At 35.0% G+C, this 144,179-nt stretch overlaps 2 protein-coding genes across 7 annotated transcripts; one reads left to right on the forward strand and one right to left on the reverse strand.

Annotated features, from left to right (window-relative positions):
- Positions 1-635: 635 nt before the first annotated feature.
- On the reverse strand, positions 636-77,169 carry PLGRKT (plasminogen receptor with a C-terminal lysine). The gene is made up of 5 exons (XM_074282853.1): positions 77,012-77,169; positions 73,156-73,242; positions 5,765-5,895; positions 3,120-3,229; positions 636-903 (listed from the first exon to the last, which is right to left on the reverse strand). The coding sequence occupies exons 2-5, from the start codon at positions 73,234-73,236 to the stop codon at positions 782-784; spliced, it is 444 nt and encodes a 147-aa protein (XP_074138954.1). The 5' UTR covers positions 73,237-73,242; positions 77,012-77,169; the 3' UTR covers positions 636-781.
- Positions 77,170-114,672: 37,503 nt separating this feature from the next.
- CD274 (CD274 molecule) lies at positions 114,673-139,826 on the forward strand. Of its 6 annotated transcripts, none has more exons than XM_074282854.1 (8): positions 114,673-115,040; positions 117,465-117,609; positions 120,426-120,609; positions 122,345-122,680; positions 131,907-132,188; positions 134,065-134,172; positions 136,227-136,299; positions 137,738-139,826. In XM_074282854.1, exons 3-7 carry the CDS (start codon positions 120,555-120,557, stop codon positions 136,265-136,267), a joined length of 822 nt encoding a protein of 273 aa, XP_074138955.1. In that variant the 5' UTR covers positions 114,673-115,040; positions 117,465-117,609; positions 120,426-120,554; the 3' UTR covers positions 136,268-136,299; positions 137,738-139,826. The 6 variants fall into 6 exon arrangements, with proteins under 6 accessions (XP_074138955.1, XP_074138957.1, XP_074138960.1 ...); XM_074282856.1 differs by having other exon boundaries at positions 120,430-120,609; XM_074282859.1 differs by lacking the exon at positions 134,065-134,172.
- The last annotated feature ends 4,353 nt before the right edge of the window (positions 139,827-144,179 follow it).

Genomic DNA, 144,179 nt, shown 5'->3' on the forward strand with positions numbered 1-144,179 from the left:
GAAACTTGTTTCCTAACAAAATGAGCAATATTATTTAATAAGTGTGACTTCTGATATACTTCCTCCATTTGGATCTATGTATCATTACGAACTATTTTTTTCAGCTATGGCAGCCATTTTTCAGAACCAACTGTCAAAAGAGCTAAAAACCAGGCTGCAATGTGACTACATCAAAAATGTTCAATTATAATTTTAAAAAATAAGAAATCATATTTAATCATATAGCTATCACTAAAATATTATTAATGATAATTCCCCTGGATAATTTTTTGTTGGAATCAAAAATTTTTTGTCAAGGTTAGTAAATAAAATAAGTATTATTTTTAAAATACTTATTTCATCTTTTTTTAGATTTCTATTACATTGGTATAAGAATATATGTATAAACTTTATAAATATATTAAGTATGTATAAATAAACATACACATATATGTATATGTATGTGTGTGAGTACATGTTCAAATTTTTTTTAATGACAAGTGTACAAAACAGTTTTGGAGCTATTAATTTATTAAGCCCCAGCTGGCAGCTAGGAAAGTTGTAAAGCACATTAAGTATTATCATAGGTTTCAGCACATGTACCTGGAAAATGTGAAAAAGTAGATATTATCTTTGAAAAGAAAAAAAATTCAGGGTATATTTTAGACATGATAAGTTTTATTTATTTTTTTATAAACCACATTATATCCAAAAAAATTGATACCATTTAAAAAATTAAATAGAAAACATATAATTCAACCAAATTATTTTGTGCTTTGAGTAGAGTCTAGTGAAGCCATCTTCATTTTTCTATGAAGAATTTGCTCTGAGCTTTTCTGGCCTTTTCAATGGTTTCAAAAGTGATCATCCCTTTTGGCAGCTGCAGCTTGCTATTTTCTATATCCAGTATATGTTCTGCTTCACCTTAAATAAAGAATGGAAAAGATCTCAATGACATTCTGGGAGAAGAAATTGATGGAAGGGGTTCTGATTCTCAGTTACAGAATCAAAGTATCATTTCAACTCTTTATGCCTCAATTTCCCTTGCCTATAAAGAAAGGACTAGATAATCTCAAAGTTCAAACCATCTCTAAAATCATATTGGGGATAGCCCTCTACAAGCTTCAGGAAGTGGTCCTCGGAAACAATTCTGAAGTATAACTCCAAAAGCTAATCCAGTTTAGCAGGATTCAGCCATAATCCAGAAGAAGTAGTCCTGGTACAGATATGTGGCATATTAAAGAACCTCAAAACAAAATTAATTGCTCTATAATATATACTATCCAAAAAAAAAAAAGAAAAAAGAAAAAAAGGAAATAAATGTTTAAAAACTGCCTTTTTGGTCTCTTCAGTTTTACATTAAAGGTCCAAACTAATTAGCTACAATGAAATGAAATGATATCATAGTCAGAAATTCCATATTTTCATCCTTTCTCTCCTAAAATCACTTTGAGGATAAGGGAAGTATGATCAAATAGAAAGACCATTGGACAAGGAGTAAAGTTAACAGGTTTTTCACCTGAATTTTTGTCTCATTAATTTGATCTTGAGTCACTTAGTCTAATTAAGAGTTTTGAACTAGAAAGGTACTTAAAAGTCATTTAGTCAATACTTCATGTTTTGTTGTTGTTGTTTAGTTGTTTCAATTGTGTCTGACTCTTTGTGCCATCCCCCCCCTGCCCGGCCCCAAATAATTGGTTTTGTTTTCTTATTTCAAATAATTGGTTGGTTTTCTTGGCAAAGACACTAAAGATTTGAACTCATATCTTCTTGACTTCAAGCCTTGTATCCACTGGCACTTAGCTGCCCAATCCTTCATTTTATAGAGGGATAAACAGAAGCCTGGGAGAATGGTGATATACAATAACAGAGCTAATAACTGGCAGTGTTGGGATTTGAGTCCAGATTTTCCAACTAATGGCTTACTGCTTGGTTCTTTATTTTATTCATTCTCTTTGGCTTCCAGTTTCTTATTGGTAGAATGAAAGGACTATATTAGAATGATTTCTAAGGTTCCTTGCAGCTCTAGGATTTTACATTGTTTTTCAAGATAACAGTTTGTTATCTTCCATATATATCATAATGCTACAGTTTGCAAATATCAAGACAGGCATTAGAGCACTTCAAAAATGTTCCATACAAAAAATGGTTTTTAAAAATTAATTTCAGCTCAATTATTAAATTTAAAAGTATAGTTTTTTTTTAAATTATACACAGGCCATTATTAAATATAACTTTTTACTCATGTACATATGTACCCACACAAATATACAATCATGTATATACATGCCCACATGTACACATATACATGTGTACCGACATACACATTTTAACATGTCTTAATTTCACAGAAAACAATTTTTTCTGATAGACACTAATTTGGTGAATGCCAAATTGTATTTAACTTACTGTGAATTTCTAGTACTTTATTTTTTCAAGGTTAAAATCTTTTATTCTTTAAAATATATTATTATAATAAATTACTATTAAAATATCCACATTCAGCTTGTTCTTAGAAAATCAACTCCACCTTCAATCAATGTGATAAAATTAATGTGACTTTTTTTAGATAATGTATCATTTTTATGAGACAGTTTAATCTTGGACTCATGAGATCTTAAGGATATGAACAACATGAGGCTGGATAGGTAATAGAAATGGGGCTTAACATGAGTACAGTAATTTTAAAATCAACAATCCATCATTCATACAGGTAGTGCCCAAATTATGAACAGGCTGTGTTTTAAAAGTCTGAAAATCCTTTGTCTGGAACTTGAACATTTTTCTAAAGACTTAGTGTCATAAAGCTTGCCAGACAGGTGCATCAAAGGCTATTTAATGAATTACCTCTATCCTCTAAGTATCTCTAGTTAAGGGAATAGGTGAGGAGTTCAGAATGAGGTAGCAGCCTTTGCCAAGGTTCAGTCAAGGTCATCATCACTTTGGGATGCTCCAGCTCCTGAAGTGGAGGCAGCAATGGGACTTCCTTAAGAGAAGAGTACCAGCACTCTAAAGGGGAGGGCACTTTGATCTTATTTCAAACAGTTTGTTCCTAAGTCATGAGTTCTTAAGTAGAGGTCTGCCTGAACTAAAAAGTAAATTAAGCTACATAAAGATTCATTTGTCAGGTACATACATACCTTTCATCCTCTGCAGAAGGGTTCCATAGCCCATATCATACTGATAAGCAAATACAAAACTTAATGGAACAACAGGGAAGAAGAAGACTGGTTGCTTTTTTTTAATTGCTCTGTTCAAAGAAAAAAACAAATATTAAAAGAATTCTATTATGAGGAACAGTTATTTCTAGCCTGTTATGGGCCAGAACTCTGAACTTGAAACAAAGCATTCTCACAAGGTGCTAAGTCAGTGGGATTGATAGAGACAATGGTTATCTAGTTTAGCATGGTTCAATTTGATTGATTTAATCTTACAACAAATAATGGTTTCCTAGTGATATAATGACTGGTTTATACTCAGTGTGGAGCATATACGCAGGGACTGAGAGCCACAGAGGAGAAGCTTTCAGAGGGCAGAGAAGACAGGCAGGAGCTCAAGCTCTCAGAACCAAGGACAGACTGAAAGGCTCTCCAGAAAGCTGCCCAGTCCCAGGAAGGAGATAATAAAAAATCTGGACTGTAAGAAAGCTAATCGGGCTCCAGGTAAGGAGACAATAAAGGAATTGGACTTTAGCACCTGGCTGTTCTTGTGGTGATTACTAAACTGAAACAAAGGCTGCCTCCAGAGACCCCCAGAAAATGGAATCGAGAACATTCCATTTTGGCACCTGAATGTGGGACCAAGAACCTACATCTGTGAAATTAGGATAAGTACAATAAGGAAACTTTGTAAAGAGCTTAAAGTAATATTCCAGTTAAAAAGGGACAAATGTTTAGAAAGGAGATTGCTCCACTGCAAGAAAATTTGTCGAAAGCTTGGTTAAACTTACAAAAAAACAAGGTTTGATTGTAACTTGGGAGAAGATCATTAAACTTTTAGAAACAGTACAGTACACATCTCCTTGGTTCTCAAAGGAAAAAGGAAAGCTTTCTTATAGTCCAGATTCTTTATTATCTCCTTCCTGGGGCTGGGCAGCTTTCTGGAGAGCCTTTCAGTCTGGCCTTGGTCTTAGTTCGGGGAGTGCAGGAATCTCAGAGCCTGCCACCAGTGGCCTGACTGAAGATCGAATGAATGTCCATCCTTGGTTCCAAGAGCTTGAGCTCCCACCTGTCCACTCTGCCCTCTGAAAGCTTCTCTTCTGGGGCTCTCAGTCCCTGCTTATATGCTCCACACTGAGTATAAACCAATCATATCACTAGGAAACCATTATTTGTTGTAAGAGTAAATCAATCATACTGAACCATGCTAAACTAGATAAACATTATCTCTATCAATCCCAGTGACTTAGCACCTTGTGAGAATCCTTTGTTTCAAATTCAGAGTTCTGGCCCATAAGACTCGCCTCTCCCAAAAGATTCATCTGTTTGTTAAGAAGAAAGCTATTTCAAATTAGACCATGAATCTTTTGAAGTATGAGTAATTATTGTAATAATTACAAAGATTTAAAACTTTTAACTTTTAACTTAACTTTTAACTAAATAGTTCCTTTTATCTCTGACATCACCATATTTGAGAAAACTTACACAATAAATATATTAGCAATGAGTCTGATCTCTTACATTCATTGCCTTTGTGATAAATTTATGTGTATCTTCCATTACTCTTCCCAGAGTCTCTCCTAAGGAAAAAGGCCTATCTCTACAATGAAAATCAACATTTTTGCCTTGTTTTTTTTCTGTTTCTAAGAGCTATACAAAAAAATAATGCAGCGAATTCTGGGATAATCCAATTTTTTATGGCTCTAGACTGTACAACTTGTGATAATAAGGACTCTTCTATTTCTGGATTGAAATAAAAGGTACTGTTCCCCATTCCCATTATGTCTTCAGAGATCTTTTCTTCTTGTTTTAAGACAGTACCACCTCTAATTTATGATTTGGAGAATAACACAAGATAACCCTAATGATATGACTACCTGGTTCTATAGTGTTGTTAGTAACATAACATTAATAGCAGAAAGGAAACGGACAGGCAGAATCATCGATTTAGAGCTGGAAACATTCTAAGGGCCCTTCCAGTTCAATCTTCATATTTTTCAGATGAGGAAACTGAGGCCCAGGGAGATTAAGTGACTGATCAGGGCTACACAGGTATTAAGTCTCACAAGCATGATTTATAATAAGGTTTGCTGACTTAACAACGTTTTTTGCACCTGACTACATTGCCCTTCATGTAAATCACATACTTTGTCTTATGAGGGGCTACTTTGATTCCATATTAACTCTTGCGATTAAATTACACTTTAACCCATTTTATGACAATGCGACATTGAGGCCCCATATTTTTTAAAATCAATAACTCATCCCACTGTGTAGAGGTGATCTTGAGATCTTGAAAGGAAGTCCTATAAAGCTGAAAATGCTCCTAATGTTGGCCTTATAATAGACATTGTTTCTATCATTCAGAACCAGCCCAGTTGAAATGAATATCATTCAAATGTTGGCCATCAAATGATTACTTTTTTGGCCATAAACACTCATGAAACTATATACTAAATCATGAAGGGGTTACAATATGCATTGGTGAAGGATTATCTACTACGTTAAAATTCTGAATATTTGAAACATGATAATTACAAAGGGGGAGAGAGAAGAAAATATTGGATATTAGTTGACTTTTTCTGACCATAAAATGGACATTTCTACGTAAAGAGCAAACAACATACCCAACTGTGAGACCAAACACAGCCAAGCCAAAAAATGTTCCAAAATATTTGAGGAATTCTCTTGTCCAAGCAATCTGCATGGCCATCTGCCTTTCTCTCATTTCATTTTGTATTGTTAGTTGCCTTTCCATCTGGGGAGAGAAGAAATGATAATGCTGCTATTTAGATTTTGAATTAATGCTATTAATTTGGAAAAGATATTTTGGTCTCAACTCCCTTTTTACTCTTTTATTTCAGCATACTTCACTGCAAACTTCCTTAAGTAATCCCACATTGAAATGCCTTAAATCTAATCTTAGTTAACTGCATGATGCCTTAAGTTAGTAGATGGAGTACCTAAAAACACCTACCTCACAAGGTCATTGATAATATTTGTAATGTGCTTACTTACTACATGGAAGGTACAATATAAATAATTATTCCCTTCCCTTTCGCTCAAGATCCTGGATGTGCTATCTGCCTTGATCATGAAGACAACAGAATGTAGAGATTTTGCTTTCATGTCCTTAGGTTACAGCTATAGAGTACAGGATTCCAAGTAGAGTCCAAAACCAAATAAACTAAACTAACAAAAAAACAAACTGTATAAAACCTGGTGTGCATGGAGAGTTTAATAGTTATAGTCATATAATCTATTGCTAGCTGTTATATTTCATCTTGAACCCCTCTAGCTTTCAGATACACCCAGAATTTTAAATAATTTTTTCAGTCTATACCATATCTTTAAAATCAAGAAACATCATTGTTTACAGTAGAAACTTTTCAGATGGTCCATCATATTAAAATTATGCATATACAATATCTTAAGAGTTTTTGTTATAAAAAGTGAGCATGACAGAGTTAGTGTATTCAATCCTTGTTAAGAATCTGAGATTCAAAACTTTAGATTTTAACTCAGCTATTGATCCAACATGTGCCTTTGGTAAATGACAAAACCTTTCTGTGTATTAATTTAATAATATGGGAAAAAAAGAGATAATAATGCCAAAGTGAGGAATAATGAAATTGGGTATGTAATCATAGTTATAAACTTAGATCCAACAATGACTCTCTGTAGAACTTTACACAAATCATTTTTTTATTTTTGCCAATTCCCTATTGATAAAAGAGAGATCATTAAGCCTGCTTCCTAACTTCCATAAAAAGTTTGACATTTAATAAGTGTATGATGATCATTGAAAGCCTACATTAAAAAATCTAAAATGCAAATGCAGAGCTTTCCATAAATAATGAACTTTAAGGAAACTTTTCTTAAAGGTATAAAGTAAATTTAGTCAATATAAAATTTTGTTAGCTTTCTCATCCCTTGATAAATTTTATTTAATTATGGAATAAAACAGTCATCTATTATTATCAAAGAAAACTGATTCACAAACTCTATGATAACACAATTTTGTAATAATTAAATCCAACAGAAAAATATGCTGATCAAATGACTCGTCCACCGATTTTAATCCTGTATGTCAGTAGAACCTAAATTTTCATCTCCTTTTCTTGAAACATTGTCAGTAATAACAAAAAAGATTAAGAGAATATCAACCATAAATCCTCTTAAGAACATTTAACCCAAATAATGAAGTACCTAACTCTTTTATCCTGTTATGACCTTATTTTAAGTAAACATAATGAATGTTTTATACAATAATAATTTTCCCACTTCCAATGCCCCAAGCATTAGTGTTGATTTAGCCTGAGAACAATGTGAAATTAAATTGTTTCTTATTGTCTTTAAACTATGATGTTGTCTTATTTGAAGCTAGATAATAAAAATAATTGTAGTGATGTGATAGTTGAGAACAAAATAGGAGGGACAGATTTCATTAAAGATAATTGCACACAGTAGGAGAAACTATATTCTCTCCACCTTCACAAAGCTATTATGTAGGATTCTCTTTGCATTGAACTTTTACTCCTTAATTGGCCCAATTGAATTTATTATGGACAGCTACTACTACTTGACTGCCATCAGTAATTGGTTACTCTCTTGAGCTTCCAAAGTGGCAATTCAAAAGCCCACAGACCACTTATTATAGAATTCAATTAATGAGATTTCATTTTGGTATCTATACCACAAGTGTGACATTACATACAAATCCTCATTGCAATTTTTTAACTAGATCCTATGTAATTATTGAGTACAATGATGAATCAATTCATCTCAATGTTTTTATCCCACAAATCTTATTTAAGCCAAATACATTTGGATGCATCAATAGAATTATCCCTCTATTCAATTGGTTGAAAAAAACAAACAAACCCCCCCCAAAAAAACATGATTTATACCTTTAGCCATAAATACATTTGAATTTTTTTGTTTTAGAAAAATGAATAGGTCACATTAACCTTTATTATCCCTTTCTTAAAGTACATAAAAGGTAGTGGGAAAATAGGCAAAACCTAAACAGAAAGCAAAATTCAACTTTTGGGTAAAAAAAAAAAAAAAAACCAACTATAAAGGTGAGAAGTAAAAAGAGCACTTGGAAAGTGACATTTTCAGTTGTACTTCATACTTTCACATTATTTTTTAAAAGCTTAAGTAGCTTTGGAAGAATCTGGGGGAAAAAACAAATAGCAAATTAGTTTTAAAAAGGAATTTAGAACATTTCAACATTGTACTACAAAATGATTACAAACAAGCAGGCTTGAAAAGTCAGAAGACTACATCTCCCTATATGTTGGGCATTTCAAATTATATCATCAAATTTAATGGTATTTTCATAATTCAACAAATGATTTTATAATAAAAGGTTTTTCATAAAAGCTATGATTTTACTAGTATACAATATTCTCTCCATCAGTAGAGATTCAACTCATCTGTACCTTAATGTGATCCACAAACAAAAATGTCACCATCAGGTGACCAAAAGTGCCATCATACTTTTCCAGCTTGGTCAGATCTGACAAAGCTTAGAGAGTTCACTGGTTTAACCTTCTAGGTCATCTCTAGCCCTGGATCACAGTCCCAGGAAAAAAAAGAAGAGCACTAGCACATCAGAGCTTGGGAACTGGGAATCCCTGTCACACTACTGGGGCAGAAAAGGGTGACTGTGGTCACTCATAGACTTGAACACAGACCAGAAGAATAGTAAACACAGTTCTCCTTAGATCATACTATCTTGGAAGAACTGAAAACCTTAGCAGACCCCTCAAAACTAGCACTTAAAATAGTTGAACAAAATATCTGAAGTTTGGGATAATGTCCTCTTTACCCCAGGAACAAATTACAAGTCAAGAAGAGGCTGGGAAAATGAGCAAATAACAACAAGAACGTGACCACAAAACATTACTATGGTGACAGGAAAATCAAAGCATAAACTCAGAAGACAACAAAGTCAAAACTGCTATATCCAAAGTCTCAAAGAAAACTATGAATTGGTTTCAGGTTTCCCCCCAAAAAATGGTTCCTAGAGGATCTCAAAAAGCATTTTAAAAATCAAATAAGAGAGGCAGAGAAAAAAAAATGGGAAAAGAAATAATAATAATGCAAGAAAATAATGAAAAAAAGAGTCAATAGCTTGATACACACACACACACACATACACACACACACACACACACACACACACACACACACACACACACACACACACACAAGAAAATTACACCTTGAAAAACAGGCTAAATGGTAAAGAAAGCACAAAAATCCTAAAGAGAAGTACTCTTTAAAAAGCAGAATTGGCCAAATGAAAAAAGATATCAAAAAATTTACCAAAAAAAAAGAACTCAAAAAGTAAAATTGATGAAAGGAAAAAATAATTCCTTAAAAATTAAAATTGGATAAGTGGAAGGTAATGATTCCTTGAGACATCAATAAATTATAAAACAAAATTAAAAGAATGAAAAAAAAAGAAGAAGAAAATGTGAAATACCTCATTTGAAAAGCAATTGACCTAGGAAATAGTGTGAGAAAAGAACTTGAAAGCCATTAACAAAAAATGAACCTCAATATCATGTTTCATGAAATGATCAAAGAAGAATGCCTTAGTATTCTAGAACCAAAAGGTAAAATAGAAATGGAAAGAATCCACCAATAACTCCCTAAAAGAGATCTCAAAATGAAAACTCCCAGAAATACTATAGCCAAATTCCAGAGTTCCCAAGTCAAAGAGAAAATACTGCAAGCATTCAGAAATGAAAAATTCATATATTATAGGGTCATAGAATAACACAAGTTATAGTAGCTTCTATATTAAAGGATCAGAGAGCTCAGAATATGATATTCTGAAAGGCAAAGGAGTTAAGATTACAACCAAGAATCACCTATCAAGCAAAACTGAGTTTATTCTATCAGAAGAAAAAAAAAATGGATATTCAATGAAATAGAGGACTTTCAAACATTCCTGATGAAAAGATTAGAGCTGAATAGAAAATCTGATTTTCAAACAAAAGACTCAAAAAAAAGCAAAAAAAAAAAAAAAAAAAAAAAAAAAAAAAAAAAAAAAAAGAATAGAAAAGAGAAATCATAAAGGATTCAATAAGATTAAATTATTTGCATTCCTACTTGGGAAAATAATAGTTGTAACTCCTAAGAATAAAGTTAAATTATTTACATTCATGGTTGGAAAGATGATATTTGTAACTCCTAAGAACATTATAATCGTTGGGATAACTTTGAAGGAACACTCTGTGTGTGTGTGTGTGTGTGTGTGTGTGTGTGTGTGTGTGTGTGCACGCGTGCATATGTGTGTATGGTGTAAGCTGAATAAGATGGGATGATATCTTTAAAAAATAAAAGTAAGGGGTGAGAAAGAGGAATAAACTAATAGAAGGGGAAAGGGAGAACTAGAATGGAACAAGTTATCTCACACAAAAGTTTTGGAGGAGAAAATGGGAAAGGTGGAAGAAGGGGGTGGAGTTGAGAAACGCTTAAACCTTACTTTCATTGGATTGATTAAAAAAGGGAATAATATACACACTTAAGTTAGGTATAGAAATCTAGAGTAGGAGGGGGATGGGAGAAGGGGTAGGGAATGGATTAGTGAAAGCAGTAGTCAGAAGCAAGAAAGAGTCATAAGGCAACAAACTCTATACTGTAGTTTGTATGCTGGAAAAATTTCCTAAAAAGTCCTAACCTTTTTTCTGTGAATTTAAAACCTCTGGCCAAAGGTTGAAAAAATGCATAGAAAAAAAGGATTAGAAAATAAAATTAACATAGCATCTTATAGATTTTCAAAAGTTTTGTGAGCAAAACACCTTATCAAAGTCTCAAAAAATTTGAGAAAATCTATTATGGAATTTGGAAATAAGTCAAAAACAACAATTAGGAAAATAGCCATTTTTACTAAACTTTCTTTGAATTCTATCTTGTCTGGAGTAATTCTTCAAAGCACTCCAGTTGAGAGTCAGAATGAATTTTTGCAGGATTGCTAATGAGATTATCATCACTGGAATCACAACTGCTAAACTATTGTTAAGAAATGCTTCAATAACAATAGACTCAAAGCCTTCGATGAAATTCCTGCCCAACCCAGCTTGGAGGAGTGCAATGAGTTGGGGTCAAAGCTCCGAAACCTGTGTCCAGCCATACTAGGTTTCATCAGGTTCTGTCCAGCAACTGCTTGAGAAGAATCTGAGTGCCCTTAGCAGCATCCAGCATGGCAGCCACTCAACCTCTGTTTTTTGGTAAACTCGCCATTCTTTATTTCAATTACAGAAATGTATTAGCTATGAAATTTATGGCAAATTAATTTATACCAGCCCAGTTTTCTGATTTGTAAAGATAACTAATATTGATTGTTCCTTAACAAAAACCAAATGCTATATGACTGTTAACTGCTTTATTGAATAAAAATTGCTTCATATTTGGATAACTCTATGGATTTTTAGATGTAACTGATGAGGGAAAGGAAAGGGGGAACCCCATTTGCCGGTGCAAAGATAGTAAGATAATCCCATGAGGCACAGTGTCCCCTGTAAATGAATTTACAGGCCCAAAAACCTAGATTGATAAATAAAAGGTTTATTGTAGGAATTTGGAAGTAAAGTTCAGTTAGAAAGATGCCAGGGCCAGGGCCAGAGGTGGCCTCTGGGCGGGCAGGGACCCTTACATGGCTGGAAGGATACCATGTGTTGGGGGGAAGGGCTCCTGCAAAGAGAGAACTCCAGCTTACCTCTTTTATACCTAAAAGGGGCTTTGTGGGCAGTACCCCAAATTCTTGGCGGGCTTTTCAGTTAGTTCAGATCCAGGGGTGGGGGAAGCTGAGCTGATAGTGGGGGCTGGGCCCAGATATTCAAAAGGGTGCCTTTGACCATGTCAATTAGAAAGGAATCTTAAAGGGACCTCAACCCCTATCATAACCAATATACAAGGCTAATGTTGAGGTAAAAAATGTTTTAGATGTGTGTAAATTATACTAAACAAATTCAACTATATACATTGTCTTCTCTTCTCTCTAAATAAAAAAGTAAAATTATTTAAGGCAATAAAAATCATCCCTGAGAACTTCTCACCTCAGCAGTTTGGAGACAAAATATATTTGTCAACTATTAAGAAGGTGAAAAGTTCATTTAGCCTTGCTTATCCTGTTTCATATTATTTTGTAAATGTAAATTAAGGAATTAGTTATGTTTTATTGCTGCTAGAAAATTAATAGAAAAATTATTACAAAAACTATTTGGCTATTCTCAGGAAAAAAATTAAAATTGCTAAGTTATTTGAAGTTATTGTCATCAAGTTAAACCTAAATCTGATAATTATAGCCCATCAAAATACTATGAATCGGGGCAACTAGGTGGTATAGTAGATAGAGTACCAGCCCTGAAGTCAGGAGGATCTAAGTTCAAATGTGGTCTCAGAACACTTCCTAGTTATGTGACCATGGGCAAGAAACTTAACCCCAATTGCCTCAGGCAAAAACCAACCAACCCCCTTCCCCCCCAGAAAAGGTGAGGGTTGGACAACAAATAGCTCAATTCCTTCCCTGGGACCACTGCCCAAACTTTTAATTTTAAGCTTGTCAGTTTTCTTAAACTTTCAGTACAGCTAAGGATATCTGCCCTGAGAATATAGAGAGCCTGTTTAAGAGATTTGGGAACATATATAACAAGGAAAGTATATATAAAAATTCTATAAGTTTAATGATCAATTTTTTGCACCAGAATGAATTTTAACATACAAAACAAGTTACACAATCTTTTATGTGTCTAAGTTTTAAAAGAGATAATTTAGCTAGCTTTAACTTGCAGTTAGTGGAATTTGATATTGGAGATGAAAGCTCTTGGGACTGCAACTGATATTATTTTTGAGTTTTGAATTTGATTGCCTAACCATTAAGTCAGTAACCCGCCACTTGAGAGAATTTTCCGAAGCTACTCAGAGAAATGTGACTCTGAACAGATAAGGGTCTGTATTAATATAAGAGTTGAGAGCTTTTGCTCAGTGAGATTCTTCAAACTCTGTTTCCCAGTTCTGCTTCTTTGTTCCCTACTTGATAATTCCTGAGTCTGATAAAGTAAAAGTATTATAATTGGATATCAGTCTAAACTAAGGAAGCTTTATTTTGTCAGGTACCTGTTCCCAGGCTGAGGCCTGAAGAATCAGTTCTGATGGTATTGTTAAACCCCCGTATTTTCCTTTTATGACAAATTCTTATAAGAGCAAATGGTCAACACAAATTCAAGTATATCTTGCTGTTTTTAATCTGAAAATATATAGTCATTATATCCTAAATAGTTTGGAAAATGAGTATTTGGCTAATCATCTAGTTGTTATATATAGAGAGATAAATATAGATATATCTATATAGATAGATAGATAGATAGATGTGTGTGTGTGTGTATATATATATATATATATATATATATATATATATATATATATATATATATATATATATATATACATATATATATATATATAAATGTTTGGTGAAATAAATTCTTTATAGGTTTCCAAAATAATGTAAGAACAATTAACATAACTGTCCATAAGAACGAACTGTTATTTTATTGTTCATTTGAAACTAAAACTGAAAATCTTTAAAATTGATATATACTATATGTCCTGTGATACAAATATATTTCATACCTGAAAATTGCTGCTCAATCTCTTGTTACACTTATAAAGTCCTTGTGGACTTGTCTTTTTATCTCAATCCTCCTAACCTCTATTTGTTAGAATTGTTTTGTATTCTAGATTTTGGTCAGTTACAGCTGCATTACCCAGCTTCAAGGAACTCAATCAACCACTGGACACTTCAATCAGCTCTAGCTCGTCACTCCCTCCATAAAAAGATGGGACCTTGCAAATGACTCAAATCTATGTACATTCTCAGCAGGAAGCAGTTTCAGAAGATGAGATCACCCCCCCTGCTCCCAGAGGACTTTGAGTCCCATGTGTTTAAAAGGGGGGAACTGGAACTGATTGGTGAATGAACCCCCAAATTAGCAGGATGGGACTCCTGTTAAAATGTATTTGGGACTTAGAATGGCATAAATTTTCACATCTCAGATATGGAATTCCATGATGTTTTCAAGACCTTCAGAGATATACTGTATAGCATATTTTAAAATAGTAGATATTTCTAACTAAAGATATGTTTTAAGGAATGGCACTAGAATCCAAATCATGAATGTGTTAGAAGGATATATTGTAAAATGTTACAATTGTGTTTTATTCCAATGTCTTACTTCTACTGAAATGTTTTTCAAATTCGATACTTATGGTTGTTATTATGGAACATCCATACTATGTGATGTCTAATAAGATCAGTCATAATTGGTACAGGTAAGCAGGTGAACAGGTTTGAGATAACATCCAGGAAAATTAGAAAATAGTAGTAGTAAAAGAGATTTGTAGGATTATTCACTGTTGGAATTCCAGCAGATATATCAATTGTTACAACATTTGCTGTTTCAGCTACAGCTCTTACAAAATCTGTTCAGACTGCTCAATTCGGAAAAGCTTTTTAGAACAAATTAATATAGATTATAAGATAAAACAAGAATTAAACTTAGTGAAACAATCATTAACATGGTTAGGGAATCATGTAAACAATTTGAAATCTCAATTTCAGCTAACTTTTTAGCAGAAAACATGGAAAAGAGTAGTATCCATGAAACTAACCAGATATTCAACTGGTTAAAAAAGATAAATCCTGTAAATAATCTGACCTCTATTCTTTTGCATTTTGTTCCTCTCAAATGTTTTATTTTACTACTGATTGACTTAGCTCCTTGTGCTTTTAAGTATGTTCTGCAATCATTCTCAACTATGAGAATGTTCATAGACTTCATATTTAAAGTAAGAACCAGGAATTATAGAGAGCCAGGAGGTAAGAATCCATTCCAGGAAATCTTAGAGTAACTTGGCTCACCAACCTCCCTTTTCTTACTGAATATCAGAGAAATACTTGTTAATATAATAAAAAACCTGGTGACTGAAGCAAAATGCAAACTCTACTATGTACTACATCAAAGTTAGGATAGGAAAAACATCCCACAATGGAGACTAAAGACATTTGGGGAAAAGATACTTGAGGATATTGGTATGATAATTTTACTCTGATATGTATCTCAATTATTTACATCTCTGTCTAAATCATTTACATCTCAATAGACTGTGCTTGTTAGAAAAAGCTATAGGAACATCAAAGAGTATATTTTATATCAAGTCTATAAGCACTGAAAGTATATATGTTTGTCTCTCTGATCAATAAAACTTGAAGAGTTCATATCGAACTTCTCTTTACCTGGCCCCTGGATAACACACCCTTATTTCACTATTGGAGTTGGACATGATAGAAAAGAAAATGACAAATGCTGAAGGGGATAATAGGAACACTAATGCATTTTTGACAGAGTTGTGTCTAATTAAACCATACTGGAGACAATTTAGAACTATGCCCAAAGAGCTATAAACCATGCATATGTTTTTACCCAAAAATATCACTAGTAGATCTATATCCCAAAGAGATTTTTTTTAAAGGAAAAGGGCCTATATAAACAAAAAGAGAACCCCCTTTCCTTATGGCAAAGAATTAGAAATTGAGGGGATGACCATCAACTGGGCAATGGCTGAAGTGGTGGTTTATGACTGTGATGGAATACCATTATATTAGAAATGAACAGGATGCTCTCAGAAAAATGAGAAGACAGAGATGAACATTGTACGTAGTAATAGCAATATTGTATAATGATGAACAGAATGATTTTGCTATTTTCAACAATACAATAATCCAAGAGAATGCTAAAAAACTTAAGTTGAAAGATGTTATCTTCAAAGACATAACTGATGAAAACAGATCAAGGTATACTTTTTAAAACTTTATTTTTCCTGAGTTTTCTTTTTTGTTTTGTTTGCATTTTTTTCACAGCATGACAAATATGGAAATATGTCTTGAATGACTGCAACCTATATCAAATTGTTTGCCTTTTTAATTGTAATTGGAAACAAATAAAATATTAAATAAATTATTAAAAATTAAACAATATTGTGAAAGTATAGCACCCTGAGATTAAAAGATGAAAGGACAACCAAAGAAAGACATATTTCTTCAATCTTTGTCTCAGTCTGTCAATAAGCATTTATTAAGATCCCTTCCTATATGCCAATCATTGTGTTAAACAGTCTGGAAATACAAACAGAAGCAAAAAGATAGTTCCTGCCCTTAAGGAGCTTACATTCTAATAGGAAATAGGGAATATATAAAAGAAAGCTGAAAAGCCTGGGGATCTCTTTGCCCTGGGTCTCCTCCTTCAGCTGAAGGTTCTGGGAGGAACCAGCCAGTAAGAAAATGAGACCACAAGGATGGAGAGTATTTCTAATGTAAGAAGTGTTGTTCATTCTTCTTTCAAAGACCAAGGACATCATGAATGAATGATGTCTTGACTTGCCCCTGAATTGGATTTAAGTGAAGCAGAATTGCAAAACTATCAGTTTCATTCCCTCTTCTAGAGGTCAGGATACTAAGTTCAGTGGCAAGACAAAAATCAGGATACCTGCTCACAGACCAAGATGCAATGGATGATTTTGGCATTTTCCAGGTCTGATCATACTTAAACAGTAGAGTTTTTAATAGCTTTCCACCAGGCTTGTTTTAGCCTTCTTGGTCATTGGAACAAACTGCTGTCATGTACCTGTCTTCACATATTCGGGGTAAACATCTCCAGAAATCACCATCATATTTAAAGTCTGTAGGCTTCTCCCAGTCTAATTTAGCCTATCTGCTGAGATAGTTTTCCACTATTTATCATAGTCTTGTTTCAAGAATTGGTCTGTTAATCCCTTTAGGCCAAGGGATTCATCCTATATTTCTATTGCTGTCCCAGTACCTAATTTAATATGAATATTATTTTTGTTATTGACTCAAAAACTACTTATTGGTTAATGGTCAATATTGCTATTTAAAATGCAAATCCCATATAGAAGTTAAGCAAAGGAAAAGGTGAATGGGAACCACTACCTAAGACCTAAGAGTATAGGATTAGAGCTATGCTAGGATTTAGAGAATAAGGAATATTGGAATTTAAACCTAGGTCTTTTGACTCAACTTGCAAGATCTTAACTAGTTTTGCTTCTTTTAGATACTTATTAATAGCAACAATAACATTTACATAGTGCCCTACAAATTTAACCCATGCATGGTACAGCTTCTTGAAGCCAAAGTAAGAGGTAGGTGAGCAGACTTGGAGTACTCAGCAAACCCTCTCACCAGAGGTCCTATTCTTCCCTGAAAACCCCATACACCTGAATGTGAGAAATAGTCCTGAGATGGAATAAACCTCCAAGGCAAAGAGCTTTCCATGGTATGGTACAGAAAGTTCTGTAATGTTGCCTGAAGAGGGATGAAGATGACTACAAATTATTTGCCTAATAATCTCTTAAAAATAAAACAATCAAAACCATCCGCCTTTCAAATACAAATTTTCCTATGCTCAAGGTTTCAGTAAACAAAAGAACAAAAGATTACTTAGAACCCAAGTTCCTTTGTTTTCTAGGAAATTTTATGTGTTTCTCTTCATTGCCAAAGTCCTGGAATCACATGGATCCAACCTTCTCATGGGGTCAAACTTGTAGTAGAAAGAACATTAGAGAGAAATAGGTTTGAAATGATTGTACATATGTAACCTATATCAGATTGCTTGCCGTTTAGGAGAGGGAGAGAGAAGAAGGGAAGAGATAAAAAAAAATTTTAGAATTCAAAATCTTACAAAAACTATCTTTACATTTTATTGGAGGGAAATAATATTAAGTGGAGGGGGAAAAGAAAAAAGAAAAGAAATGGGGAATAGCTGAACAAATTATGGTATGTGATTATGACAGAATACTATTGTGCTATATCAGCTGTGAATGACTTGGCTATTCTCAGCAGTGCAATGATCCAAGACAATTTTGAAAAACTTATGATGAAAAATGCTATTCATCCTCAAAGAAGGAACTGATTGTTTCTGAATACAGACTAAGGCATACTTCTTTTTTTTAAACTTTATTTTTCTTGAAGTTGGTTTTTTTTGTTTGTTTGTTTGTTGTTTTTTGTTTTTTTGCATGTGGATAGGAGTTATCTATGTTTTCTCTCACAGAATAATTTTTATGGAAATGTTTTGTATGACTTCACACCTGCTTTCTAAATAAAGGGGAAGGGAAGGGAAGAAGGAAAAGAATTTGGAACTCAAAGTTTTAAAAATAATTGTTAAAAATTATATTACATGTAATTGGAGAAAAATAAAATAATGATTAAAAAAAGAAAAGAAAGAACATTGGACTAAGAATCAAAAAGTTGAGATTCTAGTCCCCAGTGTCTATTGACTAGCTGTGACCCAGGTTCTAAATCTCAGGTATTCTCATCTGTAAATTGAGAGGTTTTTATAACTATCAGTCTGCAAATCCTCCCTCCACTAAACTTTTACGATCAAAAGTTTTACTTTTTAAAACTTATAAACTTAATGGAATGGTCCCTCTTCCCTGCTCCTTCTACCTTTAGATTCTTTCTTTTCCACAGCATGCAGTCCCTGCCTCCTGAGTTCCAGAGGGTAAAGACTTGGCCTCTGGAAGAATTCAAGATAATGAAATTTAAATATTTTATCTGTCTGCAGTATAGTTTCAGATAGGCTAGTTAGACTAAATAAATGATCTGTAAGCACCTTTCTGGCTCAAAAATTCACCAATTTATTGTTCATACAATTGAGATGTTTCTCAATTTAACCAAATACTATCTACCCTTCAAGTTTCATCACAAGATCTTACTTCTTTCATAAAGCATTCCCTTGTTAGTACAGTTCTTAATATCTCCCCTTCCTCTAGACTTCTTATAATCTGCATCACATTACTGGCACATATCCAATATCTACCACTATTTATCATAATATTATTTCAAGAATTGGTTTGTAAATTCCTTTAGGCCAAGGGATTCATCCTGTATTTCTATTGCTATCCCAGTATCTAACATAGTATGAATTATGTTATTGATTCAAAAATGACTTCTTAGTTAATTAATGGCCAGTATGGCTATTCAAAATGCACATCCCATATAGAAGTTAAATAAAGGAAAAGGTGAATGGGAACCACTACCTGAGACCTAAGCCAATAGGATTTAGAGCTATGCTAGGATTTAGAGAATAAGGAACAGTATTGGAATGTAAGCCTAGGTCTTTTGACTCAACTTGTAAAATTTTACTAGTTTTGCTTCTTTTAGATACTTATTAATAATAACAATAACATTTACATAGTGCCCTACAAATTTAACCCAAGTAGCCACTGCTTTATAGCTACTATTTCATTTGATCCTCAAAAACTTGAGAAGTATTACCCCCATTTCACAGATGAGAAGACTTCGACAGAGAGGTTTAGTGATTTGTCGAGTGTCACCCAATTAGTGAGTACATATGGCTGGATTTGAACTCATGCCTTTGTGATTCTAAGTCTAACACTCCATCCACTGTGCCACCTAGCTATTTTTCTTAAAGATGCGGAATCTATCACCATAACAGTTTTCTAGTTATTCTAATTTTCTTGGCAAAGTCTTAATTTGGATGGCCATATTTTGAAACATACCTTTCACAGATGCAAATGTATTTTGAAAATAATTCGCAAAATTGTTAGGTCCCTTTGGATCAGAAGAACCCCTACAGTCATTACTATTATATATAGAGATGGTTTTTAATCAGAATTTAAATCAAGTTAATTCAAGCCTTTAAATCAAGGATTTCTCATCTAAACCTATTTCCATTTAAAAAAAAAAAAAAAAACAAAAAAAAAAAACAAAAAAAACCTCTATCTTGGAAAAAGCTTATTACATTGAAGAATTAATCACTAAGTCATTTCTGAGAAAGCAAGCTTTTCCAATTTCATGCTACCAAGCAGGTGTCCATGGTGAAATATTACCTCACTATTATTAAAAAGGCAACAAACTCAATTTCTTGAAATCAAAACACAATAATTTTCACATGTTGCTGTGCTTTCCACTTTTAGAAATCCAATGTTTCTACAGAAAGGTGAATCTAACCTAGGGATAGACAACATACTTTCCTTTTTTTATTGTTTAATCTTTGTAAGAGAATACAAATCTTAGATGGTCAATTAAAAACAAGCCTGAATAGCCATTGAGGAGGGAGATATGGCCATAAGACATATTAAAACTTAAATTATGATAGCTTTACCCAAGAAATATTTTTGTTCTAAACTTCTTTGAATACTGTTCTTACAATAGTTGCAATTATATTTATACTATGGGTTATGTATACACACTGAATTCTTCTTACTAAAATTTAAATCCTAAAGTTAGAATGAGAATCTTTAATTATTAAAAAAAAAATAATAATGCCTATGCTCACTATCACATTACAGATTACAAGATATAGGGGGGGGAAAGGAAGGAAGAAAAGAAGGATGGAGGGAGGGAGGGAAAGGAAGAAGCTTCCATTTACTGCATGCTGTAAGCACTTATTATATTCCAGATGCTGTGCTAAGTGCCTTTACAAATATTTATCTCATAACAACCATAAGAGGTATACGTTATTATTATTGCAATTTTATAATTGAGAAAACAACCACAAAATAGAACATTTTAATTATATTAGGTTAAAAAGCTTTTATAGAAATAAAACTAATGCGGACAGGATTAGAAGGGAAGCAATAAACTGGAAAAACATTTTTACAGCTAAATATTAAGGCCTCATCTCCAAAATATATAGAGAATTGTTTCTAATTTATAAGAAATCAAGCCATTCTCCAATTGATAAATGGTCAGAGGATATAAACAGGTAATTTTCAGATGAAGAAATTGAAACAACTTCTAGTCATATGAAAAGGTGTTCCAAATCATTGTTGATCAGAGAAATGCAAATTAAGACAACTTTGAGATACCACTATACACCTGTCATATTGGCTAAGATGACAGGAAAAGATAATGAAGAATGTTGGAGGGCATGTGGGAAAACTGGGACACAGATACATTGTTAGTGGAGTTGTGAATATATCCAGCCATTCTGGAGAGCAATTTGGAACTATGCCCAAAAAGTTATCAAACTGTGCATAGCCTTTGATCCAGCAGTGCTACTACTGGGCTTATATCCCAAAGAGATCTTAAAAAAGGGAAAGGGACCTGTATGTGCCAAAATGTTTGTGGCAGCCCTTTTTGTAGTGACTAGAAACTGGAAATTGAAGGGATGCCCATCAATTGGAGAATGGCTGAATAAATTGTGATATATGAATATTATTGGACCATTATTGTTCTATAAGAAATGATCAGCAGGATGAATACAGAGAGGCTTGGAGAGATATACATGAACTGATGCTGAGTGAAATGAGCAGAACCAGGAGATCATTACGCATTTCAATAACAAGACTACATGATGATCAATTCTGATGGATGTGGCTATCTTCAACAATGTGAGGATCCAAATCAATTCCAATTGATCTATAATGAATGGAACCAACTACATCCAGAGAAAGAACACTGGGAAATGAGTGTGGACCATAACATAACATTTCCACTCTTTCTGTTACTGTTTGCTTGCATTTTTGTTTTTTTGTTTTTCCTTTATTTTTACCTTTTTTTCTAAATCCAATCTTTCCTATACAACAAGATAACTGTATAACTATGTATACATATATTGTATTTAACATATACTTTAACTTAGTTAACATGTATAGGAATACCTGCTGTCTAGGGAAGGGGATGGGGGGAAGGAGGGGAAAAGTTGGAACAGAAGTTTTTGCAAGAGTCAATGTTGAAAAATTAACTATGCATGTGTTTTGTATATAAAAAGCTATAATAAAAAATAAAATTTTAAAAAAGTAATTGAGAAAACAGAGGCAGACAGACATTAAGTATTTGTCCAGGGTCATACAACTTGTAAATGTCTAAGGCTGTATTTGAACTCTTCCTTATTCCAGGTCTGGCATTCTTTCTACTATGTCATCATCTAGATTACAAAGGTTATTATCCTACTGTATCCCATTCTTTCTAAGGAGTCCTTCACCATTGATTTTAAAACTACTTGACTGACAGAAACCAAACTAACTTGCTGTTCATGAGGATACTAAGGAGCAGGTGTACCAATTATGTCAATTATTGATGCAAGAATTAAAAATATATTTTATTATAATTTACTATAATTTCTCCTATCTTTGAAAATGAATTTTAAATACAAATGATTACAAGCAAAGATCATAATTTTACTTTGAAATAAAAATCTTACTAGTATGTGTAAATGTAGAGAAGGGGCAGCTAGATGGCACAGTGGATAGAGTGCCAGGCCTGGAATTAGGAAAACACATCTTTCCTGAGTTCAAATCTGGCCTCAGAGACTTAGCCTCTGGATTGGGAAAGTCACTTAATCCTATTTATCTCAGTTTCCTCATTGGTAAAATGAACTGGAAAAGGAAATGGCAAACCACCTTGTATCTTTGCCAAGAAAATCCCAGAGGGGGTCATGAATTGTTGGACATAACTGAAAACAACTGAACAAGAGGAATGACATGTATAAATGTACTCCATCAAAATGATGCATTGAGCCTTATAGATGTTTTTAAATTTCAATCCTTAAGTTAACAATAACAAGATATTTCCTATGTCTGTTTTTATCCAATGACTCAAAACCTATCAACTTGATTAAGGACTTATTCACACTTGTTTATTTTTGGTTGATTAATTCAATTTAGATGTTCTGATCATCTGGGGTAGAAATGGTGTCCTTTAAAAGAGAAAGCCACCAGGTTTCCTACTGGATATGAGATATTAGATACAAAGGAGGATAGTTTTTCTTATCTGGAAGCTTTTCCTTACATCAGAACTAAATGTCTCTTTATAGCTTCTCCCCATTGTTTCTGGTTCTGCTTTTTAGGTCCCCAAAGAACAATTTTAATAGCACTTTCTACTGACAGTCCTTTAAATCCTTGAGTACAGCTATGACATGTCCCCTCAAGTATTCTCTTATCCAAGTTAAATAATCCTAGTCTCTTTCATTGTATCCTCTATGGCATGAATTTGAGAACTGTCATTTTTCTGGTCTGCTTTTTCCTGTTTATATCATTCTAAAAATGTAGTGTCTTGAACTAAACATAAAATAGTTTTCATTTAAAATAAGTAGCGCATTCCACAGACTTCCCCTGTACTCTAAATATCGAGTACAGCACTTATTTCTGAATCCTATACTGTAAAGGGCTAGAACTGAGCAATGCACTTGGATGATGAAGCACGTGAGACTAATTGCCAATTGGACGGTTCCCTATTAACTTGTTTAAGGTTGACCCTCCCCAGCTGTTCTGTGCTGACTTGATTGGTGAAACAAAGAGAGGGAAGTGACTTGTGTGGGAGGAGTAAGAGAAACTTGGGTGGTGGAACTCACGCTCACTAGCACTCGTGACCTGGCGTTGGAGGTGACAGTAAAGATCTGGAATAAAGACATTTAGTGATCCTGACTCCTGTTGATTTCTGGAAAGATAGAGTTCAGAGTTCCAGCATTTGGCGTCCAACGTGTGGCTGGCACCCTACTTCCACCGAAGTCCTCCTGTGACCAGGAGATTAGGTGAGTATTCTAATAGAAATAAGGAATTTACCTTGTTAAGGACTAAATCAGCAATCTCTAGTAACTGAGATGGGGCAGATATTAGGTAAATCCTGGGCCTCAGCTGACCCTGCTCCAACCCCAGCCCCTGCCTCATCTAGCAATGCTATAGAGGATATAATTAAGATAATTGATGAGAAAAGTTTACTTGTTCCCATCCCACAAATGAATAATCTCTTACACTCATTGATTCGCACGTCCCCTTGGTTCTTAAATGAAGAAAAACTACGTATAGATAAATGGAAGCTAGTGGGACTTGAAATGAAAGAATTTTACTCAAAAAATGGGAATTGTCAAATTTTCCCAGAGGTATTTTACCTATACAACTTGATTCTATTAGACTTAAGCTATCGAGAAGAGTTTAGAAGAAGGAAGAGTTCTAAAAAGGCACCGAGAAGGAACAAAAGATAGAAGATAGGCAAACTCAGGACATTGCCAGAGGGCAAGGGGATTTGAATGAGGAATCTGAGTGTGTAGACTCTGATTGTCCGGAAGAAATTTCAACCCCACCTAGAGAGCAGATTATTGATCAGCCCACATCCACTCTATCTTCAGGGACGGAGGGAGGAGGAGTAGTGGGAGGGGCGGTGACATCATCAGCGCCCCCCCCCTCCTCCCACACAGAGCCCCCCCTCCCAACAACTGCCCACTCCTGTAACTAGATTAGAAAGAGGGCTTATTGAAGCAATTGAAAATGGAAAAGAAGTAGATAATGATTTCAAACTTCAAATTTTTCCCGTGATTCAACAGCATAATTCTGCAGGTCAAGAGAGTAGAAGATATGCTCCTTTTAATATATGGATGTCCTTAAAAACCTGAAAAAATCTTGCACTGTCTTTGGGGCTACATCAGATTATGTTAAGATGTTAATACACAATTTGGCTTATGAAACCTTAACCCCTAGTGACTGGAAAGTCATTGCAAAAGTGTGCTTAGAACCTGGACAAAATTTGTTGTGGTTTTCTGAATTTAGTGAGCTCTGTAGGATTCAAGCCCAACAAAATAGTCAAAGTGCAGCTAATACTTCCATCACCTATGACCTACTAACAGGTGTAGGTTCTTATGCAGATGCTGCAGTACAGATTAATTACTCCATAACAGCATTTGAGCAAATTTCTGCTGCTGCTATCAAAGCATGGGCTTCTCTCCCCAGTAAAAACTACAAGGGTGAGACCTACACAAAAATTGTACAGGGACCAAATGAACCCTTTGCTGATTTTGTGGCATGTTTGCAGACAGCTGTCATACAGACTAATGGTGAAAATGAAGTAACAGACACTTTGGTGAGGCAACTTGCTAGAGACAATGCCAATGAGGTTTGTAGAAGGATTATACTAGGACTACGTAAGGATGCTCCTTTAGAGGAGATCATAAGACGCTGTGCCACAATGGGCACAAATACCTTGTATAGCCAGGCTATGGTGCAGACTTCCCAAGATCCCAACATGGGGAGACAGGATCCCTTTTGGCAAGGGGTTTCCAGAGAGACTCGTCAATGCTTTCAATGCGGTAAAGTAGGCCATTTGAAAGCTCAATGTTGGCATAGAGACAGAGTGAGAAGACAGGCTGGGAGAACAAGGCCCAAAACCCCATGTCCAAAATGCAACAGAGGACTCCATTGGGCCTCAGAGTGTAGACTGATTCAGGGAAACGGGATGAGGGGCCCAGCTCCAGGGCCCCAAGCAAAAAACACTTGGGGCATGATGGCAGCCTATGCCACACCCAGAGAGTGCCTCCAAGTCCAATACCCAGACATGACCAATCAGCCAGGAAGCCATCTGAGGGGAGAAAGGGATTACACAATCAGTCAGCCAGGAAGCAACATGATGGGAGAAAGGGACTACAATTAGGGAGGATAGAGTTGTATGCAGCTGGGACAATTGAGATACCCCCTGGAGAGGTGAAATCTGTTCCTCTCCAACCTATGGATCCCTTGCCTCCAGGCACAGCAGGCTTGACCATTTCACCTCCTGAGAGTACTTACAAGACAGTGTTCATTCATACACTGATGTGGGAAACTGGGGAATGTGTAGATAATATCCCAGTCACTAACACAGGGAGACAATGTGTGACTTATCAACCAGGGGAAGTAGTAGCATCAGGTTTATTAATACAGACTCCTAATAAGCAACCTGGTGACAGTCACCCATGTTCGGACTCCAAGCAGAAAAACCCAGGAATATACTGGACAGCAGCTGTGACAGCTGACCGACCTATGCTCACCATCTATATAAATGGCATGCCATTAGAAGGACAGGTGGACACAGGTGCAGATCGCACAGTCATTAGAGGTGCCAACTGGCCCAGTCACTGGCCAAAGACTAAGGCAGACATCTACATGTCTGGGGTAGGAGGATCAATAGCAGCTGAAGTTAGTGCTACCCCTTTAAGATGGGTATTTGAAGGTGAAACAGGAGTTTTTACTCCTTTTATAGTTGAAAAAATCCCCATCAATCTGTGGGGAAGAGACATTTTACAACAATTAGGGTTAAAAATGAGTACTTCGGTTTTTTAGGCAGGGCTGCTGTTGAAGGCCTGCCAACACTTTCACCTGTTCCTATCCAGTGGAAAACTGATACACCAGTGTGGATAGAACAGTGGCCCTTAGATAACAATAAAATTCAGGCCTTACTAGACATAGTACAGAAACAACTTGATCAAGGACACTTACAACCTTCTCTAAGTCCTTGGAATTCCCCAGTATTTGTTGTAAAAAAGAAATCTGGAAAATGGAGAATGTTGACTGATTTAAGAAAGGTAAATGAACAGATGGAAACTATGGGAACTCTTCAACCTGGACTTCCATCTCTTACTCAATTGCCTAGAGAATGGCCTCTGTGAGTTATAAACATTAAGGATTGTTTCTATTCTATCCTTCTAGATAAGGAGGATATGAAAAGATTTGCCTTTTCAGTGCCCAGCGTTAACTTAGCTGAGCCTTATAAAAGATATGAATGGACAGTTTTGCCACAGGGAATGAAAAACAGCCCTACTATGTGTCAAATGTATGTTGCTGCTGCTCTTAGTCCAGTAAGAAAAGCATTTCCAAAAGTAATGTTATTACATTACATGGATGATATATTGGGATGTGCACCTGAGGAACAAATGTTAGAAGCATGTCTACAAAAAACCATAGAAACACTAAGGAATTATAAATTGCACATAGCTTCAGAAAAGATTCAAAGACATGCTCCTTTTCAATATTTAGGATATGAAGTATATCCTAAGGTGCTTACAGTACAAAAACTCTCCTTAAGAACAGAGAAGCTAAACACCTTAAATGACTTTCAGAAATTGATAGGAGATATCCAATGGATGCGTCCCGTGCTAGGCTTGACTACCTGTCAATTGCAACCATTATATGACATTTTAAGGGGAGACAGTGCTTTAAATTCACCACGCCAGCTTACAAAAGAAGCTCAAGAGGCTTTGAGACAAGTTGAACTGGCTTTATCCAATGTGGTTGAAAGAGTCACTCAAAAACCCTTGGAAATATCAGTTTTTGCTACACAAGAGGCCCCCACAGCAGTCCTTCATCAAGGAGACAGTGTGATAGAGTGGGTGAACCTCCCAGCACAACCAGAACAAAGCCTTATTCCTTACCCAGTGCTTGTGGCTAGAATTTTATTAAAGGCCATTAAACGAGCAGTACAATTATCTGGGACAAGACCTGACAAGATATACACCTTTTATACTAATGCACAAGTTAATGTGTGCTGCGAAACCATCCCAGAGTGGCAAATTTTATTAACCATGGCTCCAAATTTTGCACATGGGTCTCCATTAAAGATAACCAGAGTGCTACATAATTGGCAATGGATTCTTGAAGAAAAGGTTTCTAAAGTTCCTCTTAAAGGACCAACTATCTTTACAGATGCATCCAAACATAATATTTGCTCTGTGTATTCTCGTGACTTAACTATAAAGAAAGTAATCAGAACTCCTTTTCAGTCCACTCAGCAGAATGAATTGTATGCAATCATTCTAGCTCTTGCTTATTATCTGGGAGACATAAATATAATATCTGATTCAGCCTATTCAGTAGGTGTGGTACAAAGAATTGCCACAGCCCAAATAAAATTTGTAGCCTCCAATATATATCAGCTCTTTAAAGAGCTTCAAGAGCAAGTGAGAAAGCATCCAGGTAAGATTTATATTTTGCATGTCCATTCCCATAGTGGACTTCCAGGTCCTATTTTTGATGGTAATTCAAAGGCAGATAGCCTTCTAACCATGCTGGCCAGTACTCCTTTATTTCAAGAAGCACAAGAGTCTCATTCTAAATATCATCAGGCTGCCCGAGCTTTACGTTTGCAGTTTGGAATAACAAGAGAAGAAGCTAGGAGCATAGTAAAAGCCTGTACAGCTTGCCTTCCTTTCCATGCTCCTACACTCCCTCCGGGGAAGAACCCTCGTGGTTTGAGACCTAATGAAATTTGGCAAATGGATGTGACCCATTATAAATCTTTTGGTCGTCTATCTTTTATCCATGTCGTGGTAGACACCTTTTCTGGATTCACATTTGCAATGCCAGCAGCAAAAGAGACAGCCCGAGTGGTAACTGAATTCCTTATACAAGCATTTGCAATTATGGGTGTACCACAAGCAATAAAAACAGACAATGGACCTGCATATACGTCCAAACATTTTACACACTTTTATGCACAGTATAAGATTTTACACACTTTTGTGCACAGTATAAGATTTTACACACCACGGGCATACCCTTTAATCCTCAAGGGCAGGCAATAGTAGAGAGAAGAAACAGAGATATTAAGACACTCCTCCAAAAACAAAAGAAAGGGGGAGCCACGGGTAACCCAAGAGAACTTCCAAATTTAGTTCTCTATACCATTAATTTTTTAATTTTTGACAAAGATGCACTGGCTCCAGCAGACAGGTTTTATAACTCACCGGAAGGGCAGTGTCCAGTGCGAGCAGCTCCACTGTCTTTAGATAATCGCCAAGTGATGTGGAGAGACCCAGAAAGTGGTGAATGGAAGGGACCAGCTAGGTTAACTGCTTGGGGGAGAGGGTTTGCTTGTACCTCTACAGATGGAGAAGGAATCAGATGGGTGCCAACGAGCCGTATTCGCCTTGTCCATCGGAGAGAGACAGAGCAGACCCTTGAAATGAAGGAGAAGGCCCAAGAAACATCGGGTGGTTCCGTTGCTGACTGTGCCCACCACTGAAAGAACCTGGCAGTTATGGCGTTTGACCCATGGACATCAAAAACTGTTGGACCTGAAAGTCTCAGGAATCATTGGATTCTCTGAGACATCATAAGACTATTGTAGGTCTTGAAAGTCTCAGGAATCATTGGATTCTCTGAGACATCATAAGACTATTGTAGGACTGAAATCCTCAGGAATCATTGGATTCTCTGAGGCATCATAAGACTATTGTAGGACTGAAAGTCCTCAGGAATCATTGGATTCTCTGAGGCATCATAAGACTATTGTAGGACTGAAAGTCCTCAGGAATCATTGGATTCTCTGAGACATCATAAGACTGTTGCTGGACTTCAAAACCTTGTGGGGATCGTTGGATTCCTTAACATATAAAAAGACTGATGTGGGATTTCAAAAACTTGTGGGGATCATTGGATTCCCTAACATATAAAAAGACTGATGTGGGATTTCAAAAACTTGTGGGGATCATTGGATTCCCTAACAGTGAAGCAATGGACAATAGATTGGATTTGGACTATCTCTTGGTTGCTGAAGAAGGGGTATGTGTGTCTGGTGTTTACATACCCTCCTTCTGGGACTTCTGGAAATCTCTTACAATACCATGTTGATTTATATTGTTTGTTATATCACTACTTGCATGTACAATTCCTGTTTGTTACACCACATCGAGTCTGCACTGACTGTGGGGAGAGTCACCACTAATAGCCTCTGCGTTATTGCTATGTGCTTGTGTAATAACTCCCATGCTGATGGGTTTGTGCATACTTGTCTCTAATAAGGCCCTTCAATCCAGAAACCCGCTAGCAAATCCCCACTTCTCTTTGGTGCTTCTCATCTCCCTTCCTGAGATGTCAGGGAGGGCGTGATTATCTCCTTTTTAGTGCTTTCATCTCCCCTCCTGAGAAGTCAGGGGGGGCGTGATCACCTCCTTTTTGGGGTTCTCATCTCCCTGAAAAGTCAGGGATGGCACGACCTCCTGTGGTCTAAAACAAAAGAAAGCGGGAGATGTAAAGGGCTAGAACTGAGCAATGCACTTGGATGATGAAGCACGTGAGACTAATTGCCAATTGGACGGTTCCCTATTAACTTGTTTAAGGTTGACCCTCCCCAGCTGTTCTGTGCTGACTTGATTGGTGGGACAAAGAGAGGGAAGTGACTTGTGTGGGAGGAGTAAGAGAAACTTGGGTGGTGGAACTCATGCTCACTTGCACTCGTGACCTGGAGCTGGAGGTGACGGTAAAGATCTGGAATAAAGACATTTAGTGATCCTGACTCCTGTTGATTTCTGGAAAGATAGAGTTCAGAGTTCCAGCACTATACCTCTCTCCTTACAGCCTAAAATCATCTCATCTTACTTGGGTGCCATTTTACACTGGTGATTAGGTCAATGAAAAGCCCCTAATATCTTTCTTTGCTGTCTAGCCATACAACCTCCATCTTTCACTTTTGAAATTGTGCTCTTAATTTTAAGCATAAGACTTTACATTGATCTGTATGACTTTACATTGATCTGTATGATGTTCTATCTTATTAGATTTGGTCCAATGTTCCACTAATCAACATCTTTTTTGAATCTTAACTACTAAGTGGTTTCCCCTAATTTTTGTCAGGTGCACATCTGATAAGCCTGCTAGGTGTGCCCTAATTCATTTCACTGATAAAATGTTAAACAGGAAAAGGTCAATTACAAAAACCTGGGGATATTCCAATAAAGAACTGCTTTAAAGTTTTATCAAACCACTATTCTTTTGGTCAAGCCATTCCAGGAGTTCCAAATACACAATTGTATGATAACCTAGCCAATATCTCATCATCTTTTCTATGAGAAATGAGAAGACTTTATCAAAATGAGAAACTTTATAAAATACTTTGTTAAAATTATCTGAAAATCAAAGGAAATGGTTTTGATTGCATTCCATAATCTACCAGATTAATAACCCTACCAAGAAAGGAAATAAGGTGAATTTGGCATTAATTTGGTATTAATCTATGTTGCTGAAGTCACACTCTTTTTTTGTACCACTATTTCCTTTTTTATCTGTTCACAAACCAGTCCTTTTAAAATACTAAAAGTGCAAAAAATTTCCCAGAAATCAACATCAAATTCTTAGGCTTAGAGTTTACAAGATTGAAAAAAAGTTTTAATTTCTCCTTTTCTTCCTTTAACAAGTCCTCCCAAGTCTGAGAGCTAAAAGCAAAAAGAAACTCAAAGTGTTTTAGTATATTTTCCCGATAGAATAATTCAAAAATCAAGGTTAAGGTCATAATCACCTTCTGATGCCAGTAAGAAAGTCCTTAACCAGTCCTTACAAAAATATTCAGGATCAAAGTAACATAGATGGTACAGTACAGTATAAGTACATAAAGTTCCTATCTCTTGCAACTAAAAATGTAGAAAAATTATTCCCTAAAAACACATAACAGATTCAGGTTGAACTCGATGGTTTTCCTGTATTGTCAAACAGCAAATGAGAAATGAGGGAAAGGAAAGTGAGAAATGAGAAACCTACCAATCTAGTTCTCACCAAACAAACCATTTTAATTCACAGAAGTGACATGAACATCAATTAACTTAGATCTGGTTATGTTAATGGGTAGGGGGGAGACGGAGGAGGCAGAGAATCAGAAAAAAACCTAAAATTACATGACATAAAAACATATATTTGACACATCTGACTCAATCACCAATACTCACACTTTACTAAATTGTAGAAAATTCTAATTTAAATGAACATAACTGCTGATTAAAAATCTTCAAGTATATATGAATAAGCCCAACATTTTAATTATTTTAAATAATGCACTGATTTTTGAAGTGATATGTCAAGATACAAAATCTGTCAACTATATAATATACTCCCAGTGTACTTACTCCTTTGACTCAATTAAAAGAAAGCAAAAATCTAATCTAAGTGCAATTACCTAAAAGTCCACAGCCACAGATTATGTTAAATGTTTCCTTAAAGGAAGCACTGTGGGGGAGGTGGAGTGGCCATGAATCCAAATATCTAATTTAAAGTCTGTACTCTCCCATCTACTAACCATGTTACATTCAGTTTTCCTTGTTTAGTTTTATCATCTATAAAAGAAAAATAAAAAATGCTCTGCAAATAGGAATCTACTGAGCATTATTTCTTTCAATGACATTTGTACAACTATTTTCCTAAAAGGCTTGGCAATGATAAGCATAGACCTGGATATTTTGGCTCACCCTAAAAAAAGATACTTGGACAACTGTCCACTTCCAAAATAGTTTAAGAACAGGGACACAAAAACATCAAGACTGGTTGTAGAACCACCTTCCTTACCTAATAAATAGAAATCTATTGATGGCTGTTATTAAAATGCTCCCAGAAGAGAATCTCTTAATATAAAAGTACTATGAAAATAAGCTTGAGAAATGAACTTGACAAATAGGTCTTTAGTGACTTTGGGAATTAACCTTTTAGAGTCTTGGGGAAACCAAGAGTCTTGGTTTCCCCATCTATAAATGAGAAAGCTGATTTTTAAGGTCCTATTGAGCTTTAAATTTTTGATCTTAGGATATCTGATTTATAAGGAGGGGCTTTTTTATGAGCATGAGCCAGGTATAAAGCAGTCATCGAATGTGTGTATTCACCCTGCCTCAGAAGCAGAGCAAATCACTTCCACTCCTATGGAAAATTAGATCCTGGAAATCAATGATAATAATGTCATATTAGCCTGCCAAACTTACTTTCTTATCCCTAAAGGCAGAGAGATTTACGGAAATCTGTCATTTGCAATATCTTAATTAATTAGTGGAAAAGAAGCTTATCTTTTCAGTGAGAGAGCATAGAAAAAGTAGAAAAAGCACTGAGTTTGTAACCAAATTCTAGTACTACTTACTCTGTAAATGGGTAAATCACAACTTCTTGGACAAGTCTTAGAAGAGAGAATTCCCTAAGATCCCATCCAGGTCTAAATCCAGTAATCCTACATCTACTAAGATATTTCTGTGGAGCATTTCTCTCTATCAAATAACAAAAAGGAAGAGGCATAGGAGCATACCTCTATTATACTGCTTAATATGGAAAGGCAGTATAAGATAGTGAATAGAGAGCTATTCTGAAATCAAAAAGACCTGGATTCAAGTCCAGTTTCTGATATATTGGCTGTGGAATCCCAGACAAGTCACTCTAACGATTTAAAACTTTAAGCTCTACAGACATTAAAAACTCTTTAGACTTTAGACTCAAAGACTTTAAGCTGCATACAAGGTGTTAATATGCTTTGATAGAGAAGTTTCCTCATATGCAAGTCCTCTCTACCAATGAAATCATAGTGCCTATCCATATCCCATTAAAAATAAATATCTAGTGATAGGTTTCTCCTCCCCCAATAGACAGTTATTATGTATTTATTTTTAACATTTATTTTTTTTAAATTTGAGTACCAAATTCTCTTCATCCCTTCTGCCCCTCCCCTGCCCACTGAACAAGTAATATGAGAGAACTATATACATATATATATATATACCTATATATGAGGTCATGCAAAATATATCTCTATATTAGCCATTTTGCAAAAAATTAACAATAAAAGACAAAAAACATAAAGAACAGCAAAAACATATGCTTCCATCTGCACTCAGAGTTCATCAGTTTTCTCTCTGAAGGTGGATAACATTTTTCATCATAGATCCTTTGGAATTGCCTTAGATCACTGTCTTGATCAGAGTACCTAAATCTTTCATCATTGATTATCATTACAAAATTACTGTTATTGCATACAATGTACTCCTGGTTCTGCTTACTTCACTTTGTATCAGTTTGTAGAATTCTTCCCAGATTTTTTTCTGAAACCACTCATTCATTGCATTATTTCTTACAATATAACAGTATTCCATCACAGTCATATGCCACAACTTGTTGAATCATTCCCTAATAGACATTCCCACAATTCCCAATCTTTGCCATCATAAAAAGAACTGCTATAATTTTTTTTGATACAAATAGCTTCTTTTCCCTTTGTTTGATCTCTTTGGGATGCAGACATAGGAAAGAGTATGCAGAGTTTTATAAGCATTTTTGGCCTTTTAGTTCCAAATTGTTCTCTAGCTTGGTTCCAAATTTTTCACAATTCCACCAATAATATTATTGTACCTATTTTTCCACATTCCCTCCAGCATTTATCATCTTTCTTTTCTGCCATGAGGTGGCAGGCTAAAGTTGTTTTAATTTGCATTTCTCTAATCAATTGTGATTTAGTGCATTTTTATGTTATCATTGATTGATAGCTTTGATTTCTTCTTCTAAAAACTACCTAATCATATTCTTTGACCAATTATCAAGTAGAAAATGGCTCTTATACAGTTTGAGATCTTCCTTCAAAAAATTTTATTGATTCTATTGATATTCTTGACCTTTTATTTTTTCCAGGTGAACTTTATTATTTTTTCTAGCTCTCTCAAATTTTTTTTAGTAATTTTATTGGCAAGGCTCTAAATAAGTAAATTAATTTAGAAGAATCATTATTCTTATTATATTGATTCAGCCTACTCATAAACAATATTTCTCCAAATATTTAAAGCTGTCTATATTTATGTAAGAAGTGTTCTATAATTTAGCTCCAGGTTTGCTTTGACAGATAAACTTCCACATATTCTATAATGTCTTCAGTTATTTTAAATGGAATTTCTCTTTTTACCTATTCCTGCTGTGTTTTGTTGGTAATATATAAAAATACTATTGGTTTCGGCAGGTTTATTTATTTCAATTAATTTTTCAGTTGATAGTTTGAGATTCTCTTCAAGTTCACCATCATATTATCACCTACAAAAAGCAAAAGTTTCTTCATTGTTTATTTTATTCCTTAATTTTTTCTTCTCTTATTGTTATAGCTAGCATTTCTAACGTAATATTGAATTATAATGGTAAATGACAACAATAATACAACATACCATATTTTGTGGGACACAGCCAAAGCAGTACTTAGGGGAAATGTTATATCCTTAAACATTTGACATCAATAAAACAGAAAGAGCAGAACAATGAACTGGATATTCAACTAAAAAAAAAAAAAAAAAAAACTAGCAAAAGAACAAAATGATTGATAATTATGTGGGGAGTTATTTATTACTAATTAAATGTACATAGTGTTAATTGAAAAGGAAATATATGGAAACTTTTCATCTCAAAGATAAGCACTCAGTACCAAGCAATGTCCTAGTGGAGTTTAAAAAAAAAAAAAATACTCTCAGTAAAGTGAAAGACTCAGCAAGAATAGAATGAAATTTTACTCAGAGATTTTACATCTAATAATCACTTCATCTAAATTACTAAAATGGTCAGTTGTGGTCAGATATTCTTTCCACCTATTTAGAAAATGGTGGTGCTGGGAAAAGAGTATGGAGAAAATTCACAATTCTTATCCCAACTTCTCTATTCTTTGATTTTAGGTAAGCTACTGCTCCTCTTAGAGCCTTGGTTTCCTCATCCATTAAATGAGGGAATCAGACTAGATCACCTTTTTCTGGACTAATTTGATCAAAAAGTACTTTTGGATTTATTGTAAACATAAGACAAGAATAGATAAGGCACCAAGAGGGTATGAAATATCCTAGAAAAAAATGATAAGCAGTTAATTGCTGAGATTTGAGAGCAAAATAAGAGAAATTTCTCATATTTTGCATATTCAAATGTTATTGAATTCTGCTTCTTGCTCAGGAATCTGATGATTTTGTGAAGAGAAAATAGACTTTTGGACACCAAAGAACCAGGAATTATGAGTTGCCTCTGCCATGTATATATCCTATAGATGAATCTCACTGCCATTTTACTTGAAGTTTGAGCCCATTCTTTTCAAGGATTCCATATGTTTTTGTGGGACAGAGTACCTCAGTTTTATGGGCAGGTAGATTCACAGTGTTGAATCTGATAAAAAGATTTGATTTCAAATCCAGCCTCAGAAAGTTACTAATTGCATGACCATTGACCCTTAACTTTTGTTTACTTCAGTTTCTTCGTCTATAAAATAAGGATAAAGGTTAATAAGTGTAGTATAATTAATTATATATAATATGATAACAAGTAATGGATAATAATTCCTCCCAAGGTTGTTGAAGGGATTGAATGAGATAATAATTGTAAAGTTCTTAGCACAGCCTGGCACACAGTAGCATGGAATTCAAGATTGTCCAACCTATAAGAAAAGAAACTGAGAGAGAGCTCCAAGATAAAAGCACTTTTTAAAAAAGTCCTTTGCTCTCTTTAATGAAATGATCCTTACATCTTCCTCAAGATTTAAATGCCCCTTTTCTCCAAAGGCTTAATGCCCAGAAAATACAGAAGAGATTCAGTGAAATACAGAGCCTCAGTGGTTAATAGATCTTGACCTTGATTCTCCAGAAGGATCTACACAAATACAGAATCCCACTGGTTGACAAATGAGCTGATGCACAGACCCTGACAGACCTGTTTTGACTTTTCAGGAGGTGCTATAGAACTGATGAGCAGATCCATCTGGCTGGGCTAATAAACAGATGTCAAAACATCCACATGGACCAATAGGCCAGTAGATAGGCAAGATACAGATAGGCAAACAAGGCCACTTGTTGGTCAAGTGCTCATGGGTACTAGAAGGATTGAGGAGCAATAAAAAAGCTAGGGGACTTTTCATGTCATTGAGGCAAGGGTGATCAGTCTAAACATCATGATGAGTCATGAATATCCAGGAGGCTGTTTACCTATTAGGTCCCCTTTTTGTCAGAGAACTCCTAAGAATCCCTTCTCCCTAAGTAACTTCCAGACACCTGGGATTTCCTTAGCTCCATAAACTGGATTCCAAGCTTCTGGAGTAGACCTCTTGAAGCTTCTTACTTTGCATTTCAAAATGTTCTCTATTTCATGTTTGGTCATATATTCCTCCGTTTTCCAAAGATCAAATAGGTAAACTATTCCTTGTTTTCCTAATTTGCTTAAGAGTATCATCCTTTGTTCTAAATTGTGAATACATTTTGACCTTATCTTGGTATAGAATATAAGATGCTGGTCTATGCTTAGTTCCTGACATACTATTTTCGAATCTTCCCAGCATTTTTTGTCAAACTGAGATCTCTTATCTCAAAAGCTGAAGTCTTCATTTATCAAACAGAAGATTACTATAGTCTATTAACTACTCTGTCTTGTGTACTTACCTATTTACACTGATCCACCACTCTAAATCTTATGTTTTACCAAATGGTTTTGATGACTACTACTTTATAATACAGTTTTAGGTTTGGTATAGTTAAGTCCCTTTCTTTTGAATTTTTTATCTTGATATTCTTGACCTTCCAGATGACTTTTGTTATTTTTTTCTAGCTCTCTAAAATAATTTTTTTGGCACTTTGATTAATATGACATTGAATAAGTAGATTAATTTATGTAGATTTATCATTTTTATTATATAAACTTGACCTACCCACTGATATTTTCTCAATTATTTAGATCTGGCTTATTTGTGTGAAAAGTGCTATAATTGTATTCATATAGTTTCTGGATTTGCAGATTCCCAAATATTTTTATATTGTCTATAGTTATTTTAAATGGAATTTCTTTTTCTATCTCTTGTTACTGAGCTTTGTTAATGATATGTAGAAACACTGATGATTTATGTGGGTTTATTTTATATCCTACAACTTTGTGGTTAATTCCAGAAGCTTTTTTAGTTGACTCTCTAGGATTCTCTAAGTGTATCACTGTATCATCTACAAAGAGTGATAGTTTGGCCTATTCATTGTCTATTTTAATTCCTTCAATTTCTTTTTCTTCTCTTATTCCTAATGCTAAGATTTCTAGTACAATACTGAATAATAGTAGTGATAACAGGCAACCTTGTTTCATTCCAATCTTATTAGGAATGCTTTCAGCCTATCCCTATTGCATGTAATGCTTGCTGATGGTTTCAGATAGATGCTGTTTATTATTTTTAGGAAAACTCCATTTACACCTACGCTTTCTAGTGTGTTTTGGTTTTTTTTAATATGAATGAGTGCTGTATTTTGTCAAAAGCTTTTTCTGCATCTATTGAGATAATCATGTGATTTCTGTTAGTTTTGTTATTTATATAGTTAATTATGCTGATAATTTTCCTAATATTTAACTAGCCCTATATTCCTGGTTTAAATCCTACTTGATCATACTATATTATCCTGGTGATAAATTTCTGCAATCTCTGCTAATATTTTATTTAAAATTGTTGCTTCAATATTCATTAGGGAAATTAGGGAAATTTTTCTATTTTGGTTTCTTTCTGATTAAGTATCCATACCACATTTGTGTCATAAATTTGTGTGTTTTTTTTCCTGCAACATAACTTTTATAGAAATGTTTTGCATAACTTCGTATGTGCCTTCTCAATTAGTGCTCCAGAAATAGAGGATCAAGTTGGGATTCAGGACCTCCAATTTTAATTGAGAGTGGGCCATGACAGTTTTCTAATGGGTCACCTTGGACAAGGCATTTCTCTAAATCCTTAATTCTTTCCTCTGTAAAATTAATGGTTTGGATCAGTGGAGCACTGGGCTCACACACTCCCTGCCCTCAAGGAATTTACATTCTACTGGGGATAAAGAGTTTACAGATTAAATGTGACATATACAAAGTGATTGGGTAGGATCATTAACAAGTGAAAGAATGACAAAAGGACTATGAGTAAGTATGAGTGAGCACTATGAGTGAGTCTGTCCTTGATCTCAGAGGATATGAATTCTACAGGGAACAGGGAGTGACCTTACACTGTCCTGGAATTTAGACTTGCCTTTCTTGCAGTCTTAGTCTCATTTAATCCCCATAGAGTCATCTGTCAAAAATTCATGAAGTAATGGAGGATGTTGTAATGTAAATTTGTAAAGGTAGAGAAAAGTACAAACACATAGGAAGCTATAGGAAAACTTGGATTGAAATTAAATAAAATGGAAAGACAAGAAGAGTATAGGGTTTGCACATGAAGAGGGAGAACACAGACAGCAAAATCTCAGATATACTAATGTACCAAGGTCCGAGACTAAAGATAATACACTATGGTGAAGGAGGATTGTTACCAGGAATCGGCATAATTGAATCTCAGAATAGTCTTAATTTGCATTTCCCTGATTTATATTTAGAACAATATAAATGACAATTCTTGAAATACTTTAGTGAGAACCATGTTCCATGTAAGGGGAAGAATGAAATAAGGCAATGAATTTAGATGTTTTGAGGTACTATAGAGGGAAGGGGAAGGGAATAAGCATTTATATAGTACCTACTATGAGATCATTTCACAAACATCTCATTCAATATTCACCATTTTACAACTGAGGAAAATGAAGTTAAATTCTTTTTCTTTAGAGGCAGCTGTGTGGCATAATAATTAAGGTTCTGAATATGGTATTAGGGAAGCTAGAGTTTAAATCTAGCCTTACCTACTTACCAGCTCTGTAACCCTGAGCAAATCACTTAATCTCTGATTCTGTTTGCTCAACTGTAAAATAGAGATAATCAGTAATACTTGCCTTATAGGGTTGTTATGAGGATCAAATGAGATATCTGTAAAGTATTAAGTGCAGTGCCTGGTACATAAGTGCTTAATAAATGCTTGTTTCCTTTCTTCCTCAGACATTTCATCCCCCTTTTTCAGCTACATATTGCTGCCTCTTCTTGTTCCTCCACCTAATACTCCCTACTCTCATTGCTAGTGCCCTCTCCACAGAAACTATTTGTATAAATTTGGTGTTAAATTTTCTACATTGTGCTTGTAGATGCTTAATAAGTGCTTGATGAATTAATAGAAAGAAGTTCCTGATCTATAAAATGAGGAGCTGTATGTATTAGATGGCCTCTGTAAAACTTTCCAGCTCTAGACCTACCATCCTAAATTAGGGAGAGAAAATAATGTGTTCAGTTTTAGGTATAAGATTTTGGAGCTGAAAGAAATCTCAGAGGCCATTTAACCAGATCTGATTGCTCTGACCCTCTCATTTCCCTACTCAATCAGTTCTCAGAGCACTGTATTGATCTTTTTATCTAGGATAAAATATAGGCTTCTCTGTTTAGCTTTTAAAATCCTTTGTTTGCTGCTGTCTGAATCTTTGTGATCTTATTTGAGGATTTCTTGGTAAAGATCCTGGAGTATTTTGCCATTTACTTTTCCAGCTCATTTTATAAATGAGGAAACTAAGATAAACAGAGTCAGGTGACTTATCCAGAGTCACACAGATGAGGTTGCCCAAATAACCTGGCCCCAAACTGTCATTTGTAGTCTCACTCTCCTTTCCCCACTCTGCAATCCAGCCAAATATAACCCTCTCTTCTTCACTCACACCACCTTGGGACACAGCCTTTTCTCTGGCTATTCCCCATGTTCTTCCTTCTTTTTTGTTGTGGTGATTGTTGTTGTTTTTTGTTTTTTCCTGAGGCTGGGGTTAAATGACTTGCCCAGGGTCACACAGCTAGGAAGTGTTAAGTGTCTGAGACCAGATTTGAACTCGAGTCCTCCTGAACTCAGGCCGGTGCTCTATCCCCTGCGCCACTTAGCTGCCCCCCATGTTCTTCCTTCTGATCTCTGCATCACAGAGTAATTTCCTTCTTTTAAGATGTTTCACAGGCAGCATCTTCTGCATGATTATTCTTGTTGATTTTGCCAACTGTTAATGTCTTTCTTCCCCTACTGTTTTATATGTATGTAAAGTTTTTTTAGTGTATATCTCTACATATTTACATATTAACTTTTATATTTATACTATATATAGTTTTATGTACTTGTAGTTCTAGCAGAAAGCAAGCTTTTAGAGAGTAGGAATTGTTTCATTCTTAGTACTTATATTCCTAATATTTAGCACAGTGCCTAGCACATAGTAGGCACTTTGATAAATGCTTTTTTTGTCTTGGTGAGTTACTTGATGCTTTCCAGTGTATTGAGTCTTTCCTAAAATGTGCTCATAACTGAACACAATACTTTAGATCTATTCTGACAGGACAGAGTTTAAACCAGATCATCACCTCACTAGTTCTGGGTTGGAAACTGAATCCCATCTTTTTTTTTTAATGCCAACCTTCTACTGGTTTTGTTTAACACACAGTCTGAAGAAGCAAAAGAAAATATCACACAAAAAGCAATGAAGAATTATTTGGTGGGGCAACTAGATGGCTCAGTGGATAGAGCACCAGCCCTGAAGTCAGGAGGACCTGAGTTCAAATTTGGCCTTAGACACACACTTCCTAGCTGTGTGACCCTGGGCAAGTCACCTAATCCCAGTTGCTTCAGAAAAAAAAAAAAAAAAAAAAAAGAAGTATTTGGTGAGTTTGCTTAAGCTGCAATATATAGCCTACAAGACACTTCCAAGAAGAAAATGAATAAAATAGTACACCCAAATTTTTTAAGAAACTTAGCAAGTAATGTATGTTACAGTTGTTTCTTTACATCTTATTTCTCATTAGACAAAAATCATTATGAAGGAAAGGCATGGAGTAAGGTATCCTGAATACAACAGGCTATACCAATTCTGCCAATAACTGATTATGTGTTGACACTCAACAAATCACCCAACCCTCTCATATACCTATTTTCCTCATCTGTAAGACAGAAGAGCAGATTTGAGCACTTCCAAAGTTGCAAGGTGATAATTTTATATATCTAGAATCAAGATTGCTTGAATAGGAAGTATAATGCTGATCTTTATATCCTCCTCCAATCAACTACTGGAATGGACAGACACTCTTACTATGTTAGCAACCAGTAACCAGAAGAGAGCAGTAGAGACATGACTGGACAGGCTGGGATCATATACTAAGGGAAGACAAAGCTTCTGGTTGGTACATACTGCCTAAAACTAGGATGGTCAGGTTATGTAGCACCTCTTACAAAGACTAAAAGTCAATTTTTTCCTTTCTTTTCTCTATCTCCTCTCTCCCTTTTTTTTTTTTCCCTTTTCTTTCATTGTGCTCTTTTCCTTTTCCTACATGTTTTCAGCTTTGCCCCCCCCCCCTTTTTTTTTCCATTCCTCTCCAGGGATTACTCCTGACTCTCCAAACTTTTTGTCCCGTTCAACTGCAGCCTTTCCATTCTGGAAGTTCACTCAGTCCTTGCACTTTATATACTGAAAAAACATGTTACTTGTTTAGTCCCTTCCTCTGATTAGCTCATTTCTCCTAGAACTTCCTCCTAGAAATTTTAAGGACAGAACTGGTCCAGGTCAAACATGTCTTCACCCTTTAGACTCTCTACTCTCCAGTCACCAGATTTTTTCTTCTATTCCCTATTTTCTCTCTGCCTGAGTTCCTTCTGTCTCACCTCCTTTTCAGCCTCCTTTTATGTGCTGTCTTTCTTTTTTGAGGAAAATAAGTTCTTTGAGGGTCAGGACAGTTTTTCCTTTTACTCAAAATCAGCAACAGTAATGATAGAAATAACAAGAACAAGAAGCTAACTAGAACTTCAAGACGGCAAAGTGCTTCACAAATACTATAACCACCCTAAGAAGTAGGTGTTTTTATTAATCATAACATTTTGCCCATGAGGAAACTGAAGCAGGCAGAGATCACACGGCTATTAAGTGTTTGAAGCTGGATAAGAATGTAGGTTTTCTTGACTCTTGATCCAGTATATATATATATACTACTTAGCATAATGACTACTACAATGATGTTTATTGATTGGATAATTTTTATTACCTGCTTTTTGCTCTTCTTTACATCTTCACTATTATATTCAAGTATAAAAGATGCAGAAAATCCTTCCACTAGTGCAGGTGAGCACCTTTTTTACTAGTCATAATCACAGAAAGATGCCCAGAGCACTAAGAGCATCTGCCTAGAGTCATGCAGTTTCTATATGTCAAGAGGTGAGAATTGAACCCATATCTTCCTGAATCCAAACTCAATAATCTGATGTGCCTCACGCCAAGTCAAGCATATACATGTACAAAGAATATATTACTTCTTACTGGGTCTAGCTATTAATGCTATTATAGTAATATAATGTTATAAAATATGTATAACAATATGTCAAAAAACAGAATCAAAATATCATTATTTGCCATACTGAGTTTTTCCTCAAGAGAAATTTTAATTCCATTACATGTACTTGCCTATCATTTTTTCCTAAGTTAAAAACCTACTACTCAGTTTAAATTATTAACAAAATCTATATGTTTTTTAAACTACTAAACATGAGCAAAAAAGGTTCAAAATATTCTATTTAAAATACATTTATCCTTGAACTGCATTGATATCTTCATACAGTTTCCCTATTTAAACAAAATATGCATTTTAAATGGTTTTGTTTCATAAACTTTGAATCTCTTGGATTTTTAAAAAAAAGTTTAACAGATATAATTAATTATATTGTGTTTGTTTATTTTGTTCTTATCCTTCCCCCACCTGTTATAGACCTTAGCTTAAGAAAGTCAAAGTCTTCCACTCAGTCAAGGTCATCTCCTTGATGTATATCTGGCCTGATCTATATCTGGCCATTGGACCCAGAAAGGTCCAGAGGAGAAAGTAAGGCTGGTGACTGCACAGCTCCCCTGTTCCCCCCCACACCCAATACTTAAATCCACTTCACTTGAATGTCATGACATCATCTCACTGATTTCATAGTTGTCTTTGAGAAGGGGGGACAGACAATACAACAATAACAACAATCCTCCTCATATCTACTTCTTAGTTTCCCTGGCTTCCTTTGAGATTCAGCTCAATTTCTAGTTCTACAAGAAGTCTTTTCTGTCTTCTATCTACCTGTTAAAACTTCACTGTTGTGACTTCCTTCTGAGATTACCTCCAATTTATACTAGGACTATGCTTTTTTTTTTTTTTTTAAATCTTTCTTTGTATGCTCTATATTTAGTGCCTGGAAAATAGTAAATGCTTAATAAATGCTTGTGGCTAATGACAATGTCCTTTGTACAACAGATATTCATTCATTCCATTTCCAGGTCTTTTAATTCAATTCATTCCAGTCTGGACTCCCCAGAATTTAAGCCTTGGAGGACCTGAAATTATAAGTGATAAGTTACTGAGGTAAGACTTCAGTGGAGAAATTGTCCTATAATCTTAATACATTATTTCATATCTAAGTGTTTAAGAAATAACTTTTTCTATCTTTGTCTCTAAAAGGGAAATACTTAACTCCCAAAGCAATTGAGAGGAATGGTTTTTGAACATATTAGAATGAAAATAAATAGTTGTATACTATATAATGATGATCAAATCTGATTGCATGCATATTTACATTCATCCAAATTAATATTTGTTAGTAATTTGAACTGAATAAAATGTTGGAATTGAGTTGATTTAAAAGTTTTGGCTCAATAACTTTCATATCTTTCTTTATAAGTTCAATTATTGTTCAAATTGATTCACTTGGCAGGTTGAGAATAAGTGCTTTTGATACATGGTTCAATAGAAAAGAATTGGGGTTCACAGTAAGGTTTGGTTCAGGTCCCTGGTTTAAGCATATTCCTGAAGATTTGTTAGAAGTATGCGGATCATTATATTAAGGAATTTATTCAATTAAGATAATGATATAAATTGAATACAATTATGTTGTTAAATGTCATAACATTTTTGTTATGCATGCTCACATTGATTTTGATTTTAAAATCCTATTATTTATGGAATGAACGCCAATTCAATGGAGTATAAAACATGCTTAATTATACCTCTGCATAAAAAATTGAAAACATTGGTTTTTGGGAAGTTTAAGTGGCTGAAATGAGTATCTTAATATCATCAGTAATCTCAATGCTTCATCAATTTTTTTCTTTATATATTCTAAGAAAAACCGTGGGCTATTATGGAAAAATATTTTTTAAAAAAATTTGTACTTTTTTAAGGACTTTGTCACTTTAGAACAATTAAGATGGGGAAAAAAACAAACATTTGTAAAGCACATATTATGATAGACAATGTGTTAAGCATTTTAGAAATATTATCTCATTTGGTACTCACCACCTCTATGAAGTAGATGCTATTATCAACTTCAATGTACAATTGAGAAAACTAAGACAGAGAAGGTTAGATGACTTGCTTAGGGTCATACAGCTAATAAGTATCTATGAATGTATTTGAACTTTAGTCTTCTTGACTCCAAGCTTACAGTTCTATCCCAATGCACCACATAGATACATTAAAAGGGACAAGAAATTGGGAAGAAAATTGTATCTGATCAAAAAAGGGTTTGTTTTTTTTAATGCTTTGTAACTTTTTTGCAAGAATCTTATTCTCAGAATGTGAATATAATATCTGCTGCAGGCTGACCAAGTATCAAAAATCCAAAACATGTAAACAACCTAAAGAAGCAAACCAATTTGTATAAATGTCAATAATGACTCCAGGTGAGGCTAAGGAACAAGTCAGAACAAAGGAAAATAATAGCATTTGGTTAGGCAGAAATAGACATTTTCTCATTTTAAATAGTTATTAAGAGAGCTTTTGAGAAAAGAAAAATAAATAAATAAATAAAGCTGGTTCTATTAGTGTCTTGGAGGAAAACCACCTAACAAGACAATCAGTCTAATCCTTAGGGCTCAACACAATATGGATTTTATCCAGGGAAAGTGGGTTGTAAGTAGAAGAAGCATTATTCTTCCTCTAAAAAAAGATCTGGCTTCAAACCCTGACCCTACTACTATTTGTGTGACATTGGGTGAGCTCCTTAACCTTCCTAAGACTCAATTTCCCCATCTATAAAATGAGAAGAATGGACCAGGTGATTGGTAAGGTCTCTTTTTAACTCCAGATCCTCTAATTCTTTACAAATGTGTAAAACCTACCTCTATGTGGGTTTAGACTGAAATAGAAATGAGCTCTAACTAGAATTTTTACCTACCTAAATATTAGCAAAAACTCAGAGCTTCAGAGCTTTCAACTGCAGAGTTATCAAAAACATATCTGATTTCTTTCTGTCCCCCTATTTCTCCTAAGTTAAATAAAAATGAATAGGGATGCATGTAATTAGAGCACTCTATAAATGTGAGTTATTATCTATACTTCTCTTTACAAATTAGGGATTCTATAACAGTTATGTTATTAAAGGAGTGTATGGACAAACAAGGAGATGGATCAGTAAGTACATGAGAATGATAAGAATGAAGGGAGATGCCATTAGCAGTCAAATCATCCTCAAATGTAAGGAAAGCTCCAAACACAATGAACAGACATCTGGAAGGGAAAATTGACAAAAATACAGAATCAGGCATATATATAACCCATATCAGATTGCTTGCTGTTTTGGGGAGGAGGAAGGTGAGGGAGGAAGGGAGAAAAATTTAGAACACAGAGTTTTACAAAAATGAATGTTAAAAATTAACCTTTAAATGTATTTGGAGAAATAAAATACTATTAAAAATGCCAAATAAACTAACTTCCCCACCTTTCAAAAAAACAAAACAAAACAAAACAAAAACAAACAAACAAAAACAAAAACAGGCAAAGAAAGTTAAGTGATTTGCCCACAGTCACAAAGCTAGCAAGTATATGAGGGTAGACTTGAACTGCCTGATTCCAAGTCCAGTCCTCTATACACTGTGCCATCTAGCCACTCTATGTGACTTGTGTGCTTATGAGCAAATAATTTGTTGTCTCTCAGCAACACAGCTGAAAAGTGGGGCAACAATAATTGCAATATCTATATTAGGAAGTTCTTGTTTGGGAAAATGTTTTGAAATTTTAAAGTGCCACATAAATGTCATATATGTGATATATGTAATATATATCTACATATGGGGGAGAAAGAGAAAGAGGAAGGGAGGGAGGGAGACAGAAAGAAAGAGAAAGAGAGAGACAAGAGACACACAGAGAGAAAGAGAGAGAGAGAGAAAGAGAGGCAAGAGACACATGGAGACACACACACACCCCTACATACAAAGAAAGAGAGAGATGCAACTGCTACCCTGTCAACTTCACTGTGAATAAATAAAATGATGATAGAAGAAGAAGTAGAGAGAGGTAGTAGTCTCCCAAAGGAGACTACTATCATGAAGACATGATAATATGGAGGATAGAACATAGAATCAGTAGACCTAGACTGAAATCCTGACTTTGCGCCTTATTCTCTGTGAGGCCTTAAACAAGGCACATTCTAGCTTCCTCAGCATAGTTACCTACTTTGTCAAATAGATAGCTGATTTCTTAAGGTCCTTTCTAGCTCTTCAATCTGAGGATCTGGAACTTCTGATAACATTAAATTATGCAATAAGTTCTTTTACTATCCAAGAAAGCTTTAGGACTAAGAAAAGAGGAAAGTAAAAGTGCTCATCCATCTGCTTACAAGGAGAAAGTTGGTTGAGTTCCTCTAACATCACTGTGAGGCTCCGTCCATATTATGGTTCTTCATCACACCCTTTGTTTCCTCTCTGAGCTCCTTCTGCTGCCTACCTCATACTGCTCCTCAGCCATTCATCATTTAGGCCTCTCCTAACAGCCCCTATGTTTATACTCGGAGGCTCTTCCTAGAGTTAGCCCAGCTCATGCCTAGCCTATCACTTTCTTCATCTTGCCAAAAGGGAAAACATGATGCAACAGAAAAAAGCAGTAGCTTTAAAGTCACAGGACCTAAAATTTGAATCCTATCCTTACTATTTACTACCTGGATGACCTTGAACAAGCTATTTAAAACTTTTTGGGGGCTTTAGTTTCTTCATCTGTAAAATCAGGGATTGGATTAGCCTATTTTTAAGATCCCTTCTAGCTTTAAAATCCTTTGGTGCTATGAAATTTGTGGAACTTACCTAATGATTGAAGCAAATTTATTTCACCTCTGATGTGAGATCATTGCTGATAAGACCACCATCATTTTGGGGCATCTGTTCCTCATTCATACTAATATGACCATGAAGCTTACTCCATTTTATTCAGTGAAGCAAATAAAAGTGGAATAATTTTTTTTTTACCTTGTAGGCAAAACTTGGCTTTATTGTGTTTATTTTTATTTCATTTCAAAGAAAGAATACTCCACTTTCCTTTGTTTTTCTTCACGAAATATGAATCATTCCAACATTTACAACTTTAAGGACTGTCCAATTTAAATTTCTCCAACTTGCTATATAACAAATTGCCTTATTCCAGTGAGATATATTGTTTCAATCTTTGTTGTCACTGTGGAACCATTCATGGCTAAGTTTCATTTACTATACTTAGACTGATAATGATATAAAATTGTAACAAAGTAATATTTTATTTCTATCATTTGAGCACAGCTCACCCAAGGGCAAAACCATTTTTCTTTTTGTTATATGGTTCTTCTTAAAGAATTCTCTTTTTAAAAATCTACTGGAGAGAAAAACGTTCATAAATGTGTAAATGGTATTTGAGTAGGATCATAAGTTCATGGATCTTAAGCTGGAAGAGATCTCAGAGCCATTTAGTCCAATCTCCTTTTAAGGATATAGAAACTGAGGCTTGGAGAATTGAATGATTAGCCTAAGATAATAAAGATACCAAGTGTTAGAGATAGTCATTAAAACTGCCTCTTGTGGGTCTAGAGCCAGTCCACTGTACTATGCTACCTTCCATTAGAACAAATATTTTATATTTTAAAAGTTCTATTTATATACAAATGAAGTAATTAAGGTACACAGCAAGATATTGATTATTTCACAGGGTAATAATACGTATGTTAAAAAGAAATTACAGTAGAGAAAGTGCCCCCTACTTTTACTACTAAAGATTGACAAAAAATCTTTTGGGCTAAAACCCAGATGAAAATTCTCTGTTCAATTGTACAATTAAGAAAAATTGTACAGAGGCCAGAATAATTTCTGGTCCATTTCCCTGTTCCAGAGGTAAAGCAATGGAATGATCTAATCAAGTCCTTTAGATGATTATTGCTACCTGTTCCCAGAAACCTCCTATGAGGGAATGTCATTCCTTTCTTAGATAATTTATGACTACATCTTTTAATTAAGTATCAAATGTTAATTTAACAAATAAATATTTAGGAAGTAGAAAATATCATTTCCCTATACAATTAAGGAATTTTATATATTTATCATTCCATATTGAGAACTGAAATTCTTTTAAAATCCATCAGAAGATGTGGCTTAGTCCATATAATAATTTGGGTTAACAAGAATCTTGGGTAATGATTAAAATTAATGTCATGTTCTTAGAAAAGTCATCTAAATTAATAGAAGCTAATAAAAAAAGCTACCGGACAGATAATGGATATTTTACTAGTCCAACATTTGAAGGGTCTGACAGATGATACCAATAGCACTATAAAATAATTCAAAAGCTTCTCTTCCCAAGTCATTAAGACTGTAGATATAGATCATAATTCGTTGTGTCCTATTCATGTCCATGAATGTGCAAGTTTATTACTTATTTTTATTATTTATATCTTTGTAACTCTTCAAAATAGATATTAGCTTACTGTAAATGTTGCCAAAGAAACTACGATTTTATCTCAATTCAACAAATTATCAATGAGACAGAAACTTGTTTCAAGTCTTGTGATTATTGATCCTTATAATTACCTTGTTAAAAGAACTTTAAAAAAGGTGCCAAAATTATAAATCATTTTCATGAAACTGAGAGAAAAAGAAATAATGAAAACATCTTTAAAAGATCTATTAATATATCTCCCCCTACATTCCTAAAGCACAATGCATCTAATAGCAAATTAAAGTCTGATTAGTATCAGATAACATTATACAAATTACAGAAGAAAGTAGTATTAAAATGATTAACTGTTTTAAGATTCTGCAGAAATTTTATTTAATAAGAACTATATGTAAAAATGATCTGAAATTTAATAAGCATGCATGCAGCTGGAATGTGCACACACACACACATTCCTTTCCCCTTTTAGTACTAAATAATTCCTTCAGTTGAAATTGACTGGAGATGATAGAATGTAAGAATTGAAAGGGATATTAGAAAAGATTAAATCCAATCTACCTCACTCTACAAATACAGAAACTGAGGTCCAGAGAAATAAAATAAGTAATGATGGAATGCAGCTTCTAGGGCAGTGGTCCTCCAATTTTTAAAATAGGAGGCCAGTTCACTGTCCCTCAGACTGTTGGAGGGCCAGACTATAGTAAAAAGAAAAACTCACACTCTGTCTCCACCCCTCAGCCCATTTGCCATAACCTGTCAGCCGCATAAACGTCCTCGGCCCATAGCATCTGGCCTTCCAGCTGTAGTTTGAGAACCCCTAATTTAGGGGAAATGTAGCAATAACCTTCAGGTCCCCTGGCCTGAGGAGTGCTATAGTTCTAAAAATATTGCTGTCAGATAATATTCTATTGGTCAATAACCCTAACATCCCCTGACCTTGGGAATACTGTAGTTTCACAAACATTGCTGGATGTCAGATATCAATCTGTTCATCAATGATAACAAAGTTTCTGAGATAATAATGAGGTGCATACCTCAAATTCACTGGTAAGCCAGAAAATTAGAATATCGGTGACATGAAGCACCTGATCTCTCCATCTTTTTCCTATAAATTTATCTCCTTGCTCCTGGTTCTTTGCTCAATTCTTTTAAAACCTAGACCACTGTAAATGGTGTTACAATTATAATAAACATTGCCCCGTGACTTGGAGATGAGTCTACTTCTATTCATCCCTCCTTGCCTTTTAGGAAAAATCTAAAAGGGAATATGAATATCAGTATTCCCATTTTGCAAATGAGGAAACTGAAGTTCTGAAATGTTAACAACTTGTCCACGTTCACAAATAGTGTTAGAACTAGTATCCAAACTCAGATGTTGTTTTTCATCCACTCCCAGACCATGTTGCCTCATTCTTCTTACTCCAAGACTTGTACTCTGTGACCCTCAGGCTGTAATACCTCTTTGCCTTAAGTTTCCTGGGATCCAGGCTATCTCACATTTCCTCACCATTTCTAAACCAGGATGTCTTTCAGGTTCCTTTCCATCCTTTCCCAAACCCACCTGTAAATGTATTGCTGCCTTCCCCTAACAGAATGTAAATTCTTTGAGGGCAGCAATCATACAACTTGCCTATATTAGTGTCACCAGTGTTTAGCACAGTTCCTGGCATACAGTAAACACTAATGAGATGCTTCTCCCTCTATTTTCTTTCCCTGCTTTCCTTTTTTTCTTCTTATTTCTTTCCCTCCCTTCCTTGCTTTTTCTTTCTTCCTTCTTTTTTTTTCTTTTCTCCTTCATTTCTTTATCTTTCCTTTTTTTATAGGAATAAATTATTCCTACTTTCCTTCCTTCAGCTTTCTTTTCTCACATTCTTTCCTTTTTTCCTCCCTTCCCTTTCTTCCATTCTTTTCTTCCTCCTTTGTTCATCTCCTCTTTCTTTACTTTTTAAAAAATTTTTCTCCTTCCTTTTTTCCTTTTTTTCTTCTCTTCCTCCATTCCCTCTTTCCTTCCTCCTTTCTGAATGTGATAAACTGAGTGAAGACCTCTCATAAGAATCTGACCTTGACTTGTACTCTAATTGTGACTTGAGACTTTGCAATAATTTGAGCTATAGCTAGAAGCTGCAGGTATTCATTTATCTCAGATAAACAAACATTTCCCTCCTCCTGTCTCTGTCTCTGTCTCTGTCTCTGTCTCTCTCTCTCTCTCTCTCTCACACACACACACACACACACATATGTTTCATTAGCATTTAAGTACCTAATAGGTAAAATGTGTTCTGGGATAAATATTTAGTCCTTGGGCATATTAGAATTAGCCAGCCAATGTGAGAAAAGATCAGAAGCAGGAAGTGGGGTTTTCTGGTTAGGGTCTATATAATCTTGTGTTTTGCAGTTTGCACTTTGCATTTCTCTACTGACACCTTGTCTTTTGGGAGTTGAACTGTCTCAAGCGTAATAAAACCTTTTTTGCTTTTTACCTTGAGAATTTCTGATTTTAATTTGGGTAAGGGTCACTGCCTCATACAGTTTTGGGGGTTTATTCCAGGATATCTTCTCTTTGTGAGGGGTCTCTCCCCTACCAAATCCTTAGGCAGGCACCCTCCAATGAATTCTCCAGTGGTCCTTGGACTTGGCTTAGGAACTCCCATTCTGATCAGGTAAATTCCCAAAGAGAGACTCAGAGAAAGCAAAAATGGAAGTGGGCTAGCAAAAATAGCCAGGAAATAAGCCAGCTGAAAAAAGTTTAAAGCAGTAAGGTAAATTGTGCACAACCCAAATAGGGCAAGAAACTGGAGGGGGGGAGGGGTAGAGACAGACTCTAAGAGCTTCAAATCTATTAAAGGACTTTCCCTTTGCCAAGATTTGGTGAGCTGTCTGGGTGCCTGGAGTTAGGATTGGGAGAATTTAGTAGTTAAAGTCCATAAAAGGCTCCAATTTCCCTTTGATATTAGAAAACTCTAAGCAGTTTAAGTCTGTAAGGGTTCTCCTGTTTGTTTGTTTTTTTTGGTAAATCCTCTGTAATGGGCCAGAACTCTGAAGAAATATACTTGAGGCAAGGATTCTTACAACAAAGTGTTAACTCAGTGGAATTGATAAATGGTTATCTAGTTTAGCATGGTAATTAATTGTTCTCTAGTTCAGTATGATTGATTTAATCTTACAACAAATAAAGATTGCCTAGTGATATAATGATTGGCTTATACTCAGTATGATGAAGTGATTTAATTGTAATAGAGTATATAAACTGGGGGCAAACTCAGCCAGGAAAGAGAAGACTTGATCAGCCTCATGATGGCTCTCCTGCCTTCATCATTTCTCCAAGGACTCGGAGCCAAGGACTCGGGCTGGTCCCAAGATCCTCCAGAGAGTTAGTCTAGACACTATATTTTAATCCACTCTGGTGTGAGGATTCTAGAAAGCAGGACATTACATTGAGATGTGCAGACTGCTCACTGGCAGGGTGACTGAGACTGCTGACGTAGACTGGGAGACTGAAGGAGGCAACAAAGACTTTGAACTTTATCCCTCTGACTATTCTCATGGTGATTATTCTGCTGAAACCAAGGCTAGTCCCAAGACCTCCAGAAAGCTAGTCTGGACATTACAATCCTCCATGAAAGAAGATAAGAGAAAGAAACTATGTATGTATGTAGGAATGTAAGTCTTCTACTATCAGAAAGAAATAAGAGGGCAAGGGGATAGGGTTGGGGGAGAGGACAAAGGAGGGATTATTGAAGGGGTGGGTGGGTTAAGGAAGAGGTGGACAAGGTGGTGGGTAGAAGTAAAGCAGAAGAGTGAAGAGGGGTAGGAATAGAGTGAGAAGAATAGTGAAGAAAAACAGGAAGAAGAAAAATACACAACAATTATAGCTTAGAATGAAAAGGATGAATTTACCCATAAAATAGAAACTGAGAGTAGATTAAAAATTTGAATTCAATACTATGTTGATTTCAGGAAATGCTCTAAAAATGAGAGAGACACACAAAATAAAGGTCTGGAATAAATTTAATATATAAAAAAGTAGTAATTAAAATCTCAGATAAAATTAAAGCTAAAATAGATTTAATCAAAGGACAAAAAATAGGGAAACTACACTATCTGTCTGCAGATATTCAATATTGTTAAATAATTATTACAATATTGTTAAAACAACTAGACAGTTTAAATACCTGAGATTACACCTGTGAACACAGACACTGGAACTCTATGAACATATATATAAAATAGTTTTTAAACAAATAAAGTTATATCTAAATAGTTGAAGTAATTTCTATTGTTCATAGCTAGTTAAAGCCAATACAATTTTTAAAATGATAATTTTACTTACTAATCTATTTAATGCTATCCCAATTAAATTATTTTAATATGATCTTACTGAGATAGAAAAAATAAAGTTATTTGTAACAGTATAAGGTCAGGAACTTCAAAGAAACTAAGGGAAAAATATGTAAAGAGAATAGATTCAGTAGTATCAGAGCTCAAACTATATTATATTTGAGAATGAAGAGAGGACCCCAAAACTCTGAAAATCCTTAAAGAGGGAAATCTCCTTCAACTCGGCTTCATCGAGGGACTCCACCCTGAAGGACAAACAGTTTCATCTTTGTTATCTGGGTGGGGTCGGCTCAGTGCTGAAATTCATTGAATTAAATTCAAATTCTAGCTCAAGCTGAAACCTAGAGAGGAGCCAACTTGGGACTCTACCCACAGGCCCCCTTCAGCTAAATCTCTAATTATAAAAAGAGCCAAACTAAAATCCTCTCTTTGCAGAGGTTCCAAACATGCCAGCTATGCCATGCTTGGGATGCCAAGGGCCTCTGTCCACTGGAATGCTCTTTCCAGTGCCATCCTCTCTTTACCCCCACCTATTTCCTTAACCAGACTTTATGCCTCTCTGTCATGATTTCTAACCTTACTTTCAATCCCCATAATAAACCTTTTAACAATTGAGATTTTTTGGGTCTGTAAATTCCTTTACAGAGAACCTCTGAGCCACCAGAAGGGAGTCCCCAAAACTCCCTACCCTTGTGCTAAAACCCAAGGGGGTACAGGGGAGCCAAACCTCTCCATTTGGTTCCCTGAACCCCGAGCCTGCCACTAGACTTTATCATTTAATTCCCTATCAGAAACTGTAATTTCAATTCCCTAAATTTAAACCTCATCAAGAACACTGTTGAGGTATAAAATAGATAACTTTGATTACTTTAAATTACATTTTCTTATACTCCAAGTCTTCCAACCTCCAAAAGTTTGTGCCATTAGTCCTATGAACGCCAAGAAAAAAAACTAAAAATGGATCCTTATAAATCCATCATGAGCCTAAGGTTGGTGTCTTGAAACTTGTGGGTGAGTACTAGAAAAGGACAGTACATTTCTAAACAGCTTTGTGGGATTTTCTGATTTGAGAACAAGATATATCCTATTTTCAATATTCACATGATAAGTTGACAGAATTTATGCCTACAGGGCTTTATAATGTTTTTCCAAGTGGTTCAGCCTTTATCTTCTAACCATTATCTAAATGGTTTTACTCAATTTGTAACATACTATATCAAATATCTTTAGAAACCATATCACCCAAAACATGTCAGGAATCAAGGATTATAGATAAATTTAATGCATAAACACTTGAAAACATTCTATGATAATCACATTTTGAAAGTGTTTTTGGCACTATTAAATTAATGTACTGTATCAATGCTATATTTTAAAACATTTAAAAGAATTTGTTGCCTTGCAACTTAGAATGGGAGAATATTATCTATTTACTCACATATATATTTTATATTTACATATAAATATTCCTATGAGATCTTTTAAAAACAATAGTAGCAGAAGTCATTAAGTGGAAATTGGAAATAGTCACCTTTCCTTTACTATTCCAAGAACCTGAATCATATTCACATTTATGTACATTTCTGTGTATAGGTAGAGTGTGTTTCTGCCTGCTTCAGCTTATGGAAAGATATAACTAAGAGATGTAGAAGAGAGATCACAAATGGAAACACTAGGATTTTATTCGTAATGGGATTAATAATAATAAGCATTTATACAGTGCTTTAAAGTTTGCAAATCTTATTTGATCCTCAGAACAACCCTGGGAAGTAAGTATTATTATCCCATTTTATAGATAGGCAAACTGAGATAAAGTAACTTGTCTGGACTCACACAACTAGTTAGTGTCTAGGGCAAGTGTTTGAACTTAGGTTCATCTCTATCTCTAGAGTCTCTTCTCGCTCTAACTTTATGATCCTGATGACTTCAGTCAGCCTAAGAATAGAATTGCAAGTGGACAAAGCTTTTATTAAGTGTGCACATGAACCAAGTATGGTATTAAGTAATGGAGATAGAAATATTAAGTAAAATAGTGCTTACCTTCATGAAAATTATATTATAATGGGAGAAGACAATATACATAGGGGACCTAAAAAAGGATGGGGAGTCATCAACAAGGAGAGAAGGTCCCAAAGTAGTTTTCTCACATATAGATTTGGCAGGTAAAGATAAAAAGGAGGAACCCAGAGAGAATCAAGGTAAGGGCAAAGACAAAGCATGATTGGGATCTTTCTATAAAATGGTGGTCTAGGGAAAGAATTACCAATTTGTTCCCAAATTCTACTTTTCTGTCTTGTGTGGCTTTCTAACTGGGACATGCAGCATTTTAATTGGTGTAATGTGAATTATTCAATTAAAACAAAAAATTTATTTCAAGGACATGGCATTAATGAAATTGTATGGGATCAATATTACAGATTAAGATGAATATCAATAGTTACAAAATCATAATTAGAAACTAATGTGAATTATAAAAAACACAAATCGCATCTACTTATTAAGTCTGAAGAACTGACATAAAGTATGACAAAGAATATTAAGATTTGTAACATGCTGACAGGAAATGAGATAACTGAATAAAATTAAAAAATAAAAACAAAGCCAGCTAAATCATCTCTTATGTGGCTTACTGGTCATCAGATGCATAGGTACTCATGCTAAGAGTTACAGTGGCTTTTTAGGAGCATGACTCATTTAAAACTCTTTATAATGCCATACTGCACTAAAGTTAGGTTGATAGGTAAGTTGATATTAAACATCTATGTGCTAGACACAATTACTAAGCAGCAGGAATATTAAGTACAAGAAAGCAAGATAATGTCTTCCCTTAGGGAACATATATAGAAAGACAGACATATTTGTATATATAATATGTAGTATATCTATCTATTATCACTAAAATCAAAATGGCATGATATTCAGAGATGGCTAGGAAATGATACCAGATACAAGAAGGTGAAGTTTCCCTTATGAGGTCCCAAGGGTCAGAATCTAAAGTTTCAGTAGGAGGAGAATAAGGATGAGGTCATTGTAGAAGAACTTTATATGATCAGCAACAGTTAAATTGCATGATTAAGAGTTGGACTCGGACATTTAGTCCTTTTATTAATAAGCAAACTGGAAAAATTAGGTAACTTGCCCAAGTTCACCGAAATAATTAAGCGGCAGAGTCAGGCAGTGAAAGTTTTCATTTTATTTGTTGACTTAGAAAAAAAAAGCATGTCATAGTGGAAAGAACATTAGATTGAAGTCAGAAGAGATGGGTAAAGGTCCCACTTGCTACTACCTATGTGTCTTTAGGTAAGTCACAATCTCTATGGGTCTGTTTTTGCATTTGTTAAATAAGAGACTAGACTAAAAACTTTCTACAATTCTATCAGATTTTAAATCTCTGATCCTATGTTTTTAAATGTCTCATGGGGTCTTCTCTATACTACTCCCCCTTATACTACTTCTCTTGATGATCTCATCAACTCCCATGGATTTAATTACCATCTCCATGCTGATGATTCTCAAATCCACCTCTTTACTAATCTCCAATCTCACCTTTCCAACTTCTTTTCAGATGCCTCAAACTGGATGTGCTATAACCATCTTAAATTCAACATGTCCAAAAGTAAATCTTTTCCCTTAAATATATTTCCTTACCCTTCCCAATCCTTGACATGTTCCCTCTTACTGTCGAAGGCATCGCCATCCTGGACTACTACAACAACCTATTGATTGGTCTAACACCTCAAGTCTCTTGCCACTCCAGTCCATCCTCCCATCAATCACTGAAAAATCATTTAATCACTCTGACCACCTGAATGATATTGGAGCTCCCCTGCCTCAAAGAGTCAAGAGTTAATGTTTTCCAAATTGGTGACAATATGTGTTACCTGTTTATCTCTTTGCCTTTTTTATTATTATGATAATAATAGCACCTGTAAGTTGTATACTGTTTCTCCATTACAAGTTTCCTCTTCCCTTATATCTTGTTTGAATCAAGGTTCTGAGCAGTAATAAATACGTACTTGCCCCGTTTAAGTCTGTGCTTATTGAATGTGAATTCTGAACCTAGATTAAATTTACAATAACCTAGCTACACCCTATTTTTTAAACTGTCTTATGCTCAATTATCCATCAATATTTTTCAGTCTGGTAACACCAGCATCCTTGTTGTTCCACAAACAAAACCTTTTATCTCTCAGCTCTGGACATTTTCTCTGGTTGTTCTCCCTTTACTCATCTCTATTAGCTTCCCTGGATCCTTTTAAGTCCCAACCAAATCCTACCTTTACAGGAAGCTGTTCCCAACTCTTCTTAATTATAGTATGTTTCCTATATTACTTATTTGCTATTTATTCTGCATATAGCTTGTTTGTACGTTATTTGTTTACTTGCCTCCCTTGAGGACAAGTATTGTTTTTTGTTCTTTGTTCTTTTTTTTTTTTTTTTTTTTTCCCCAGAGAGGAAGAATAAGAGCATGATGTTGAAGTAACAGTGATGTTTTACGTTATCAGTGAACTGGATTTAAGTGAGGCAGAATGGCAGTTTACAATCTCACTCTTTTACGGAGTCCTCAACATAAGACAAAAGCCGAAATAACTGGTGATGGCCCGAGATACAGTAGATAACCTTGGATTGCCTTTTGTCTTTATTTGTATCTTCAGCACAGTATGTGGTATACAGCAGGGACTTAATAAATGCTTATTGATTAACTGCCTTACAGTAGAATATTTTCAACAAACTCTCACACTTCTACAATGTCTTTATGTTGTACCAAGCTCAATGCCAGAAGTAATTAAACATCTAAATGTTTTTTAGTAGTAATGATTTTTTTGTAGATTTGAAAACTGTCTACAAAATTATTTAATATATAACTTCAATTCTGTTATTATGAAGGAAATATTATTTGAATTACTGAATTATTAAAATATTGAACATTAAAGCTTTATAGCATTCTAAATTCACCAGAATTACTATACTACTTGTTGTATTTTTTTACTTCAAATAATTTATGATTCCAACAATCACATATATGCTGCTGTATTAAGTTATATCTTATTACCAGAAAATATAATACTGCTAGAACCACACAAATCATAGAATTAAAAATGTCTCAATAATACAGTTGTTGAGATAAGTATGACCAGTGTCTATTATATCAAATATCTTAGTATAATAACTAAAGTACATAAAAAAGTGATTCTTTCAGATTTTATATGGGAGCTTTTCATAAGATTAAAAAGAAATATGAATAAATCTGTTGTGTGTAAATAGTAATATTACCTACGTTTTGTGATTGTTGGTGTTTGGTTTTTGTTTTTTTATTACCAAGAAGAAAAACTAACAATACCTGGATGTTTTTAGTAAGATATAAATAAATAGTGTCTACAAAATACTACCCGGGTACATTATCATGCTGGGAAAATATAGGTTCACTTTTTTGTCCTAATTGCATTGACTTTATTCATTCAAAAACTTTAAAATTTCCTGTAGTCAAAATGATTGATTTTATTTCCATTGTTTGGCTAAGAACTCAATTCCAACAATATCTATGAAAGCTACATGGTATCATTTCCTTTTCATTTTTTTCTCTTCTGATATTTTATACTCAGGTCACTTTAAAAAAACCTTACTGTAATTAACAGTATAAAATATTAGTCTAAATCTATTTATCGAAAAATTGATTTTTCAGTTTTCCTAGTAGTTCTTGTCAAAAAACATTTCACTGAGTATTTTATAGTCTTAGGTTGATCAAACATTGGGCTATTGGATGTTTCTGATGCTTGTTTACCTATTCTGTTCCAATGGTCTACTTTTCTGCCTGTTTACTAGTATAAAATAATTTTGATGATTACTGTTTTGTAATGTTATCTGTAGATATCCTTGCTATTTTCCTTCATTTCTACTTTAGAAAAATCTTTTTTCAAATTTCTTTTGAAAAGTTTGACCTTTTGTTCTTCCAAATAAAGTTTATTGTTTTTTTGTCTAGTTCTATAAAGTATGCCTATCAGTAATCAGTACCTAGTCTGAGTAGAATAGCATTAAATCTGTAAATTAATTTAGGTAATATCATCAGGAACAGTTAATGTTCCCCCCAATTACTGAAGTCATTTCTTTAAAGGATGTTTTATAATAGTATTTATGTAAATGTTAAATATATCTTGGCAGATTAACTACCAGTTATTTTCTTCATGTTGTAGCTATATCAGATGGACTATATCATTTCCCCCTTGATTTTGTCATTGCTATTTAGAAATGCTAATTGTTTTGTGGATTTACTTTATATGTTCTATTTTACTGAAATTGTGTCAGTGTCTTTGATGATTCTTTGTAGCTTTATAAGTAAACAATTATGTCATCTGAAAAGAAGGACAATTTTGTTACTTCTTTTCCAATATTTATGTTTCTAATTTTTCTCTTCTCTTTAAAAAATAAATTTATAGATTTTTTTACATCACTAAATTTCTTTATATCTCTTCCCTTCTCCCATTCTAGCCAATCTATTTAACAAAGCACTTATTTAAGACAAAGAGGGAAAAGAAAAAAGAAAGCGACATAGCTGATATATATAATGAAAAAAATTCTAACAATCTATGCAATCTTATACATCCTTAGACGTAGCTAAATCTCTGCAAAAGAGAAGGGGGAAGGGTCTTCTCTTGTCTCTTCTTGAGAGACAGGAGACAAATGACAAAGAACATTTTACAACATTAATTTTGATTATTTTGTGGAGATTGTTCTTTCCATAAATATATAGTTATGGTATGTAAGATTTTTTGGCTCTATTTACAACCCTCTAAAGTTACTTTAATACACATTTATCCATTAATTTGTTTATCCATTCCCTGACTGAGTAATATCTACTTTGTTACCAATTCTTTAACACACACACACAAAAAAAAAAACTTCCATAAATATTTTGGTATTTATGGGGACTTCCTTTTCATTGATGATCTCTCTTCCCATCAGCATTTCAAAAACTATGTCAAAGAACAATGCTGCATTCTTGCTTTAAAAAAAAAAAAAAACAGCTGTATTTACTAGAAAAGCTTTTAGAATTTCTACATTGGGAATAATACCAGCCCACATAAACTATATAGCTATATTAAAAATGAAGCCAATATGACTTCATTTTCAGTGAATAGCTTTTTTTGTCTAAATAAATTTCTTAATATTTCTTTGTAACTCATCTATCTTTTCTTCTTTCATCTTCCTCTTCCTCTCCTGAGCTGAATCTTTACTTAACTATGAACTTGAGTCCATCATTTGCTTCCTCTATGAGACTCTATTGATTATCTTATATTTTCCTTATTTTAAATTGGAGTCTGATCCCCTCAAACTAATAAATAAAACCCCTCGCCCAACTCTTCTACTTTCTCTAGATATCAGCCTAATTTTTTTCCTTTCCTTAATAACTAAACTCTTAAACTAGGCTAGTTTATATACTTTGTTTCCATTTCTTTATCACTAATCCATTCCTAAATTCCTCACATTCTGGTTTCTTTCCTTGAAATAATATAGAAACTTCTCTCTTCCCAGTCACCTCCTGATCATTGTTGTTTTTTTTTCCCTCAGTGCTCATTCTTCTTAACCTCAAAATATTATTCAACATCATTAATTGAAATCCTAGATGAAGAGTTTGTATAATATATCAGATATTCTGTGGTTAAACAAAAAAATGAAAAATTCTTCAATTATCTATGTCTCACAAATCTAAAGACTGAGGTATTCAGAACATAAGAAATGCTTACTAACTCAACCAATTTCATTAATCATACTCAAAATATAAACATTTTGCATAATCTATTGCATAAAATGTGCCTGTTTTATTTAACTTAATTATGCCTTGTATCAAAAGTCATAAGTTTATTGACAACCTACCACAAAGTAAAGAATAAGGGGGTAATTTTTTTGTTTAATGTTCAACTTTTATTACATTGTTCTGCATACAGTGAATATTCAATAAAAGTTCATATTTTTGTTCATTTAGAAGCTTTTAAATAGGGGCAGCTAGGTGGCGCAGTGGATAGAGCACCAGCCCTAAATTCAGCAGGACCAGAGTTCAAATCTGATCTCAGACACTTAACACTTCCTAGCTGTGTGACCCTGGGCAAGTCACTTAATCCCAGCCTCAGGAAAAAAAGAAGAAGAAGAAGAAGAAGCTTTTAAATTTCCTGTGGTCAAAATGACTGATTTTATTTTTCACAATTACTCCTTTCCCTTGTTTTCTTAAGAATTTTCCCTTTGGGGCTGAAGGGATTTATACAAACTGATGCTTACATGAAGTAAATAGAACCAAGAGAACATTGTACACAGCAAGAAGATTATAGGATGATCAACTGTGGCCTGCTGGAGCTTTTTCCGCTCAAGCAAAATCCTTACTTGTGGGGACGCTTGCGATAAGGATTTCTGCAATTTCTTTTTTTCTCTCTCTCAAGGGACGCCTTGGAGAACAAAAAGCTACTGGGAAAAATTTGGGGTGCTTTACGGCTTTTAAGGCTTTTGAGTATTTTTTGAGGCTTAAGGCGAGAATGGGTCAATTTATTTCATCCATTCCTAAAGACTCACCCCTAGGATATCTCTTAAAAAACAAAGATAAATTTGGCCTAAGAGATCTCAAAACAAAAAAACTAATTCATTTTTCCAAAAATACCTGGCCGAAGTACCTTCTAGGCGGCCAGCAAAGATAGCCCATATTCGGCTCAACAGATTATAGAATTATTAAGGAGTTGGACTTATATTGCAGGAGACAAGGGAAGTGGTTTGAAGTCCCTTATGTCCAGGCCTTCATGGCTCTAGCACAGGACGCTGAACCAAGGCCAAATTGCAAAGCGTTACTTGCCAAATCTAATGGAGGAAGAAATTGACCTTTTAGATGATCCTCTCTTCTCCACTTCTTCAAGGGCACAAGCGTCTGCTCTGCCCTCTGGCTCTCAGCAGAACACTTGCACTTCAGAACCACCTCCTTATCAGAAACAGGACTCAGGGTCCAAAGATATAGGACTCCCCTCTCCACCGGAGCTGAGTTCTGGAAATGCCCAACCCCCACTTCTTAGTCCTCATACACGAAATGGGCTGCCTTTCTCCTCAACCCAATCCCTTCCGCTTCCCTCTGAGGCCGGCCAGTCTCAAGGCCTTGGCCCTCCTCGGGCTGAAGCTATAGATTCCCTTCTCCTCCACGGGAGCCTGATTCCGCTACAGCTGTGGATCAGGAGCCTCCTTCTAAACTCTTCCCCTTGAGGGAAGTCGCCAACCCTCTGGGGGGAGTACTCAGAGTACAAGTGCCCTTTTTCATGTAGGATCTCTCCCAAATCAAGGAAAAATTGGGCAGATATTCTGAGGATCCTACTAAATATATTGAGGGATTCAAAGCCATCACCCTCCAATATGATCTTTCCTGGGGAGATATTAATATTATAATCTCTTCTTCCTGTACCATAGAGGAGAAAAGGCGAATCTGGGATTTAGCCCAAAAATTCGGGGACGATAGGGCTTCCTCCTCCCCTGCTAGGTACCAGGCAGGGGCTGTTGCTGTACCTCTATCAGACCCCTCATGGAATTACCAGGTGGGAAGCAGGGATAGAGAGAAGAGAGACCACCTACTAGCCTGCCTCATTGAGGGCATGAGGAAAGGAATCAAAAAGCAAGTCAATTATGACAAGCTCAAGGCGATCACTCAAACAGCTGAGGAAAATCCCGCCCTCTTTCAAGGTCAATTGGAAGAGGCCCTGAGAAAATACACTAATCTGGACCCCACTTCTCAGGAGGGTGTCACAGTTCTTAGCATGCATTTTATTAACCAGTCTGCCCCAGGTATCAGAAGGAAGCTACAAAAATTGGCTCTAAGGCCTCAAACCCCCATGACTCAATTATTAGAAGTTGCTTTTGGGGTGTTCAATAATAGGGACCAAGCAGCAGCAATGGAGAAGGTTTGCAGGGCCAGAGCCAGAAATAAAGAACAGGCTCAGCTTTTAGCGGCCACCATTTCTAGAGATCAGACCCGTTAGTGCTTTATATGCAGGAGGCAGGGTCACTGGGCGAGAACATGCCCCCAGAAAAAGCCTCCAGGTCCTTGTCCTACATGCCACAAGGAAGGACATTGGAAAAGGGACTGCCCAGATTGGGGTAGAGCCACTGCCTCAAACCTTGCCTTCCAGTCCTCTCAGGACTTGGAGTGACAGGGCCCGGGGTTCAGCGAAGCCCCCCCTTTCTCCATCAGCGCAGCCGAACCCAAGGTGACTCTAGACGTGGCAGGTAAGCACATTAATTTTCTATTTGATACTAGGGCCTCTTTTTTGATTCTATTATCCCACTCTGGTCCAACGCGCCCTTCCTCCCATAAAGTAATAGGGATTGAAGGGAACCTCCAGACCTGCTTGGAAACTTTTCCCTTACCTTGTAGATATGGAGATTTGCTGTTTCCACACTCCTTTTTAATTATTCCTTCCTGTCCCACTCCTCTATTGGGTTGGGATTTAATGGAGAAGCTGGGAACCCAATTTTCTCTACTCAAATCTCCAAGTGATATTTCTGTGCTCCTTCTGAGACCGTCCCATGTTCCTTATGAAATCTGCGAGGATCAGGGCATTCCTGGAAGGGCAAAGCATGCTACACCAGCCCTCGTTAAGCTACGGGATCCTACTGTGTTCCCACATAGACGGCAGTATCCAATTAAGCAGGAAGACAGGATCGGGTTACAGCCTTTGATTGAGAAGTTTCTTAAGTTTAAACTTCTAGTCCACTGCCAGTCTCCCTGTAATACTCCCATCCTTCCTGTTAAGAAAGCGAATGGGGATTATCGTATGGTACAGGATTTAAGGGCAATTAATGAAGCAGTTATCCCAATCCATCCCATAGTACCTAATCCCTACACTATACTTACACAAATTCCAGGAAATACTCAATGGTTTACCACCCTGGACCTAAAAGATGCTTTCTTTTATATTCCTCTACATGAGAACTGCCAGTTTCTCTTTGCCTTTGAATGGGCAAAGCCAGGTGGACTTCCTGGTCAATTAACCTGGACTGTCCTCCCACAAGGTTTCTGAAATAGTCCACATCTATTCGGGCAAGCCTTAGCTAAAGTTTGAGAGATCATGAGCTGCCCAGCAGCAGCCTTATTCAATATGTGGATGATATCTTGCTCTGCTGCCCTACTAGGGAGGAGTCTCTGGCAGCGACTGCAAAGACTTTGAATTTCTTAGCCTCAAGAGGTTACAGGGTCTCTCTATCCCAAGGCCCACATTGCCTAACAATCTGTCAAATATTTGGGTCACAATCTCACCCCCATCTCTCGCAAACTGAGGAGAGTAAGCAGGCTATCTTAAGTATCCCACCTCCTGTTTCTAAGAAACAGCTGAGAACCTTCTTAGCTATGGCGGGCTTCTGCAAATCTGGATTCCAAACTTTGGGATTATTGCTAAACCCTCTATGATTCTATTCAAGGTCCCGATAATCTCCCTCTCCACTAGGGATCTGAGCAGGCCAATTCTTTCAAAAAATTGAAAGCCAAGTTAACCTCTGCCCCTGCTCTCGCCCTGCCTGACTTACAGAAACCTTTCACTCTGTATGTAGATGAAAGGCACGGGCAGGCTTTGGGAGTCCTTACTCAGTCTCTGGGACCAGATCCCAGGCCAGTGGCCTATTTTTCAAAGAAGCTGGACTCAGTTTCTCTAGGATGGCCTTCCTGCCTTAGAGCGGTAGCTGCCACCGCCCTCTTAATAAGGGAAGCCTCTAAATTGACCTTGGGGTCGCCATTACAGGTTTTAACCCCCCACAGGGTCCAAAGCATTCTAGAATCCAAAGGCCATCAGTGGCTCTCAAGTGGGAGACTTACTAAATACCAGGCTCTCTTACTAGATACCCCTGACCTGACTCTTCAAATTTGCCACACCCTAAATCCTGCCTCCCTCCTCCCTGGAGAGATTGTCCATAATTTCGAGGAAATTATAGACCCTGTATACCCTAGCAGAGCTAACCTGAAGGAAATTCCTCGTGAGAACCCAGATAAGGAATGGTTCACGGACGGGGTCTAGCTTCCTCAAGGATGGGGAGAGAAAGGCAGGTTATGCAGTGGTATCTCTTTATAGCACCCTAGAAGCTAAGGCATTGCCTCCTGGCACCTCGGCACAGAAATCCGAACTCATAGCATTAACTAGGGCTTTAGAACTGGGGAAAGGGATGACAGTCAATATTTACACTGATTCCAAATATGCTTTTCATGTTTTGCATGTTCATGGAGCGATTTGGAAAGAAAGGGGCTTGTTAACAGCAAGGAATTCTCCCATTAAACACTCGGGAGAAATTCTACATCTATTACAAGCTGTCCATGAACCAAAGGAGGTCTTGGTTACATTTTGCAGAGGGCACCAGAAGAGAAAGTCACTTCAGGCTAGGGGAAATAGGCTGGCAGATGCAGCTGCTAAGATGGCTGCCCTTACGCCCCTATTGACACCTTTAATTCCCCAGCTAACTGAGTCTTTTACTCCTTCCTATAGCACACAGGAGAAAGCTCTCCCTCTGGTTGGTACTAGACTCTCTCAGACCACCTCTTAGTTCCAGAGGCAAATCAGTGGAAACGCATCTGGGGAGGAATGCCCTCCAATCCTTGGTAGGATGCGTTTTCACTGGCCATAAGCTGGGGGAAACAATCAGGCAAGTCTGCCAGGCCTGCCCAATTTGTGCCCAGGTAAATCCTGAGGGAGCTGTTAAGCCCCCACCTCTCCTGAAGCCAATTCAGAGGAGAGGCACTTACCCTGGCAAGGACTGGAAACTAGATTTCACACATATGCCCCCCTGCAGAGGTTTCAGGTTGCTTCTAGTGTTCGTGGACACATTTACTAACTGGGTAGAAGCATTTCCTTGCAGGACTGAGAAAGCCCACGAAATATCCAAATGCCTGTTAAACGAAATCATACCTCGCTTTGGTTTACCTGCCTCATTACAGAGCGATAACGGGCCTGCCTTTATTTCTCAGGTGACACAAATTGTAGCAAAAGCTCTTAAAATTACTTACCATTTCCACACAGCATGGAGACCCCAAGCCTCAGGGAAGGTGGAGAAAATGAACCATACCCTTAAGCGAGTCCTCTCTAAATTATGTCTTGAGACTAGAGAAGATTGGATTAAAAATCTCCTAATCGGGCTTTTTAGAATCAGAATTGCCCCCAGGGAAGCTATTAAGCTCAGTCCATTTGAGCTCTTGTATAGAAGGCCTTTTCTAACAATTGATATTCTTGTTGACCCCTGAACAGCATCTGGTCACTCGATTTGGTTCACAACTTGGTGCAGTTCAGAAGGCCCTTTCTGAATATGCAAATGAGCATCTCCCTAAACCCACAGATGCTTCTGCTGGGGGACCCTTCCAATTTAACTGCATTTGGAGCAGTTAAGATGACCTTATATGGGCCATCACCACCCCCAGGGTAGGTCACAGATGCAGCCTAATGCATTCTTTGCAAAGGCTCCGTTCCCACAGGCCACCAGCTCCTCAGTAGATGCCACCCCTTTTGTACTAGTCAACCCCCAGGGGAACTATTCTGACCCAACTGTTCCCTGCTTTCTGGCTGGGAAGGATCTCATATCTACCCATCACCACACCACACAGACAGTGGTTGTCACCATGGCCCCTAATGGCCATGTTCAAATCCCTGATGTGGGAATGATGTGGGAACCTGTCCCACCAATACTGTGGGTGCCAGTGAGTGTGATTCTTTTCAAAACTGCCGAAATTTCACCTCGGCAACTTGCACGAGCTGCATAGGTGGGACACAGGCCAGGTGCACTTATGATTATGCACCCCCCAAGAAGGTAATTGTAGGGAAGCCATTTAGGGATTATCCTGGCAAGCTCACCCACAGTGCTAATATGCGATTATAATCATCCATGGGGACAAACAACCAGGGCACTGCTACAAAATACAACTTCGGGGACCATCTGTGCGCCAAGGGGGTATACATTCCTCTGTAAAGTAAGTCCTCCACTCCACCTTAATGTTTCTAAGGGGCCTGTTAGAAGAAACGCCTCTGACTGGAATCCCCCCAAACCTGTGATTCTTTCCACTCACTGCCTTATACCCTTTAAACACTATGGGTCCTGCACCCTGGGTTACCTAAGCACCCCGTTCATGGTATATAATGCCAGCACCTCTGATCCCACCCCTTCAAGTAGACCAAGGAGGGGGCTTTTGGAAAATGTTCTATGGTACTTACGGAAAGTCGCTTCAATGCTAGTGCCCTTCATAGGGTACTTAGAACATGAAAATGTTCTTTCTAACCTAACAGCCACTATTAACCAGCTGGCAAATGAGACTTCACTTTCTCTCCGGAAGATTCAAGAATCTTTGGACTCCCTTGCCACATGGTTCTGTATAATCCTCTGGCCTTAGATTATCTCCTAGCATCTAGTGGCGGAATTTGTGCCCTGGTCAATACTTCTTGCTGTTATGTATATTAATAATTCCAGGGAAGTCGAACTTAGCACTGAAAGAATTTTAGAGAAAGCTGGCTGGATGAAGGACATTCAAGAGAAAATCCTTACTCCTCTCAACTCTTCCTCTGGGTGGGGCTCCTGGATATGGTCTCTCTTAACCCCCATCCTAACTTTACTTTTAATAATTGTCTTATTACGCATATTTGGTCCTTGTATTTTCAGACTACTGGTGGGAGTCATTTCTTCTAGGCTTCGAGCTTCAAACTTGCAGCTGCTTCTACAGCCTGCAGACTCTGGGACTCAAGGAGACACACATCCTCTAGACTCAGCTGCTCCCATCTTCAGATCCCATGTTTCTCTTCCTAACATGGACCCCCCAAATGAACTAGGGACAGCTCTACGACCCTTGCCAGCTTGAAGAAGCTACAGAAGATGAGACCTTTGTCCCTTTTCCCCAAAAGCATTTGGGGGGACTTGTCTCAGGGGGGAATCTGACGAGGGAAACAGGTCGGAGACCCTAAAAGTTAACCTTAGCTCGACCTAGAAGCCAATCCCACCTCTGTTGAGTACCACTAATTAACCTTTCTATAGAGTTCAGCAGACATTACCCAAGTTTTCTATAGAGCTGAATTCTAAAGCTAAGTACTCCCACTTAACTTTCAATAGAACTGATTTAATGTTAAGTACCACCACTTAAGCTTTCTATAGATTTGAACTATCACTAATCAAAACTTTCTATAACTTTACTGAAGCCTATTCAAACCCCAAACTTCTCTATTGTCTCAAAAGTCCTCAAGACCTAACTGATCATATAACTAAGTACTCTGACTGTACCAAGGGGGGCAGAATAGACAGAACTCTCTAATCCCATCCAGGAGTTCTAGTCCACTGAGATCTTTCAGTGATTTAAAATAAACTTTTAGTTTTTACTTTTAATTAAGCAAATTCTTTTACTTTAGCTGCACCTGGTCTCATGCACCATAAGCCTGGAAATCCCCAACAAGGTGATTCAGACCAATTCCAATAAACTTGTGATAGAACATCTGCATGCAGAGAGAGGACTATGGGAACATAATGTGGATCACAACATAGTACTTTTACTTTGGATATCATTGTGGTAGTTGCTTGCTTATTTTTTTCTCATTTTTTTCCCTTTTTGATCAGATGTTTCTTGTACGGCATAATAAATGTAGAAATACCTTTAGGCAAATATTTAACTTATATTGGATTACTTGCTGTCAAGGGAGGGGAGAGTTGGGGAGGGAGAGGAAAAAGATTTGGGACACAGGGTTTTGCAAGGATAAAAGCTGAAAACTATCTTTGCATGTATTTTGAAAAATAAAGTTATTATAAAAATAATTTTTAAAAAGTTAAAAAAAAATCCCATATACTACCTTTATCTATAAAGCAGTATAGCACATCAAGATCTTGTGTAATCTTTTCCTTGCTCATTCTTTGTGCATTTTCTTATTCTAATTATTATAATCCAGTTTTGATCAAATTTATATAATAGAATGAATTCTCAATCCATTTGTGTCATTTGACATCAAGATACAAAAAAAAAAAAAAAAAAAAAAAAGACGATGGTGCTATCTAATGGCAGTAGAAGAAATAATAATTTTTGACTGAGTAAAATCAACTTAATGTAAGCTTGATACTTATAGCCAATTAGTTATCCATACATCTCAGGAAGGTAGACAATATGAGAAACTATCACTTCTAGATAATCTAATATTTCATTTTAACAAAGTAATATGAATTTCCTCTTAAAATCTTTTTTTTTTTTTTTTAAGTAAGTTCATAAAATCAAAGAATTATAAAGTTAATAGGGGTGTCAGGGACTAGCTAGTTCAACCCCTATGTGAACAGGAATAATATCACTGACAAGTATTCATCTAAATTTCTAGTGAGACAGATCTTACTATGGAAATTCTTTGCATTTCTGGACAGTTGTAATTATTGGGAAGGTATATTTTGTTGTTGGTATAGTTATGAGGAATTGAAATCTGTCTTTCTATGACTTCCACTTATTGGTCTTAATTTGAATACAGATTTATTTTTTTATTAACAATCATAATCAATTGGAATGTTTATGCTACTCTGATTTTTGTTGCTAAATAAGGACTGAAATTTTTTCTGGTTACAGACTTTACTGAGAATTGTTTTAAAAGGTATTGGTCAAAGTGATCCAAGTTAATCAGGTTCCAATTATTCAAATTTTACTATCTGTTGAACTTCCTTATGGAAATGCTACTAAAGAGTGAAACAGTGAAAAATGGCCCACATTCACAAGTCAAGAATGTGTAACCAAGTCTGTATAGCTTCTTTAATGCTTTAAAGAGCTGTTATTTCATCATTATAGATATTGCCCTTTGATAAAAAATAAAATATCTAAGAAGACAGCACAAGACACTGGAAAAAGTGTTAACTATTGAGTCAGAAGATATGGATTTAAATTCCATCTCTGATCCTCACCATTTGTGTAACATGGGGTAACACTGAACTTCTATAAAATGAGGGGTTTAGACTGATTTATTGTGAGGTCCCTTCAAGTTGTAGGTCTTATCCTGATACAATAACTTCAACTAAACAGGTGGTCTTCAAGTGTTATTGGGGCCAAAAACAACAACAAAACCAACCCTGATTTTTTAGCCAACTCTCTGGGTCAAATTTAGGCAAAGTAAAATAATATTACATGGTAGCATATATTCCATCAACAGAACTATACACTAAGTCATTCATTAGCATATCTAATCCACAGAAAGGCCTAGAAATTTGCCAAATCTGAAGAGTCCTTAAGACAAAATGATACAGAATTTGCCAAGAACTCAACAGACTTGGTCGAGTTGTGAATGGATCCAACCATTCTGGAGAACAATTTGGAACTAGGCTCAAAAAGTTATCAAACTGTGCATAGCCTTTGACCCAACAGTGTTACTACTGGGCTTATATCCCAAAGAGATACTAAAGAAGGGAAAGGGACCTGTGTGTGCCAAAATGTTTGTGGCAGCTCTTTTATAGTGGTCAGAAACTGGAAAATGAGTGGATGCCCATCAATTGGAGAATGGTTGGGTAAATTATGGTATATGAAGGTTATGGAATATTATTGTTCTGTAAGAAATGACCAGCAGGATGAATACAGAGAGGCTTGCAGAGACTTACCTGAACTGGTACTAAGTGAAATAAGCAGGACCAGGAAATCATTATATACTTCCACAACAATACTATATATGATGATCAATTCTGATGGAATTGGTAACTTCAGAAATGAGGGGATCCAATTCAGTTCCAATTGATCAGTGATGAACAGAACTGGCTACACCCAGTGAAAAAGCACTGGGAAATGAGTGTGGACTGCTTGCATTTTTGTTTTTCTTCCCAGGTCATTTTTAACCTACTTTCTAAATCCGATTTTTCTTGTGCAACAAGAGAATTGTATAAATATGTAATACATGTTTTACACTTAAGATATACTTTAACATGTTTAACATGTATGAGACTGCCTGCCATCTAGGGGAGGAAGTAGAAGGAAGGAAGGAAAAGTTAGAACAGAAGTGATTTACAAGGGTCAGTGTTGAAAAATTATCCATGCATATGTTCTGTCAATAAAAAAGCTATAATTTTTAAAAGAGAGAGAGAGAGAGAAGTCTGTGATGGTCCGGTCTAGCTCCTGTGAAGGCTCAGAATAAGTCTTTAAATGTGAAGGTCTGGGCTAGCTCCTCTGAAGGTCTCAGAATAAGTCCTTGTCAGGATAAGCAAAAGTCCTTGCCCCACATTGGGCGCCAATTTGTAAAGTTCTGTTATCTCCAGAGACTGCCAATTGCTCTCTGGGAGGAGATCTGCTGTGTCAACTCAAATCTCTCGGACAGATTTTTCTTCCTGTAGAGAGCTCTTGTCTCCACACAGTTGCCGCCAAGTCTGGTCCAGAGTAGTGACTTCTTCCTCCAGAGAGCCGTCTCAAGTCTGGCCCAGACAAGACTCTTTCTCCTCCAGAGAGCCGCTCCAACTCTGACCTAGAACAGAGACTCTTCCTCTCCCTCCAGAGAGCCACCTCAGGTCTGGCCCAGACAAGACTCTCCATCTCTCAAGTGCCGCCCTCTTTTATCCTCCCAGAGAATGGGCGTGGGATAACGCAAGGGCTTCTGGGAAAAATTACTTCAACCAATGAACTTGCTCCTCCTAAGCATGTAAGCTCCTCCCCAGGAGTTCACAGAAGTAAAACTCCCAGTAAAGGCTGGAACTAGAGAATTGTTAAGTACCGACTTAGCACTTACTAAGAACCTAATATCTCATTAGCACTTAGTAAGAACCTAACAGAAGTCAACAGAGTGTTGCAGATAAAAATGTATTCCTTGGATTGGCTTCAGTCCTGATCTACATTAAAATCAAAACCAAACCTGTTCTGGCATTGTGTTATAAGTACAGGTTGTTTGTGTTATCCTTCATTAAGTGAAGATTGTCAGGTTGACTAACATGGGTTGGTTGTATTAAGATTATAAATTTAGATGAATACCTCCCTAAATTTCCCTCTAAGTGCAATGCTTTTCATTTTTCATTTCAGTTAAATCCTTAATTTATTCTGACTTCTTGGTAAAATTGATCTCTTTTTCTATTGTATCAACAATCTTCTTTGTCCTCCAAAAATAAACATCTAATCTTCCCCTCACTTGCTCTTCTTCACTTTTGACAGTTTTCTCTTTTGAGAGACAGTCCATTAATGCAAGGGGCTAATGGGGCCACTAGGCTAGATTTTAGGAAGCTCTGGTTCTAGTTTATTTTTAAATACTTGATTTTATTTTCCAATTTTTTTTTTCTTTTGCATCTAGACAACCTTTATTTATGGTTGCTTTCCTTTAATAATGTAGATGTGGCCATGGTAGAAGCATGATAGAGATTTCTGAAATTCTGAGAATATGTTTAGCATGTTTCTAAAATGAACTTATTTATTTATTTATCTAGATCAGGTTATCTAAAAAGTCCCACAGTCACCAGATAACTATCCATTTCACTTCAGTTGTATTTTAATTGTTTTCTAAGCAATTATAGAATGTAAAGCAATTCAGTCATTTCAGTAGCAAATTTTAAATTGTAATTAAGTTGAAACATGAAATCATACCTGAAGTTGAGCATTCATAAGCATAAATTCCTGCTGCTGTTTCATGCTTTCATTCATATATTTTGAAAAAATAAATCCCATTTTGATCTAAAATATAGAAAGATAAAATATTTATTAAGTGTTCAATTTTTCTCGCATTATACAGTCCTTGCATTTAACCATAAAATTGATTTCTAGTTTCTCTTCCATGTATATTTAAAAAACTGAAGAACTTAAAAAAAAATCTTTTGGTTTTCTTTAGTTGGGCCTGGAGTCAGAAAGATCAAGTTAAAATCCAGCCTCAGACCCTAAACACATCCTTCTTTTTCCATAATTGTAAAATGGAAATAATAATAGCACCTACTTTTTACAGGGTTGGTGAGAAACAAATGAAATAACGTTAGTAAAAAGCACTTAGCCTGAGGCAATTAGATGGTATAAGGGATAAAATACTGGCATTACATTATCAAAAGTTTGTTTTACTCTCTTCCTCATGGACCTTGAGTAGTATCAAAAATTTGAGCTCTAGCTCTGCAACTATCTAGCTATAATGGCCATGGGCACATATCTTAACCACTGAGGGACTGTTTCCTCATCTGTAATATCAAGGGTTTGCACTAGATAATTTCTAAGGTTCCTCCCTGCTTTAATATTCTAGGATTATACATATTGTATACTACTACTAGCAGGTTAAAGAAGAGATGTTATTATTTGTAATAAGTGGAGAAAGGTTATGAGGCTCACTCTACTCCATGGGAGTCATACTCCCAAAGGTACCATGTACTTATTAAGTAGGTTTGCCTATCACATGAAAATATAACCATAGATATAACTGAGGAACTTTCATTCATTTTTTAGTCAGGTTCTCTTCTTCATGACCCCATTTGGGGTTTTCTTGGCAAAAATACTGGAATAGTTACTATTTCTTTCTCCAGTTTATTTTACAGATGAGGAAACTGAGGCAAACAGGATTAAGTGACTTGCCCATGATTACACAACTAAGTGAGGCCATATCTGAGGAAGGTCAGTCTTCCTAACTCCAGACCCAGAGCTTAATCTACTCTGCCACTTATCTGCTCTAAGGAATTAACTATTTGGGAGCAGAATTAAATTGATACACTCTGTGTGAGTTTAAAAAAATTTAAACAATGGAAATGAAGGTTTTTGGTTTTTTTTAAGGTACAATGAGTTAATTGTATAAAACTGAAACCCTTCTGAAGTCATAAACATGATAAAAAAAAAAAAAAAGTTATGAAAGGCCTGAAAGGCAAGGCAGACTTATTATCCTATGACAATAGTGCTTCCTTCTTTAATGTTTTGACCAAGTATTGTGAGCTGACCTCCTGAGCCTGTGTTAAAGGGCTGTAGATAGTGAGAGTTGTGTGAGGGATTAGTGTGGTTTCTCATAAAATCATTAACTAAGGTAGATTGAATTTACAGCCTAAATTTTAGTTTATGAAGGTCTGTAGGCTTTGGGAAAAATGAAATTCTTTGTACAAAATTACAATAGAGTACTCATATCAACTCAAGCAAGCATTAGCAAATATTGTAACAAGCAATAAACATAGGCAAACAAACATAGCTTCAAGCTTGAACAAACATTATAACAAGCTGACCAAAATAAACTTAGGCAAACACACCTGCAATAAGTCAACCATATCCACTTGACTAGAATTTAGCAAATCTTTGCTACCTCCACTTGAGCAAGCATTGAGCAGACAGTGAAAATTAACCTTATAAGGGGTGAGGGTCATGGGATTCCTATGGTTTTGACTATTTAATCAATTTTAACTCTGTAACCATCAGCTTCCTCTCTCTGAGCACTCAGGGAGCCAACTGCTTGCTTCTCAGGGAGATTATAATAAAACTTCGAATCTTCACTTTGAGAAATCTCTGAGCAGTCATTTTAAGTTGGGAGTTGCATTGCCATCCCACACAATTGGATATATCCATTTGTAGGTATACCTTACAAGAGAGAATGGCACTGATTATTATTTAAAGCAAATATAGGTAGAAATGCCTCTGAATACAGAATGCCAAAGCCACTTCCATTTAATATGTGAATTAGAAGAGCCTTCTATGTAAGCAGAATAATCTTGACTGTAAGTCTCTGCCTTTCAGTGTGGATGTTTGATGATTAGCTTTGAGAACAAGAGTGTAGGCTACCTGGAGAGTTCTAAATTCCTGAATAGGACATCTCAGTTATTATTGGACTATTACATTATATTGGATATATTATATATAATAACTGGTTATTATTGGATACAGAAACGGAAATCAAAAAGAAGTAGGGAACACTGATTATGTGCCTACAGAGTGAATAGGTAAAACAGATCTACATCTTTGTCCATGGAGTCCTCACAACTAGCCCAACAGATAGCGCATTGGGCCTAGATTCAGGAAGAGCTATTTCAAACATTAAATAATCTATTCAGTTTCTTCAGTTCTAACATGAGGGTTAGAATAACATCTTCCCAGAGTTCAAGTGAGGATCAAATGATATAATGCTTGTAAAGCACTTAATTCAATGACTGGCACAGAAGGCAGTTTTATAAATGCATGTTCCATTCCATTCTCCCTTTGGATGTCCATGAGACAATTCTGAGTATTGGAAAGTCCATTTTAAAGGTGTAAGAATTGGCTTCTACTATGGTCCAAAGCAAGTACCTACTATCAGACAGACATTAACAGCCCAAACCCTACTGCCAATCCCTACAGGACAATCCCAGTAAATTGCCTATAAACAGTATAACACTCAGCTGTTTTTCTTGATCCAATATAAGGAGAGCACTCAAAATTACTCTATCTAGATTTTTAACAGAAAGACATCAGAACAGTAGTGGCACTGGCAGTATTAAATTTGGAGACAGAAGATTTCTCCTTTCTTCTTCCTTGAATTACTGCTTCCAGGAAACTTTCTTCAATTAACCCCAATCCATTCAATTCAGAAAAGCTATTCATCAAGTAGCTTTTAGTTAAAAGGTATTTCCGAATGGTGCAAAACTCTATGTAAATGAGAACTATTGTTATTCCGTTAAAAGACAGCATGAAATAAAATTTAAAAAAAGTCAGAAAACCTAGGTTTGAATCCCAACTAAACTACCTGCTAATTCTAACACTTTAAGTTATTCCCCAGCTTATTTGCTCATCTGCAAAACAGTTAGCACTGTACTTTACGGGGCTGTTAAGAAAAAACACGAAATCACAAATGTGTAAAGTGCTTTATAAAACCATAAAGTGATTTTATAAATGCTAACTCATGTGGTTTTTGCTTTGTTTTGCTTTGGTTTTAAAAGAGCTAAAGGAAACAACACTTGTCAGCAGACATGTTGAAGGAGTCCCTGCTTCCATAACCTTGAATACGATCTAAATTCTCAGGGTCAAAAGTGGTCTAACGTGCCGGCTCTATCTTAGGGAGTTAGTGTAACTGAAACAAAACTACCCAAAAGTACCACGTATGCAAGTCTGCATACAATAACAGACTTGAAGTTGACAGGAACTTTGAGGACACTAGTCCAGTACCCTTGCACCCCCTCTATTTGAATGATGAGGAAATAGGGGGATTAAAGACATTTCTTCACGATCCCCCAGGGACTCCAGCAGCTCTCTATTATTATTGCTACTCGACTACTAAGGCTTCACAGCCCCTCGCAGGCGTGGCCAGCTTCACTAGCATGCGCAACCCACCCCACAGTACTCCGCGCTCTCAGTCCCAAACACCCACCCTCCAGCGAGGGCCACGTGCCTGACACTGGACCCTGGTGATGCAGGGGGTGTGCTACGCAGCAATCCCAGCAAAGGAAGCCCCGGAATCTGCTCGCTCCTCCCCACTCCCGCCCTCTCCCTGAGCCCTCCCAAAGCTTCAGGGCCTGCTTACCGAGCTCGGGAGGGTCGCAGGTGCTGCTGTTCTTGTTCCGGGAAGGTGACGAGAGTGCTGGTGAGGATGTGGACGAGTTTCCGAGGCTGCCTAGAAGCGGGTGGGCCCCGCCTGGGCAAGGTCCAGAGTGTGGCTAAGGCAATCCGTAAATCCGCGGCCAATCAGCGCACAGCTTTGGGTTCCTTAAAGGAACAGGCGCCTTTTGGACTTAGTTCTCGTCCTGTAGACTACCAGTCCTGCTTCTACCAGCCGTTATTCCTCTGGAGGCTATTACTGTCTTCTCCACCTGAGAACACCCGATGAGGAACACCTCAAGAGAGATAGAGTTAGATCCTTCCTTGGCTTTTAGATTTCACGGGCACGGGGTCTGAAAATGGATGGGCAAAAAATTACATTTCTCTTTTCTCTAATTTGTTTCTTTAGTAGTTCTAACAGGTTTAGCCAGACTGCCAAAAGAGTCACGACACAGAAAAGTATAAGAAGTCCTGATCTAGTAAAAATCTAATAGATAGTTGGATAGCTAGATAGAATGAGAAGCTTCGAGGGAGTTCAATAAAAAATAAGTATTAAGTGCCTCCTCTACAGGCATTGTGTTAAATATTTTGCAAATGCTTCATTTGAGACCAGGTAAAATAGGTATTATTATTCTCTGGATTTTACAATTGAAGAACCTGAAGTATAGATTAAGAGTCTTGCTCAGTGTCACATAGCTAGTATGAGTCTGAGGTGGAATGTGAACTCACGTTTTGCTGACTCCAGGCCCAGCAGTCTTCAATTCATTGTACTACCTGATTAGAGATAATGCAGATTATAACTGAGTCAAAATTCAAAGCCATTTGGCTTCAAGCTAAATGTTCTTTCTGTTCTTTCTACTTCATCACACTGACCTTTAACTCGTAACAAATTACAGATAAAGAAACTGGAAATTCAGATTACATAATCTGTTAAAGATTTGTTCAATCTTCTACCTGGAAAGTAAACCTTGTTCCTCTGATAATAGATCTCCACTCCACAAACTCCTACAGAATTTGATCCAATGAAGGGCTTAGCTTGGGTTCTACTCCACATGCCATGGCCCAATAGCATTGGTCTTCTGGGATCCTCAACTAATCAATCTTCCTGACTCTAAACCCAGTACTCTCCACTATATCATATTGCTACTATTCAACATCATCATATGTGATGAAAGTACTTTTTAATAATTTTAGCTACTATTGTCCCATCATTGACACAAGATCTAAATACTAAGCATTGAGATTACAAAAATAAAAGAATGAAAAAAATCCCTCTTCTCAAGGAGCTAACAAGAACATACAGAAGTATAAATATGTTTTTATTTGCCCTTAATTTTATTTTTTTATTAAAGCTTTTTATTTACAAAACATGCATGGGTAATTTTTTCAACATTGACCCTTGCAAAACCTTCTGCTCCAAATTTTCCTCTCCTTCCCCTCATCTTCTCCCCTAGGTGGCAAGTAGTCCAATACATGTTAAATATATTAAAATATATGTTAAATCCAATATATGTATACATGTTTATATAGTAACCTTGTTGCACGGGAAACATCTGATCAAGAAGAAAAAAAAAACTGAGAAAACAAAATGCAAGCAAACAACAGAAAGAGTGAAAATGCTATGTTGTGGTCCACACTCAGTTCCCACAGTCCTCTCTCTGGGTGTAGATGGCTCTCTTCATCATAAGATTATTGGAACTGATCAATCATCTCGTTATTGGAGTTAAGTCCATCAGAACTGATCATCTTATAATATTGCTGTTTCTGTGTACAATGATCTAGTTGTGTTCATTTCACTTAGCATCAGTTCATGTAAATCTTCCCAGGCCTCTCTAAAATCATCTTGTTGATCATTTCTTATAGAACAATAATTTTCCATTAACATTCATATATAACTTATTCAACCATTCTCCAATTGAGGGGCATCCACTCAGTTTCCAGTTTCTTGCCACTACAAACAAGGCTGCCACAAACATTTTTGCACATGTAGAGATCCCTTTTCCTCCTTTCAGATCTCTTTGGGATATAAGCCCGGTAGAAACACCTGCTGGATCAAAGGGTATGAGCAGTTTGATAGCTTTTTGAGCATAGTTCCAAATTGCTCTACAGAATGGTTGTATCCATTCACAATTCCACCAACAATATATCAGTGTCCCTGTTTTCCCATAATCCCTCCAATATTCATTATCTTTTCCTGTCATCTTAGCCAATCTGACAGGTGTGTAGTGGTATCTCAGAGTTGTTTTAATTTGCATTTCTTTGATCAATTGTGATTTAGAGCACCTTTTCATATGACTAGAAATGGTTTTAATTTCTTCATCTGAAAATTGTCTGCCCTTTCAAAGAGGAACAATAACATCATGGGGTGACATCTTGACAGGGGTTGAATTGAATTTAAGGGAGGCAGAGTTGTACAAAGTGGCCACCCTCTGAAACTCCTTTGCATTCAGCGCAAGGATACAGATTAAATGAGGTCTAGTGGTTGTGCAAGAATCCCCTGAAAGGAATTTACAGACCCCAAAACCTAGATTGATAAAAGAGGTTTATTTTGGGGTTTGGAAGCAAGGTTAGAGTCCAGTTAGTAAAAAGTGTTAGGTAAAGAGAAGAGGGCACAGAAATATTATTCCAGTGGGCAGAGACCCTTAGCATGCCAGACATAAGACTGCCATGTTTGGGACCTCTGCAAAGAGAGAACTCAAGTTTGGCTCTTTTATACTGAGAGATTTAACTAAAGGGGGCCATGGGTGGAGTCCCAAGTTGGCTCAGATCCGATGGGAGCTGGGAGAGCCCAGATCTTCTATTGGAACTCAAAGGGATGCTTTTGCCCAGGATTTGTGAATCAAAGGTCCTAGCTTCTTGAATTGTTAATGAATCAGCTAGGAGGGGCTGGGAATCAGAAAGGAATAAATCCATCTAAAAGGGACCACAAACCACATCAAGGATACAAAACCATATAATATTATTGGGAGAGTGGGTAGAGGGGAAAGGGAAAAAATGCCATGTAAGAAGCATTCTAGGCAAAAACAGCAATACTAAACTTAAAGACACAGAAGAAATGAATGCTTTAGGTGATATCAAAAGAGGGTTCTGGGAAGATGGCAGAGTAGGTCAGAAAGTTTCAGGCTCTTCCAATTTCTTCCACAAAAGATAAAATGTGGCCTCAAAGTGAACTTAGAATAGAAATAAACAGATGTTGGAGTAAAGCAATTGTCCTTCTGAGACAATTTAGGAAGACCTTAGGAAAGAAAGACTCCTCCTCCAAGAGTGGAAGTTTGTCCTGAGTGAAATGCAAATATCTCTAGACCAACTCTTCAGAAATCAATAGCAATAAACCCTAGGGTCAGCTGGTGTTGGGAGGCTTAGTAACTTTCACTTCACAGCCTCTGTGGGGGTTAAGATAACTGAGAAAAATGAAGGATTGTTGAAGGATACCAAGCACAGCAGTGCTGACTAGACTCAGTCCTGGGCTGTTAGTATACACCTGGTGAACATGGTAGCAGAGGGGCAGGGATCCATTGGGACTGAGCACTCACAGAATTGTAGAGTCCGTGGTTTCTGTTCTAGGGCAGAGAAAACAGTTGAAATTTATGACCATCAGAGGGACTACAGGAAGCAAGAGAATTTGTGGGACAATATGGCTGGAGCTGCATGGCCATAGTGGAGAGGAATGGCAAGTTTGGGCCCTGGGGCAGAGGAAAAAAATGAGAAAGTAAACAAAATGCAAGCAAATAACAAAAAGAGTGAAATACTTTGTTGACAAATACTATGTTGACATCATGAGAAAGGACAAATAATTGGAAGTCCAAAAAGAATTCTTGGAAGAACTTAAAAAGGACTTCAAAAATCAAATAAGAAAGACTGAGGTAAATAGGAAAAAAAATAAGAGCAATCCAAGAAAAGTATGAAAAGAAAGTCAACCAGCTTGAAAAGGAAAATCAGAAACTTAGGGAAGAAAACAATTTCTTGAAAACTAAAATTGAGGGGCAGCTAAGTGGCGCAGTGGATATAGCACCAGCCCTGAAGTCAGGAGGAACCTGAATACAAATGTGGCCTCAGACAATTAACATTTCCTAGCTATGTGACACTGGGCAAGTTGGTCAAGTCAATTGCTTTAGCTAAAAAAAAGAAAAAAGAAAAAAAGAAAAGAAAGAAAAAACCTAAAATTGGCCAAGGAAGAAAACAATACCAAGAAATAATAAAATAAAATCAAAAGAATGAAAAAATAAAAGAGAATATGAAACATTTCATCAGAAAAATACCTGATCTGAAGAACATATTGAGGAGAGATGTTAGAAGAATTGTTAGATTACCTGAAAGTTATGCTCAAAAGAAGAATCTTGATACAATATTACAAGAAATTGTCAAGGAAAATTGCCCTGAAATTCCAGAACAAGAAGGTAAACAGAAATAGAAAAAAAAAAAAATTTTACCTATTATCACTTCAATAAGATGCCAGGAGGAAAACGTAGGAATATCAGAACCAAGTTTCAAAGCTTCCAGGGAAGGAGAAAATATTGGAAGCAACAATCTAAAAAAACAATGTAAATATCGTGAAGCTATAATCTGGATTACATAAAACCTAGTAGTTTCTATGTTGCAGGTTTATAAGTCTTGGGACACCATATTTCTTAGAAGATCTGGGGTTAACTTTGGCCAGCAAAGTATAATCTTAAATGGGAAAAAAGGAAATTAAGTTATTTACATTATTAAATTATTCATTCATATAATTTTAAAAGAATTTTACTTTTTATATGTGAAAATGATATCAGTACTTTTATTACTGTCATTATTTGAATAGTTTGAAAGAAAGGCTTGGGCTGAGCTATGTATGATGGGGTGGTACTTTTTCAAGAATATTTTTCAAGAACTATGTAGGGAGATACAAAAAAAAGCATCTCATACAAATGATTCATGAAAGGAAGAATTAGTACAGAAGAAGCAAGGTAGAGGGGACGGGGCTGGCATACTAGAACTTTATTTTCATAAGAAATGGGTTAAAGAGGAAACAACACATACATCTAGAAGAGTATAAAAGTCTTCTAAATTTAGAAGGGAATAAGAGGGTGAGGGGTTAGAAAAAGGGAGGTACTTCTATAAATTAATAATTAGGAGGTGGAGCAAGTAAGTAAAGTCTTAGATAGGTAGACTAAAGTAGATTGTGAGGGAAAGAAGAAAGGAAGGCCTCTTTGAGGGGTGGGTAGATTAAGAAATAGGAGGGTAAGATAGGGAAGTTGAAGTAAATTACATGAATTAGAAAGAATAGGTAAAAAGGGCAAGAAGGATAGTGAAGAAAAAATAAGATGGAAGGAAATAGGCAAATAGTAACTTAGAATGTGAATGGGATAAATTTGCCCATAAAAAGAGATAGTAAAATGGGTTGAAAAAGCTCAATTCAACAATATGTCACTTTCAGGAAACACAATTAAAATGAGAGAGATGCAGAGAGATAAAATAAAATATAGGAGTAGAATTTATGGTTTTGTTTTTTTTTTTTAAAGCAGAGGTAGTAATCAAGATTTTAAGTTAAAATTAAAATAGATTTAATTAAAAAAGAAAAATTGGAAAATTACACTAGATCATTAATATTATTCAGTATTGTTTTAGACCATTCAAAATAGCTAGATAGCATAGAATACTAAAAAGTATATATATATATATATATATATATATATATATATATATATATATATATCACAGTGGTTATGCAGACACAAGAACATGAATATAAAATACAAATAAAGTCAGATTTAAATAATTGGAAAAATAGGCAAAATTTTTTAAACTAATCTATTCAATGCCATTCTAATTAAATTACTAAAAAATTTAATGGATTAGAAAAAATTAAGATTCATTTGGAAAAACAAAATGTCAAGAATTAAAAAAAAACTAAGGGGGAAATTGTAAAGGAGGGAGATTCAACAGTACTTAAGATTTTAAACTGAAATGTAATAGGGCAGTGAATATGAAAGCTCTGTGTGTGTGTGTGTGTGTGTGTGTGTGTGTGTGTGTCTGTGTGTGTGTGTGTGTACTTGTTTTAAATTATAGCCTTCTCTAAAAAGGAGAAGGGAAGAAGGAAGAAAAATAAAATAAAATGTTCAAAGCAGAGAACAAAAGAAAACCTAGAAGCAAGCACAGAAAAACTGAGTAGCATTGAAAACAAGTGTAGAGTTTTCATGAAATGGAAAATTATTGTTTTTTACTGAATCTTCTCTTATGTTCTAGCATATATGTGGAAATGTTTTATTTTCTTCTTTGTTTTATATTCAAGTAATTCAATTAAATTCAAAAATTTCCCCCCAAAAAATAAAAAATAAAAGCATTAGGGGATGGCTTTTCAAAGTATTTCAGAGAGGAAGATTCCACATGGTTATTAAAAAACGATTCAGGCAGAGCCAAGCATTTATGCCAAGTTCTTCTAATCAAATCATCCAAACAAATTTTTTTTAATTGCCTAAAATAAAATTATGAAGAAAAGTTTTTTTTTTTTTTTTTTTTTTTTTTTTTTTTTTTTAATGTTATAGTATGGGGGGAGAGGGGAGTAAAGCCAAGATGGCAGAGAGGACACATCTTTTTCTGAGCTCTTCCCATAACGCTCAGACTAATTAGCAAATCCAGCCTCTGAATTATTTGTAGTCTGACAGAACACATAAATAGTGGGAGTGTAACAAATTACCAGCAGAAGATAATTTTGAAGATCTCCAGAAACGGTCTGTTTCAATCAGCATGGAAGGAGGTGGGCCAAGCACAAGCAGGGTAAGCACAGATGCCAGTGCAGGCAGCACACAGTGGGCAGTGTGGGCTCTATACATTGAGAATCTACAGGAAGGTATCTACAGCAGTGTTGACTACTCTGCCCTGGTTGCAAGCCAGTAGATCAGCAAAAAAGTTATAAAACATCCAACACAAACACAAAAAGTAAATAGTGAATCCCAAAACCCCAGAATTTCGTGGGACCTGGCCATGCCCACCCAGCACCAGAAGTCAATCAGCATTGACCCAGCACAGCCCTCCCACTTGTAGAGGAAGCTTGGGAAATCTCTCTCTTGCCCTTAAAACAGACCTCAACTTTTTTTAAAAAATGAGCAAAAAAGAAAAAAGAACTCTGACCATAGAGTTTTTAATGGTGAAAGAGAAAAACAGATTTCAAACTCTGAGGTCACTAAAAGCAGATTGTCTCCAGAGGAAGCCCCAAAGGGTAATATAAATTAGTTCCCATCTCACAGATGGGGAAGAAAGTAAAAAGAATCTTAAAAGAGAGCTAGAAGAAAAATGGGGAAAAGAAATGAGAACTTTGCAAGAGTGCTTGGAAAAGGAATCACAGAAATTATCTGAAGAAAACTCTTTACAAAATAGATTTAGTAAAGTGAGAAAAGCATATAACATCTTACAAAATAGATTTGACTATTGGAAAATGGGAAAAAAAAGAAAACAACTCCCTGAAAAATAGATTTTTGTGAAATGGAAGCATTCAATAAAAGAGGTGAATTCCATTTATTTCTAATGAAAAGACCAGAGCTGAACAAAAAATTTGATCCCCAAGTATAGAACTCAAGAGAATCATAAAAAGGTAAAAAGAAAAGAACTCTTGACAACTATATCTCTGTTATGGATATACATAAAAAGTGCATGTATAATTTGATTTTACTATTATACCAGCTGAAATGGCATACATGGCAATTTTCAGAAGGAAAGTCTCTAACATGCTATGTCAGCTGGTAGGATAGACCCAGGAGGTAAAAAGGAGCTTGGCCTCTGAGACAGGAGGGTGTGTCTTACAGCACACAGAACTAACTCCTCGTGTCTCCCTTCTGCAGATCTACCTACACAGTGCTGAGTGGGCTAGGCACAAGGTGATCCCAGAAGAGAGTAAATATAAATGGCCAGCTTTGCCATAGGCAAAAGAGAAGAGTGAGGAGAGAAGTAGAGAGAGGCAGAAATGTAGAGAGATATAGGAATGAAGAGAAAAAGAGAGAGAGAGAGAGAGAGAGAGAGAGAGAGAGAGAGAGAGAGAGAGAGAGAGAGAGAGAGAGAGAGAGATGCAGAGACATAGATACATACATTTGCTCTTGCTTCCTGCTAACCCCTGCTGATCTTAACATCGGTCTTGTCTCCATGTCTATCTGGGGAAGATTGGTATGTATGGCCCTGGCAATCAGTAGCCTCGGAGTGGGAGAGGTTACACTCATGAAGAGGCAAAGAAAAACTATTATAATTTAGGGAAAGAAAGGAGAGGGATGAACATTGTGTGAATCTTACTTTCATCAGATTTGGCAGAGAGAATATTAGACATATTTGGTTTCACAGAGAAACTTCTCTCACTTTACAGGGAAGTTGGAGGAGAAAAGGAAGAAAGGGGAAGGGCTGTAAAAGGGGAGAGCTCCCTAAGTCAAGTGGAGCTCATAAGCAAAATACTGGGGAGGAGGGAAAGGGGGAAAGGAAAGAGAAAAGCATAATTTGGGATAAATAAGATGGTGGGAAATACAGAATTAGTCGTTTTAACTATGAATGTGAATTCTCCCCTAAAATGGAAGCAGATAGCAGATAGCAGATATCACACTGCTTTAAATGTGTTTCTTGTAAACAACATATTATAGGGTTCTGGGATTTTAATAATGAAGAAATAGCAATACTAAACATATATGTACCAAGTGATATAATATCTAAATTCCTAGAGGAAAAGCTAAGAGATCTGCAAGGCAATTTGGAACTATATTCAAAAAGTCATCAAACTGTGCATACCCTTTGATCCAGCAGTATTATTACTGGGCTTATATCCCAAAGAGATATTAAAGAAGGGAAAGGGACTTGTATGTGCAAAAATGTTTGGGGCAGCCCTTTTTGTAGTGGCTAGAAACTGGAAATTGAATGGATGCCCATCAATTGGAGAATGGCTGAGTAAATTGTGATGTATGAATGTAATGGAATATTATTGTTCTGTAGGAAATGACCAGATCATTATTGATCACAAAATAGAAAATTTTGATTACATCAAATTAAAAAGCCTTTGCACAAACACAACTAATGCAAACAAAATTAGAAGGGAAGCAACAAACTTGGAAAACATATTTACAGTAAAAGGTTCTGATAAAGGCCTCATTTCCAAAATATATAGAGAGTTGACTTTAATTTATAAGAAATCAAGCCATTCTCCAATTGATAAATGGTCAAAGGATATGAATAGACAATTTTCAGAGGATGAAATTGAAACTATTTCCACTCATATGAAAGTGTTCCAAATCACTATTGATCAGAGAAATGCAAATTAAGACAATTCTGAGATACCACTACACACCTGTTGGATTGGCTAAGATGATAGGAAAAAATAATGATGAATGTTGGAGGGGATGCAGGAAAACTGGGATATTAATGTATTGCTGGTAGAGTTGTGAATGAATCCAACCATTCTGGAGAGCAATCTGGAATTATGCCTAAAAAGTTATCAAACTGTGCATAGCCTTTGATCCAGTAGTGCTACTACTGGGCTTATATCCCAAAGAAATACTAAAGAAAGGAAAGGGATCTTTTTGTGCCAAAATGTTTGTGGCAGCCCTTTTTGTAATGGCTAGAAACTGGAAAATGAATGGATGCCCATCAATTGGAGAATGGTTGGGTAAATTGTGGTATATGAATGTTATGGAATATTATTGTTCTGTAAGAAATGACCAGAAGGATGAATACAGAGAGGCTTGGAGAGACATGAACTGATGCTAAGTAAAATGAGTTGAACCAGGACATCATGATACACTTTAACAACGATAATGTATGAGGATGTATTCTGATAGAAGTGGATATCTTCGACAAAGAGAAGATTTAATTCAGTTCCAATTGATCAATGATGAACAGAATCAGCTATACCCAGAAAAGGAACACTGGGAAATGAGTGTAAACTATTTGTATTTTTGTTTTTCTTCCCAGGTTATTTTTACCTTCTGAATCCAATTCTCCCTCTGTAACAAGAGAACTGTTTCATTCTGCACACATATATTGTATCTAGGATATACTATAATATATTTAACATATATAAGATTGCTTGCCATCTAGAAGAGGGAGTGGAGGGAGGGAAGGGAAAAGTTAGAACAGATGTGAGTGCAAGGGATAATGTTGTAAAAAATTACCCAGGCATATGTTCTGTCAATAAAAAGTTATAATAAAATAAATAAATAAGAAGTTAAGGAGGTAAATAGGATACAAGAAAAGTTAGGTATGATAAATCTATGGAGAAAATTGAATGAAGACAGAAAGGAATACAATTTTTTCTTGGCAGTTCATGGAACCTATAAAAAAATTGACCATATATTAGGGCACAAAGACCTCAAAATCAAATGCATAAAGGGAGAAATAGTAAATACATTGTTTTCATATCATGATGCAATAAAAATTACATTCAATAAAAGGCCAGGGGAAATTAGACCAAAAATCAATTGGAAACTAAATCTGATCCTAAAGAATGAATGGGTGAAACAGCAAATTATAGGTCCAATCAATAATTTCACCTAAGAGAATGACAATAATGAGACAACATACCAGAATTTGTGGGATGGAGCCAAAGCAGTAACGATAAAGGGAAATTTTATATCTCTAGATGTATACTTGCATAAAATAGAGAAAGAGAAGATCAATGAATTGAGCTTACAAACTAAAAATGCTAGAAAAAATTTAAAACTCCCAAATACCTAATTTGAAATTCTAAAAATAAAAAGGGAGATTAATAAAATAAAAAATTAAAAAACCTATTGAATTAATAAATCAATGTAAGAGTTGGTTTTATGAAAACCTTTAATAATTTGATTAGAAAAAAGAAAGAGGAAAACCAAATTGTTAGTCTCCAGAATGAAAAGGGTGAACTTTCCACCAATGAAGAGGAAATTAAAGCAATAATTAGGAGTTGCTTTGCCTAACTTTATGCCAATAAATTTGATAACCTATGTAAAGTGGAGGAATACCTACCAAAATATAGATTGCTCAGATTAATGGAAGAGGCAATAAATTGTTTAAATGATCCCATTTTAGAAAAAGAAATAGAATAAGCTATTAATCAACTTCCTAAGAAAAAAATCTCCAGGGCCAGATGGATTTACATGAGAATTCTACCAAACATTTAAAAAACAATTAACTCCAATAGTATATAAACTATTTGAAAAAACAGGGAAACAAAGACTTCTACCAAATTCCTTTTATGACACAGATATGGTACTGATATTTAAATAAGGTAGGGTCAAAACAGAGAAAGAAAATTATAGATCAATTTCCCTAATGAATATCGATGCCAAAATCTTAAAATATTAGCAAAAAGATTACAGAAAGTTATGCCCAGGATAATACATCATGACCAAGTGGGATTTATACCAGGAATGCAGGGCTGGTTAAGTATTAGGAAAACTATTAGCATAATTGACTATTATATCAATAAACAAACTAACAAAAACCATATGATTATCTCAAAAGATGGAGAAAAAGCATTTGATAAAATCCAACACCCATTCCTATTAAAACACTAGAGAGTATAGGAATAAATGGAAAATAATCAGTAGCAACTATTCAAAACCATCAACAAGCATCATATGTAATGGGGATAAACTATAACCATTCTCAATAAGATCAGGGGTGAAACAAGGTTGCCCACTATCACCATTAGTATTCAATATTGTATTACAAATGTTAGCTTTGGCAATAAGAGAAGAAAAAAGAGTTTAAGGGACTTAGAGTAAGTAACCAGGAAACCAAATTATCACTTTTTGTAGATGATATGATGGTATACTTAGAGAATCAACTAAGAAACTATTAGAAACATTTCACAACTTTAGCAAAGTGGCTGGATACAAAATAAATCAATATAAATCATGAGCAACAAAGTCCAGCAGCAAGAGATATAAAAAGAAATTCCATTCAAAATAATTGTCGAGTATAAAATATTTGGGAATCTATCTGCCAAGGGAAAGTCAGGAACTATATGGAACACTTTCCACACAAATAAAGTCAGACCTACTCAGTTGGGAAAATATCAAGTGCTCATGGATAGGCCAAGCGAATATAATAAAATCAGTAGCAATTAATCTACTTATTTAGTGCCATACCAATCAAGCTCCCAAGAAATTATTTTACAGATCTAGAAAAAAATAATAACAAAGTTCATCTGGAAGAACAAAAGGTCAAGAATTTCAAGCAAATTAATGAAAAAAAATGTTAATGAAGGTATCCTAGCTATGGCAGACTTAAAACTCTATTATAAAGCAGCAGTCATCAAAACCATTTGGTACTGGCTAAGAAATAGAGTATTTGATCAGTGGAATAAGTTAGGATCACAGGACAAAATAGGCAATAACTATAGCAATCTAGTGTTTGATAAACCCAAAGCTTTTGGGATAAGAACTCACTATTTGACAAAAACTACTGGAAAAATTAGAAACTAGTATGGCAGAAACTAGGCATTGACCCACACCTAACACTGTATACTAAGATAAGATTGAAATGGGTTCATGATGTAAGCATAAAGAATGATATAAACAAATTAGAAGAACATAGGATAGTTTACCTATCAGATCTGTGGAAGAGGAAGAAATTTGTGACCAGAAGAAGTAGAAATCATTATTGATCACAAAATAGATAGTTTTGATTATATTAAGTTAAAAAAAAATTTTGTAATGCAGACAAGATTAGAAGGGAAGCAATAAACTGAGAAAACATTTTTACATTGAAAGGTGCTGAAAATGACCTCATTTCTAAAATATATAGAGACCTGACCCAAATTTATAAGAATTCAAGCCATTCTCCAATTGATAGCCAAAAGATATGAACAGATAATTTTCAGATGAAGAAACTGAAACCATGTCTAGTCAGATGAAAAGTTGCTCTAAATCATTATTAATTAGAAATGCAAATTAAGACAACTCTGAGATACCATTACACATTTTTTCAGATTGGCCAAGATGACAGGAAAAGATAATGATGAATATTGAAGTAGATGTGGGAAAACTGGGACTCTAATACATTATTGGTGGAATTGTGAATAGATTCAGCCATTCTGGAGAGCAATTCTAAAGTTATCAAACTGTGCATAATCTTTGATCCAGCAGTATTTCTACTGGGCTTATATCCCAAAGAGATCTTAAAGGAGGGAAAGAGATTCCCAAGTACAAAAATGTTTGTGGAAGCCAGTTTTGTAGTGGCAAGAAACTGGATACTGAATGGATGCCCATTAGTTGGAGAATGGCTGAATAAATTATGGTGTATGACTGTTATGGAATATTATTGTTCTATAAGAAATGATCAACAGGATGATTTTAGAGAAGCTTGGAGAGATTTACATGAGTTGATACTAAGTGAAATGAGCAGAACCAGGAGAATCATAGTACACAGTAACAGCAATATCTCATCAACAATGAGATGATTCAGACCAGTTCCAATGATCTTGTGATCAAAAGAGTCATCTACACCCAGAGAGAGGATTGTGGGAACTGTGTGATTCACAACATAGCATTCTCGCACTTTTTGTTGTTGTTTGCTTGCATTTTATTTTCTTCATCATTTTTCTTCCTGGGTTTGATTTGATTTTTCTTGTGTAGCAAGATAATTATATAAATATGTATGCATATATTGGATTTAATATATATTTTTACCATGTTTAACATATATTGCTCTACTTGCCATCTAGGGGAAGTGAGTGAAGAAGATGGAGAAAACTCTAACACAAGGTTTTACAAATGCTAAGGTACAGAATTATCCATGCATATGTTTTGAAAAATAAAAAAGCTTTAATAAAAAAATAAGTAAATGTTACAGTATCTCTCTCTCTCTTTTTTTTTTTTTTTACAGCCCATAACAGTTTAGGACTGAAATTGAAGTCTGCCAATAGACACCAGAGTGGTACCATGTTGATCCAGATCATGGGTGAAGGAAGCAGATTCATTATGGGGCCTAGAAGTGACAGTAATAGCAGTAGCAGTGGCTTCTCCAAGAGCACTCAGCCTCCAATGATGGTAAGAGGACTAAACATTTGGTCAGAAGGATATTACAAAGAACCTTAGCTTTAGCATTGGGCACAGAATTAGGCACCATTTAGCAGCCTGATCTGGGTCATGGTTCTAAGGTAAAAAGAGGGTGATTACAGTCTGCAGTCTTGAAGGAGCAGAAGCCCTACCTGAGAAAGGACCAGAATGCAGACTAGAAGGATAGTGACCAGAACTCTCCCAAAATCACACCATCTTGAAAGCTCCAAAAACCTACAGGCTCCCAAATCTATTCATAGAAATTCAGGTTAGCCAGAGGGATGCAGAACCCAACTCTAATAAAGTAAAAGTAAAAATATTAGATTGGAAAAATGAGCAAACAATGACAAAACAAAAAACAAAACAAACAAACAAAAAACCCCTGACCATAAAAAGCTGCTGTGGAAACAAAGGAACTCAGGATATAAACTCAGAAGACAATGACTTTAGACACATCTACAAGCAAAGCCTGAAAGAAAAATGCAGATTGAACACAAGACCACCAAGAATTCCTAAAATAATTAAAAGAGTTTTCAAAAGAGCAAAAAATTATTAAAAAAAATTAAGAATGCCAGAGGAAAAAATGGGACAAGAAATGAGATCAAGGCAAGAAAATAATGAAAAGGCAATTAACAGCTTAATTAAAGAGATAAAAACATCTTAAAAATTAGAAATAGTCAGGCAGCTAAGTGGTGCAATAGATAGCCCCGAAGTCAGGAGGACCTGAGTTCAAATGTGATCTCAGACACTTAATACTTCCTAGCTGTATGACCCTGAAGAAGTCATTTAACCCCAATTACCTCAGGGGGAAAAAAAATTAGAAGTAGTCAGGTAGAAACTAATGATTTTATGAAATATCACAAAGTACTGAAACAAAGTCAAAAGACTGAAGAAGTAAATGTGAAATATCTCATCAGAAAAAAAAAAAAACTAACCTGGAAAATAGATGCAGGGGAAAAAAATTTAGACTTATTAGACTGCCTGAAAACCATGATCAAAAAAAAGATCCTAGTCAATTTTTTCAGGAAAAACTGTCTAGATAGTGTAAAACTAGAGGGCAAAGTAGAAATTAAAAGAATTCACCACTTCATGAAAAATTACAAAATAACTTCCAGGAATATTATAGGCAAATTCCAGAGCTCTCATGTCAAGGAAAAAATATGCACATAGAAAAAAATTTAATTCAGAAACAAAATTTTTGTTTTTAAAACATATGCACAGATAATTTTCAACATTCCCCCTCGCAAAACCTTGTATTGTAAATTTTTTCTCTTCCTTTTCCCCACTCCCTCCCCTAAATGGCAAGTAATCCAATATATATCAAACATATGCAATATATATATATATATATATATATATATATATATATATATATATATACATATATATATATATATATATGTCTACAATTATCATGCTGCACAAGAGAAATCAGATCAAAAAGGAAAAAAATAAGAAAGAAAACAAAATGCAAGCAAAAAACATAAAAAAAAAGTCGTACAAGATTTAGTAACTACTATGTTAAAGAAGCAGAAGGCTTGGGATATGATATTATAAAAGGTAAAGGAGCTAGGATTACAGTGAAGAAGAATTTACTTAGCAAAGTGAGTTTAATCCTTCAAGAGAAAATACAGATATCTGATGAAATAGAGAATTTGCAAGAATGCCTGATTTAAAAAATCAGAGCTGGATGAAAAATTTGACATTAAAGACAGAAAAAGGTAACTATAAAATAGAAATCATAAGGGATTTAATAAAGTTAAATTGTTTACATTCCTATATGGGAAGATAATAACATATAACTCCTAAGAACCTTATCATTATTAAAGAAGTTAGAAGAAATCTACATACACAAAAAGCATGAGCATGAGCCTATTATGTTGGGAATTTTTTTTAAAATGGAAGTTTAATGGAAAACATGTATTAGGAGAAAGGTAAAGGGAGAGGAGAAAAATGGAGGAAATTATCTCACATAAAAGAGGAATGCTAAGAAAGTTTTTACAATGAAAGGAATAACAGGGTGAAGGGAATAGGCATTACTTCAGCCCTATTCTCATTTGTATTGTTTAAAAGAGAGAAGAATTTACACATGCATTTGGATATAAGAATTCATCTTGCCCAACGGGGGAAAGAAATAAGAAAAAAAGTAGTGGTAGGAGGAAAGGTAGATTAAGGGAAGCAGTGATGAAAAGTTAAACAGATTTTTGAGACTAAGAAGGTAAAAAAGAGAGTTAACAAAAGAGAATAGGATACAGGGAAACACTGTGAATGTAAATGAGATGAATTTATCCATGGAATGGAAGTAGAAAGCAGAATGAATTAGAAACCAGAATCCCAAAATAACTTTATAATTACTTTAATATCATCTTTCTTAGTGGTTTATTCACCCTTTTCATTTTTAACACTAGCAATTTGATTTTCTTCTCTCTTTTTAAAAATCATATTACATATTTATTGAAATTATGCCCAAAGAGTTTTTAAACTGTTTATACAGAAATATCACTACTAGATCTATATTCCCCAAAAGTTGAAATTGTTGAAAATGACCCATTTGGACAAAAATATTTGTAGCAACTCTTTTTATAGTGGAAAATAATTATAAATTTATATTTATCAACTAGGGAATGGCTGTGGCTTATGATTGTGATTGAGTACTATTATACTATGAAAAATGATGACATGGATGGTTTCAGAAAAACCTAAGAAAACTATTATACAAGCTTATGCAAAGAGAAGTGAACAGAATTAGAACATTATATACAGTCACAGCAATATTGTATTGACAATCAACTGTGAAATACACTACTTTGTTCAAGATATGGATCTAAAACAATTCCAAAATACTCCTTATTTTTTAAAAATGCTATCTACCTCTAGAGACAGAACTGATGAACTTTGCAGGATGATTGCGGTTTGCTTTCTTTCATTTTATTTTTCTGTTTGTTTTTTTTCCCTTTATAATATGTCTAATACAGAATTATGTCTTATATGACCTTTTCTATATAATATATTTCTTACCTTCTCAGTGGATGATGAAAGAGTGGGAGGGAGAAAATTCAGTACTGAATAAATTCATAACTGAAATAATTTTTTAAGAAACAAAATTTTAAAAAGAACTCTTGAACTAGGAAATAATTGAGTTTCAGTTAATAATTATTTTTCCAAGGAAGCTGGCAAGCTCTTAACATCATTTGAAAAATGTTAATACTACCTTATTTTTCTACCTTACACATATATTGTAAAGATAACCAAGATCATGAATATAAAGTGACTTAAACATATGAATGAAAAGGAACTATGTAATAATTCTGAGTTTCTTGTCTTTATGAGGCATAAAAATGTGCAATATTAAGCTATTTTAATTATCAAAATGAATATTTCATAATAAAGTTATACTAGATTATTCAAGCAGAAAAAATTAGAAGTATAATTATCATAAAGATGACTAAAGGGGGCATTACCCATTACTCTACCAAGGCACTTCTGCAGTTCTATAAAATCTTCAAGAGAACATTTTTCATAAAAATTGAAACCATTGAGAAAAAAAGAAGAGCACATGCAAACTTTCACAGAAAATTTTCTGTGAAGATCATAACTTCATAGTTGAGAATTAAACAGTATGATATGGATTTCTAATTTTTTTTAACAACTTAAACAGAAAGTAGCCTTAAAGATTCTTCTAAAAAAAATAATGTGTGTGGCTAATTTCAGGAGAGCCTGGAAAGACTTACATGAAGTGATGCTGAGTGAAGTGAGCAAAGTCAAGAGAACATTGTACAAAATAACATATTACATGTTACAGATTATGTGATGGTCAACTCTGATGGTCTTGGCAACATGGTGATTCAAGACAATTTCAATAGACTTGGGTTGGAAAATGCCATCCATACCCAGAAAGAAAACTATGGAGACTGAATGTGGATCAAAGCATAGTATTTTCACCTTTGTCTTTTGTTTGCTTTTTCTTTCTATTGATTTTTTCTTTTTTTTTTTGGTCTGATTTTTCTTGTACAACATGACAAATATGGAAATGTGTTTAAAAGGATTGTACATGTTTAATCTAAAAACAACAATAAGCTAAAATCATGCAGAATTTCTTGATAGATTCAACCGTCTCCTGATTATGAATATCACACATAACATAAAACACCAAAAGAGAGTTCAAATGGAGGCAAAATTAGAATTCATGGAAATTCTCTAGTTCATAAGAAGTTGAATTAATTTTCTAATATTGAGCTCACATCTCTATTATATCACCTCAAAGTTTACAAAGCATTTTCCTCACCACAGTACATCAATTAAGAGAGATTTATCCACAGTCATAAAGTTGGAACTTAAATTAAGGTCTTCTGATTCCAAGCCAATCATTGTTTCTATAGCTTCATATCTCCTCCCTACTGAAGATCTTATATGAATAAATTGAACTGGGTTTGGATTTGTATGTAGTAAACATAACCTTGCTTCAAATCACTACAGTATTTTTGCTACAAGTCTGAATTAATAACCTGAATTAGAACTTTAATTAGACCAGTAGGTGGCAGCATTAGCCATTTAGAAAGACATAGTCTGCCTATAGGTTTATAACATTCAGAACTGGATAAGATTTTAGGGATCATCTCATAATTTTACAGATATGGAGCACAGGCTCAGAGGGGTTTTCCTTAAGCAAACCAGTATTCTAAAATGTTTCAAATTAGCCATAGACTGCATGTTCTGACATGCAGTGAAGAAGCGTGTTGTGCAACAGGTAATAATAAGTATTCAGGTAAGGCGTGGGAGTGAGGGGAGGGGCGGAGAGGAAGGAGATATACTGTAAAAACTGGGGAAATTTCCATAGCTTCCTCAACAGAATCAGCAAATACACAACTTTTCAGTGTTCTTGCTTCTTCCATAATTAGGCTATGATAGTAGTGGAAGACTACTCTGGAGTATAAAAGTCAGACATCAAAGAATTTGATTCAATCCAATAAATACTTATTAGATCAGGTACTGTGCTAGGCCCTGGAGCTTCAAAGGCAAAAAATGGAAACAGTCCCTGCCCTCAAACAATTTACATAATGAGTGGGTGAGGAGTAGCACCAACACAAATCATTACAAAATATATGTAATACAGATACAAAGTAATTTCCATGGTAAAGTCAGTAGCAAATGAAAGAATGACAGTAACTTTCTGAAAGAAATGGCACTTCAGTTGATCTTTAAAAGGAAATTAAGGCATCTAGAAGAAGCTAAGGTGAGGAGGCAGAGTAGTCTTGGGATGGGGAGCAGCCTGTGCAAAATATAGTGAAAGATGAAATGTAGGATCCAAGGAACTGCAAGTAGGACAATTTAAATGGTCCTAAAAGTATAAAATGGGAATAATAGGAAATAAGTTCAGGAAGATAGTTTATGAATGGCTCTAAAAGCTCAAAGCTGGGAATTGACCATTATTCTAGAGATAGGAGGAAGTCATAAAGGTTCTTGAGCAAGGGAGGGACTTGGACGTATTTGTGCTCCAAGAATATGTTGGTCTGTGATAATAGGGTTTCTGAGACTAATGAGCAACAAAAATGAGTTGTTTAAAGCTAACACAGGGACGTAATAAAATTGGATGCTCAATTCTTAACCTAGTGATGTTTCAGGCCTAAAAACACACCTGCAAAAGGTTCCTCCATCCACCCCACCCCCAGCTCTGCCCAAAGAACTATGGGTTTTGCATCTCAGGCCATTCCTCAACTACACCTCTAAGCCATAAAATTAGCATATTAGTGACATGAATTACTCAGTCTCTAACTTTTCCCTATGCATTTATATTCTTGCTCCTGCTTCTTTGCAGGAAGTTCTTTTGGAACTTAGCTGGTTTTAATTGCCATTACAATTATAATAAACTTTGGTCTTTGACTTAGAAATGGGTCTGAGTCTGCAAATTCTTTTGAGATACCTTGCGACACCAGTCTAGAACCCTAACATTTTTGAGGTCCTCCTTGAATCCCAACACTATTATTATTTTCCTTTTTTAGATTATTCCAAGTCCAGCACTCTATCTTGGTGGCCATGTGAGGCTATCTAGCTTTTTAACTACAAGTATATTATCTTTTATAGAATTATAAAATTGTGTGACTGATTTGAAAAATAAAAACTTCAGAACTATAACTAAGTTGATGTTGCTTCCTTCAGAGTGTTCTCTGGAAGTTATTCCCATTGTGTAGTCAAAGCTCAGAACATTTTATTTCTCTGTGTGTCAGACTTTCTGAGATTTGCTTTTATATTTCTTTTCAGAGCCAATTTAAGAGACATAGAAGAAAATCAATCTCATTATTATAATCACATAAAAACAATATTAACCATCATGGTACTTGGCTCTGAATGATTTTTGGCCCTTTCATAATTCAAATCTAGCCTGAAAGGATGAAGATTTGCCATTGTAAGGAATAGAGGAGTAACTCACCCAGCACTGCTAGCTGTTTTGTGAAAAATATATTAGATGAAATGACATTAAAAATAATCTTGAGCTTTATAGAAACAATATCCATGTATATAGTAAATGTACATGGCATAGTAAATGTGACATGGTCAATACAGTGCTAGGCTTGGAATCAAGAGGATTCATCTTCCTCAGTTCAAATCTGCCCTCTGACACTTACTAGTTGTATGGCCCTGAGCAAGCCATGTCACCGTTTGCCTCAGTTTCTTCATCTGTAAAATGAGCTGGAGAAGGAAATGGCAAATCACTCCAGGATTTTTACTAAGGAAATCTCAAATGGGGTCACAAAGAGTAGGACATGACTGAAATAAATCAACAATATGATGTTATTAACAATATGGTTACCTGGTATTAATGTTAATAGGGCTCAAGCTCTGTCTTGGATCATTACTAGCCACCCTTTGTCACTGGGTCAAAGAGCTAAATGGTGTTTATAATCAGATTTCACAATGTTTTTATAGGGTTTGACTATAATGGATGAGAAATAATATTTTGCATCATACCTGGAACATCTAGGTTATTCAGTGAATAAAGGGCTAGGTCTAAAGTTAGAAAGGGTTCTTCTATCCACCCAGCCATTATTAGCAGATAGATACCAAAGACAAGTCCAAAGAGGGATAACAAAAAAAAAACAACAAAAAACTTTTAAGAAATTTCTACATCAATAGAATACGTGTGGTTTCCCAAGATTGAAATTTAAAGATGACAACATCAATGAAATGAGAAGAGTTTCCCAAATTTGAAGAGGACAGCCTTCAGTAATATTTAAGGCAATGTGTATATATATATATATATATGTAACTATAAAATTGCTTTAGAATTCATTCATTCATTCTACAATAAAAAAGTGCTGCTTCATGCAAAGCTATGGAGGAAATTCAGTTCCACTTTCCTCCAAAAATAAATGTTATCCACCAGCAGGAGGAGCTCCCAGATATACTAAATGCCAAAATGAGCAATATTGTATTTTTAAATGAATAATAGTTTGTGACAGATCCTTTTGGTTGCTGCCCCTAAAAATGGGGCAGAGATAAAAAGATAAATAAGACCTTCAAGAAGTGGTGTGGCAAAGTAAAAAGTAGACTTCATATAAAATCTGTTTGAATCTTGATGTTAACATTTAATAGTCATGTGACTTGTATGGGACTACCTGCCATCTAGGAGAGGGGGTGGAGGGAAGGAGGGGAAAAGTTGGAACAGAAGTTTTTACAAGAGTCAATGTTGAAAAATTACCCATTCATATGCTTTGTCAATAAAAAGCTATAATAAAAAGAAAAAGAAAAAAGAAAAAAAAATTAGCCATATGACTTAGCAAGTCATTGAACCTCTTTGAATCTTGGCTTTCTCCTCTGCAAAATGGAGATAATAATCTGATTCATACTATCTATTTTATACTATCTGCACTGTTGGGAGGAGACCATATTCTCTCCCACAGTGCTTTAATGATGTAAATTAATAATAATGAAGAAGATAAGATATGAGCACAGATAAGAAAGGGGAAAAAGACTGTGCTAGGTATGTAGGAGAGGTTTGATTGCTATATTTACATTTCATAACACTTTCATAAGCATAAATGAAGAAGTATTTTTTCCCATAGTAAACTACCCTTTTTCTTTTCTCTTCTTTTTCTTTTCTTTTCTTTTCTTTTCTTTTTTTTTTTTGTCAAGGCAATTGGGGTTAAGTGACTTGCCCAGGGTCACACAGTTAGGAAATATTAAGTGTTTAAGACCAGATTTGAATTCAAAATCACCCTTTTTCAAAGTACATATTTCAGTGAATCATTTCCTTGAAATGTATATTTATCATAATTGATAGCTTCCATGCTATCATGCATATCAAAAAAATGAAGTTAAACTCCTTTGCTGACATTGCATTTGTTTTTACATATTGGTGTGTTCATAAAGATACTATTTTATATAATAAGATTCACAATAAAAGCTTCTAATCTTGGCATTATCCTTGATTTCTCATTCCCCCTCAACTCATATATCCAATCAATTATCAAGTCTTAGCATTTCTCCCTCTACAAAATCTCTCATTTGCTACAACTGTCAAATTATAGAGCTACCATTTAATTTATTTAAATCTTTATCATTTTTTACCTGGCTTTTTGAAATGGCTTCCTATTTAGTCTACTCTAACTTCTGCTACCAAAGTGATTTTCTTTTATTATTATTTTCAATTATTTATTTTAAACATTATTTTCTTTGTTAAAATTTTAGTTTCAAATTCTCTTTTTCCCTCCAACTTCCCCACTGAAAAAAGTGGTAATATGTCAATTATATATATGGAATCATGCATTTCCAAATTATTTCCAAATTAGCCATGCCACAAACAGGCAAAAAAAAGGAAGAAAGAAAATTATGTTTCAATTTGCACTCAGAGTTTATCAATTATCTATCTCTTTGGAGGTTGATAGCAATTTTTAAAAAATCATGAGTTCTTTGGAATTGTTTTGATCAGAGTAGCCAAATCTTTTGCAATTGTTCTTCATTGCAATATTGCTGTTACAGTGTATAATATTCTTCAGGTTTTGTTCACTTCATTTTGCATCAATTCATATAGGTCTTCCCAGGTTTTTCTAAAAATAGCCTGCTAAATCATTTCTTATAGCACAATAGACATCATCACAATCATATGACATGACTTATTTAGTCATTCTTCAATTAATAAGCATCCCCTCAACTCTTTGCCATCATAAAAAGAGCTGCTATAAATGTTTTTTGTACATATGGGTCCTTTCCTTTTTTTTTTTTTTTTTATATCTTTAGAGTACAGACCTAGTACAATATTGCAGTATTTCTGGGTCAAAAAGTTTGCAAAGTTTTATAGTGCTATGGGCATATTTCAAATTGATCTCCATAATGGTGGACTATGTACAATATACCTATTTTCTCTAAATCTCTATAGCACCTCTCATTTCTTATAGGTATGAGGTAGGATCTCAATTGTTTTAATTTGCATTTCTCTAATTAGTAGCAATTTAAAGAATTTTTAAAAATATAACTACAGATAGCTTTGATTTCTTCTTCTGAAAAGTGACTGTTCTTATCCATTGACTATTGATATTTGGGGAATGGTTCTTATTTTTACAACTTTGACTTGATTCCCTATGTGAAAAATGAAGTCTGTATCAAAAAAAAATTTCATTGTAATTTTCTTCTATTACTTCATTGCCTATGGTACCTTTTAGCAAAATGAAATTTACCTTATTGTCTCTTTTAATTAGATCTCTTTTTGCTTTTGCTTCATCTAAGATCATGATTGCTGTGCCTGCCTTTTTTTTTTCAGTTGATTCTGCTCTAATCCTTACCTCTACATATGTCTGTTTCCATTGTGTCTCCTGTAAACAAGATATTGTCAGATTCTTATTTCTAATCTAATCTGCTTTTCACTTCTGTTTTATAGGTAAAGTCAATCCTATCCAATTTTCGTTATGATTACTGTGTATTTCTCTCTATTTTATTGTCTTCTGTTTATTCTTCTCTCTTTTTATCTTGTCCCTTAAAATGTGTTTTGTTTCTGATTTCTGTCTCCCTTAATTTGCCCTTCCTTTTATCACTCCCCCTTCCACCTTTCACTATATCTCTATATATCCTATATCACCTTGATGTTGTTTTAGTGGCAGTGCAGAGAGTGGTGGGAGACTCCCCTTCTGGTGGGCGCATGTCCTTCATGAAAGAATTCACGAACCTGAAAATGGCAAAAAGGGAAGTTTATTGTTGGATGAGAAATCAGCTTTGCTAGGAAGACTGACTTCCGAGTGGCAAAGTCCTATTAGGGAAATGGGTTTTAGCACTGAGAAGAGAATGTCTTCACAGCAGGCAAGAGTATTAGTAGGCAGCTGTGCCAAGAGGAAAGAGAGATTTCTTGGCAGAAACATAATTCCTACTTCAGGAATCCTGCAAAGAAATGAGTTTAAAATTGCCCTTTAATAGGAAATTTGAGACTGAAGTTACCAGTTGAAAAGAAAACCAATATCCCCAGGCCTAGATACTTATCAATAGCAGGCCAGATCTCACAATTGAAGGGTGATTTGCCCTTGAATAATACTGCTTATCTCTGTCTGGAGGATGTGCTTTCTTTCAAAACTCTCCGGAGCCTGGGAGTCCCCGAATCTCTTTCTTTGCAGATCAAAGGGGAAATAGTTTCAGTGATTATTTTACACAATTTTTACAGAATTCACCCATATCATTTCTCCCCCCTCAAGCAGGAAACACCCAAATTCATTTGGGATAAAGGGCAAAGATCTTAGATTTCTGCAACTGCTTCAAGCTGGCAAAGATTGTAGGACTGTCCCTGAGTTCACTGGGGGTTGGTGCCAGGAGGGGAAATAGCAGCAGGGCATCTAAGGGGTGTTGTGTGTCCCAATCAGTCATTCCATGATCTGCAGACTGAAGGCCATTTGAAAATTTGCAGCTTGAAGCCTAGAGAAAACAAATCTCAGGAGCAGATTAAAAGTGGGATGTCATCCAGGGTTGAGATGGTGACATTTGGGAATGGAGCGTTTTGCAAAAAATGCAGTCCCATCTGTGGGCTGCCTTAAGAATGCTGATAGCCCATCCAACAATGCTGAACAATCTCACTGCCCACAGAGCTCCCTAGCTGCTGGAAGGGGCATAGAATGTCAACCAAGAAAAGTAGGAGAGAAAATGCTAGGAGCAAAAAAGTTCTCATCCTTAGTAAAAGTGTTAATAAAATTGAAAGCAATTTCATTGGTCAGTAAGGTTGGAAAGGATGTTCTAAGTATCCCACCCAGGGAGTTAGCATTTCTATGCCTTTAAGAATCAAAGAACATTTTCCCCAAATCCCTGCTTTTGCTTCCTTGAAGGGGTGGAGGGCTGTGTTTGAGGTGCTGGCATTATATACAGTAAAAGGAGTACTTAAGTAACCTAGAGTGCAAGATGAATAGTGTCTGGTCTGAGGGTGTTTGAATCCAGCCAGAGGGAGAAGGGATGTACCCCTTTCTTTCCAGATAGCCCCATAAGCATGCAAAATATGAAAAACATATTTGGAGGCGGTATAGATGTTCACTCTCATTACCTTCCCCAGTTCCATTGGTTAGGGCAATGAGTTCAGCCTTCCCAAGAGGCAATGGCTTAGCCTCCAGGATGCTATTAAGAGTCACCACAGAGGGGCAGCTAGGTGGTGCAGTGAATAGAGCACCAGCCCTGAATCCAGGAGGACCCGAGTTCAAATCTGGTTTCAGACACTTAACACTTCCTAGCTGTGTGACCCTGGGCAAGTAACTTAACCCCAGCCTCAGGAAAAAGAAAAAAAAAAAAAAAAAGAGTCACCACAGAATAACCTGCCTTTTTTTCCCCATTTTCAAGGAGCAGGGTGGCAGGATCAAAAGTATGACGCACCCAGAGAGTCAGGTCAGGTAAGGGACCCTGATATCTATTAGGTCTCCCACTAAGCCACTGATGTCCTTTGGCTTCTAAAATGCTCTGGACCCGGTGGGGAGTTAAAATCTCTAATGCAATGATAGAAACTTTATAGAGAAAAACTTGAGAAGATATTAGAATTCTGATTTGCACAATGATAAACCATGAGTCCAAAAGATTAAAGATAAAACACACCACTCACTTTGTGACAGAGAGCTGATGATAAAGAGGAATACTTCTTTTATTCATGGCTAATATGGGAATGAAGTTTGCTGAGCTATGCAGTTATGTATTGATTTTTTTTTACTAGATTTATTTTAAAATATATTGCTTTATGAATCATGTTGGGAGAGAAAAATCAGAGCAAAAGTAAAAAATCATGGGAGAGATTTAAAAAAAAAACAGAAAAAAGAAGTGAACATGTATTGACTTACATTCAATCTCCTTAGTTTCCTTTATCTGAATGCAGATGGCATTTTCTATCCAAAGTCTATTGGATCATCACACATTCTTGCTGTTATTGGGTGCAATATATTCCTGGTTCTGCTTTTTTAGCTCAGCATCAGCTCATGTCTATAATCAACTTGTTCATCATTTTTTATAGAACAATAATATTTCATTAGATAGCTTTATTTTAAAGGCCTTTAAAATTTTTTTTCTCAATTAAGGATATTAGGAAAGAGATTTTAAAAGTACTTGTTAAAGCACTGTTATTTGTTATTCTTTTGGTTTACATTTTTGGCAAGTGGGTTTAAAGACAAAAAAAAAGCTTTGGGGATAAATGCTTTTACTAAATCACTTTGTAAAATGCTTCAAGAATTATAAAACATTTAGCATTGTACTTGTAATGGATTGAATTGATTAAAGCTGGATTGATAAAGTTTTAATTTGATTGCTGACCTCTCACTGTAAAGCAACTTAAGTGATACATGATTATGTTTTTCTCTTTACAAAATTAATGACAACTCCAAGTAGTTTATATGGGAAAAAAATGACACAAACATTAATTTTGTTCTCATATATGTGCTCACTTATTTTTAGATACCCATGTAATGGATTTGAGCACATTTATGAATTAATGTATTTTAAAAGTACTTCTGTATTCACTAACATTGTAAAGTATTTCATTTATGTTGAATATTAATAAAACATTACCTTTTGAAGATAAAAAGAAAAGTTCTTGCATAAACAAAATCAATATACTTAGAATTAGAGTGAAAATAGCTAGCAATAAAAAATTGTTATGGAAAATTTCTTTTCCAGAGGTCTGATAACTAAAATTCACATGAAATTGATACAAATTTATGACAGGAGTCATTCTTCAATACTTATTAATCAAAGGACATGAACAGACAATTCACAAAATAAAAAAAAGCTACAACTATATAAGTTGCTACAAATCATTAAGAAGTGAGAACACACATGAAAAACAATTCTAAGTTTCCATCTTACATACATCAGAGTAGCAATGAAGACAAACTGAAAAACAAAAGGACTTAACTGGCATACTAAGACCCTGTTGGTGGAGCTAAAAAACATTTTGGAACTATTTTGATAAAGTCTCTAAACTGAATAATAGCATTTGATTCAGTAATGCCACAGCATGACCAACATCCCAAAGAAATAAACCCACAGGTGCAAAGCATGTTTATGTACAAAATATATAAAAATATTTATAGTAGCTTTTGTTGTTGTTGTTGCAAAGAGCTGGCAATTAAAGGAGTGCATATCAATTAAAGGATGTTTGAACAAATTATGGAGCATATAATGCAATATTATTCTACTATAAGAAATTTTAAAAATTGGTATATACAGAAATAAAATGGAGGACTTGTATGAACTGCTGCAGAAAGAAATAATCAGAGCCAGACCAATGACAAATCTATGTTTAATGGGACAAATACATATATCATACAAAAGAAAAATGGATAATTTCATATATAATGTCCACTTTTTGTTTTTTAAAAATATATTGAAAATTTCAGATTTATTAGTATTTTAAGTTCATAATAAAAAATAAAATTTTAAAAATCATAGATTATGGATTTGTCATTTTCCACCAACAATGAAATTTATTCTTGGAACACACTTTTCAGAAATAATTGTCTTCTGACAATTTTAATAATTTTAATAATAATTTTTGTTGTGGCTCATAAGTCTGACATTTTAAAGACAATGTTTAATGCAAAGCTGCCTATCACTAAACAAGTATCAGAAGAACATAGAAACACAAGAAGTATCCACTTTTTCATGTAAAAAGCTAATTATGGAATGCACACACTTTAAAAAAAATTGCTTCCTCTAACTAGAATTTGACAACTAAACAGAGAACAATTTTGCTTTTCTCAGTGAAATGAATATAAAGAGAGTATAAAGAAAAGTTTCCATAGGCAGATGTGAAAGTTCTTCAATCATAATTGATGGAAGTATGAGACAGTCAGATATTGATTGGCTGATCTTTAAATAGTGAACTAGCTAAGTTTGCAGATAGTTGAGATAGGAGGAGCTCTATGAGTTAAAAGTTTTCCTTTACAGTTGGGAAGAGTCCCAGCTATGGAGGAAAAATGCAAGGCTTGGAGTAAACAGCATCCTTTTTTCTTACTGTCTTTTCTAGAGTCCAATGGGGAATGACTTAATCTTAATCCTTTTCTTAATCCTTTCTATTGGAATGATGTTTTTCAGTGGAATAACTCTTCCAAGATGAAACTCTATACTCAGAAGATAGCAAGCCTATATCACCCAGCTATAGTCAAGTTGAGCAACAGAGAAGGCTGAGAAAATATACTCTGATCTCAGGGGAACAATTTAAGAATACCTGAAGAAGAGAAAAGACACAAGACTCTATAGTGCTAGAGTATGAGTTTGCTTAGCCCTTGTGATCACTTCATATGTGCCATTCTATTACTGTTCTTTATTTGTGTGCCCACCCTTTCCAAAGATATTGTATATATTTGTTGGAGAATGCTCCTTGGATTTATTAGAAGCATAATATTTTGTAACTATAGTTCTTACTATGCCATTTCAGTAAATTCTTTTCTTGTAAACTAGTTTTGCCAACTGGCCATTTAAAAGTGATAATATCAGTAGGGGTTCATTTACTTTATTTTAAAATGTAGGTCCACAGAATACCTTTAACTTGGCAGAGTTGTCCTTTGGGGATCCGCCTAGGAATTATTAAATGTTCACTCTATGTCAGATACTAGTTTGCTTCAGAAATAGATTTGTTGTCTTGAGCAAACATCATCAGATGTTTGTAAGTATACCAATAGTTAAAAATTAATGGTTATTTATTCAATTTCTTCACTGATACATTGTAGATACATCCAAATAAAGTACACATTTAAAAATCTTGAAATGTATATCCCAAAGAATACAAAGGAAAGGAAATAATGGAAGAGGAAAAAAATGGGTCTGCTATTCTAATCTTAAATGTGTATATTTTGAAGGATGTAATGGTCAGGCAAAATTTCAAAGCAATAATAATATGTTCTCCTATGTCCCTTTCTATATCCCCTCTCCCAAAGCCTCTTACTATATTTAAGCTGCTCTGCCCCAAGATCTTCTATTTTAGCAACCTACCCACTTCTGCTTCCATCAAGTGACCAATAGTCCCTCCTTCTTCTTCTATAGCTAATGTCTAAACCCCCATTCACTGGGGACATGGACTTATGAATGTCAATGGAATGAATTCTCCCATAAAATGAAGTGAATATCAGAGTTTTTTTTTTATAAGAAACTCATTTGAAATGCAGAGATGTATACAGAATAAGAGTAAAAGGCTGGAACAAAATTTATTAGACTTCAGCCAAAGTAAAAAAAGCAGAGGCAGCAATTCTGATCTCAGATTAAACAAAAGAAAAAATGTATCTATTAAAAGAGATAAGGAAGGAAACTATAGCTTGTTAAAGGTACCATAGATAATTAAGTAGTATTAATACTGAGTGTATATGCACCAAGTGGGAGAGCATCCAAATTCTTAGAAAAGAAGTTAAGCTGGTTACAAGATGAAATAGACAGGAAAACTATATTAGTTGGGGAGCTTAAACTCCCCCTTTCAGAATTGGATAAATCAAGCCACAAAATAAATAAGAAAGAAACTAGGGAGGTTAATCAAATTCTAGAAAACTTAGATATGATAGACCCTCTGGAGAAAATTAAATAGGGACAGAAAGGAATACACCTTATTCTCAGTTGTACATGGCACCTACACCAAAATTGACCATGTATTAGAGCATAAAAACCTCACAATCAAATATAAAAAGGCAAAATAATAAATGCTTCTTTTTTAGACCACAATGCAATAAAAATTATATTCAAAGGAAGGCCAAGGGAAAATAATCTAAAAACCAATTGGAAATTAAATAATCTAATTCTAAAGAATGAGTAGGTCAAATAACAAATCACAGAAACAATCCATAATTTCATCCAAGAGAATGACAATAATAAGCCAACAAACTAAAACCTTTGTGATGCAGCCAAAGCAGTTCTTAGGGGAAGTTTTATATCTCTAAATAGTTATGTGAATAAAATAAAGAAAGGAATTCAGTGAATTGGGCATGCAACTAAAAAAAGAACAAAATTTTTAAAAACCCAATTAAATACCAAATTAGAAATTCTTAAACTCCAAGTTAATAAAATTGAACTAAGAAAATTACTGAACTAATTAATAAAACTAAGATTTAGTTATATGATAAAACCAATAAAGTAGATAAACCTTTGATTAATTTTATTAGAAAGAAGAAAGAAAAAAACAAATTACCAGCATTAAAAATTAAAAGAGTAAACTTACCATCAATGAAAAAAGAAATTAAATCAATAATTAGGAGCTATTTTGCCCAACTATATGGAAATAAATCTGACAATCTAATTGAAATAGATTAATATTTACAAAAACATAAATTGCCCAGATTAACAGAAAAGGAAATAAATTACTTAAGTAGTCCCTTTAAAAAAAAAAAAAAGAAATTGAACAAGCCATCAATGAACTCCCTAAGAAAAAATCACCAGGACCAGATGTATACACAAATGAATTCTACCAAACATTAATTCCAATACCATGTAAACTATTTGGAAAAATAAACTATTTGGAGTCCTGCCAAATTCCTTCTATGACATAAATATGGTACTGATACCTAAACCAGAAAAAGCCCTAATGACTATTGATGCAAAAATCTTAAACAAAATATTAGCAAAGAGAAAATAATACTAATAATCAGTGGGATTTATACCAGGAAGGCAGAGCTGCTTTGATATTAGGGAAACTATTGTCATAATTGACCATATCAATAACAAAACTAAGAGAAATTACATGATAATCTCAATAGATGCAGAAGAAACTTTTGTTAAAATACAGCACCCATTTCTATTTAAAAAACACTAGAAAACATAGGAATAAAGGGAGTTTTCAATGAGTTGCTGTGATTAATTTTTTTTTTCTTGGTGTCTTTCTCTCATAATTAACTGTTCTTTATTTGGACTTTATTCCTGACTATTCTCGTGGTAATTATTCTGCTGAGACCAAGGCTGGCCCTCCAGAAAGCTAGCCCCGACATTACATGCATTGAGGATCATGAACTTCTTACTGTTTTCGGTAACTCTGTTCTAATAAACACTTATGCAAACAATGATAAAGTAAGTCATCTTCCTTGGTAATTACCAAGCAGGAATAAGCAATTACTCAATTCCTGATATGTTCTTCCTTGGACTTTCCATGGGTAAGCAATTCTGATGAGAGATTGGCAATGGCCCATCCTTCTTTTATTCCCAGGAGAAATGCCGCTGAGGGTTCATTATATCTGAGACATATATCCTTCAAGCATGATCATAGATTTTGTTCTATTTCTGTGTTCTATTTTGATCTTAGATGAATATCAGTTCTGAAGTATACATAGTAATTCTTTCAAACCATAACTAAATAAGAATCCACTCTAATATACCCCCCAAAAGTAGTCATTCAAATTTTATTTCAGGATTTCCAGTAAGGGGAACTTACTACTTCTTCAGGGAGTTGATATTACTTTTGAATCTTTCTAATCTTCAAGAATGTTTCATATTTTGTGGTTGTTCAGTTATTTCAAACCATATCTGACTCTTTGAGACCCCATTTGAGATTTTCTTGACAAAAGTACTGGAGTGGTTTGCCATTTTCTTCTCTGAATAAAGAAACTGAGGCAAAAGTGATTAAGTTACTTGCTCAGGGTCAAATAGCTAATAAGTAAGAAGATGGTGGCCTTATATATAAGGCCAGATTTGAGCCAGAAAGATGAATCTTTCTAACTCCAGGCCTGATACTCTATCTACTGAGCCACCTGGCTCCCTAATACATTAACTATAATCATGCTAATTATATTGATAACACCAAAAGCATTAAAAATAAACAAAATGGAATTAAATCAGAAAGGCATAAGGAGGCAAATAGAATTTAGAGAAAGATTTCTATATTAAGTTGGTAAATACCTATATCTCCTGTTCCAATTAGGTCATTGGTTTTACACAAACCCTTAGGGTATAACTATATCTCTAAACAGATCAAAATATACTTTCTGTGCAACATCACTCCAGAACATTCAGTGACTTTTAAACACATCTAAATTGATTGAAAAATTAAATGTTTACATTTAAAATAAGACTTATGACTGATTCAACAGGGTTGAAATAAAAAGTTTTGTCAACAGGTTAAGTACTATTATAGCAACTCTAACTACCATCTTGTCACTTTAAGAGAAATGAAGTAATAATCTTACACATTAAAAAAAATGAGATTATTCTTTCCAAAGATTTTCACCATCATGTAAGAGCCAATGTAGAATACAAATTTAAAATTTGTATATAAATTTGCCCTATAAATTGTGGGGACTTGTTTACTGATGACTGTGTTAATTGCACCAAGCCTCTCAACACTTGTTTTATATACATATATATATGTGTATATATATATAAAATCAAAAATTTTAAGCCTAAAATTGTACAAAATTTAGAATTTAAGGGTTTCTGTCCAATCATTTTTTAAACATGTTTTTTGAAGTTTTTATTTTTTTGATGTCTGCTAAATTAAAAAGGATTTGCTTTATTTTTTAAAATCACCATTTTGATTGAGTGAGAGATAAGATTTAGGATCACCTGTAATATACTTCACCAAATGAAACCATTTAAAGCATTCACTACATCTAATAATATATACAACAATATATACAAAGAATACTTTGTATTGTTCAATGCCTCTGCCATGAGGAAGTAAGTATATTAATTTGTTTTGGGGGCTTATTGGTTTTTCCAGTAGAATTCAGTGTCCTAAGATTTTTTTTTATTTTTATTTTTTGCTTTTTGCTGAGGCAATTGGGATTAAGTGACTTGCCCAGGGTCACATAGCTAGGCAGTGTTAAGTGTCTGAGGCCAGATTTGAACTCAGGTCCTCCTGACTTCAGAGCTGGTGCTCTAACCACTGTGCCACCTAGCTGCCCTGTCCTAAGATCTTTTCATATTAATTGTTTTAATCATTGAATGCCATATTCCTTTCATTCAACTCCTTTGACCCTGTTTCAAATCATTCCATATTTGCCTTAACCCTTCACACTAACAATTACTGAGAAATAATGACACATTACATTCAGAAACCACTTTTTGTAAGCCATTAAACACTCACTTTCCCCCTAGTTCAACATGTGAAATATCTCATTAGAAAAAAAACTTACTTGGAAAATAGATCCAGGAGAGATAATTTAAGAATTATTAAACTATCTGAAAGTCATGATCAAAAAAAATAATCTAGAGATTATCTTTTGAGAAATTACCAAGGAAAACTGCTCTGATATTCTAGAACCAGAGGATAAAATAGAAAGAGATGATAAAATGAAAATTCTCAGGACTATTATGAACAAATTCCAGATTAGGGAGAAAATACTACAAGCAGAAGCAATTCAAGTATCATGGGGCCACAGTCAGGATAATACAAGATTTGGCATTAAAGGGTCCGAGGTCTTGGAATGCAATATTCCAAAGGGTGAAAAAAGGATTTAGGATTATCACTAAGAATGACCTAATCAGCAAAATTGAGTATAAATCTCCAGAGGAAAAATATTCAATTAAATAGAGGACTTTTAAGTATTCCTGATGAAAAGACCAGAACTGAATAGAAAATTTAACTTTCAAATACAAAGTGCAAAAGAAACATTAAAAAGGTAAAAAAAAAAGAAAAATCATAAGAGATTCAATACTGTTAAATAATTTATATTTTTGCCTGAGAAAATGATATATATCTGTATATATAATATCCTAAAAACTTTCTCATTGTTAGAGCAGTTGCAAAGTGTGTACATAACTCAGAGGTCTGAGTTAAATGGGATGGTATGAATATCTAAAAAAAAAATTAAGGATAAGAAATAAGAATGCATTGGGAGAAGAGGAAAGGGACAGATATAATGGCATAAATTATCTGACACAAAAGAGGTCTGAAAGAGATTTTATAGTGAAGGAGAAAATGGGGGAATTGGGAAAGGGAATACATTAACTTTACTCTAATTGTAATGGCTTAAAGAGAGAATAATACCCATATTAAGTTGAGTGTAGAAATCTCTTTAACCATGCAGAAAGATGGAAAAGGAAGGGAATAAAAGAATACAACTAACTAAAAGCCCTACTAGGTCTGTATCCCAAAGAGGTGGAAAAAAAAAAAAGAAAGAAAAGGATCTATTTGTACAAAAATATTTATAGCAGCTCTTTTAGTGGTGGCAAAGAATTGGATATTTAGGGGATGTCCATTAATTGGGGAATGGCTGAATAAGTTGCTGTATATGATTGTGATGGAATGCTATTGTGCTTTAAGAAATGATGAGCAGAATACTTTCAGAAAAACCTGGAAAGATATATGAACTGATACAAAGTGAACTGAGCAGAATCAGGAGAATATTATACACAGTAATAGCAATATTGTATGATGATATATTACAGGGGTCCTCAAACTACAGCCCCCGGGCCAGATGCGGCCTGCTGAGGACATTTATGCGTCCTGCTGTATTATGGCAAAATCAGACCTGAAGTCCGACCTAAACTCGTGTTAGCAACGCACACTTCCAGCACTGGGCTGAGGTTTATAGTTTTTGTTTTTACTATAGTCCGGCCTCTAACAGTCTGAGGAACAATGAACTGGCCCCTATTTAAAAAGTTTGAGGACCACTGATCTATTATGAATAACTTAGCTATTCTCAGCAATACAGTGATGCAAGGTAATTCTGTAGGATTTATGATGAAAAGTACTGTCCATATCCAGAAAAAGAACTGGTAGAACCTAAATGCAAACCAAATGCTTTTTTTTTTTAATGTTCTTTATTTATTTGGAAGTTTTTTGGTCTGTAGTGTTTTGTTTTGTTTTGTTTTGTTTTGTTTTCCACAGAATGACTGATATATAAAAACTCAAGAATTCTAACAATAAAAATCATTATGAGTTGTCTCAGGGGACTAAAAGGTTAAATGACTTGCCTCACGTCAGTTTACCAGAGAAAAGACTTGAATCCAGATCTTCATGTCAAAACATGCTGTGATGACCCTCATGGGGGCCACAGCACTTCTGCGACCAACCCAAACTAGATTAAAATGTAACTGGCAAATCTTTATAAATAAAAATGCAATAAAATACAGATAATGTTCATATATTAAAAATACGTCAATATGCATTTGGGAAAACCTTACATTGTTTAATAAACTGAAGTCCTTCTTGACTGTCCTACACCCCCAACAAATCTGTCTCTCATGAGATGCTATCTCATTGATCCAGTCCCCAATCTCCCTAAATGTCCTATAAGTTATTCCACATTTCTTCATTTTATTCAGATAGGTCTACTTGTCTATTTTTTTTTCAGTACTCTAAATAAAATGAAATCTAGGGTAGCTTAACAACATGAACTCCTTGGGGACAGTTATATGACCATGATCTCTCACTCTTCATTTATGCTGTTTCAATTCTCTATAAACCATTTTTATTCTTTTCTTCCTGATTCAAAGATCATTGGCTTCAGAAGAGACAAACAGAAGAAAAATAAGAGGTGGATAATTCATTTATTCCTTTATTTATTTGTTTATTTGGTTTAAAAAAAAAGCATTTTAAAAGTATGTGTTCTGTGTCAGGCACTTTGCTTTGTGTTGTAGATTCAAAAACAAATGTGAAAATCTCTGTCCTTGAGGAGCTTATATTCTTTTAGCAGCAACATGTAGCTATATAAATACATATCAAATAAACAGGAATAGAGACTAAACTTCTGATTTCTTTCTTTCCTTTCTTTTTTATTCTCTCTTTCTTTCCCTCTTCCTTTATCTTTACTTCCCTTTTTTGTTTTCCTCTTCCCAAGATGCCCCTCTCTTCCCTTTTTCTCCCTCCTTTTTTCCTCTTCCTCTCTTTCTCCCCATTCCCTTCCTTCCTCCTTTTCCTTTTTCTCTTCCTCTTCCTTCTGCTCCTTCTCCTCCTCTTTCTACTTCTCTTCTTCCTCCTTTTCCTTATTCTGTTCCTTTTTCTTCTTCATCATCTTCTTTGTTATCTTCTTTTTTCTCTCACATTGCTAATTGAAATAATAAATAAATACAAGTTGATTTTTAGTGAGACTAACTAGAGGAACTGAAAAGATGAAATTTGCATTGAGTTTTGAAATAAAGCAGGGATTCCAAGAGGCAGAAGTAATATGTTTGGCATGGAGGATAGCCTTATATGCCTTATACAAACAAAAATGCTGAGTGGGAGGTAGAGTGTCATGTGAACATCATCAAGAGAGTAGGTTTACTCCTTCTGCTTCACCCCCTACTGCTTGATCATTATTTTTACCACATTGTTAAATTTATTTCAAGTGTATTCTTAAAAGGTGGAACTCAAATGAAGAAATTCTTTTAGTGACAAAACAACTTTGGTTTCAACAAGTTGGCAGAATTATTTGGGGAACTTACAAAAGCAGTGATTTAAAAATATATTTCCCATTGCCAGCACATGACATTCTTAATAAAACTCAGAAAATATAGGGCTTTTTTTTCAGTACTCTAAATAAAATGAAATCTAGGGTAGCCTAAGAACATGAACTCCTTGGGGACAGTTATATGACCATGATCTCCCACTCTTCATTTATATTGTTTCAATTCTCTATAAACCATTTTTATTCCACTTCAGTATCTTTTCCAAGAAAACCCCAAATAGGATCATGAAGAATTGGACATAATTAAAACAACTCAACAAGAATAAGAACAATAAATATATTTGTATATGTATATATACATACATATACTTATATACATACATGCATATTTCTATATGTATAATCATCTAGCTATGTGACCCTGAGTAAGTCACATTTGAGTCAGTTCATCTGTAAAATAAACTGAAAAAAATGTCAAACTGTTCCAATATCTTTGCCAAGAAAACTCCATATGGAGTTACAAAGAATCAAAGTGTACAATAAAAAATATGTGTTCATATATGTATATGTGTATTCATATATACATATATACACACATATATGCATGTATACATATACTTTTATGTGTATAATCATGATAGTATATATATTATAATTTAATTTTTGCAGATAAGCCACTGTAGTTAGAGTTAGAGGACCTAGATTTGAATATTTATTGCTTAGCACACCCTTTCTCATCCCCAGGATTTTAATTAACTCTGAGGTCTTCAATTTTCTTATCCATAAAATGCGATGGCCGTGTTGATTTCTAAGGACTCTTCCAACCAAATCGTGTGAGCCAAACCTCTATGCAAATTGACTTCCCTTAAAAGCAGCTTCCTTGCTCAAAAATAATCCACTTAAATTTTTCTGAGCCTAAGTACTCATGATTTCCAGAGAAATGAAAGTGAAAGTGAAATTAATGCAACGTTCTTTAGGGAATTACAAGAAACAAAAGATTTCAGGGAACCAGTCCATATTATTTGTGTCAAACAATCCACTTTATTGTCTTCAGTGGGAGGAGACTAGGAAAAAAAGAAGAATCTTTTCACAACAGCATCTGGCTGCATAAAGAAGAAGGGAGGGACTTGGCAGGAAGCTGTAATCTATGTGTCCACAGAGAGCACCCACCACCTACAGGTTTGTGAGGCAAAGTAAACATTTTACTTCTCTTCTTAAAAGGAGGAGAAGAATTGGCACCAGAAGATCTTTGTTCAAGTCCCCATCTCTGCCAATTTTTGAGTGAACCTGGGTAAGTAATTAAGCTTTTCTAGGTCTCAATTTTCTCATTTACAAAAGGAAAAATTTGGACTATATGACCTCAGAGGGTCCCTTTCAGTCCTGAATCATATAGTCCAAATCTTTCTTATTAGCAGACTTAATCCTAGCCTGGGAAAGAGACTCTTTTTGTTCTCTGGAACCCCAAGAACTCACCAGCCTTAAAGTTTATTTCCACTGGCTCTTGCTCACACTTCATATTACAAGCTCTTTCTGAATAAAGACCATTCTCTACAATAATTCTAGAATTAAGTCTGTTAATTAAATAACCTCGTAATCATTTTGTCACCTGCTTGCCTCTCTGGGTTGCTCTGATAATATTGTTATTGAGCTAGAGAATAATGAATAGGTCTTCTTGCCTCCTCTCCCTCCCCTCCCCCACCCTTTTAAGCAGTGTCATCCTGGGAAAATCATTTATTCTTTCTTTGCCTTATTTTCCCCAACCATAAAAAGAAATGGTTAGTTGATCTCTGAGTTCATCTCCAAATCTAAACCCTACCGGTGTTTCAGAGGCTCATACATCAAGAGCTCAAAGGAGACTTGGAAACCCTCTTTTTTTACAGGTGAGGAAACTCAGGCTCTGAGATGAAGTCACTTGTCCAATATTACACAAGTAATACTTTGCTGAGCAGAGACCTGTCCTCTGACTCCAAATATAGTGATTTTTTTTTCAGGATGTTGTATCTGCTCTTGGACATGTTATTGAACTCCTTCTAGGTCTCAAATTCTTTCTCAGTGGAATGAAATTAGACTATCTGATCTCTAAGTTTCTGTTTAACTTTAACATTCTATATCATTCAGTGCACATAGCATAATGGAAAGAGATAGGTTGTCCATGTTACCAATCCAGGACTAGGCAAAACCTGTCACCATTCAGTAATATTTTTAGCAATGTTGACAGGTAATGCCAAATGGGAAACCAACATTGACTCGGAGCTGGAAAGAACCTGAGATCGCATCAAGTTACCTAACACATAAATCCTTCTCTTTCTGCTGCACCACACTGCTTCCTTTTTAGTTTTGAGGTTATAGAATCTGTGACAAAGGAAGGGGAAATAGAAGCCAACTAAAAAAATTTTAGCCAATATTTAACAGTAGCTAATCTTTCCATGGGTAGCTAGGTGACAGATAGTGTACCCAGCCTAGCATCAGGAAACTCATCTTCCTGACATTTCTGACACTTATTAGCAGTGTGATACCTAGGCAAGACACTTAACCCTGTTTGTCTCAGTTTCCTAATCTGTAAAATGAGCTGAATAAGGACATGGGAAACCACTCTAGTATCTTTGCCAAGAAAACCCTAAATGGAGTTCATAAAGAGTCAGATACTACTGAAAAATAACTGAACAACAAGCACCTTTCTAATGAACTTTAAGACTTGTCAAGCTCTCTTCTAAACACAGCTTCTTGAGAAGTAATATATGGATTATTATCTCCATTTTACAGATAAAAAAAACCCTGAAGTTCAAAATCTCATAGCTAGATGTATAGGAACCAAATTTAAATCTAGACCTCTCTTACCTCTAAGTCCAATACTTTTTTTTTTTTTTTTTTTTTGCTGATGCAATTGGGTTTGTTAAATGACAGGGTCCCACAGCCAGGAAATGTTAAATGTCTGAAGTTATATTTGAACTCAGGTCCTCCTAACTTCAGGGCTGGTACTCTATCCACTGCACCAGCTCGCTGCTCCAGGTCCCAACACTGTTTGCAATCTCCTATTTTGTTTCCTTGCTTCCATTCTGCCCCTCAGTCTAGTTCTTCCTTTACACAGCTGCCAAAACTTTCTTAAGATATCTTTTTGACCATGTCACTCCCTAAGAAAAAAACTCTTTAGTGCTTTAATAATGTCTTTGGAATAAAATAGAGATAATTGATTCCACAGACTGGCAATCCAACTTCTCCAGCTTTCCGCCTTGTTTCATATTACTCCCTTTTACACCTTCTATGTTCAAATTCCAGCAAAAATCCCAGCTTCTTCAAGAAGCCTTTCTCTAATCCCCTTAATACTAGTACCTTCCCTGTGATGAATATTTTCAATGTATCCTGTACATCTTTTGTCTGTATCCTATCTCCATCATTAGACTGAGCTTCTAGACAGAACAAATATTTATCTTTCTTTGTAACTTAGAGCTGATCAAAGTGCCTAGCTCATCATAGCTACTTAATAAATGCTTGTTGATTCACTGATTGATCCAGACAAAATAGAATACTGGTTGTTTCTTATATTTAATTTTTTAATCTTGAGCATTCACAGTTCTTTTCCATGACTGGAATTTCCTTCAGGATTAATTTTGGATGCCACATCCTCCATCAAGTATACACTGATGCCTGAATTTTTAGAACCCTTTCCTCTTCAAATTATCTTATATATTTTTGTGTAAATTCCATATTTTCCCAGGAAAATGGAAGCTCCTTTAAGATGGATATTATTTTTCTTCACATCTCAGACACTGGGCCAGAGTAGAAGTTTATTAAATATTTATTGAATTGATCAATTGAATTTATTATAACTCAATGGAGTGTGGAGCACTATGTATGCCATGGTAAGAGATTATAAAATTTAGATAAGATATGATTCCTGCTCTCAAAGAGTTTACACAGTCTGTCTTTTTTCTCAAGGGCTACCTGAGTTTGAGTTTACAGCATGAATAGAAAAATCAAAATTGTCTTTGAGAAGAACCAAAAAAATGCACCTCTCTCCCTTCTTTTCAGAGATGGAATACAATAGGTATATAATAATAATAGCTAATAACTATACCACACAGTAAGGTTTGCAATATGCTTTACATATTTTATTCTGACAACAAACCTAGGAAATAAGTGCTATTATTATTATTATTATTATTATTATTATTATTATTATTATTATTATTATTATTATTGCTGAGGCAATTGGGGTTAAGTGACTTGCCCGGGGTCACACAGATAGGAAATACTAAGTGTCTGAGGCCAAATTTGAACTCAGGTCCTCCTGACTCCAGAGCTGATACTATATCTACTGCCTCACTTAGCTGCCCCAATAAGTGCTATTATTATCATCATTTTACAAATTAGAAAATGATATTCAATGGGGGTTAAGTGAAATCCCAAGAGATACACAGCTAGTAAATGTCTGAGACCATATATGAACACAGGCTTTCTGAATCTGGTATTCTATCTACTGTGCAAATTAGCTGCCTCTAATATTACATATTAGATTGCATATAGTATCAGATATGGTAAATGTCTTGGCTGGTTTGATTTTTTTTTCTTTTTTTCCCTCTGACTTGCTAAATAGAAGATGAGGAAGGGATATATTTGAAAATTAAGTTGATATAAGAAATATGATATTACATGGCAACATTAAATTATATGATAAATAGTATCAAAGGGATTATGATATAATTTCACAGATTTTATGAGTGAGAAGATATGAAAATGGAGAAGCAGATTTCAGCTCAGGGGAAGAATGAATTTCTTAAAATGTGAATTGTTCAGTAGTCTGCCAAGAAAAATAATGGGTTCCCCATTTATGGAGATCTCAAACAGAAGCTGTGGCCACTTGTCAATAATGTAGAAGAGGGCTTCTTTATCTTTTTTTTTTTTTTTTTTTTTGTGGTCATGCCCCTTTTGTCAGTGTTTGTGAAGTCAGGGATCCTTTTGTAGAATAACATTTTCAAATGCATAAAATAAAATGCATAATTTTACAAAGGAAATGAATTCTATTGAGATAGAGTGATCAAGCTTTTTTTTTTTTTTTTTTTTTTTAAAGTTCAGACCCCAATAGAGGAAAGAAATCCTTTTTTCATCTTTGTAAACCTCAGTACCTATGATTATTCCCTGCACATAGTAAGGATTTAATAAATATTTTTGAATTGAAAATCCCTGGCCACGAATGGTGTCTTCATTTAACTATAGCTATGGATTAAAAAAAAAAATCACTGGGTAGGGATGCCAGTCAATGATGCAGACTTAAGACTGGTAAAGTTTTAAACATCTTAAAAGATATTGCAGGTAAGAGAAGAAAGCATCCCAATGGGAACTGATGTTTAAGGGGTGCTAACTTAATTAAATGCAGAGACAATCAATCACAAGAAGGTTGACCACCAACTGATGATTTTTTTTAATCCACAGGGACTAATGAAGACACTTTACTATAGAGTAAAGAAGGTTGTATTTTGTGGGTTTTTTAAATCATCAGTGGAGAGTGTCTACTTAAGGAAATCTTTAAAATAAATTCATCATTTTTATATAAAATATACTTATACTATAAATTATAAATACCATAAACATAAATTTTATATAATATATCCATATATTAATTATGTATCTATTATATATATAGAGAAAAAGACAGAGAGACTATAATTTCTTCACTTTTATGCTTCTTAAATTCTTAACAAGTAAGAAATTATTATGATAGCAAATAATGATGCCTAAAACACACTGGATCCTTTTCAAAAAATATACATAGGTGGCCATCCACAGTGTGATATAAGGGACTAGGAAGATGCCTTTCCTTGACTCTAAAGTACTTTCCCACAATGAATGATTCTCAAAACAACATTGTGAGGTAGGCACTCTTATAATTTCCATTTTTCACATGAGCAAACTGAGACTGAGAGAGGCTATGTTATTTGGGCAGGACCATAGAGCCAAATAAATGTCTAGGGCTGGATTTGAATTCAGATCTTTTTTATTTCAAGAGCAGAATGTAATGTACCAGGCCACATAGTTGCCTCTAAATGACATGGAGAGAGAGAGCAAGATAGAGACAGAGACAGAGACAGAGAGATACACAGTTAGATAAATAGATAGAGGATAGATAGATGAACAAATGCACACAAACAAATAAAGGAAAGGGAAAGAAAAACAAATCATGCTTGACCCATTATACTTTATATATATATGTATACATATATATTATACATATATATATTTACAAATTAATTCTGGGCCAATGAACTCATTGCTTTTTTCCATTGACTTCCTTATGATGGTCAAGTTTTTTCACAGTGTAATATATCTGCATGCTAGATTATGCAGTAGTTAGAGTACTAGGTTTGGAATCAGAAGACTTATCTTCCTGAATTCAAATCTGGCTTCAGACACTTACTAGCTGCCTGATCCTAGACAAATCTCTTGGTCCTGTTTACCTCAGTTCCTCATCTGTAAAATGAGCTGGAGAAGGAAATGACAAACCATTCCAATATCTTTGCTTAGAAAAATTCTAAATAGGGTCACAAAGAGTTGGATACCATTGAAATGACTCAACTACAGCAAATGTATGATAATGAGTAATCAACAACAAATTTCATGCTCCTTTATACCTTTTCAAATTTCTGATGAAGTCTTTATTTTATTGATATATTTGTTTCAGCTAGAAAAAGCAACCAACCAACTCAGGCACTGGAAATACAAATACAAAGTAATCCTCCAAGTAGTTACAGAATTCTAGTTGGTTGAAGCAATATTCTTTTTGTGTGTCCCATAATTAAGTTGTTACAAGATGATTTGGATATTGCTTGTGCTTGCATTTATGTTCTCCTGGCATCTTCTGAATGGTAAGTAGTGAAATCTTTCCATTACACACTATCCTTAAGAAATCATACTTGGGAGTTATACACAAGAATCATTATTAAAATTCTGAAGATTTTTTGCCCTGAAAAGTATATTCTAAGAAAGAATTTTAGTGTTAGTGAAAAATTATAGTTTGACCTTCAAGAATCATAGGGAGAGAACCCAGAGATCATTTAGTCATCATTATGATTCAAAGGCTCAGGTAAAAGAACAAAGACAGAAAATAATAATAATAACAATAAAAATGAAGGGATTTGGTTATTTCAAAAATCACTTTTTCCTTTTTAAAAATATCCTATGATACAGTTGACTTAATGGAAGACTGAATGGGAGTTTGAGATGACAGCTATTGGAATTTAATGTGCAGATTGGAAACTTGCATAGAATCAGAGAACTGAATGGGAATAGTTTCTATGAAGTAAACTAGTAGTTAGGCAGTGTAATGCAATAGTGAGTGCCTTAGATTTGGCATCTAAAAACATGGTTTTATATCATTGACCTAGAAGGGATCTTAGAACTATCTAGTTTAACTCTCTTATTATTCAAGTGAGAAAATTAAGGCCCAGAGAGACTTGCCCCAATGCCATTGGAACCCACATTCTGTTCCTGACTCTACTAGTTGGCATGGTAGCAATAATGCTGGATTTGGAGTCAAAGGCCAAGGAGTTTCAATCTCAGTTCCACCACCTTCTATCTCTATGGATTTGGGCAAATAATTTATCCAGTCCAGGTCTTAGTTTCCTCATCTATAAAAAGAAGAGAGTAGAGAAGAGGATTTCCTTTTACTCTCTAAGATGTGTACCAATTCATCATTTAATAAATGATGCCCTTTCATATTTGCACAGTATTATTAATCTTTTTTTTGGACAGGGGATGTTTTATAATTTTAATATTGATGTACACTAGAGAGCCTTGAGGTGTGGCAAAATTGGATGAATGCAATATGCATTTTAAAGAATTAGCTTCTTAGAAATCATTTGAAAAGTTCTTTTCATTTCCTATACTTACTAATGGTATGATATTGTGTAAGTCACTTAGTGTAGCTAAGCATTAATCTTCTCATCTGTAAACTGGGGATGGTAGTATTTGCATTGCATGTTTTTACAGATTTGTTAAAATATTTATTTTAATCTTGTTCCTATATACCTTCCCTGTTTGAAGGTTAATTAAAATTTTACATGACCTCCCTTCATACACTCTGTTCCACTCAAACTGGTCTCATAGCTATTCTGTATAGCTAACCTTCTATTGCCTCCCTCCTTGATTTCACACACATGAATGGTCCTCAGTGTATGAAATGCTCTCCATCTTTGTCTCTGGCTTATGAAATCCTTAGTTTTCTTCAAAACTCAGACATCACCTCCTATATAAGATCTTTCCAGGTATTAGCACTCTTTCTTAAAATTACTTTATACTTACTTATCTTTTGTATATATTGTATTTTTACTGTTTCCCTGCCTCTTACCAGACAATGTAAGTTCCTTTAGGTTAAGGATGATTTTATTTTTGTCTTTGTATTTTGTCTTTGCACATAATAAGCACTTATTGTTGAATTGAGGTAAAGTCATAAAGAAATGTGAGTTCTGAGGAATCAGTTATGATTAGTTATTCTATAGCATATTGCAAATACTATATAACATTTGCTGTATACTCTGAAAAAGATATTTATCTTCTAAAGCCTATGGTTTGAATTTTCCTCCTTGCCTCTCCTCTCTCCAGCCTTTTCTGTATCTGTTCCGAAAGAGAAATATAAAACACATTATGGCAGCAATGTGACTATGGAATGCACCTTTCCAGTGGGAGAAAAATTAGACCTGAGTGCCCTTACAGTTTATTGGGACAAGGAAGGAAAATTTCTTGTGAAATTTGTTGATGGTGAAGAAGATCTCAAAATTCAAAAAAGCAACTCAAGATTAAGGCATTTGAATGACCAACTATACAAGGGAAAATCACTGCTTCATATCACCAACGTGACAGTAAAAGATGCTGGGGTTTACCGCTGTATTATTGGTTACGGGGGAGCTGATTACAAGTGGATTACTTTAACCGTCAATGGTGAGAATACTTCATAGTTAAAAGAAGAAAGAGTTTAATTTTTCACCAAAAAACCATCATAAAAGTCCTATGATAGAGTTAACTTCTATACTGAAATGCAGCTGGAATGATTTCAATAGAATTTCAATAGAATGATGGTAGGAAGGGAAATCAGCTTGCAAAGAACTGGGAAATGAGTTGTTGATGAAATATAGGCAATGGATTCAAAGTTACTCTTTCTGGAAGTAAAGAGAGAAGAGAGTTAAAACTGTATCTCTGCATGGAACCTGATTCAAGCAAAGGTTTTTTGGGGGATAGAACACAGGGGTATTCTGGTAAATGTTTAATGACTAGCTCTCTGGAAATACAAGATACAGTTCAAAGTTTAAACTACATTATTAATATTTTTTTCTCTATTGCTTTCTTGTCCAAGAAAGTGATTGGTTACATTTCAGAACTTAAACTGGCTCCAGAATATCCCAGGACAAAGGAGACTTGATAATGCTTATAAATGAGGGAAATAGTTAGAGGAAATGGAGAAGGTACATCAGAGAAGAGGGATAACTAATGAAATAGGACCCTTAAGGAAGTAGAAGGATATTGGATCAAGAAACAACTTGAAGAATAAAGGGGAAATTGTACCAAGAAGCCTGAATTCAAATATTAGCTCTTATGTTTAGTTGCTGTAAAGTTCTGGGAAAATCATTTAATTTTTTTAGATTCAGTTATTCATCTATAAAATGAAATGATTTAATAAGTATTTTCTAGCTCTATTTTCTATGATCTTATGACTTTATAGTGAATCCAGTCAGCATAATTTGTTGACTTTTTCCAGCAACCCTGAGAAACTAAAAAGTAAGATCAGATAAAGTGGGTGATGGGGGATTACCTAGAACTGGAGATTAGTGGAATGGACACATTCAAAAATCATGCTTAGCATAGTACCTAGTACATAGCAAGTGCTTAATATATATTTATTTTCTTCCTTCATGTTTTCTTTTTTTCCTTCTTCCTTCCTTTCCTTCCTTCCTTCTATTTTTCCCTTCCCTCCTTTCTTTCTTTTACCTGAAAGTGAGAGTGGAGTACAAGAAGTACAACTGATTCTTTGTTTTTTTTGATTTGTGGGATAAAGAAAATGAGAGAGCAGCCACTATTAGGAAGGATTTCTAGGAATTCCATGTCTTTAGAACAGGGGTTCTTGACAATTTTTTTGTGTCATGGACCTTATTATGTTTAGTGAAACTAAGATTTGAACTTATGTTTCCTGATTTGTTCTTCATGGCAAGGGACTATTTAATTTCTGTTTTGTATCACAATGTTTATTTTTGTAGCACAGTGCTTGGTACATAATTGCATATGCAATTTGTCTCTGCCTTATGGAATCCTTAGTTTCCTTTCAAGCTCAGACATTACCTCCTATATAAGACCTTTCCAGTTATTAGCATTCTTTCCTTCTTCAAATTACTTTACACTTACTTATCTTTTGCATATATTGTATTTTTACTATTTCCCTGCTCCTTACAGACAATGTAAATTCCTTTAGGGTAAGGATGGTTTTATTTTTGTCTTTGTATTTTGATACATAATAGTACAAATTCTCATTGATTGATTGACTGACTTCCAAAACTACCTTTTCCATTGTTGAACATCTCCAATTACTAGAAAGATATTTAGTTGAGCTAAAATCTGCTTCCTAATCCTACTCCTATTTCTTTTTTTTTTTTTTTTTCTTTTTCTGAAGCTGGGGTTAAGTGACTTGTCCAGGGTCACACAGCTAGGAAGTGTTAAGTGTCTGAGACCAGATTTGAACTGGGGTCCACCTGAATTCAAGGCTGGTGCTCTATCCACTGCGCCACCTAGCTGCCCCCCTAGTCCTATTTCTAAGAAACAATTACTCCCTTATATGTGATAACATTTGAACACAGATGCCTTTCCCCCCCATTCATCAAGCTGTATACACCAGCTTCCTTATATCACTGATTTAAAAATATATAATTCAAGAGGTAGTACAGTGGATAGAGTGCCAGCCATGATATCAGGAAGACTCATGTTCTTGAATTCAAATCTGGTTTCAGATGCTTACTAGCTGTGTGACCTTGGATAAGTCACTTAACCAACTTTGCCTCAGCTTTTCAAATGTAAAATGAATTGGAGAAGGAAATGGCTACCAACTGTAGTATATTTGCCAAGAAAATCTCAAAGGAGATCTTAAAGAGTCAAACACAACTGAAAAATAACTGAATAACAGCAAACAACAATTCAAGAATAGGGAGATTTTGAAATAAAAATAAAAGGATGGGATTCCCCAAAAACCCAGTTCCTAAAATAAAATGATCCTAGGATAAGTGGAAGTGAATCCTTTTCACATCATTATGAGCCAGGTCATTGACCTTATGTTCATGAATTGATACAGCTCACTGGTGAATTCACTTGACCTATGAAGAGGCAATTTCATCACTAACTATACAGGACTTCTTAATGGCCATGCTATTCTTTAAAGAAATTTTGGAGGTGGAAGATAACAGATAAGCTGAAATTGTATTTTGATCTATTTTTTAAAGTTTTAATTGAGTAAGTGTAGGGTTTCATATTTAACCACATAAAATTCATCTCATTAGCCTCAGCCTTATTTTTACATGGAATCAACATTGTACTAGGTGCCCCAGAATTTTCAGTGGGAACAGTTAGGAACTTTTAAAGTATTTTCTATGTGTATGTGAATATTTGGAGATAATACTAAATTAAAAGTTGAGAAGAAGAGATGACTGAGGAAGAGTTCAGGCCCAGTTCAGGATAGGTCTTAATTGCCTGATGGGGAGAAAAAGAAATGGCATTTATCCAATATATTGACAAATTACTTACTCTGTATATATAGCTACTTTTTGGTTGGTCCCCCCATAAGTTAGATAGCTTTATTTCTTTTTCCTCTTGATATATCATCCTGTCATGGTGCATAGTCACTGGTAGCATTGCCTGTGTGACCTCAGAACAGTCACTTAAGCTCTTTAAGTCTCACATCCCACATCTAATAGGACCTTTGGAATCCTTCCAATTCTAAATCTATGATCCTATAATCTTAACCTAAGGAAAGCAGGAAAAAAAAAAAAAAGATTAATCACTTCCATACTGATTTTGTGAGCTTCCTCTTTTTCATGGGTGGGGGAAGGCATTTCTTCATCTGGAGAAAGACATGGCAAACCACTTCAGTATCTTTTCCAAGAAAACCCCACATGGGGGTTATAAAGAGTCAGACATGCTTGAAACAAATTAATAACAACTGTGCCTCAGGAGAAATAAAAGGGCTTCCTTCAATGGACAAATTCAAGAAGATTCTGGATGACTACCTGTTGACTAGATTGGAGAGGATTCTCATTCAGGCAGGGGTTGGACTAGATATTTTCTGATGTCCTGACTAATATGGCCAGTTTATGATTCAAGTTATTGCAACAGATGCATGAATCCATATGCCCATTAAGAGTTTTCATTTTGGTCCTTGCTCAGCTCTAACAAAATAACCTTCATCTGATTGCATGTACAACTTTTTGAAATTCAAAAAAGGCCCTTTTATTTGAAAAGTTTGGAAACAAGTGTAGCTCAAGCAAAATTCAAAATAACACAGTGGGACTGACAATTTAGTTCATATTTGCAGTGATGAAAATGGTATAGTGAAAACAAGGAAAGATGAGCAACACAAGTGTGGAAGATGGATCATTTTCAATGTAAGGAATTCATAGAATCATCATAGAATTAAGTATTGCAAAGTTTCTTTTAGAAGATCTCATCCAATCCTTTTTCAAATTATTAATATCAATAACAACTATAATATTTGTTTATTGATTGATGAACCTTGCTTGCTACAACTATAACAAATAATGACCAGCTTCCACTTGAAGACTTGTCTTCATTTGTCAAAGAGTCTTCTCCCCACCCAATTACCTATTTCCATATTGAAGGTAATTTATAATTATAAAGAAGCTTTTTCTTATGTTGAAGGAAAATCTGCCTCTGCAAATTCTACCTCTTGGTGTTATCTGTGCTTCTAAAGCTTCTAAAAAAAATCTAATCTTTTCCACTTGACGTAATTGAAGATGATTATCTTATCCCTCCTCATTTTTTTTTCTTGTCTAGATTAAATATTGTTGCTTCCTTCTACCACTCCTTCTTTGGTGTGGTTGCAGATCCTTTTGATGTACTTATCATCATTTTCAGACCATCCTCCAAATTGTCACTTTTTTTAGATGGAAATTTTCATTGCTATAGGGAAATTCTGGTGAGGAAATTCCCTCTACCAAAGCAAATTAATATATATTCTATAACTTATTATCTTAAAGAATTGCCTGGGAAGTTGAGAGGTTAAACAACAATAACAAAAAGAATCATGCAGTTTTTCAGTCTATCTATAAATTGTACTTGTGAAAGTCAGGAGGTTCATCAGACGAACATAGGTTATGATCTACATTGTTAGAGGAAAGTGGCACACAGTGGGTGCTTAATAAATGCTTGTTGACCTTCTCATTTGCCAATATCCCTTTTGAGTAATTACTACCAACCTGAGAATGTGTGTATATACATTAGGCATACTGATATCTGTGTTCCATGAACTTTGCATTCCAGCATGTATCTGTACAAATGTTGGCTTCCTTCCAAACTTTTTGGGACCTGGGACTTTTATTTTTCATTTTTGTCTTTGAAATCTAGTCTCCAATACACTTCCTGGCACAAATTATTCATAAAAACTTGCTGAATAAATGAATAAATAAAATCACATTCATCATTTAAAATAATATTGTTACACTGCAAACTTGAACACTGAGCTTGCAATCTACTAGATCCTGAAGAGCTTTTCTTTTTACATGAAGCACTTTCTAATCCCATTGCCTCCAGTCTGTATCTATTAATGTAGGGATTTTGTTTGTTCTTGTTTCATTTTGTTTTTTAACCAAGAGCAGTATAAGATAAATCTGAAAAGTCCATGTAATTGTGGTTTTATCTCAGGTTAAGGAATTAAAACTTTATTCAGTATGAGTATGAGTATAATAGTTGACATTTATATTGCACTTACTATGTACCAGGCACTATGCTAAGTGTTTTATAAATTTTCTTTCATTTAATCCTCATAACAAGGAATTATTATTCTCATTTTATAACTGGGAGGTTTAACAGAGGAATGGCAGGATTGCATGACTATGTATCTAATATGTTCATCTGGAAGGCTCTGCATGCTTAGATGCTTTATTCAGTGTTACCACTCAAGGAAGTGGAGCTATCATTATATTATGCAAATGATTTTTACAGAAAAATAGTCAATATTCTTTTCCCATCATTGCATATACCTGGTGACACACCTTTACTCATAAAGGGAAATTTTACTTAGATGGAATTTCAAAAGTAGAAATCTTGAAAGTGATAATGAAACTGGTCACAATGTAGTTCTGTATTGAATCAGTTTGTGGTAATTTCTTTGGTTGCTGTATACAAGTTCTTTTTGCTTGTTTCCTACCTTAAACATTTGACACTGAGAGTAATAGAAAGTGACAGAGTTAGGAGAGCTGATTTTGTTTGTCTATGGACTTAACCACTCTATTTGAATTTCCTCATTTGTAAAATGATGATTACACTACCTGAACTACCACAGGGTTGTGATAAGTTAAATGTCTTACAAATCCTGAAGTGACATAGAAAAACAAGTTATTTATAGTAAACTGTGGGCATAATTATTCTTAATAACTGGACTTCTTGCAAGTTGTCAAAGAAAATAAAAGGGTAACCCAGTGGAGGAATATTTTAGGATGGCACATGAGACATATATGCCTTCAAAGAGTTAATTATTGCTTTATTATTCTGAATAAAGTAAATTACCCTGAATAATAAAGTGAATTATTACTTGGTAATTAAAGTATTCCTTCCCAAAGAGTTAGATTTTTGTAAAAGAATGAAGCTTATTTCATAACATTTAGAGCTAGGTGTGACCTTATAGATCACTGATACAGCGAAAACTGAGAACTAGAGACAGGAAGTGACTGGCTTAACCAAACACCCAAAAATAATTTTAAACAACACAGCTGAGACTGATTATCTTGGATGACGATGATGTCATGCCTGTGAATATGCTTTTCTGTGTAGGTGTGTGTGAATTTAAAGGCCAGACTTAGCCAACATACACCCACAGGACAGTATCTTGGAAAGACCATTGGATTTGAGGTCAAAAGATAAGGATTGGAATCTTGAATGCTAGTTACTATTAATATGAGCTTAGACAAATCACCTCCTTCTTTGAAGTGGGATAGATTTAAGGAGTTCTAAGACTTTTTTCAAGTTCTAAATTCTACAAATCTCTAATATTTTACCCAAGATTTGGTTGCCTCTGGATTATCCAAAGTTGCTTATTAAAAAGAGACTTTGGACAGTTCTTCTTTGTGTTCATAAATCAATATTGTTAATTCAGTGCTGTGGTACACAGCAAGCATTTACATAATAATGTTGATTTATCTACATAGGAATCACAGGAATGTGACAGTAGGAAAATACACAAATACCCATCTAGTCCACAGGTGGGGAATATCCAGCCCATGAAATCATTTGGTCTGGCTCTGCCAAAGTAACTCCAGGTAACAACAACCTCCTATTGCTTGAGTTCTGTAAACTGATAATTATGTATGACCCACAAAAGATGTTATAAACATCCAAATGGCCCTTAGCAAAAAACAGGTTCCCTATTCCTGATGTACTACAACCTATTTTTCTGTTTTGTGGTTTGTTACATATTTGTGGAATATATATATCTCCTATTGTCTTGGTTCTACTTTTTGCATTAGTTCTTACCAGTTTTCTATGCTTTCCTGTTTCATCATATTCATAATTTCCTACTATATAGTAAAATACTATTACTTTCATATATTTATTTAGCAATTCCACCAGTCTGTGGTTATCTACTCTGATTCTAATTTCTTGGAACTAAAGAAAATACTTGTTTGTTGGTATATAGGTAGGGTCTTTCTTTTTTATTACTAACTTTCTTGGGGCATTTGCCTAACAATGGAATTTCTGCATAAATCTAAATTACTTTGCAGAATTGTTGGACCAATTCATAGCTCAATTACAGGGCATTAGTGGGCCTGTGTTTCTACAACCCTTCTAAACTGCTTACTCTTATCCTTTGCCCATTTTCTAGGTATGAGATAAAACCTCAGGATTGTTTTAATTTGCATGTCTATTGTTATAAGTGATTTGAATTGTTCTTTAATATGATTATTAATAATTTATCATTATTTTTTGATAATTTTCTATTTATGTACTTTGACCTTTGTTCTCACATATTTCATTGATTGCTTATATATCTTCCTGCACATCTCTATGCTATGCTATGTCTTTTCATTCATGAGATCACAAGTTGGATCTTTATCTCTACTTTCTTTCATTGGAACTTTGGATTCCATGTCTAGAAACATTTCAGGATCTGATGAGAAAGGATTTACATTTTCTTGCTTAGATCCAGTCTTCACCTCACTTCCCAGAATATTTCTACTCTATGTTGTCTTCACTAGGATTTTACACCATAACATTTAGTATTCTCTATTGGCCCTTTGTGGTTAAACTAGTTTTATGAAGACAAAAATAAATATTAGAGATTAGGAAATCTGCACTAAAGACTTACCTCAGTGACCTACTTTGGTGTGGAATTGGCCCTGGACTTCTTCTTGTGATCTATGCCTGTGGAATGTAAACTTTGTTGGGCCTTACCAACTTGGGATGAACTTAAATAAAGACCCAGGGACAGAATGCTAGATGGAATATCTGCCATATGACAATAGGTCTCATTAAATATAGAAAGACTCATCATCAGAAGGGTTTACTTTTCAATGGTTGTTTTTTTTTTTTTTTTAAATTTGGTTGACTCCTATTTGTGTTGGCAGAGAGGAAACTCATGTATGAAATCAGGAATGCTAGAAGTCTAAGAATGAAAGCAAAAAAAAAAATCTCAAAATGCTTTGTAGAATTCAATCATTCAACTTGCATAGTAAAATGTCACAGAATCTCAGAATTGGAAGCTATTCAGTGGCTATTTATTCCTACCCATACTCAATAAATCTCTTTTATTTTGGCTAGATGACCAATTATGCTGTATAGTAAAGCTTTTAAAACTGTAACTGAGTGTAGGAATTGCTAAATTATGGTTTATTGTGGGTAAATGTTTGATTTGCATACCTATTTTACATACCTATATACCCAGGGTTATATAAAAATTTCTCAGACAAAAAGAGGTTTTGAGAGGGAAAAGTTTAAGAGGTTTTGCTCTATGATATAATGTAAATTCTTTTCATTTATGGATTCAACTAAATAGATGCTTAAATCTCTTCAAAATCTCAATTTCTTTAATTCTGTCTCTATAACACATTAGGTATATGGCTATTCTTCCCTTGAAGGCCTCCATTTAGAGGTAACCATTATCTCTTAAGGGAGAGCCAGCCAAAAGAGTCAGCTAACTGATAACACTGGGCTTGGAGTCAAGAAGATCTAAATTCAAATTCTATCTCAAAACTTTACTAGTTATGTAACTTTGAACAAATAACTACTTTTTGTTAGCTTCAGTTTTCTCATTTTTAAAAAGAGAGGAATAATAGTGTCTATTGTTATTGCGAAGACTAGAAAAATGATATAAGTAAAGTCCTTAACAAATGCTAAAGTGTTATAAAATGCTAATTGTTATTCTTCCACTTTTGACTAGCTCTAATTGTTGGGAAGTTTTTAAAGTCAAATCTAGAATCTGCCTATCCAACCTGAGGTCTCCAGGTCTAAAACTTATGAAACTAACTTCCTTTAGAAGTATAGTCAATTTAATGATATTTAAAATAAAATTATGCAATACTCAATATTCAGAAGGATTTATGATATCACTTTTAAGAATATTCTCTTCAGTGACATAGAATATATCCCATAGATACTTGCACATCCCATGTGACTCTAGACTATGTCCTTCTAGAAAGTCACCATGGGAGACAAGAAAAATAGTATCCTACATGAGGATGCCAATGATCCATAGAGAATGACCATTCAGTTCATCCCTTATTCTTGCTTTATGATTCCATGAAATCATGTCTAGTTCTGTGCAACTTAATCAGGAAAACAGGATAATAAAGCACCTGCTTATATGCCAAGCACTTCAAATTTAAAGACAAAAATAAAAGAATGGATTATATTCTATTGAATGAAAATGCTGATTTTTCTTTTAACTTTGTTCATTCCTTAGCCCCATACAACAAAATAAACCAGAGGATTAAAATGGACCCAGTCACTTCTGAATACGAAATCACATGTCAGTCAGAAGGTTATCCTGAAGCAGAAGTCATCTGGAAAAGCAGAGATCAGGATCTAAGTAACAAAGCTACAGTGACATATTCAGTTGGATCGGAAAAGCTATTCAACGTGACAAGCACTCTCAGGGTCAATGCCACAGTGAATGAATCTTTCCAATGCTTGTTTCAGGAAAAGGATACTGGAAAAAACATTTCAGCTCAGATTATCATCCCAGGTATGTATGCTTCAGAATGTGTCCCATCATTTTTCAAATGAGAGAACACCCATATCTCATGCCCTTTTCACTGCTTTGTTCAGTTCATTGTTTGTCCTTCATTTTTGAAGAGGACCATCACACCAGAGAAGTAATGTCGTGGCATGCAAGTGAATTGGATTTAAGTGAGAGAGGGCTGAGCAAGGTCACCTGCCTCACTTTGCTCTCCAGAGACACCTAGGTCCAGTGGCCAGATATAGATTGGGATGACCGGAGATGGCACTCTCTGTGCAATCAATTTATGGGCTGCTTCCCCTTTCTTTTCCCCATAGAGTGATAAATAAGTCTATAGTGAGTTAATGTGCAGAAATGAATTGAAAAATAATGAGTTCTATATGCATACAAGGCAATATTATTTCCAGAAATGGGTAAGATGGCAGCTTACCCATTTCTATTGTTTACTGAAAATCTTAGTAGGATGAATGGCTGTTCAATCTCTTTCTCTTGCCCAATGGACAATTAACTTGATCTCTGCAATATATTTCTTTACTCAATTTTTATTCCCACCTTCTCTGATATGGCATTCCAGGAAGGAGTGAAGGGTCGCCAGGTACTGATAATGTGAGGGATGACCTTAGCCTTCTGTGACTTAGGAAAAAAGAGCACTACATATTGAATTTGTTGCAATGAACAGGACAGAGGACTCAGCAATAGACTACTTACTATATGTCACGGAAATCAATTACTTAAATCAGTTAGCAAACATTTATTAAGCACCTACTATATGCCAGAGACTATGCTAGTTGCTGGGATCCAGAGATAAAAGTAAAATAGTCCCTGCCCTCAACGTGGTTACAATCTAACAAAGGGAAATAACATGTGGGACATCTTTAGCATGTGCTATCACAGTTTTCCAGTGCCTACATTAAGGAAATGTTAACACCACTGTTCACAAAATTTTGAGCAACTTCTTTGTACTGTAGGATAAAAATAAACCCCTTTAGCCATGCATTTAATGATATCCATGTATGATTCCAACCTAAGTTTTAATCTTTTTTTTCATTACTTCCTTTCATGTACTCCACTTCCCATTTTCTAGAGCATTTTGTAGCTTCCCTTTGTCTTTATCGCACTCTATCTTCTATCAAACTTGTTGGAACACATGTATCTTATTTATTAAAATTTTAATTTCATAAAGATAGACATTGTCTCATTATTTGTTTTTGTATCTCAGAGCCTTACATACAATAGGCATTTGATTATTATTTCTGAAACTGAATAAAAACACACAGCCATTTATTAAGGGGATTTTGCAATTAAAGCTTTTCCTGCCTAGGAAATATTAAAATTACTTTAAACAATAATTTTTTTCATGATCCTTTCTCAAACAACTGTAGTACTATTCATTTTTTAGTTCCTACATTTTAGGAAAAACATTGATACTTGAAATGTCCAGAAGAGGATGGAGGATGGCTAAGATGTTGAAGAGCTTTAATATATGAGGATCCATTGAAAAAACTGGGGATATTTAGCTTGCAGAAGAGACTTGGTCAAGAGAGAAGAGGGTGAAGGGTTGTTATATTCAAGAGCCAAAAGAATTGTTTTTGCTTAGTCCTAGAGGGCGGAATTAAAAGCAGTGGGCAAAATTTGCAGAGGATCATTTATGTTTAATGGAAAGAAAACATCCTAACAATTAGAGATGCCCAAAAACACCTCCCGGAAGTGGTGGTTCATACTCACTGGAGGCTTCAGGCAAAGAAATGGATGATTACCTGGAAATAAGTTGTAGAGCAGATTCTCATTCTGGTGCAGGGGTTGGATTCAACGGCCCTCAAGATCCTTTCCAAATCTGAGATGCTATGATAACTTATCTTACTTTTTTAAAATTGATTTTCAGAGAATTATGTATCATCTAAGATAGACTCAAGAACTTACTATGGGACTTTAGGAGCTGTCGTTTTCCTTGGATTGATTCTGATGCTTCTCTGCTTTAGAAAAAAACATGGTATTACATTTTAAATTTAATTTACCTTATTCTCCCCCCCCCTTTATTTTTCTTTGTGGGGCCCTCTCACTCTGATTTTACTAAGTTTTGCTCATTTAATTTTTCAGAGCCACTGCATGAGAGAATGAAAGTTATTGAATAGCAGCTTGTGTAGTATATGATAAAATTCTAAAAAGCAGACATATATAATCTCTGCCTTCTGGTAGCTTACAATTCAAGGTAGTATGGCACATTTGCTACATACAAAGCTAAATCTTTGTATATGTAGAATAGGTGTGATTTTTAGAAACAAAATGTGTCCAATATTTCATAGAAGAGACTCTTGATGATAATCTAGTCCAAAGCCTTTATTTCAAATAAAAATTGGGTAAGGTAATAAGTAATAAATAAGGTAATAAATAACAAATAAGGTAATAAGTAACAAAGGTGGCAGGTGAGCCCAGGACTAACGATTTCAATTCCAACATTGCTTTCAGCACATAATATTCTTAGAACACTATTATTCCTATCAACTTGTTTTGTTCCTTGCTTGAAATTCTTCCCATTAACTTTACTAATAGTGAAAGGAGGAAAAACTATTTGTCTTCAAAGATCTCGGTTTAAATGCACACATTTTTGTCCATTAGTATCTTAAATCCTATTAGTAGAAAAAGATTAGCTGGTTGACAATATGGGTCCTGAAGAGATACAGAACAGGTGAATTTCAATGGTACAAGAGTATATAGTGAAACAAACTTTGAGTAGAATATCATGAGAGTGTTCAACTATTCAGTAGTATCCATAGGGCTTATATCTGGTCATCAACCTCTTCATTTGTAGAAAAGGCAACTGAGACCCACAGAGATAGTGACTTGACCTAAGTCACCTTGGAAGTAAATAGTAGAGAAAAGATTCAAATTCATGCATCTGCTTCCAAATCGGTGTTCTATGCTAGAATGAGGTAAGACCCAAGTTTGATATTGAATGGAAGGCAGATTTGTAGTGGTATGTGTGCATAAGAGCTGAAAAAGGAACTGTGAAAGATAGACTTTTCCAGCTTCTCAGTTTGCCCAGGCCTAATCCAAATCATGTAAAATGTCAGTTCATAATATTGCACAGATATATAATGCTGTAAAGTAAAATGCTGATTGATTTCCAGATTTGATTTCTAAATTTTGATTATAAGATGGATCTTCATGTTGAGTTTTTTTGGGCAACATAGAGCAATATGACTAATTTCACAGTTCACTAATTTCACAATTCAAATAATTTATTCTAAGTGATTATACTTTTTTCCTGGAGAGGGCCAGAGATAGTCTTACATTTTGTTTACCTGAGTGTTCAGTTTTATTATTCCTAATTTGTATAGCTTGAACTCAGTAAATGAGTACAGGTAGATTATTTTTCTTATTCAAAAGCTGTATTACAGATTTTCCCCCAGTACTCTCAAAATTGAGATGGCAATGTACATATAAAATGATCTGGACACAAATATAGGGAAGTAGAAAATGAGAAGAAATTTTTGGTGGTTTTGTGAGAAATTCCCCCATCTTCCCCTTTGGCTCTAAACAATATGCAGAAGAGAAAGGAAGAAAATCAAATATTTTCATACTGGGTCTCATCAGGTTTCCCATCAAATTACTACACAAAGGAAAATCTGGACAAAGACCTAGAAGATGTTGTAACTGGCTAGATTTACACATATGTCCATAATTAGAGCCAGTACTTGTGAAGTTTTTAATTTGCAAAGTATTGTTGGAAGGAATATGACTATGTCATTCAATATTCCAGAACATGATGCTGGGTGGGAAATAGAGTTATGTACTTAAAAGTGCCCCTTAAGAAAATCCACAGCATTTACTTGAGATGACAAATATAGCAACCATTTAAGCAACTTGTGAAAGTTTGGAAAGAAGAGAATTTCAGGAACAATGTTTCTCCTCCCCATCCCTAACTCATTTCCAAACTTTTTTTTTTTTTGAGATATGCAATTTAAACCCAGGCTATGGCCTAAGATTTGTATCTGTATCATATCAGAGGAGAAAGTAACCAAAATGCTTATTTTTTTTTTAAAGTGAGAATGATAGCCAAAGAGAAAAATTACCTTTCCAGCTAACAACAGCTCTCCAGATAGTGAACTCCAATATGGTAAGTATAATTGAATTATCAATACATTGGGAAAGAATGATGGCCAAAAAAATATAAAACCCAGATGATAAATAATAATTTATGATGATGATAACAGCAAAGATGGCAACAATAAAAAAACAGACACTTCTGTCAACCAGGATTTTCCCTTTTGCATTTGGTTGGGAGAAGTTAAGAAATATAAAGGTTTCCCCAATTCCAATAAACCATGAGAAAATATATACATCATTCAAAATTTAGTGACCTTTAAGGAACCACTTCTTTCCACACAGTATGAGAAGGAAAAAGTGATTCTTTAATTAGAGCATTGAAGGAAGGATATTGGAATGGAGGAAGGAGAAGGGATTCTTACCATTGAACCTTAGTTATTCTGATGTTTTGTTCTAACACTCTGTAGCAGAAATCCCTTTGCCTCAATTTCAGTGTCTCAAAGAGCAAGTTGGAGCTCTGAATAGAAGGATATTTCTTTTCCTCCTTGAATGTATCCCTTTGTAAAGGGAAAACTACTATTTGAATAACCTAAGAAAAAAACTATGGCTATAGTACAGAACTACCATGGCTCTCTCTTTACTCTATGCCTTGTCACAGATCAAAAAGTTTTTCTTCCTGATCTCTGCCTCTTAGAACACCTAGAAGGGTGTCCTCTTCAAGGCTCATCTTTAGTGCAACTTGCTTCAATAGACCATTCTTAATTACCTAAATTTTTAGTGTATCCCTCAAAAAAGAATCACTATTTATTGTGTATATCTCATATCTTCATTTATTTTAAAAAATATCTTGACCCTAAGGTAGAATGCAAGCTCCTTGAGGACAGGAGTTATTTCTTTTATGTTTGTAGCACACATGCCTAACCTGTATATAGAACATATTAGGCCCTTATTAAATGCTTGGGAATTGATTGATTGATAATCTGATTTATTTAGAAATGCTATTCCAAAACTAATCTTCTGCCTTCAAGTTTAAACTAGTAAAACCCAGTACAAACAAGTTTAGATTAATTGGTTATCTTGGTTCTGACATTCATCGGTTTTTTTGTGGGTGAACATAGTTAAGTGATAACAGTTTCATTATGCCATTTACACCTGCAAAGGAATATGGACAGAAACTTTATTGTATCCAGCTACCATGTTGGATGATGTGGGAGATAGAAAAAAAATACATTGAATTCATGAGCATTGAATTTCAATCCTGCTTCTTAAAAACTCTCTGAAATGGGACAAAACAGAACATTTCTATGACTTAATTTCCTCATCTGTAAAAATGAAGCTATTATTTATTCTAATTTATGGGGGAAGGAGAAATTTACTTTGTAAACTTTAAAGTGCTATGGAAATGTGAATTATTATTCTATTGTATTTTTAGAAGCAAAAAAATTTTTGAGACTAAGAAATTAATGTATACTTTCTATTCCCAATCATTTTTGTCTGTTCCTCTGTAGATATAAATACTGGGAAGGCACAAACCCAGCATCTCAGCTTCTGATTTAAGTTTCTGGCATTCTCAGTCTTCCCGCTTTGGAATTCCCTCCGTACTTAGCAGTATCAGTGAAACGTGCTCCAAACACCTCAAGGCCTGGGAAGAAAACAAGGGGAGAGAATGGTGTGATGGGAAAAAAAGACAGAAGAAAGACATAGAAAACGAATGAGAGAAAACCTCCATCTGCTTCAGAGGATAGTTGAATCGCTTTTGAGATGACACTCAAGAAATATTTTTAGCCTGCTTTGAGGAAACATAGGCTGATAAAAGATGGAGTAGTATCTTTGAATGTTGATGCTTCCAGTCATAGTTTACACAGATCTATTGTTTATTCCTACTTTGGAGTTATTCATTGCTCTGTATTGCTCCTTCTGTTACCTGATCAGTTTCTTGGCACCTATAAGCCAAAGCTCACACTCATTTACTGATGAAGAAAGATTATTAGGAATCTCCAACATAGAGCAAATGAACTTAGGCTCTGGGTTACACACTTAAGGAGAATGTATTTTTGTCAAACCTTAATTTGTCTAGGAAGCCTGGTTACATGGTCTTATTTAAATAGAAAATGTTACTGTGTATTTAAATTTGGGGGGAGGTCTTTTGTCATGTGAATATGGTCTTCAATACTTTCATTCCAAGAATGATTGAGAATTATTGGATGGAGTGATTGGTTTTCCCCACCTTGTTTATATTTGCTATTTAAATGAAAGGTTCACATCCAAAAAGGAAGTATTATTACTTTAGGATGTTAGTAAAAATGGGAAGGATGTGGGGAAACTTGTAGGTTTAGTATATGATTTTATAACATTTTAGACCTACAACCTTACTCTTCCTCTTAGAATCTCAAACTGTCTTTAAAGCTCACTCAAGAACCACCTTGTACTTAAGATCTTTATTGATTCCCCTCAGCTATTAGAGCTTCCTCCTTTACCTATTGCCAACTTCTTTCTTTTTGCCACAAGGCAATTAAGGTTAAATGACTTGCCCAAGCTCATATGGCTAATGTTAAGTGTTTGAGATCGGATTTGAAATCAGGTGCTCCTGACTCCAAAGCCACTGCTCTATCTACTGTCCTATCTAGCTGCCCCATGCCAACTTTTATATATTTATTTTTAGTTTAGTTTTTTTTTTTTTTTCTGAGACAATTGGGGTTAAGTGACTTGGCCAGGGTCACACAGCTAGGTAGTGTTAAGTGTCTGAGACCAGATTTGAATTTAGGTAGTCCTGACTACCTAAAGGCTGGTACTTTATCCACTGCAACACCTAGCTGCCCCGATATTCTTAGTATTTTTAGATTTTAATGTATATGTATACATATAGAAGTAGATAAGTGGTACAGTGGATAGAGCACTAGATTTAGAGTCAGGAAAGCCTGAGTTGAATTCCAACCACCAGATATTTGACCATGCTCAGTCAACTTAATCTCTGTCTGCCTCATTTTCCCTACATGTAAAATATTTATCCCCAAACTTGTAATGAGACTCACATGAGAAAGTATTTATAAAGCACTTTGCAAATCTGAAAGCACTATATAAATGCTAGCTATTGTTATTTTTGTGTTGAAGAATGATGATGATGATGATGATGATGATGATGATGATGATGATGATGATGGTGATGATTCATCCTTCAATAGAGTGTAAATAAGCCGTTTGAGGTCAAGGACTATTTTTCATCTTGTATTTATATCCCCAGTGTCTAATAGTATATTGGACATAGTGGGGGTCTTTTATGAATCAAACTGAATTGAATTGAAACCAAGCCTATTGTAAGATCTTTCCCCTTTAGATGTCTTAGTTTGAGTTAATTTAATTCCTTTTTATACCTACTCTCTGTTACCCAAGGATAGAGGCTGCAGTTTTTGCTTCTGTATGATCTTGTTGTGTTTCTGGAGACTGTTGATCTTTGTCAGGTAAAATTAGATCTTTTGTAATCCAAAAATATTGTACTGAATTTCTATGGACAACCTTTGGAAATACTTTGCTTGAAATGGAAGAAAAGGAAAGTCTAGCCTGTTGAGAATTGAATTTAATAGATTCTAGAGTTGTTTCTTTTTTCTTTTCTTTTCTTTTTTTTTAATGAACTTCATTTATTAGGGAAAAAAACAGCTATATGTAGGGCACTGAATTATGTGCTATAAGTATAGAGATGGATATGACTGTTGTTTTTCAGGAGCGTTCAACTCTGTGAGACAGAATGGGGTGTTCTTGGAAAAGATACTGGAGTAGTTTGCATTTCCTTCTCCAGCTCATTTTACAGATAAGGACTTTGAGGCAAATGGGGTTAACTGATTTGCCCAGAATCAGGAAGTAATGAGGCAAAATTTGAACTCAGAAGGACCAGTTTTTTTGACTTCTGCTCCAGCACTCTATTCATTGTACCTAGCTTCTGGTTGGAAGAACAAATATCCAAATAACTGTTAAAAGGGAGAGTCAACAATCTGTTTAATCCAATTCCATAGCAAGAACTACCTTTTGGGTTTCTCAAACTGGTTGTGCTTTAGATATCCCAAACTCAATATGTCCAAAAAATAACTCATTATCTGAATTCCACTCTTTGGAACTCCTTTTTACTGCATAATTCTTATGACACATAAACAGAGTTACCATCCTCCTAGATATTCAGACTCACAACCTTGTTGTCATTCTTGAATACTCATTCCTATATCCATTCTGTTAAATCTTGTTTCTACATTCACAATGTCTCTCAAATATGTTTCTTTCCCTTTACTCATACAGCCATTACCTCATTCAAGCCTTTCTTACTTCTTACTATTACAATAGCTTTTTAATTGGTTGTCCTGTCTCATGTCTTTCGCTGCTCTAATTCATACTCCACTTGGTTGCCAAAGGGACAATTATAAGTCTTCTCACATTACTCTGCTACTCAATAAACTCCAGAGATTCCCTATTATTTCCAAGATCAAATATGAAACCCTCTTTGGGTTTTTCAAAGCTCTCCATGATGTGATCTCTTCCTAACATTTTAGTCTATTTAGTTTATTCCCCTTTGTATTCTATAAATCAAGATATACTGATCTAGTTCATTTTACAACACTCTCTCTTTCCATTCTGTGCCTTTGAAATGACTATCCCTCATAACTGGAATGATCTTCCACCTTTCCTCTACTTCTTAATTTCTTTGACTTTCTTCAAAACTCAGCTCAACTGCCACCTTCTTCAGGAGGCCTTTCCCGTTATTCTCCCTGCCCCTAATTGCTAGTGCCTTTCCTTCTGAGATTATCTTCCATCTATTCTGTGTATATCATGCATGTATGACTATGTCTATGTATATGCATAAATCTAGTTATTCATATGTTATCTCCCCCATGAGAATATGTATTCCTTGGTATCATTTTTTTGTTTGTCTTTGCATTTCTAAATCTTAGCACAATACTTGCCACATAATAAGTGCTTCATAAGTGTTTGTCAACAGCAAGACAAGGGCAACCTGCTTAAGTCATATAAGTAAGGATAGAGACACTATTTCACTCACTAAGGTCAAATAGGAAATTCTTCTTATAATGCAGTTATGACCCCAATTTACCTTACTGTTCCCTCAAATTAAGAACTTAGAATTAATATTTAAAATTAAAAATTAATAATGAAGTAGTACTTACTGAAATAATTCTCTCATCTTTTTTACCTTTGTCCCCACCACTGTATTTCTGTCTATGCAACAATTTGCAAAAGGTGTCATGGATTTTTTTTTTTCTGAATAAAGTGGGTCCACTTTTCAAGCATCTTTTTCATTCCAGCATCTGCTGACTTGACCTCTAGATCTACCTCTTCTCCTCACCCACTCCCATGTACTAAAAACACTTTTTCTTGGTTAAGAAGCTTTTAATAATATTTTAGAAGCACTTTAATAATTATATGTTACATATAGACGCCTAACAAATCATGGTAAATTCTGTGTGTTTTGGGCAATAATATAAAAATATTTATTAAAAATTATTTTATTCCTTGGCATGTATCAAAGTGTTTATTTTCTGGTCTTTTACACACTCAGAATACAGTAAGTGATGTGATAAACCATATTGGAAAAATTTATTCAAAATTTTTTTTGTTCTAATACTAAGCTCAATAGATTTATTTTAAACATAAGGGCTTTTTCTTTTCTTTTCTTTTCTTTTTTTCCTTTTTGGATTCTGGGTCTCCCAGTTTTATGTAGGCTAAAAGAACAGAGACCACACATGATTCTGACTCCACTGCTAATCAACATCAAAACTTTCACCTACTCCATTTCCACCCTGAGCCAATTTGCCTCGAAGCCTAGTGGCCCTCTGTTCCTAGGGACTAATCATATCATTTAATGAGGATACCTAATTGACTTTAATCCTACTGTAATTCAGAACTCCTGAACTCAAGCAATCCACCAATCTCAGCCTACCCATTAGCAAGAACAATAAGCATGCTACACCAGGTCTGAATGTAAGGGACTTTTAAAAGATGTGGACTATACAGACTGTAAGGAACTTTACAATGCAGAAAATACTGTACCCATATAATTTACATGTGAAAATGTAATTCAATAACTATATAGTTGTGTACCTATTTGATCTTCATATCTTCATAAAAGAGGATCCTAGAACTAAGATAATAGCTGGGATTTGAAACTGGGTCCTTTGACTGAAAATCCAGAACACATTTTGCCACAGCACACTGTCTCTCAAGTTGAACATCAGCATCTTACATGACTATAATGTAATGAAACAAAAAACAAAAACATTCAGAACTAAATGCACCAAAACATATTCATTTTAGTGAATTTTTTCAATATAGCTACTTTGAAAGGCTATGCAAATATTCCAGTCCTCATTGGTCATTGCTCTAAATAGTTTTGGAACTCCAGAGACTTGCCTTCAGAGTTTATTAAAGAGTTATTGAACAAGACAAAGAAATAATCATTATTAATTGTGGTCACTTTTGTTTTTTGTTTTTTTAATTCAAATCATTATTATGAGCAAGAATCACCCACTTTATTATGAGATGTAACTTTAAAGGGCTTTTGACTCTTTCTCAGAATCATGTCTACCATCAAAGAATGAAAAATTGTCTTCTTTTGAGGATTGAAAATCAAAGAATCTGAAGGCAATTCTAAAAGAATAGTCTCAAAATTATAGGAGCAAAGGGCACTAGCATGCAAATTTAGGACAGAATTAATTTGAGTGACTTACAGCAACATTAGTTAGAATGATTTACATATACATATATAGTTAAGCACAGTATAGGAGAGTATGGATAGATAGATAGCAAATCAGTTAGGAATGAGCAGAAAGTTTGGTGGTGATGCAGAGGAGCAATGGAATATCTCTTAAGGTAAAAGGGCCAGGGTCACTAGTGGCTTGAGTTTACATAGGATTTTGGAACAAAGAGTCTGCCTTAATAGTCTTCATGTTGCTAGTGATGGGGTCAAAGAATAAGGACCAGAAGCAAAAAGGAGGATCTCTAAAGTTAACCAGGATGGCCTACTTGTAAAAGGCTAGAACTGAGCAATGCACTTGGATAATGAAGCACGTGAGACTAATTGCCAATTGGACAGTTCCCTATTAACTTGTTTGAAGGTTGACCCTCCCCAGCTGTTCTGTGCTGACTTGATTGGTGGGACAAAGAGGGGGAAGTGACTTGTGTGGGAGGAGTAGGAGAAACTTGGGTCGTGGAACTCACATTCACTTGCACTCCTGACCTGGCTTTGGAGGGTGATGGTAAAAGATCAAGAATAAAGACGTTTAGTGATCCTGACTCTGGCTGATTTCTGGGAAGATAAAGTTCCAGCGTGGGGCTGGCACCCTACTTTTACTGAAGTCCTCCGGTGACCACGAGATTAGGTGAGTATTCTAATAGAAATAAGGAACTTACCTTATTAAGGACTAAACCAGCAATCTCTAATAGCTGAGATGGGGCAGATGTTAGATACATCCTCGGCCTCAGCCAACCCTGCTCCAACCCCAGCCCCTGCCTCATCTAGAAATGCTTTAGAGGATATAATTAAGATAATTGATGAGAAAAGTTTACTTGTTACCAGTCCACAAATGGATAATCTCTTAGCCTCATTGAATCGCACGTCCCCTTAGTTCTTAAAGGAAGAAAAACTAAGTATAGATAACTGGAAGCTAGTGGGACTTGAAATGAAAGAATTTTACTTAAAAAATGGTGTTTGTTCAATTTCCCCCGAGGTATTTTATCTATACAACGTGATTCAATTAGACTTAAGCTATCGAGCAGGTTTTAGGAGAAAGAAAAGTTATAAAACTGAACAGAGAAGGAAGTGTGAGGAACAAAAGATAGAAGATAAGCAAACTCAAGACATTGCCACAGGGCAAGGGGATTTGAATGAGGAATCAGGGTGTGTTGACTCTGATTGTCCTGAAGAAATTTCCACCCCACCTAGAGAGCAGATTA

Source organism: Sminthopsis crassicaudata, chromosome 1, assembly GCF_048593235.1.
Source record: "Sminthopsis crassicaudata isolate SCR6 chromosome 1, ASM4859323v1, whole genome shotgun sequence".
NCBI classification, from domain to species: domain Eukaryota; kingdom Metazoa; phylum Chordata; class Mammalia; order Dasyuromorphia; family Dasyuridae; genus Sminthopsis; species Sminthopsis crassicaudata.

What these genes read in the sequence shown, in the direction of transcription:
- PLGRKT (XM_074282853.1), bottom strand. Translation starts at nt 73,236, where the DNA reads ATGGGATTTATTTTTTCAAAATATATGAATGAAAGCATGAAACAGCAG. An exon ending in TTATGAATGCTCAACTTCAG is followed by an intron (nt 5,896 to 73,155) that starts GTATGATTTCAT and finishes TTCTCTCCCCAG; the next exon opens with ATGGAAAGGCAACTAACAAT. An exon ending in CCTTCTGCAGAGGATGAAAG is followed by an intron (nt 904 to 3,119) that starts GTATGTATGTAC and finishes TCTTTATTTAAG; the next exon opens with GTGAAGCAGAACATATACTG.
- CD274 (XM_074282854.1), top strand. Translation starts at nt 120,555, where the DNA reads ATGATTTGGATATTGCTTGTGCTTGCATTTATGTTCTCCTGGCATCTT. An exon ending in CTCCTGGCATCTTCTGAATG is followed by an intron (nt 120,610 to 122,344) that starts GTAAGTAGTGAA and finishes TCCTCTCTCCAG; the next exon opens with CCTTTTCTGTATCTGTTCCG. An exon ending in CTGCTTTAGAAAAAAACATG is followed by an intron (nt 134,173 to 136,226) that starts GTATTACATTTT and finishes TTTTTTTTAAAG; the next exon opens with TGAGAATGATAGCCAAAGAG.